General features: G+C 51.6%; 4 protein-coding genes across 10 annotated transcripts; 1 reads left to right on the plus strand and 3 right to left on the minus strand.

Moving 5' to 3' along the window:
- Positions 1 to 7,623: 7,623 nt before the first annotated feature.
- Positions 7,624 to 23,804, minus strand: LOC101932793 (zinc finger protein 300-like). 4 transcript variants are annotated; one of them, XM_065570709.1, is made up of 6 exons: positions 23,642 to 23,804; positions 21,635 to 21,723; positions 20,822 to 20,948; positions 12,874 to 12,987; positions 12,489 to 12,527; positions 7,624 to 10,986 (listed from the first exon to the last, which is right to left on the minus strand). In XM_065570709.1, exons 2-6 carry the CDS (start codon positions 21,704 to 21,706, stop codon positions 10,910 to 10,912), a joined length of 429 nt encoding a protein of 142 aa, XP_065426781.1. In that variant the 5' UTR covers positions 21,707 to 21,723; positions 23,642 to 23,804; the 3' UTR covers positions 7,624 to 10,909. The 4 variants fall into 4 exon arrangements, with proteins under 4 accessions (XP_065426781.1, XP_065426780.1, XP_065426779.1 ...); XM_065570708.1 differs by having other exon boundaries at positions 12,489 to 12,530; XM_065570707.1 differs by having other exon boundaries at positions 7,624 to 12,527.
- Positions 23,805 to 37,697: 13,893 nt separating this feature from the next.
- BLOC1S3 (biogenesis of lysosomal organelles complex 1 subunit 3) lies at positions 37,698 to 39,740 on the minus strand. Of its 2 annotated transcripts, none has more exons than XM_005295683.5 (2): positions 39,602 to 39,740; positions 37,698 to 38,731 (listed from the first exon to the last, which is right to left on the minus strand). In XM_005295683.5, the coding sequence occupies exon 2, from the start codon at positions 38,712 to 38,714 to the stop codon at positions 38,145 to 38,147; it is 570 nt and encodes a 189-aa protein (XP_005295740.2). In that variant the 5' UTR covers positions 38,715 to 38,731; positions 39,602 to 39,740; the 3' UTR covers positions 37,698 to 38,144. The 2 variants fall into 2 exon arrangements, with proteins under 2 accessions (XP_005295740.2, XP_042702736.2); XM_042846802.2 differs by having other exon boundaries at positions 39,585 to 39,688.
- On the plus strand, positions 39,660 to 47,423 carry TRAPPC6A (trafficking protein particle complex subunit 6A). Of its 2 annotated transcripts, XM_005295682.5 has the most exons (6): positions 39,660 to 39,781; positions 41,381 to 41,448; positions 43,144 to 43,261; positions 44,326 to 44,409; positions 46,220 to 46,313; positions 47,259 to 47,423. In XM_005295682.5, exons 1-6 carry the CDS (start codon positions 39,722 to 39,724, stop codon positions 47,288 to 47,290), a joined length of 456 nt encoding a protein of 151 aa, XP_005295739.1. In that variant the 5' UTR covers positions 39,660 to 39,721; the 3' UTR covers positions 47,291 to 47,423. The 2 variants fall into 2 exon arrangements, with proteins under 2 accessions (XP_005295739.1, XP_065426799.1); XM_065570727.1 differs by lacking the exons at positions 46,220 to 46,313; positions 47,259 to 47,423 and adding an exon at positions 44,528 to 46,205.
- A 13,482-nt stretch (positions 47,424 to 60,905) lies between these two features.
- Positions 60,906 to 97,511, minus strand: LOC101951606 (galectin-4-like). Of its 2 annotated transcripts, XM_065570717.1 has the most exons (10): positions 96,842 to 97,511; positions 95,274 to 95,362; positions 90,850 to 91,048; positions 85,720 to 85,839; positions 83,732 to 83,779; positions 74,154 to 74,198; positions 69,418 to 69,447; positions 68,745 to 68,833; positions 68,031 to 68,196; positions 60,906 to 61,496 (listed from the first exon to the last, which is right to left on the minus strand). In XM_065570717.1, the coding sequence occupies exons 1-10, from the start codon at positions 96,869 to 96,871 to the stop codon at positions 61,353 to 61,355; spliced, it is 960 nt and encodes a 319-aa protein (XP_065426789.1). In that variant the 5' UTR covers positions 96,872 to 97,511; the 3' UTR covers positions 60,906 to 61,352. The 2 variants fall into 2 exon arrangements, with proteins under 2 accessions (XP_065426789.1, XP_005295738.2); XM_005295681.5 differs by lacking the exon at positions 74,154 to 74,198 and having other exon boundaries at positions 96,842 to 97,135.
- Positions 97,512 to 140,581: the final 43,070 nt, after the last annotated feature.

Below are 140,581 nucleotides of genomic sequence, written 5' to 3' on the forward strand. Positions count from 1 at the left end.
CTCAGACTATGAGACTATCAGCCGGATGTAAAGGAGAGCACTAAAGAAAAATGGGGCCGACCGCTGTATTTTCCTGTTGGACACACTGTTAGGTGAATGCAATTGCAGGTTTTTGTCCCAGTCCACGGAAATAGCTGAAAGTGCAGATGCAGGGCTAACATGTGATCCAGAGGTGGCACTGCTGGGCTGCTCTGTCAATATGCAAGGGCCCTTTAATCAGCTCCACGCTCGCTCGCGCAGAGCTGCAGTTGGTTCAGGGTGGGTTTGCCAGAGATCATGCTGGAGAAGCAGGCAGCTGCTTCAACATTTCATCCAAATTTTACAAAACTGTCGAAATTGGCCCTGACCTGCTGGCACAGCTGGAGGTGAGACGTCGTTTTCTGCCACGCGCTGGGTACGATCCACGGTGGGTCAAGAGAGACAGTTAGCTTTGTGTTTACTGCACACTGAGAGTGACCTTACCAGAGATATTAACCCTGAGCAGATCATCGACACCTATGGTGCCAAGTCCAGGCGCCGGAGTTTACTTCACTGATGTTTAAGGTAAGACGGCAGCTGGTTTTATTTTTATTATTGTTAGTAGCAATATGTTATTTGCACCGGGCTGCTTTATGAAATACAAGGACTGCTGCTGATTGGACAAATATAATGTCACCGTCTATCTGCCCGTTTGAATGTTCCCATATGAAGCAATACGGACACTGAATGGAAACTGGTTGGTGTAAGCTTGTGGAGAAATGTGTTGTACTGTAGGAAAGCTTAACAGATATTTTAACCCTACCATGGTGTTTAAAAGTAGACTTACCTGTTAATAGTGCTGCTAAACCATACTGCCCAACAGAGTTTAACATGTAGTATAGTTGAGTGATTTCGGGACCTTTTGTACTATAAATTATTATACAATACAATTCTTAAAAAGACACGGGTTTACAACATTTATTTTGTCCATAGTAAAGTGTGTGTGTGATTAGAACATTAGAACATAAGAACGGCCGTACCAGGTCAGACCAAAGGTCCATCTAGCCCAGAATTCTGTCTACCAACAGTGGCCAATGCCAGGTGCCCCAGAGGGAGTGGACCTAACAGGTAATGATCAAGTGATCTCTCTCCTGCCATCCATCTCCATCCTCTGACAAACAGAGGCTAGGGACACCATTCCTTACCCATCCTGGCTAATAGCCATTAATGGACTTAACCACCATGAATTTATCCAGTTCTCTTTTAAACGCTGTTATAGTCCTAGCCTTCACAACCTCCTCAGGTAAGGAGTTCCACAAGTTGACTGTGCGCTGCGTGAAGAAGAACTTCCTTGTATTTGTTTTAAACCTGCTACCTATTAATTTCATTTGGTGACCCCTAGTTCTTGTATTATGGGAATAAGTAAATAACTTTTCCTTATCCACTTTCTCCACATCACTCATGATTTTATATACCTCTATCATATCCCCCCTTAGTCTCCTCTTTTCCAAGCTGAAGAGTCCTAGCCTCTTTAATCTCTCCTCATATGGGACCCGTTCCAAACCCCTAATCATTTTAGTTGCCCTTTTCTGAACCTTTTCTAGTGCCAGTATATCTTTTTTGAGATGAGGAGACCACATCTGTACGCAGTATTCGAGATGTGGGTGTACCATCGATTTATATAAGGACAATAATATATTCTCAGTCTTATTCTCTATCCCCTTTTTAATGATTCCTAACATCCTGTTTGCTTTTTTGACCGCATGGACATTTTCAGAGAACTATCCATGATGACTCCAAGATCTTTTTCCTGACTTGTTGTAGCTAAATTAGCCCCCATCATATTGTATGTATAGTTGGGGTTATTTTTTCCAATGTGCATTACTTTACATTTATGCACATTAAATTTCATTTGCCATTTTGTTGCCCAATCACTTAGTTTTGTGAGATCTCTTTGAAGTTTGTCACAGTCTGCTTTGGTCTTAACTAGCTTGAGCAGTTTAGTATCATCTGCAAACTTTGCCACCTCACTGTTTACCCCTTTCTCCAGATTGTGTGTATCTTCCTCCCATCCTTGCTACACACCACAGTGCTACTGCTGTTGTTCTTCCTAACTCATGATCTCATGATTTCCTCCTCTCTCACGCCACCACCATCTTCTGACTCTTCACTGATCAATTATTGCAAAGCAAATTGTTGTTCTTCCTCTTATTGTAGAGCCAGTTTGTGATGGCATTTTGTGGAATCCTGTTGGTCAAACAACACATTTTGCATACATTCACCCCTTTTCTGTGCGACAGATGATGAGCAGAGCTGCAGTGACCGTAACAGGATAAAACTCCAGGGAGGATAGGGGGGTGCGGGTGGGGCTGCATTAGATATCTCAGGCTTTTGCTGGTCTGTTCTCCAGTGCTGGGGGGGTTGTCTTTTCCGTCGCTTTCAATGATTTGAATGCACATTTTCAATGGCATCTGGGAATTTGGAGCCTCAGAGAAAGAGAGAATGTGTATGGGAAAGGTGTGGGAGGGTTTGGAGAATAAACACAGAGAAGTAGTAGTAAGAGATTTATTTCCAAATAGGGACTTGTCACTTGCTGTTGCAGTGATTGCTAAACTGTAGCATCATGTACCTGAGTGTGAGTAGGAAATACATTTTAATGAGAAAGACCGAGCCACAACTTTGTTTATTCTAGCATCCCTGAGTTCATTTTCTCCTTCTTTGGAATTCGTGCCACTTCATTGGCTATAGCATTTGCATGCCTCTGCACTTGTGCTTGACGTCTGGGTCCTAGACCTGCCCCAGCTGTGGGACGCCTCCTGCTGTTGTGCTGATGTTGGAGCAACTCAGCGAAGGGGCACCAGAACAGGGGGGGCTGTGGGCCAGGGTCCCGTCACTTCTAAAAGCGGGAGGGCTTATGGAAAGCGTGTCTCGCTCACCAACAGAAGTTAAGTCCAATAAAAGACATTCCTCACCCACCTTACGCAGACACATAGAACTTACCCATTCCTGCTCTGTGCAGTGGGTGCAATGTTCCCTCCCTTCCGAGCTCCTGCACTGTGTGTGTGGCAGGCACTCAAGACAAGCAGTGCAAGTTTATTCATTGGTTCCCCACTTCATCAATGGAAAGTGGATATACACCAGCCTTTGTAAACCTGAGCAGATTTACCAAACTCTTCAGGCAACCTCGCTGGTAAAGATAAACAGTAAAACAAGTTTATTGACTACAAAAGAGAGATTTTAAGCGATTATAAGTAATAGGCAAAAAGTCCGAGTGGTTACCAAAAGAAAAGAAGCACGCAGTCTAAACTCTCAACCCTATTAGCCTGGGCAACATCTAGAGTAAGCAGTTTTTCTCACCCCACTGCATATTGCAGTTCATAGTACACAGATTTCACCCTTGAAGCCTGGGCCAGTCTCCTCTGTTGGAGTCTTCAGTCTTCTGAGCGTCCTTGTTGCTTGCAGCATAGGTGGGGGCAGGAGAAAGGCCCAGCATGGGGACACTGAATGTCTGTTTTATACCCTTAGGCCTATGTGCTTGGACATGAGTCCAGGCATGTCTGGTGGGCACTGCTAAGTCACCATGCAAGATTGAGCAATTCCCTTGGTGTGGGAGTGAGTGAGTGCATGTGAGTCATTGCATTGTAACTCCCTTGCTGGATGATGGTTAGCTCCCTGGTTACTGTCTTTTGGGGAACTAGTATCTAGGCGCTTCCCAAACACACAGTATATTTTAGTGACAGTCATACAACACAATTCTCATAACTTCCTATGCATTCATGATATATTTAAATGGACAGGGGGTTTCAGCAGCTCATAACCTTTCCTACGATACCTCACATGGCCTGATTTATATGCAATATCACAAATATATACAAATGATGAATATGGAGCTACAGGGCACGCCCCGGGGGTGTAGAATGTCCCATTTACAAAGGGTGGAAGTGTGGTAACTGTTGGGATAAAGTATAACAATAAGCCGCTAATGTGCTGACATGGTATTAGGGGACAAAGGCATATGTAGGCAATTTTTTTGTGTCTAATACATAAGTTACACATTCTTTAGTATTACTTTGTTTAATACATAAGTTGCAGATTTTTTTAGTATTTGTCTAAAATATAAGTTGCCAGATTCTTCCCATCTCTGTTGCTCATAAAGATTGATAAGGATGCAGCTGCAGAAGAAATACCCTTTGTGTAAAAGAAGGTAAAAGGAATAGATTCATAGATTCATAGATTCTAGGACTGGAAAGGACCTCGAGAGGTCATCGAGTCCAGTCCCCTGCCCTCATGGCAGGACCAAATACTGTCTAGACCATCCCTGATAGACATTTATCTAACCTACTCTGAAATATCTCCAAAGATGGAGATTCCATAACCTCCCTAGGCAATTGATTCCAGTGTTTAACCACCCTGACAGTTAGGAACTTTTTCCTAATGTCCAACCTAAACCTTCCTTGCTGCAGTTTAAGCCCATTGCTTCTTGTTCTATCCTTATCTTCCCCTCCCTCCCTTTCCCAGCTACATAAACAAGCCCTGGCTTACGGCCCCTTTCCTCCCCTCCCCTGAGATCTGTTCACGGACCCTTCCTCCCACCCCTGAGAACTGTTGATGAGGGAGATTTATGGCAACAATTTGTTGCAAATAAATGTATCTTCAAGGTAAAAGTAATGTGTAATGTTATGAGTGATGGATGGGGTGGTTTTACTAACAATGGGTGTTTCTATTAATAAGGGGCTTGGGGGTGTTGTAATGGATGTAGTCGTGTATGTACTAATCTAAACAAAAAGAGTGTGCTGTAATCAATTCGGTGCTTACTGAACAATTGGGTTCAGGGGAACAAGTATCGCAATAAAGAAGCCAGTATTCATCTCCGCCTCTGGGTCAACCTGCTCCTTCTTCTTCTAACAGTTACCATCATTCACCCACCACAAATGTCCTTTTTGTCCAACCAGGCAGCCAGATTGGAATCCATAGGCAAGGAATGTCCTGTGAAGGCACCAACTGTTTCTCTCTTTTCCTCCTGACACTTTGGTGCCAAATGGTAAAGGACAATTGTTTCCCATCTAACCCTGGCATTCTTTGGGGTTGTAATCAGTGCCACTGAAGCAGGGAGTGGTGTTCTAAAAACAGTTTGATGTGGACCATAGCTCTCCATAACTTCCTTCTCTGGGGTAAAAACCAACAGCTGGGTGCCTGCTATTTCTATCCGAGTTCTTGCCAAACCCTTCAACGTGCTAAATGTACACTTCCCTGGAGTAGTTTCCTTTAATAATCTACCCAAAATCTCAACAGTGCTAGTCAGGAATACCTTCTGCAAACATGGCCAGTTTATCCCTTTAAACTGGTGGCACAGGTGTCAGTTAGGAACTAGACAAGCCTAGGTCACAATCTCCGTTAGCTACCTGAGATGAGGTTTCTAAGCAAAAATAGTTATTTATTTTCCTGCAGCGCTCTCAGCTTCAACGCTGATTATATTTCACACACAGTTGCAGTTCCTGCTGAGGGGCGACTTCAACAAAAACACACTTTTATTTCCTCCACAGCGCCGTAGTTAGGGACAGCATTTCCCAAACCACAGGCTTAGCTAGGAGATGACGTCAGAAGCAGTAATGAGCTCTCAAAATCCTAATAACCAGTTCCCTACTGGGTCCCCGGCGGCACTTCGGCGGCGGGGGGGGGGGTCTTCACTCGCTTTGGGTTTTCGGCAACACTTTGACGGGAGGTCCTTCACCCAGAGCGAGTGAAGACACCCCCCCCCCCGCCACCAAAGTGCCACTGAAGACCCGGTAGGGAACCGTGCGGTGAGTACAAGCCCCACGTGCCTGTCCCCACCCATCCGACCGCAACCCAACCCACATCCTGCCCCTGACTGCCCCCCTCAGAACCCGCAACCCATCAACCACCCCCCCCACTCCTTGTCCCCTGACCACCCCCTCCCGAGAACAGGGGTGAAAGTAAGTCCAGTGATGTATCGGTACGCTGGGGCCAGCTCTGGCCCCCGGAAGGGGCGGGGCCTAGGGCAGAAGGGGCGTGGCTGAGGGAGTCAGAGCCAGCCCATCTTGTAAGGTAAGTGCCCCCTCCACTGGGGTAGCAGCAGCAGCCCGGGGCTCCGGGGGCTATTTAAAGGGCCCTGGGCTCGCCTGCTTCTACCGCCCTGGCCCCGTAAATAGCTGCGGGAGCCCTGGGGAAGCGGCGGGGCTCCAGCGGCTATTTAAAGGGCCCTGGGCTCGCCTGCTTCTACCGCCCTGGCCCCGTAAATAGCTGCGGGAGCCCTGGGGAAGCAGCGGGACTCCAGCGGCTATTTAAAGGACCGGGGCAGCAGAGACAGCTGGAACCTCCCCACACTACCCCGGGCTCTGGGGGCTATTTAAAGGGCCCAGGGCTCCCCTGCTTCTACCGCCCCGGCCCTTTAAATAGCCGCCGGAGCACCAGAGCCCTGCAGTAGTAGCGGGGCTCCGGCGGCTATTTAAAGGGCTGGGACCGTAAAAGCCGCCGGAGCCCCGGACTTTTTAAATAGCCCCCAGAACCTGACAGCCCTACCCCAGGGCTCCAGCAGCGGGGCTTTGGTGGCAATTTAAAGGGCCTGGGACAGGACGGTCCCGCGGGCCTGGCCCGTGGACTGGAGTTTGCCCACCCGCCAGCCCCTTTAATAACTGGTTCTACACCGGCTTCTAAATTTAACAGCCGGTTCTTGCGAACCGGCTCCAGCTCACCACTGGTCAGGAGTAACGTCCTGTAGAGCTGAGACATACCAGAGTACAATCCAGCCTCATGAGTAGCTGTATTACCCCTGCCCTGAAATCCTGGGTGCCTTACAATGCCTTGCTGAAGTAGTTCCCACCTGGGCCGCTCACAAACAGCCTTCCAGCATGCAAGCCACACCCTGAGTGTGTGTGTGTAACTGCAGCCTGCCAGCCACACTTGGGTTACACTCAGCCTTGGTTAAACTTCAGGGTATAATCGCAACACATGCCCAGTTCCCGATTTCCCCCAGAAATGTATATCCTGTGCTGCCCAGCCCGCTCCTGGACAGTACAACATATTTGACATCCAGTAAACCTTTAAGAGAATCATAGGCCAGTTTATTTCAATGAGTTATTCGTAAGGCTAAGATTTTGTCATGGTTATTTTGAGTAAAAGTCACAGACAGGTCACGGCGTCTGTGAATTTTTGTTTATTGCCCGTGACCTGTCTGTGACTTTTGCTGCTGCGGCTCCATGGCTTCCCCCACCACCGTGGTAGCTGGGAGCTATGGGGATCCCCCTCCGCCCACGGCAGCTGGAAGCTGCAGGGGGGGGGGAGCGGGGCGGCCGAGAGCTGTAGGGTGACCGTATTTCCCCAAAAGAAAACGGGACACCCCCAGCTGCTCACCCATGGCGTCCCCTTCCCCCCGCATGAGGCTGTCACCTATTGCTGGAACCCTGAGGAGGGCTCCCTCAGGAGTCCGTCACCTGTCGCTGGAAGCTTGCAGGGCCCCCCCGTCACCTGTCGCTGGAAGCTTGCAGGGCCCCGTTGGTTGCCAGCTTCAGAAGTGCCGTAGCCCCTGGGGCTGAAGCAGAGAATGTCATGGAGGTCTTTGGAAGTTACAGATTCCATGACTTCCGTGACCTCCGTGATGTAAACATAGCCTTAGTTATTCAGAAACTTCAGTTTAAACGCACTGGCTTATAGAAAACAGAAAACAAGTTTATTAACTACAAAGAGACAGATTTTATGAGTACAGATAATGAGGCATAAAAGTTAAAATGGTTACAAGAAAAACAAAGATAAATGCTCACTAACACAGACTTAAGAAATTTCTCGTTTCAAAGTAAAATTTTCTCACCTACGTGCTTCAGCGGTCTCACTGACCAAACTCTTTAGGTCAGGACCCCTCCCCCAAAGCCCAACAGCTGTGTCATTTTGTCTTCTCAGTTGCAGAGAATGCAATGGACAGGGAGAGAGAGGGAAGTGTTTTGAGGGGTGTCTGCCCCTTCTTTTTATAGTCCTGTTCCCCCCCTTTGGGCTGGTCTACAGTGTGTGTGTGGGGGAATGGATCTAAGATATGCAACTTCAGCTATGTGAATAGCGTAGTTGAAGTCAAAGTATCTTAGATCGATTTACCTTGGGTCCTCACGGCACGGGATTAATGGCCGCGGCTCCCCCGTCGACTCCGCTACCGCCGCTCGCTCCGGTGGAGTTCCGGAGTCGACGGGGAGCGCGTTTGGGGATCGATATATCGATCCCCGATAAATCGATCGCTTACCCTTTATCGCTTACCCCGATAAATCGATCGCTTACTTGGACTTACCCTTTGAGAAGCATTTCCAGGTGGGAGCAAGGCTACAGGAGATGTGTGCACGAGAACCCCATGCTGTTTCTTTGCTAAGGCCTTGTCTACACTACAGTTTTGTCAGCAAAAGGCAGCTTTTGCCCACAAAACAGTGGAGGTGCACATGCTACAATGCTACTTTTGCCGACAAAACAAAACCACTTAGATGAGAGAGACAGAGCTTTTTGCTGCAAAGTTAAAGTGACAAAGCATCAGTATAGATGCTGCAATTCATTATGTTGCCATAACTGGCCTCCCCCAGTATCCCAGAATGCCCGCAGTGACCACTCTGCTCACTGTTCTGAATTCGGCTGCCCTGCAGGCGTGTGCCTCTCCCCTTTCAAAGCTCTAGGAAGTTCTGACAGCTGAGCATGCTGCTCCATTCCGGCAGCAGGGAACAAATCATTAACATGGAATCCTCCTGCTCTCCCCTGCACTAGGAACACAACGGCAGGTAGGCTGCTGCTGTGGGTGGGATTGCTCTGCTGTGCAGAGCCAGGGAGGGAGGCAGGGCTGATATGTGTGTGTGTGGGGTGTCCTACCTCAGGACTGGTTGCTTCTGGCTGCTGTCTGAACTTAAAGAGACAGAATGCCGACATACTCACTCTCCCTCAAGACACACTCTGTCTTTGTTTCTCCCCCCCCACACACACTTCCATTGAAAAACAGCTGGCAATCTAGTAGGATGCCCATGGAACAATGGGATTGAGAAACCTGCATCATGCAAGCCCTTCCCAAAGCGGCCTGTGTCCTGTTGCACAGTGCACTGCTTTGTGTGTCAGTGCAAGACCTGCTAGTGTGGATGCGCTCTGCCAGCACAAGAAGTATAGTGTGAACATACAACAGCAGTTTAATTAAAGTGCTTTAATTAAAGCGGCATCATTTTGTTAACAAAAAACTCTGTAGTGTAGACAAGGCCTAAAATGCAGATTTTTTTGCTCTTGCCCCCTTTCCTGCCACTTAGCATGGTCCATCAGCCTTGTTTGCACTTGGCTGAGGTGTCATTTGATTTCTGAGGAATGCTTTCAGCCATTCCTCAGATTTATCTGCCAAACATACTTTTAGCCATGATTTCAGCTTGTGTTTATTGCATTACATACAGTGCTGCTATGTGTACTTTTCCATACTACTGATCAGCAAATTATGAATTTTTAAATGGTACCTCACAAGACATGCCTTATACAAAAATTATTGTAATAGTGTGTAGGGTGTGAACAAGTCTGTCACAAGACCCTGCATCACAACTGCCTTGGAAAACATATACGAGCCTTTTGCCTAGTGCCTAATCACTTACTTTGGAATTCTCTGCCCAGATCATCTGAGACAATATTGACCTAAACAATTGAACAGCATTGTGACTGTATCCAGTTACTCCCGTCAGTTGCATAATTTGGGGCGTGCTGTTGTTCGCCATTTCAGACTGGAGATTTAAAAACAGTTGGTGATATGTCCAATAACTCGGAGTATTCTCTTCTGTTGATTGAACTGCACTTGAAATTTCTCCATGTCATCATGGAGGGGAGACAGGGAAAAAGCAAAACTAAACAAAGAAATGACTACTTGCTAAAATAGTCATTTTCTCAAAGTCCCCAATAAATCGGAGCCACAGTTTGACAAATCAAACTCATATCCTGTTTTGTGGCCAAATGGCCCTCAAGAAAGAGGAAAAACCCACATCGCAGAGAGATATAAGATACATCCAGTTTCACAGAACTAGAAATTCCAGAGCAGGTTAAATGTGTTGACTCAGAACCAAGAGAAGAGGGTCTCTCATTGCATTCTCCTCTGATCCATTCAAAGCCGCTTCACTCATTAGTGTTGAGTTGTATCATTTACAAAACTTCTAGAATCATTGTAATGAAAAAAAAAAACAAAAAACAAAACAAAAACCCAGCCAACCTTCCCATCTGCAAACAATCCCATCCCCTTTGCTAACCGTTGGAAACTGGGATTTAAACGCCAAACGACGGCCCTGTGTTTGAGATCCATTCAAATGCCCTTTCCAGGTCTCTGCCAATTTCATCTCAGGCCATAAATTACTAGGTTTGAAGATCAAAGAAAACAAAGTGTGATTCCCAAGCAGAGGACTGAGAACACTGAATCATATGACACCTTGAGAGGCAGAGTTGTAGAATGTGTAGAAGATAAATTCTATACGGCTCAAACAGAGAAAATACTGCTGAGCTAATTCTGAACATGGGAATCCTTCCAACTCACCACTTCAGGTGTCACAGAAGTTGAAAAAAACATATTTTCCTATCCCTAATCCTGCTCCTTCTCTTTGTTATATTTAAAATAAGAAAAATGATACAAAACCCAGTGATTCAGCACAACCCAGAGCATTGTGAGAACAACCGGGAATGAGACAATTTGTCCCTAGTGAGGGAACCTGGTGACTAACAATCACTTTGCAGTGGGAGGAAAGGTATGAATATGATGCTCCAAATTTGTTTAGACTAGAAGTGACGGAGGTTATGTCAGGTCTTGAGGAAATTTGCTAAATTTCCCTGGCCACTATACATGGGCTATTTCCTTTACTGTAAAAACACTATTTTTTCATCAGGATAGCTACTCCAGCTATCTAACTCCATGGAATATCCTAGTGCAGTCAAGGCCCAGGTAGATTTAACTTCCATGTACCTAGTTGAAGTGATTCCCAGTTCCCCCATCTGGAGCTGATGGACATTCCTGTTGGAGGGACACACATTTCCCATGACCTAGGACAAAGGAGTTGGTGAAAAAGAAAAAATTGTGGGATTCACCCCAAGGAAGGGTGAGTGCAAAAGGGAAAAGCAGACAACTCAGCTGGGGGAGCTGAGAGACCACCATGACACAAATGCTGCCTTGAAGTTCATTATGTGGGAATTAGCAAAAGGAAAACAAAATCTTTTCTCAGCTCTAAACAAGGTTTTTATGGTATTTATCTCCCTTGCAGCTTTTCTGATAATAAATAAGGGCTGAACTCTGACAGAATTTCCCACCCTCAGAGAATTCATAGGATCTCTCCTTTGTGGATCCTTTGATGTCCATTAAGGTGTGAGCCATGAGCAAAGGTTCCTGCATTCACATCATTCATAGGGTTTCTTTCTTGTGTGGATTCTCTGATGTGTAATAAGGGTTGAGCTCTGAGTGAAGGTTTTCCCGCACTCACAGCACTCGTAGGGTTTTTCCCCTGTATGGATTCTGTGATGTATAATAAGGATTGAACTCCGAGTGAAGGTTTTCCCGCACTCATGGCATTCATAGGGTTTCTCCCCTGTGTGGGCTCTCTGATGTGTAATAAGGTGGGAGATCTGAGTGAAGGTTTTCCCGCATTCACTGCATTTATACGGTTTCTCTTCTGTATGGATTCTCTGATGTGAACTAAGGTTTGAGCTCCAAGCGAAGGTTTTCCCACACTCCCAACATTCGTAGGGTTTCTCCCCTGTGTGGTTCTTCTGATGTTTAATAAGATTTGAGATCACAATGAAGGTTTTCCCGCACTCCCAGCATTCATAGGGTTTCTCCCCTGTATGGGTTCTCTGATGGCTAATAAGAGATGCCCTTTGAGTGAAGGTTTTCTTGCATTCACAACATGCATAGGGTTTCTCCCCTGTGTGGATCCTCTTATGTGTAATAAGGTTTGAGCGCTGAGTGAAGGTTTTCCCGCACTCATAGCATTCATAGGGTTTCTCCCTTGTATGGATTCTCTGATGTGCAATGAGGGTTGAGCTAAGAGTGAATGTTTTCCCGCATTCACCGCATTTATAGGGTTTCTCCCCTGTGTGGATTCTCTGATGTGCAATGAGGTTTGAGCTCCGAGTGAAAGTTTTCCCGCACTCACAGCATTCATAGGGTTTCTCCCCTGTGTGGACTTTGTGATGTTTAATAAGGGTTGAGCTCTGAGTGAAGATTTTCCTGCACTCACAGCAGTCATAGGGTTGCTCTCGAGTATGGATTCTCTGATGGCTAATAAGGCCTGAGTGCCTACTGAACTTTTCCCCACACTCAGTGCACGTGTTTCTCTCTCCCATGGGGATTCTCTGCTGGTCTGTGGTTTCCTTTAGGCCCTTCTGAATTCCCTGATAATTAAGAGATTTACCAAATTTCTGCACTGGCTGGTTTCCCTGCCATTTCTCTGGAATGTGCTGACTCTCACAGGCCTTTCCCTGCTCACAACTCCTGGTCACACTCCCTTTGCATCTTTGCAATAATGCCCCAGGTGGTTCCACTTGTTCACCATCTTTCTGCTTCATGGTCTCACTCAGCATCCCATCACCTGCTGGGACAGAGAAAGAAAAGTCTCAGAAACAGGAATGGAATAGGGGAGAACAAACCAAAAGAGCAGCTGCAGATGGAAAAAAAATCCCCAAAGAGGAGAGAAGAAGGGATCAGTTCTGCATCCAGTTTGCATCCAAACACTCAGGGAGAAGCGAGTTCAGGGAAGGAACTACTGCCAGGAGTTAGTCAGGATGGGTAGTAAACCATGAGCAATATCTGCCCTGAGAATATGACACCTGCTGGGGACAATCCTGAACTCAGAGAGCTCACAAGGTCTTTGCTGGGAATCCCAGCTGTTTCCGTCAGGTACTGACAGTTTCTGAGTTGGTTTAATGATTGCTCACCTGTGCAGATGCCTCTCAGGATCTCTCTTTCCTCTGAGCCCTGGAGATCTGAGGCCCACAACTCTTCCCCTTGTTCCAGTTGGGAGATGACATCAGGTTTGGAAACTGGAAACCCTGCCCAGGGGAAAGAAGATAAGTGAGATCAGGTGAATTCATGGGACATTTGTAACCCACACAGGAAGTTCTGCTATTTTAACTCCAGATCATATTAAATGAGTAAAATCCTGGGGCCAGCTCTTCTGATGAGGAATTTAACTGTGCCCATGTCTACTGGGAAGACACACAGCCAGACACTCATGAGCAAAGGGGCTCCTAAAACCCAGAGCAGGTACCTCCATATCCCAGAAAGGGAAAATTCCAGCCAGAGGGTAAGTCCTCCTGGAACTGCTTCTTGCTGACAGAGGCAGGCCCACAGACATTGCAGGAGGGGGAAAGGCATGAGGGGGGCACTCAGAGAGACGAGGAAGGACACACAGATGTAGCGACCCCTGTCAACGATGTTGCCCTGGATTGAGGGGCGAATATACCCCAGAATGTTATCAAGCTAACTGCAACCATATTATATGCTCTCAGCCACTATGACCTAATGAAACAGAACACCGCATAGTTAAGGATTAATTTGGAGACCGGCTTTCAGATGTAAGGTCATAACTACTGGTGGTTTTGCTAATCAGAATGGGAGGAGGGGAGGAAAAAGTAAATAACTGAGAATGAAAGAATGAATGGACAGCCTTGAATCTAGACGCCTCTGATATTAAAAGTTCATGGAAAGTTAGGAAAACTGATGATTTAGTAGGGGTCATTATGACCTATGTGTTTTGTAGAGTTAGTTATAAAAAGTTTAGATAATAGAATGTACTTTGAAGCAGTCTTCTGGAGCTATCCTGTCAGAGACTTTTTTCCTGACATCTTTACTCCCTGGCAGGGAGGCATTTGGCTAGCGCCGACCTGTCGTTGATTACTCAATACCGTCTCAGAATATAGGTAAATATCTGGGATGTTCTAAACCTATTGCTTATGTCTGTGTGTGCTTAAATCTAATAAACTGCAGTGTTAGACAAGAGCATGCTGACTTGCATTTAATCCTAGATCAGACAGAATCGCTGCGTGCCTACTGATTTATTCCTAACACCACCTGGAGTGAAATAGTTAAGTTGCCCCTGATGGGGGTTCTGAAAACCCTGGGTAACAAACTACTGCCACCTTCCTCTAACTGATCTCACCCCTCCCGGAACCATTCCTTGTGTTCTCTCCTCAACTTCCCCATTGACCTTCTAATCCTTGTTAGAAGTTCTCCCAAATGTAATGAGGTAGGTCTGGGGATATTTATGGGAAGCTCTTCCAATGAGCAGCATGGGAGAAAACAAAGAACAACAGAAATGTAGGGCTGGAAGGGAGCTCAAGAAGTCATCAAGTCCAACCCCCTGTGCTGTGACAGGACCCAGTAAATCTAGATCATCCCTCACAGGTGTTTGTCCAACTTGGTTTTTAAAACTTCCAATGATGAGGAGTCCACTTCTTTCCTTAGAAGTCTATTCCAGAGTAAACTGTCCTTAGAGTTAGAAACTTTTCCCTAATATCTAACCTAAATATCCTTTGCCGCATAATAAGCTCATTAAGGACCTGACTGAAGAGACCTCTGAGTCAATATCAACAATCTTGGAAGATGGCTTCAAGTCAGCAGGATGTGATGAAATACATCCAAGAATACTTAGGGAACTGGCTGAAGAGAACCCTGAGCCACTGGCAATTATCTTTGAGAACTCATGAAGGGTGGGAGATATCCTGGAGAACTGGAAAAGGGCAAATATAGTACTTATCTATAAAAAGGAAATAAGGACGGCCCACAGAATTATACACCAGTCAGCTTAATTTTAGTAATTGGAAAGATACTAGACCAAATAATCAATAATCAATTTGTAAGCATCTTGAAGAAAATAAGGTGAAGTACTTGTCACCATAGATTTGTCAAGAATAAATCATGTCAAACCAACCTAACATCAGTCTTTGACAGGGTAACAAGCCTCGTGGATGGGGGGAGCACTTTGATGTGATATATTTCTATGTCCCCCCCCCCCAATCTTCTTTTCTCAAGACTGAACATGCCAGTTTGTTGTTGTTGTTTTTAAACCTTTCTTCTTGGGTTAGGTTCTGTAATGCTTTCATTATTTTTGTTGCTCTCCTTTGGACTATCTTGAATTTCTCCACATCTTTCCTAAAGCGTGGTACCCAGAAATGGACACAATTCTCCACTGAGGCTTCACCCAGTGGGACATTCAGTATTTTACAGATCAAATTCCTGTTAACAGATGCCAGAATGATGATATCCTCTTTTGCAGCTTCATCACACTGTTGACTGCTATAACCACCAGATCCTTTTCAGCACTTAGCCAGTTATTCCCCATTTTCTAGTTGTGCATTTGATTTTATTTCCTTCTCAAGTGAAGAATATTGCACTTGCCTTTATTGAATTTAATCTTGTTCATTCAGTCCAATTCTCCAATTTGTAAAGGTCATTTTGAATTCTAATCCTCTCCACCGAAGTGCTTGCAACCCCTCTCAGCTTGGTGTCATCTGCAGATTTTAGAAGCATACTCTCAACTCCCTTATCCAAGTCACTAATGAAAACATTGCATAGTACTGGACCTAGAACTTACCCCGCAGGACCCCACAAAATACACCCTCCAAGTTTGACAAACTATTGATAACTACTTTTTAAGTACCGTCTTTCAACTAGTTGTGACTCTACCTAGACCATCAGAGGGGTAGCCGTGTTAGTCTGAACCTGTAAAAAGCATCAGAGGGTCCTGTGGCACCTTTAAGGCCTAGTCTTCACTTACCGGCTGGTCCGGCGGCACGCCATCGATGTTCTGGGATCGATCCCGGAAGTGCTCACAGTCGGCGCCGGTACTCCAGCTCGCCGAGAGGAGTACGTGGCGTCGACGGGGGGAGACTTCCGGCCGTGTCTGGACCGCAGTAAGTTCGGACTAAGGTACTTCGAATTCAGCTACGTTATTAACGTAGCTGAATTTGCGTACCTTAGTCCGAAGTCCGGACTAAGTGGGGACCAGGCCTAAGACTAACAGAAGCATTGGGAGCAACCTGCATCTGAAGAAGTGAGGTTCTTACCCACGAAAGCTTATGCTCCCAATATTTCTGTTAGTCTTAAAGGTGCCACAGGACCCTCTGTTGCTTTTTACCTAGACCATATTTCTCTAGTTTGTGAGAATATCATATGGGGCTATGTCAAAAACTTTACTAAAGTAAAGCTATATCACATCTACTGTTCCCCCATCCACTAGGCCTGTCAAAGAAGGAAGTCAGGTTGGCTTGGCATGATTTGATAAATCCATGCTGGCTACAACTTATTACACTATTATTCTCTAGATGCTTACAAATTGTTTAATAATTTTGTTTCAGTATCTTTCCAGGTATTGAAGTAAGGATTGACTGCTCTTTAATTAACCAAGTATTTTTTTTGTTCCTGTGTTTAAAGATAGGTACACCTCTACCCCGATATAACACCAATTTGGATATAATGCGGTAAAGCAGTGCTCCGGGGGGGGCGAGGCTGCGCACTCCGGTGGATCAAAGCAAGTTTGATATAACGCGGTTTCACCTATTACGCGGTAAGATTTTTTTGGCTCCCGAGGACAGCGTTATATTGAGGTAGAGGTGTACTAAGTTTGCCCTTCTGTAGTCTTCAGAGACCTAATTAGTCCTCCAGATAATTGCTAATGGTTCTGAAACTGCTTCAGCTAGTTTCTTGGATACCCTAAAAGGAATTTAATCAAGCTCTGCTGACTTGAACACATTCAACTTATCTAAATATTCTTTAACTTGTTCTCCTATTTTGGCTTCTCTTCCAGCCCCTTCATTGTTAATATTAATTATGTTAAGCTTAAGGTCACCATTTACCTTTTTTAGTAAAGATTGAAGCATTAAATACTTGAGCTTTCTTGATGTCATCAGTTATTAGTTTTTCTTCCCTACTAACTAGAGGAGTTACACCTTTCTTTGTCTTTCTCTAGCTCCTAATGTATTTATAGAACCGTTTCTTGTCTCTTCTATCCCTTGATAGGTGTAAAAGTTACTTGTGACTTAGCCTTTTAGATTTTGTCCCTACATGCTTGTGCTCTCCTTCTATACTCCATTGCAATTTGTCCGCATTTCCACCTTTTGTAGGATTCCATTTTATTTTCAGGTCATTAAAGAGCTCCTGTGGTGCTATCTTGGCTTCTTACTATCCTTATTTTCTCTCCTTCATGTCAGTTATGCCTTTGGTATTGTGTTCTTGACAAACTACCAGTTTTTCTGAGCTATTTTTTCCCTTCAGACTGTACCTACTAGTTCTCTTAGGCCTTGTCTACACTAGAGGCTTTTTGACAAAAGTTGTGTCGACGATCAAAATGCACTATAATTTTATCACTATTGCATGTTGCACTACCCTCCCTTTGTCGGTAGAGCACGTCCACACTTGGGTCTCTAGCATCGAGAGTGAGAGCAGTGCACTGTGTGTACCTATCCCAGTGTGCAACTTGCCACTTTCAGCAGCTAGGACTTGTGGGAATGTGGAGTTGATCACAGTGCATCATAGGATGTATTATTTTCTGTCCCAGCATTCAAAAGTCTTCTGACTGCTTTTCACGGCATTTCTGTGTACTGTGCGCCTGCCATCTGCGTGTGAAAGGATGGATCCCGCACTGCTCTCTACTGTTGTGGTCACTGTTATGAACACATCGCGGATGGTCATGCAGTTAATCATAAGCTACCAATCTGAACAGGAATCAGAGTTGCCTGACCTGCTGTATGCCACAGAAAGAAGCAACACTAGATTACTTTTGGCATTCACAGAGCAGCTGCACATGGTAGACTATTGCTTTTGCGCACAGGAAACAGGCACAGAGTGGTGGGATTGCTAGTCATCGCAGACATGCAGAACAATGCAGAGTGGTTGCAGAACTTTTGGATGAGGAAAGCCACCTTCCTGGAACTGTGTGCAGAGCTCGCCCCAGCCCTGCGGTGCAAGGACACCGAATGAGGGCTGCACAGTCAGGGAGAAGTGTGTGGCGATTGCTGTGTGGAAGCTGGTGACCCTGGACTGCTGCCAGTCACAAATCAAGTTGTGTTGGGAAGTTGACCGTAGGAGCTGTAAACACAAGTGCGCAGGGCCATTAATCGCATTGTGCTACGAAGAACCGTGGCTCTTGGCAATGTGTGTGAAAGAGTGGATGTTTTTGTGGAAATGGGATTCCCTAACTGTGGAGGGGCAACAGATGGAACATGGATTCCAATTTTGGGTCCGGACCATCTTCCAGTGGAGTACATCAATAGAAAGAGGTACATGGTATTGCAGGCGCTTGTTGATCACCGTGGGTGTTTCACTGACATCAACGTGGGGTGGTCTGGGAAGGTGCTTGACGCATGCATATACTTAAAAAAAAAAATTGGTGTTAGTTTTAGTAACTTTTTGTAGTTGCTCCTCAAATTATATTTTTGGCCTGCCTAATTATACTTTCAAACTTGACTTGCCAGAATTTATGCTCCTTTTATTTTTCTCAGTAGGGTTTGACTTCCAATGTTTAAAGGATGCCCTTTTTTTAACCTCTAATTACCTTATTTACTCTTTAGCCATGGTGGTATTTTCTTAGTCCACTTACTTTTGTTTTTGTCCCCATTTGGGGGTACACATTTATTTTGAGCCTCTATTATGGTATTTTAAAAATGTTTCCATGTAACTTTCTCACTTTTGTGTAGTTTCTCTTTCTGAAGTTAAATGCTACTGTGGTGGAGTTGTTGGTACTTTCCCCCCTCGCAATGATGTTAAATTTAATTACATTCTGGTCTCTGTTACCAAGTGGTTCACTTCTTGGACCAGATCCTGTCTGTCACTTAGGACTAAATCAAGAATTCCCTCTCCCCTTGTGGGTTCCAGGACTAGCTACTCCAATAAGCAGCTATTCATGGTTTCTAAAAACTTAACCTCTGCATCCATCCTGAGGTGACCCCTACACAGTAAATATGTTGAAAACCCCGATTATTATTATTGAGTTTTCTATTTTAACAGCCTCTCTAATCTCCCTGAGCATTTCATAGTCACCACCACCATTCTGGACAGGTGGTCAACAGCATATTCCTACCGCTATACTCTCATTATTCAAGCATGGAATTTCTATCAGTGGAGATTCTATGGCATAATTTGATTCACTTAAAAGGTTTTCGATATTTGACTCTGTTTCTTTCACAGAGTTACTCCTGGGGGAATTTTATGTCATTGTGCGTATCCAGAATTCACGTCCCCTGCAGATTTCTTTGCTTCCCAGCAGAAAAACGACTTCTGTCGGGGAAGCAAAGGAAAGCCGCAAGAGTGGTCACACACCCCTCACAGCAATGCAGGCAGGTTGGTTCAGGCGCCCGGAGCAGCCCGTAGAGACATAAATCACCACCAGGGGCAGGGAGGAGCTGAGCAGTCACGCATGTGAGAGAGACACTCTGTCCCTCTTGCTCGCTCTTGTGGCGTGCTCGGCGTGGAGGGGCAGGGCTTTGGGGTATTTCTGAGGAGTTAAGTATGGGGCAGGCTCTGTCCCGTCAGGCAGAGCAGAATGTAGCAGCCTGCCTGCTTTGTGAATTGTTCCTATTGTCTTTGTGACTTCCCCTAGGAGTATAAAATAGGTGTAAGTTTTAAGGTACATTTACAGTGCCAGAGTGCTGTAAAGGACAGTATGGCCTTATAAATCCTTATGGTGCTTTAGTGATTAAACGGGGCTACATTTTTGGACTGAAAAAATGTGCTGTATGAACTGTTTACCAGATGTTTCTGGAGATGGTCAGTAGCCAATATAAATTGTGAATCTGATTCCCCAGCCCTCACTCGCTCTTCAGTTGCCTATGATGTAACACTGAGCATATTAGCCAACAAATATATGCAGCCATAACTAGAAAGAGAGTCAAATCTAGCTACGTTACTATTAGGCAAGGAAGCTTGGGGATTTCCTCCAATGCTCCACACTCCCACTCTCAATCCATTTTATTGTAGTTTAAATTACCTAAATAACTGAAACCAGTGTGATTATATTGCGTTATTTTGACAAATAAAATATGCAGAATTTTGCAATGTGCACAGAATTTTAATTTTTTTGGCATAGAATTCCCCCCGGAGTAATATAGTGCCTCTCTGCACCAGCACAACCTACTCTGTCATTCCTATATAGTTCGTTTCTTGGTGTTACCATGTCCCATTTATTATAATCATTTCACCAAGTTTCTGTGATGCCTATCATATCAATATCCTCATTTAGGATTAATTTGAAGAGCAACTAGCAAAAGTCACAAACTAACACCAATTTTTTTTTTTAAGTACATCAGAAGCAGGAACCCTGACAATCAGTGGGGCCACTGGATGATAGATGTGCTAAACAAGCACGCAAGTTCACCCATTTTAGGGAATAGTTGGAACATCTTGGCAGAGCTGTGATTCTGATATGAAGAGAGGTGCATGTGAAACTTGAAGAAACAAGTATTCCTCAATTCAGTGGGGAGTGTTGTTGGCAGGTCAATAAAGGTGTTCTTGTCACGCCAATTGTCAGCAGTCTGGTGGAATACATGCAAGTGGTCTCCATGAGGGGTAAGTGACTCAGAAGGAATCCTCAGTGCAACGACAAAGGGGTGTGCAGTAGGCTCAGTGTTGGAGTGCAGGCCAGGGGTATGTAGCTTTTGTTTTCTACACTGGACCAAACTACAAGTTTTGCCTTAGCAAAGAGAAAGTATTAGACTTTATGCTATACTGCTCCTGTGTGCTCCATAGGGGGGAGGATAAAGTGCTAGTATGTGTCATTGGTCTGTCGAGATGTTGCTGAAACAGGGCACAGTTGAGGTTGCATTGTGGGGTGCTGTGAACCTTAATTCCTCATTTTCCCCTTCTAATAACCAAGGGGATGGGAATCCTTACCCAGCGAGGTCACATTCTCATAGTTCTCCTGCATAACATCTCTGTAGAGGGCTCTCTGAGCGGGGTCCAGTAGAGCCCACTCTTCCTTGGTGAAATACACAGCCACCTCCTCGAAGGTCACCGGCCCCTAAAAGAGCAAGAACCTGCTACTCAGTACCTGCTGCCTAGTGACATCACTATTAACAGGCGAGGAGGGCCAATCACATGAAAGCTCTGGGAGGCAGGAAGTGAGCACAGTCCCACCCCATCAGAGCAGCCAGGAAGCATCAGGGTGATGGGAGAAAGAGAGAGCCCTTCTAGCAGAGAGAAGAGGCAGTGGTCTTCCCATTCTCATCCCTCACCTAACTAGCCAGAAGCTGATACAGGAGATGGAGCCCCCAGCAGGGCCTAGGGACAATTTCCTGGTGGGAATCCCAACACCCTCCCCATTACCAGCAGCTGGAGGGGAGGGGTTGAGGTGTCTTCACTGGGGGGTGCCCCTTCATATCTCACAACAGTGTCTGGCTCGTAGGTTCAGGCTACAGCATGTGGAGGCTGGTACGTTTTCCCACCCCAGTTCACAGGGGTTGTTTCCTGTTTGACAAATTAGGGAATTTCCACCCACAAACCCCAGGGCTCTGCTGCTCGTATCTAGGCCTCACAGTAAACAAATTGCAGCAAGTTTGTCACACCCTGTCCCCACCCCTCCCTTTCTCCACTCTGACCCCTCCCACCTCCAAATCAACCCCCCAGAAGTGCCCACTTCCTATGTATTTATTGCCCTTCTCCCTCCAACAGCAACCCAGGAACCCACCAGCCTCTGATAATCCGTACCTCAACCGGCTCCACTGCATCCATTTCCCTTCCCTGGTCGCTGGAAGGACGGAATGATCTGGAGCAAAACATGAATGTTACGCTGCAGCCTGTTACGGCAAAAAGGGCGACAGGAGACGTGTCAGAACAGGAAATAATTTCACCTCACAATTCCCCCCAGGCTCTTTCCCTGCACCCTGATGTCCTAGACCAGGGAAATAACAGAAAAATTCAAAAGACAGTTAGTAATGGGGGGGAGGGGGGCATGTGTTAGAAAAAGAATTCAACCATACACAAAGTGTCCAATAAGTTCTTGGAATGTACTGGGGATACCTGCTTCTTTCAGAAGAGGGAAGTAGTAACCGGAGGATGGCCATTTTACACCCGATTCTGACTAACAAGAAGGAATTAGGGCTGGTCTACAGTGGGGGGGGGGGGGGGGGAATCGATCCAAGATACGCAACTTCAGCTACGCGAATAGTCCCGGAGTCGACGGTGAGCGCGTTCAGGGATCGATATATCGCGTCTTAACGAGACGCGATATATCGATCCTGGATAAATCGATTGCTACCCGCTGATACGGCTGGTAGTGAAGACGTACCCTTAGTTACGAAACAGAAGGTGGAAAGCAATATGGGCAAAAATGATCATGACATGATAGATTTCATGATTCTACAAGTAGCAAAAATTCTAGGAGTAGCAAAATAAGGACAGACTTCAACACAGTTGGAAAATGGAGACATAAGACAATAAGATAACGGTTCTATAAATATTAGGGCTGTCAAGAGATTAAAAAAATTAATTGCAATAAAAAAATTCTGCTCAATGCATAGCTGCTGCCAAAAAAAGGTAACCGCATGTTAGGATTCATAAGGAACGGGATGGAGAATAACACCAAACATTTGTATATAAATCAAGGGGACAACCGCCCATATACTGGGACCACCATGGCTACTACAGCAAGGCACACAGGAGATTTTATATTAATCTCTGAGAATTGTGGAGGAAATGGGCAAAAAAGAAATATTTGATAATATGCTAGAAAACAATGAAGATCTACAGGGATTTTATATCGATATTAAATCTGTGAGAACATTGGGACAATTTAACAGAACTGTATACAGAATTTCAATAAACCAGGGGTTCTCAAACGGGGGGTTGGGACCCCTCAGGGGGTTGCGAGGTTATTACATGGAGGGGGTCACAAGCTGCCAGCCTCCCCCCCCAAACCCTGCTTTGCCTCCAGCATTAAATATACAAAAAGGTGTTTTTAATTTATAAGGGGGGGGGGTCAAACTCAGAGGCTTGCTATGTGAAAGGGGTCACCAGTACAAAAGTTGGAGAACCACGGCAATAAACACACAGTAATAGTTCTCCATCACCAGGCCCATGGGCAGCAGGGAGCCCTTTGGGGAGCTGCTTTAATGGGGTACATGAGGGTGGTATGGAGCAGGAAGGCTTCCTGGCAATGGAGGGGAAGGGCACAGCAAGGGTGTGCAGGTGACTGGCACCTGGGAGGAGTGGGCAGTATCCGGGGATGCGTGACCTGGAGCATCCACTTCTTCTAAGCTTCTTCTTTTGTGTTTAAGATCAGCACGGATTTCACTGTTAAAATAGCCCACACCGGAGGAGATTTTAAATGCACATTGGAACAGGAAAGAGACAATGGGGGTAAAATCTGGAGACAGGGTCAGTAACTGGAGAGATGGGCAGACACCTGCCCGGATTTTACACCCGCCAGTGACAAGCGGGGAGAATTGTATCCCTGGTGGGGAGACACGTGGCCAAATCAAAGGGGGGTTCATTAGCCCCGCTCCCCTATCACCAGCCCGGCCGCCCCGGGAGGGAGGAGGGGGGGTCCAGGCTGCAGAGATGGTCCAACCCCCCCATCTGCAGCATGTCCCTGCCTGACCCCCCCCGACACACACACACAAAGGGGAACCCCCGGGCCCCGCCCCCTCTATCCCCACCCGCGCCCCCAGAGCCGGACCGGCTCCAGCCCCGGCGCGTTCCCGGGGGCTGCGAGACCTGCAGCGCCGCTGCCCGCCCCCAGCTCGCGCCGGACCCTGCTGCCTGCGGCTCCGGGCGGGGGCGGCAGAGAAGGTCCCCCCGGGCGCGCGCCAGACAGGGAGACGAACGTTCCGCGGCGGCCTCCGGGGCCCTACACCCGCGCGCGCGCGCGCAGCGGGCCAGCCCGCCAATCAGGGAGCGGAGAGCGCGGCGCGCTGAACCCCGCCCCCACCCTCCGCCAATAGAAGGCCGGCGTGAGAGAAAGAGAGCGAGAACTACACTTCCCAGCGTGCCCCGGGAGGGCGCTTCCGCCTCATGTCCGCTCCCAGAACAGTCAGGAACTACAGTTCCCAGCGTACCCCGGGGTCAGCCTGACCCCTCCCCCCCACTTCTCATCCCCTCCGCCCAGTCCCCTCGTGGAGACCCCCCCCCGTGCTCTGGCAGGCGCCTCTCACAGCCGCTCCCCCCGCCTTGAGCCCCCCCCATTTCTACAGCAAACTCTGGTGTTCGGGGGGGCGGAGCCTGGTGCCTGGCGGCCCCGCCCCTCGGCCAGGGAGACTGAGCGCGGGCAGGGGCTGGGAGGGGGAGCCTCAGCCTGGGGTCTCTGGGCCTGCTGCTTACAGGGGTCTGTCTGTGCAGCGCCCCTAGGAGCTCTTGGACCGACCAGCCCAGCACCCAGCCCCCACCCCGCGACCAGTGTAGGGCGACCAGACAGCAAGTGTGAAAAGTCGGGGGGGGGGGGGGTAATAGAAGCCTATATTAAAAAAAAAGACCCCCAAATTGGGACTGTCCCTATAAAATCGGGACATCTGGTCACCCTAGCGCCAGGGGCTTCACAGGGAGTGACCAGACCAGGCAGCCAGGGAGGGATCTGCCCCCTCAGCCCAGTCCCACTCAGGTAGGGTGACCAGATCGCAAGAGTGAAATATCAGGACACATTGGGCGAGCGGGACGGGGGGAGGGGACAGGACGACAATGACAGACACAGGTGCACAGAGCCATGAGAGGGGGCCCTAGGAAGCTGCGAGCGGGGTTGTACGGTCCCTGCTGCAGCCCGCACCACAAGCCACAGGGCAAGGACACCTGTTGAATTCAATGAGAATTTTGCATGTGAATTGATGTACCTAGTTCTGAGATTATAAAGCCAGAAGGGATCCGGTGATCACCTGGTCTCACCGCCTGTATAGCACAGACATAGAACTTTCCCAAATTAATTCCTAGAGGATAGCTTTTAGAAAAAGCTTTTAGAAAAACACCATGACCCTTAGTATATTGTTAATCGTTAATTACTCTCACCATTGAAAAGGTATGCCTTGTATCCAGTCTGAATTTGTCTAGCTGCAACTTCCAACCCTTGGCTCATGCTCTACCTTTCTCTGCTAGACTGAAGTGCCCATTATTAACTATTTGTTCCCCATGTAGATACTTACAGTCTATAACCACGTCACTTCTTAACCTTCTTTTTGTTAAGCTAAATAGATTGAGGTCCTTGAGTCGATCACTATAAGGCATGTTTTATAATCCTTTAAGCAGTCTTGTGACTCTTCTCTGAACACTCTCCAATTTATCAATATCCTTCTTAAATTGTGCATCCCAGAACTGGACACAGGATTCCAGCAGTGGTTGCACCAGTGCCAAATACAGAGATAAAATAACCTCTCTACTCCTGCTTGAGATTCCCCTATTTAGGCATCTGGTCACCCCATTTCTGTATGCATTTCCCCAGGTTTTTTTGTAAAAATCAAAACTGAACTGCCCCAGAAATTCTGGCATGTGGAATCATCGTGAAACTTGCATGGCTCCAACCCTGCTGATGAACCTTTAGATCCACTGCACAGACTTCTGCCACTTGAGCTAATGGAGTAAGTGATGGCAGAGGCAGTAGGTTGTCATCCTATATGTGACAGATCAGCTCTATAGGGGGATGAGACACTTTTTTTGCCACTGGGTTTCACAGATATCTGCTGACAGAAGAGGAACTATGAAACTCAGGAATCCTGGGTCTATTCCAGGCTCCTGAATGGAGTGGTCTCTAGTAGTCAAAGACCCTTCTTCCCCATCCCCTCCAGTCTATGTCTATCCTATTGCTGTCTAACCCACCCCAGCTCCTCATCTGATTTCAACTGCCCCCTACTACCGCTCTGGATTCCTTGTCCCAGTTTCCTGGTCCTGTCTCACTCTCCTCTCTCCCCGCCCCCATCCCTCAGATGGGATGTTCGTTCCAGACTGGCAAAATTATAAGGCTTCCCAACATTTCAACACTTCCCATTCCAAATTTTCAATTGCTTAACTATAGGCTAGCTCTGCCTACAACAAAGCATATTCAGAACCTCTGATTAAAGGGATTATAAGTGTAGCAACCTCCATCATAGCTAGTCACCAAAGATTGAACCCAAGCCATCCAGACTTAAAAGCATGAGCTTCTACTACTTGAGTTCAAGATATAACTCCCTTAGCTGGTAGCTATACAGTTATCCTCTAAAAATCCACCAGAGGAGGGCACAAAACACATGTTGGACAGTGAATTACAAAAGTGCCAAATATTATTATTAGACCTGCAATACTTTTCACAATGAACATCAGCAGGGGATAAACTGGGAGTTTAAGAATATTTGGAAAACAATTTTAGAACAACATTCAGTGCTGTGGTTTAAAAGAAAAAAACCCTGTTAAAACTCATAACTTAGCAGTATTCAGTGTTTGAGAAAAAACAACTTCTAGGAGCTATGGGATACAAGTTAAGAACGTTGAAACAGGAAGATGTTATGCTTAGTTACCACTGGGGCAAGGCGGCGTGCTATGTAATACTTGCAAGATTTCACTGTAATGTTTTACAATATAGAGCAGTGCAATGCTGATTCCATTGATATTGCTGAGCAATTCATGCTGATTTTATTTATTTCAGCCCACATCTTAATAGTTTTGAATACTATAGATCACAATTTTCAGCTCAGTTGGTCTGAACATGCAGAGCTTTAAAACTGCTATGCTCTAAACTGTATATTAACTACAATTTTATAAACCTGCATGTCAGAGAACCATGTGCCACTACTACTAGACAGTGGCACAAGGCAATTCAGTGTGAATCACAGAAATGTAGGACTGGAAGGGACATCAACAGGTCATCTAGTCAAACCCCTGCACTGAGGCAGGAGTGAGTAATAAGAACACTAGACCATCCTTGACAGGTGTTTGTCTAACCTCTTAAAAAACTCCAATGACTGCTATTCCATAACCTCTCTAGGTAATTTGTCCAGTGCTTAACTACCTTTACAGTTAGGAAGTTTTTCCTAATGTCTAAGCTAAATCTCCCTTGCTACAATTTAAGCCCATTGCTTCTTTTTCCTGCATGTCCTGAGTGGGATGGGGGTGGGTCCAGGCAGTGGGATTGGGGGGAGGGAGGTCGAGGAAGTCGGTGGGTGTGTGGGGATGGACCAGGGGAAGCAGGGTGGAGGAACTGAGGGGGACAGACTGAGACTGGGGGAATCGGGGGGGCTGAGGGCGATGGACAGGACTGGGATGGGGGGAGTAGGGTAGGGGCTGAGGGGAGCATGAATGGGACAGGGTAGAGAGCTGTGTAGAGTGGGGTGGGGCAGGGGAGACAATGGGGCTGGGCTGGGGAGGGTCGGGGGATTTGGGAGAGGGACAGGATCTGGAGGGGATGAGACAGAGGGGAGCAGGACTGGAATGGGGGGAAGTTGAGGGGGTGGGACAGCAGGGGGAGCGATGGGGTGGGATGATGGGAGAGGCTGAAGAAGAGATTTGGGGTAGGGCAGGAACTGAGGGCAGTGGGTTCGGGGCGGGAGGTACAGGGGGGACTGCGGGGGAGGCTGAGGGAACAGGATCAGGGTGGGGACTGAGGGCAGAGGGTCAGGTCTACACTGGCACCTCTCAGCATTGCTGTGCCGGGCGGCAGACCTGCGCCAGCGCTACCCTGGCAATGGAAGAGTCCTCAGTGGAAATGCAGACTTCATGACACAGACCCTCCTCGTCACTTCAAACCTGATGCTGCTCTGGTCAGTCGCTAGGCTCTTGTCACTTTCAAACCCATGCAGGGTATCTGGCTCTTTTTCAGTTCTCAGGTTAAGAAAAGCCTCTGCATTTTGTGAGGGCTTCAGCATTCACATTCCTACTTCACAAACTGTCTGCCTGACACATTGCTTCCAGGGCATTCATCTTTAGTCATTATCGGCAGGTCCATCAGATTAACGAGCAACACAGGGGGAAGCAACACAATGGTGTCAAGGATTTTTAATTTTTCAAACCACTTTGGCCTCAACAGGGATAACAGCAAATCTGGACAGAGCAGATGGGTGTCAGGATGGGTTTGGGTATTTATTTATGTATTTATTAAGTGAAAATGTTTGGGTCTGAGCAAAGGCTGCAAACTTCCCTTTGGAAACCTCTGCTGATCTTTTGCCCCAGGGGCTAACGACAGCCTGGAATCTGAGACAGATTTCCACATTCATGCAGGGTGAGATGATCGGGGGTGTGTGGGGGGGGCAGGGAAGAGACTGTGGAGGCTGTTGGAACAGGGGCAGGGACTGAGGGCACTGGATTGAGGGGGGACACTGCAGGGGAGGCTGAGGGGTCAGGGTGGGGGCTGAGGGCAGTGAGTCGGGTGAGATGATCGTGGGGAGGGGAGGGACTGTGGGGGATGCAGAGGGAACAGGGTCAGGGGGACTGAGGGCAGTGGATTGAGGGTGGGAGGCATGGGGAGACTGCAGGGGAGGCTGAGGGAACAGGGTCAGGATGGGGGCTGAGGGCAGTGGGTCTGAGGGGAGTCCCCCCAGAGGGACCTGCCAGGGGGCCAGGTGAGCCCAGCAGTGCTCACCTGGAGCGGCTCCCAGGAAGCATCCAGCAGGCAGGTCCCTCCCAGTCCCTCTGGCCCCTTCCTAGGGTCGGGTCGAGGGAAGGGGGACGTGGGGAGCTCTCTGCCCAGAGACCGCTGCCTGCTGCCGGAGTCTAGAGGCCCCTCCCCGCCGCAGCACACAGCAGAGCGAGACCTCCTCGCTGCCTCTCTGTGTGCCCGGGGCAGGGGCAGGGCTGCGCTCTGCAGGCTCCTGCCGGCCGGGGGGTGGCCCCGTGGGCTGACACCGCCGCGCCGGGAGCTCAGCTGCGCGCTGCCCCAGGGCCCAGGGAGGCAAGGTGAGTGGCGCCAGCGGCGCTGGCTTGCCAAGGTCCCCCTCATATAGGGTGACCAGACGTCCCGACCAATATAAGGTCGGGACGCGGGACAAGTCCCCTAAAATCGGGACTGTCCCGATAATATCGGGACGTCTGGTCACCCTAAAATCAGGGGCCAGGCAGGGAGGGACGCTGGGGACTGGATGGTTGCTCCCTGGAGCACTTATTAACCCTTTCACTGGTCTCCTCAGTTTTTGCCCCATTTTCTCTCTATTTCTCCACTGTCCATTTAAAATCTCCTCTGATTTGGGATATTTTCCCATCTGTAGCAAATTCTCTTTGTTTTGGTGGGAAATAGTTACCCAAATGAGAAGGGGGTTAATGGGCACAGCTGGCAGAGCCCTGAGATCAGGCTGCATCTGCGGTGGGGTGGGGTATCCATTCTCTGCCAGCAACAAGGCATGGAAGGGCACAGGAGGAGAAAGTGTGCCCAACGGAGACTGCCCAGCTCCTGGTCACACAGTCCAGACTACTGCCCCCACCCGGTGCCCAATGCAGCTTCCCCCAGCTGCCAGTCATAGAAGATTAGGGTTAGAAGAGACCTCAGGAGGTTATCTAGTGGTGTCCCTAGCCTCTGTTTGTCAGATGGTGGAGATGGATGGCGGGAGAGAGATCACTTGATCATTGCCTGTTAGGTTCACTCCCTCTGGGGCACCTGGCATTGGCCACTGTCGGTAGACAGGATACTGGGCTGGATGGACCTTTGGTCTGACCCAGTACGGTCGTTCTTATGTTACAGGAGCGGTGGTTTAAGATAATACTGGTACACTGGGGTACACTGCTCCTCTGAGGATCTGGAATTTCTGTGAGTAGGCAGTGTTGGGGCTGGATATCCCAGAGGAACGATTCAAAGGGTTTGAGGTGCACCTATTGTTAACCTGCAAGGCGAAGGAGGGGCTGGCATAGGCCAGTGAGAGTGCTTGAGTGGCCGAAGGGCTGTAGTGTCAGGGAGCTGACATTAAGCTACCCCTGGAGGCAGGGAGTAACAAGGTGACTCTCAGTCCTGGGAACAATCACTCCTTGTATCACCTGGGAGCCACTGCATGGTTCACAACTCCTTGAGCCCATCCTTTCCTGTGTCTTTCCAAAGGCTGGATCCATAGTGGAGTACCCTTCTCCCCCGCTTCCCCATGCACTCGTATCCCCTCCTCCAGAACCTGGAACAGGACCCAGCATTCCTGAGTCTCGATATGCTTCTGCATTCAGCAACTAGCTGGGAAACTTGCTGCTAAAGTGTGTTTTATCCCCTACCTAAAGATAATGGCCTGCTCTTGCCACTAGTTACTCTGTTAGCTCAGGTACTGGAGGTCTGCAGTGGATCCAAAAGGACACAACCCTGCTGATGATCCATGCAGAGGGTCAATATGGTTCCACGTGATGGGCAAGGCGTTCGAGGTGACGTGCAAGGGGGACACCAGCAACCGCTTCCTCCCCGAGAGCAGCTTCACGCGATTTGCTGAATAGAGATTCATCCACAGGGCCCAGCTCAACGGCGTCCCACTGAGCGGAGCCGTCCGCCATAGGCATCGGGACAAGCGACGCAGGAAGTGCGGCTATGCCAACGAGACGCTACCCCATGTCCTGTGTAGCTGCAAGCCCCATTCGAGAGCTTGGGAGCTGCAACACAACACCATCCAAGATCGCCTGGCCAAAGCCACCCTGCCACCCGTGGGGAAGGTTGCCATAAACTCTGCCATCTCCGGAACTGAGAGCCAACTGCGACCGGACATCGTCATCATCAATGAGGACGTCACAGTGCCGTTCAAGAACAGGACCCCGGCCTTCCATGATGCCCGAGCTTGAAAAGTAGAAAAATATACCCCTCTGGCTGAAACCTTGAGAGCTACAGGTTATCAGGTCCAGACACACATGCTGATCGTCAGAGCCTTGGGCGCATGGGAGCCCAGTAAGAGCGAGTGCTGAGAGAATGCGGAATCGGTCAACGCTACACTTGGCTGATGCGGCAAACTCATGCTGTCAGACGCCATAAGGTGGTTGAGGGACATCTACATAGAACACATCACAGGACATCGGCAATACCAGGAGGGATGAGCTGGAGTGCCGATGAGAAGCGCAGTCAGGAAAGTAACAAATACTTTCTTCATTGATTGTATTTTCTAAATGGACAACCAACCTAATTCTCAATTACTGAGGGACAATCTCCCCTCACTGATATATTTTGCTTTCCACAACCAAATCTTGGTAGACCTTTTCATGAGTGATGTACCCGTGTATTCGGATTCTGATATCTAAACTGCATTGTTAAATCTATTCACCTAAATTTGGGTTATTGCTGATTATGTATACTATGTATCATATGACTTTTAAAAAAACGAACATTGTATTATTGGTGGATAATCTAAGCACTATACCCAGATGTACAGACACTCTTTTCACAACCTATGAATTATCTATATTTTTTAACATTAGCTTTAATAAAATTTTTATATATGAGCATACACTGGAAGGCTGCCTGGCTCCTCTCTCAAGCCAAGGTCAAGCAACCACTTAGGAGGGACAAGGGGGGAGGCAAAAGAAACACTAAAAGTCAAAGAAATGTCTGTCCCTGACCGAAGCACAAACTCACTCTCTACCCACCCCTCATATGGGATACAAAAGGGATGGTACCAAAGCCCCCAGACTCATGACTCTCCGGAAAGGGAACATGACCATCAACTGTAAGGGGTGGGATCAGGGGCGTGCACTGAGATGCTTTGATATTGATCAGAGGATCTTTTATCTTTCTACCGCCTATATCAGATATTTTCCTTGATAGAGAATATTTTCCTCATATATTGTTGTCCCTACCCATGACTCCAATCTTCCAGCTTTGGTGTGATCATCGGCTACCCGAAACCCATCACCATCATGTGATTAAATCCATTGAAAAGTCAATTCATTGCCTCGCTCTCTGATCCTTTGAGCCTCTTATAAATTGCATTGATTTTTTCAAAGTTGACTTGTAATTGACTTTTGTTGCAGTTGAGTTTCAGCACTTCTGGAACTTAATCCCCAAGTGTCTCAAGATGAGCACCCAGAAAATGAACATACTAATTAGTGGCCATGCGTGAAAAAGTTGGGTTTAAGTGACTTCGCTCTGTGGCTGACGCAATGGTAGAAGCCAGTTCCCCTGTGTGGCAGTTGATTGCTTTAGCCATGGGACCATCCTTTCTCCTCCTGCAATCCCCAGCCTCATTCTGTACACAAATTCTACAACAAATGAAGCTGGGGTCCTACATGTCATTCTCACTCACTAGGCTATTCTGATTCTTTCCCTGAGCTTTGTGCAGCCTGTGCATTTAATCCGGCAGGATCTTGGCCTGCATCTGCAAGAGCATTTAAGTGTTGCAATGCTGAGCATCACAGGAACACTGGAATGTTGTTAGGGGCTTTCCCAAGAGAGAGAGAGACACACACACACACACACATCCAAAAGGCCAGAAGTCTGAAGTGCAGGCAATGCAATGTGTACTGGGGATAGTTTCCAGTGAGCATGTCTATAACTCTGATGCTGCCAGTGAGTGCGGAAGGCGATTCTTTCCCCAACCTCCCCGCACGCACTGGTGGCGGGAAGCGGAGCAACGTGGCTGGGAGCTGGCCGAGTGGAGCGGGCTAGGGCCTGGTTGTGCCGCTTCCCGCCGCTGCCAGTGAGTGTGGAGTCGCTGGGGGAAGAGGTGGAATGGGGGTGGTCCGGGGGGAGAAGGGTAAGAGGTGGGGTGGAGGGAGTTGTCCGGGACCCCCTACCTGCCTAGGGATGTGCCCCTTGCAGTGGGCGCAGCCCACGGCGCGGCCAGCCGAGGGATAGAGCTAGTCGCTGGGGCTGGTGCTACCGCATATGCGGCATGCGCAGCTGCCTAGGCACCATGAAATTTTGGACAATTTGTTGCCCCAAATTTCATGGTGCCCCACGCAGCTGCGTATGCTGCATATGCCTAAGGACGGTCCCGGTCCCCTTCTCCCCACTCCTTAGCAGGCATAATTATACCTGAAACGCACGTCCTCAGTCCCAACACTGACAATTTATGGTCATGTTCCGTTTTGGGGGTTGTGAGTCTGGGGTCTTTGTCCCACCTCTTTTATATCCCATGGGAGGGGTGAGGAATGAGGTTGTGCTACAGTCAGGGAAAGGCATTTCTTTGGCCTTTTAGTGTTTTATACCTTCCCCCACACCTCTCTTTGCCCCTCCCCACTGGTTGCTTGACCTTGCCTTGAGATAGGAGTTGAGGCAATCTTAAAGTGTGCACTTGTATATTATACTTCCACCATGCCCAGGAACACACTAACTGCTCTTAGCTGTTCCCATTATACTCACAAACTCATCTGGCTAGGCAGAAGCAACACACACAGTCCTTGTCCTTGGTTTGCACACATTAGTATAAGATATAAGAATATCAAAAATCAACCGGGCAAACAAGACCCAAAATTCTATCTCAGGCAAAGATACAGGCCTGAATCCTACATTGTCACCAACACTCCTAACGTTCTCTCCCACCTGACGTGGCGATTTCCAGGCTGCAGAGTTCCCTGCCTACACTGGGAATTCCCCAGCAAAGTCCGCCTGCCCAAGCACCCTGGTCTGCTTTTCCCCTCGGAGGCTATAAACCATGCAATTGCCACAGTTATGCTACGACACAGCCCCTTCTAAGCAAGTACATTTCTTCTTAAGGTAAAAGTATTAGAGAGAAAATATTAAAACCTGAACTCCACTAAGGGCTCCAGCCATTAAACAGTGTTTCAAACCCGACCTCCCGCGCTCCACCAGCCTGGGTTTTTTCTGTGCTAACAAGTTCATAACAGCTGTTAGCTCAGAACAAGCAACCCCATGACTCTGAGTCACTCTTTTATCCAGTTTGGGCTGCTGAACTTGTCCTCATGTAATGAGTTATCAGCAGACAACGCGTTTCTCCTCAGGGTGCAGCTTCAGAAGGATGGGACCAGAGGTGGGTAATTTGCATTCCCATTCTGCCACGTATTGCTTAGGAAAGCCACTCACTAGAACAGAGGTGGCCAACCTGAGCCTGAGAAGGAGCCAAAATTTACTGATGTACATTGCCAAAGAGCCACAGTAATACATCAGCCGTTCCCCCCACCCCTGTTCCCAGTAACTCCCACCCACCAGCAGCCCCACCGATCAGCGCCTCCCCCTCCCTCCCTGCACCTCCCAATCAGCTGTTTCATGGCATGCAGGAGGTCTGGGCCGGGGGGAAGAGGAGCAAGGGCACGGCAGGCTCAGGGGAGGAGCGGGAAGGGGTGGAGTGGGGGCAGGGCCTCTGGCAGAGCCAGGGGTTGAGCAGTGAGCACCCCCCGGCACATTGGAAAGTTGGCACCTGTAGCTCCAGCCCCGGAGTCGGTGCCTGTACAAGGAGCCACCTATTAACTTCTGAAGAGCCCCATGTGGTTCCGGAGCCACAGGTTGGCCACCCCTGCACTAGAAGATTAATCTTGTCTGGCCCGTTGTTTTAAATATGTCCCCTGAAGCTCACAACGCTTCCCACCGTTTCTGTTAGACCACAATCCCACAACAACACAAACATTTGCATTTTTAATGCAACGAATTCCGAAAATACAACTTCATTCAACAAGGTTTGTCCAGCATACTGCAGGTAATTGCTACATCTGTCACAGCCAAGAGCAGACTTTAACACTGCCCACACTTTTGAATGTCATATTGTAAGGCAAGTGATTCTCTCCACTACACTTATTCCCTGTGGGAGTTGCCAAGTTTTTTCTAGAACTTCATGGCCTGAGATGATTATCCTGGACAAGACAACAGCAGCAGCAGCGTTTTCAAAAAATCCAACTGTGTCTCAAGTTCAGCGCCCAAACAAAATGAGCGAACCCTTCGCAATTCTCTGTGTATCATTTCCTCACTTGTGAGCCAGGCACAGTAAATATCTCCCAGGGTCTTGTGAAGAGATATAATTTAAAGAAGCACTCAGCTATGACAATGATGGGTACCAGATAGGGTGACCAGATAGCAAGTGTGAAAAATCGGGACGGGGGTGGGGGGGGTAACAGGAGCCTATATCAGAAAAAGACCCAAAAATCAGGACTGTCCCTATAAAATCGGGACATCTGGTCACCCTAGTACCAGAGAAGAGCCCATGAGGAAATGAATAATTCGGTGTTTACTGCTCATTAGCCAAACACTAAATACGGAAGAGACCACTCACTGAATCATATGCCTGCATAAAATATTGAACAATTACCCATTCAGCTAGCACCACCCAGCCAGTCCCCTGATGGAGGGAGACGTACTGTGGAAAAATACTATGTGAGTATATAGTTAAAGACGGGACTCAAAATACATAAGTACAAGGAGACAGAGACAACCTTAATTCTGGTATTTCCTAACTTTTGAGTGCGTGACTTTGTCAACTGACCATTCTTTTAATGTAGTTTTTGTATGTAATCGGAGACACAAAAGATCAATTTGACCTCAGTACTTACCACCAACTTAACCCTGGTGAGACATTAACTGCAATAATAACTAAAGGGTCACACCTTGTCACTTACGCAAGCTGAGGTGAACACGCAGCTGGGCCCCTTGTCCCCAGACACTTGTCTCCCCAATGCAAAGGTGCCAACTGAAGTGGGGGGTGCAGCTGGCTGGAGTGGGGGGCAAGGGTCTGTTGAGTGGGATGCTGGCCAGACTGCAGGGGCAAGAGGCTTCTGGCAGCTTGATTTCCACGAAAACCAGGCCCACAGAGTGCTCATTGGGTGGGCTGGTCCAACTGGGACGGGGGATCGATCTAGGAAACGCAACTTCAGCTACGAGAATAGCGTAGCTGAAGTCGACGTTTCCTAGATCGAACTAAGTGTACTTACTGTGGGTCCACGCGGCGCAGGCAAGCTCCCCCGTCGACAGCGCTTCCTCCTCTCGGCGAGCAGGAGTTCTGCAGTCGACGGGGGAGCGCTTCTGGGATCGATTTATCACGTCCAGATGAGACGCGATAAATCGATCCCAGAAGATCGATCTCTACCCGCCGAATCGGGCGGGTAGCGTGGACCTACCCGGTGCTGCAAGCAGAGGAAGCCCGATGGTTCCCTAAATCTAACCTCACCTCACCGCCTCATCCTTCTATGGAGTGATGCTCCCCAACCACAAGCCTGGGGGAGGTAACTGCCTCACCCCTGTGTCCAGAGCCTACAGAAACATACCGTTTAGATCAGCAGAAATCAGCCTTTTCCAGTTTTCTGATTTTCATCAAAATCAACAGGCTTCTGCCCTTGATACTTAGAACATTCTCTGCAATTCCAGAGTGAACGGGAGGCAGTCTTCAAAAGTGATCATGCTACAGCCACGCTGAGTGCAAGAGCTCCCTTTGCTGGGCCAATTAGCTCTTATGTAGGCAGAAGAAAAGGGAATCTTAAGAAGGGATCTGAAGGACAAGCTGGGGCAGGGGCTGTTTGCTTTGTGTGGGAGAGCTGTTTTTAAACAGACTAGTTAAGGGAGAGCGTTCCCTGCATAAGGAGTGGCGTGAGATAGGGCAAAGGGGCTTGTAGGAGAAGTGAACAGAAGGGGAAGGAGATTGACGACTGGGGGGGAGGGTTAAAGGTGAGCACAAGAAGCTTGAATCTCATACAGAAAAGTGGGGAGAGCCAGCAGAGGGATTCAAGCGGGTTTGAGATGGTTAGAGTAATAGGCCAGGATGACTAAGACACCTAGGCATCACACTACACTCATACAAGGAAATAATAATCTTAGCAGCAGCATTTTGAATTGAGGTTTGTGGTCTGGATGCAGAAATCAGTGGATGCAGTTCTCTGATCTGCATGACACGGGCTAGACTAGATGATCATAATGGTTACATCTTGTCTTAGAATCATAGAATGTCAGGGTTGGAAGGGACCTCAGGAGGTCATCTAGTCCAACCCCCTGCTCCAAGCAGGACTAATCCCCAACTAAATCAAAATGAATGGCCAGGAGAACAATGTGGGTTTCAGGGATGCCATGGAGGAGGTTATAGGAGCCAAGCAGGAGATGGTGAGGGCCCAGAGGAGAGAGTGAGCAGGATGAACAGAGATAAAAGGCAAGCTGTTACAGAGGAAGTTGCAGCATGATTTAGGCACTACCTGGGTGTGTGAGGTGTGGGAAAAGTTACAGATGACACCCAAGTTGCAGGCCTGATGGTGGTGTTCTGTACAGTGACAGAGAAAGGGAAAGAGACGACTTTGGTTGCTAGGGCCCAAATCCTCAAAGGTATTTAGGGTCCTAATTTCCATTGCAATCAATGGAAGTTAAGGAGCCTGAATACCACTGAGGATCTGGGCCTAGGATAGCAGCAAGACATCCAGGAGGAAGATACACGGGACTGGAAGGAACCTCCTGGGTCCAATCCTCTGCTGTTGCAGGCTACCAGGTCACATAATCAAGTGAAACCTCTCAGTCAGGAAATCAAACCCTGTCTCCCGCATAACAGGCAGGGATACTCAGCACTATGCTAAAGGAAGGCATGACCAAGGAGGATACAGAGACAGATGGAGATGTAGGACTGGACAAGTAGGGTTGAGTCATCGGTGTAAATATGGTAATTGAAGTCAGGTGAGTGGAGGAGATGACAAAAAAGGGTGTAGAGGGAGAAGACCAAGGACACCTCCTAGAAGTAGGTGGGAGAGAAGAAAATGGCAGAACTAGAGCTGACGGTATTTGTCAGCATAACTGAGCCTGTATTAGCTTCACAAATGATAAAACACCAGGGAACAGGCTGAGAAACCTTTCACTGAGAAATCACTGCTTTAAATTCCGTCCTGGGGAGGGATGACTGGAAATGACCATCTGACAACTGCTCTGTGTTGGGGACATATCCACATGACAGTTAGTCCCTTTAGTAGTTTCGCTGACCAGATGAGGCATGGAGACGCTTCAGAAAAAAGAACCCACACATTCCATGCTTAGAGCTGTTTACTTCCATCAGCTACAGGACAGGCACTGTCCTTGGCCTTCAGACACGTGCTGGTCATACTACTCTGAAAGTGTTACCCTAAAGCACAGACCTTACAGTGCATCCACTGCACTTATTTCTTGGGATTAGCTCCAGCCACATGATAATGTTAACAGAAGTTCTCTTAAGCAGCAGTTGCATGAGACCTTTGTGCATGCTGGGAGCGGTGTTCCCTGAGACCTTGGTCATTAATTCGCTTGGGACTAGCTGGGCAGTATTGTCATCCTCAAAACTACAAAGACCCTTCAGGGCTAAAGCAGTTCCATTTGATATTCCACATCCCCTCCTTGGGACAAGCCAGTACCCATCAGTAACCACCCAGCCCAGCACACCAAGCTGCCAACAGAGCGGGGTAGCTCAGGTCCCCTAGTTCCAAGAGAAGGGGTAGGTTATGCAGGAGGCAGCTCCATCTGGATATCGGGCAGCAGGTTGCAGCTGGTGACGATGTCCATCTTGTCAGCCACCGCTTGCAAGTCATCCAGAACGAGGCGGATATTGTGCGAGGCGTTGATGATGCCGCTCTGCGAGTTGCTGAGCTGTGCAGTGATGGTGCCGAGTTCCTTGGTGGCCATCTGATACACCTGCTTGATGGTGCTGCTGACATCGTAGTACAAGCGGGCATTGCTCTCAATCAGCTTCTGTTGCAGCAAGGTGCTGTAGCGCCCCTGGTGCTGGATACGAAGGGCAGGTTTCTCTTCTATTCCCACAGGAGACCTTGGCTCCTCCTTCCTGATGACAATCAGGGGAGGCAGGTCCAGGTCAACTAGCTTAGACTTGACTTTGTGCCCACTTGGGCTCCCTTCGTCTTCGTCATCTGTCTCAGATGCTTCCCCGAGGACTTTCACACCAGAGAGGCTGGGAAAGGAGGCCTGGGGAACGGACGACAGATAAACTTCTTCGTCGGAATCAGTCTCAGATGCTTCCCCTTGAACCACTGCTTTGTTTTGGGGTGCTGCCATCCTTGGGCTTCAGCCACCTAAAGAAACAAAAGCAGGTCAATCACAGCAAGAGAGGGGAAACTGAGACAATGGAGAAGAGCCTGAGACAGCTCGGAAGGTCGACGGGTCCCAGGAGCCCGGAAGAAGCTGGCAAGTGGTTGTGAAGTTCCAGGGGGGAGCAGTTAGGTGGGCCGTTAGCTGAAGTGCTACGTGCCAGCAACAACCCAGCCCAACAGCCCCTGGATGGCAGGTACCCAGCCAGGAGAGAGGCGGTGAATGACCCCAAGTGGAGGGCAACATAGTAACAGGATAGGGAGACCACCAGTCCATGGCATGACGGACATCAGCACAGGGCACAATATGGCCATGGGCAAAGTCCCGGAAGCCTGTCATTCATCTCTCAGGGAAACCTCCCATACACGCCCCACAGACATCCCTTCCACCTCTGCTCCAGAGCCTCCTCCCCAGCCCCTCTCCCAGAAAGCACCCTGCTCCCCCTACAGTCCCCTACCCCAACTCTCCCAACCCAGCCCCCTACTCCTCCACCTCTACCCCAGAGCACCCCTGCTTCTCCAGAGTGCCCCCACACTTCCCCACATCCGCAGAGCATCCCCACTCATCCCACCTCTCCCACAAGAGCATCTCCATTCTCCCCAGAGCGCCCCCAACTCCCCTCCCCCAGAGTCCCCCAATCATCCCACCCATCCCCCTAGAGCGCCCCCCACTCCCTTCCCCCCGCGAGCCTCTGTCCCTCTCCCCGAGCGCCCCCCACTCATCCCCCTAGAGTACCCGTGCTCACCCCACACTCCCCCACCCCTCCCCCAGAGTCCCCCCCCTTCCTCAGGTCCCTGAAACAGCCCCCACAGTCCGAGCCACCAGCCCCGCCCCCACCCGCTTCTCTTCGCTACCCGCTGTCGCGGAGGGGGAACAGGAACGGCACAGACGGAGTCCAGGTCATATGATCCCATGGCAGGCAGGTCACATGATCAGTCACATGGTGTCCGATCCCGGAAGTCGCGACTCCGGCCATGGCTGACTCGCCGCTGTTCCAGGCGCTGCACATGGAGATGGCGCATGCGCTGTGTGCGGTGAGGGGAGGGGGGGTGAGAGGGCGCGCCGAGCCGGGGCAAGGCTCTGGGTCGGGCGGCGAGTCGCTGGCTGCGGGCGGGGTGCGCTGCCGAGGGGCGGGGCTCTGTGCTGGGGGCGGGGCTCTGTGCCAGTGGTTTGGTGCAGTGTGGGGCGGGGCTCTGTACTGGGGGCGGGGCTCTGTGCCAGTGGCTTGGTGCAGTGTGGGGCGGGGCTCTGTACTGGGGGCGGGGCTCTGTGCCAGTGGCTTGGTGCAGTGTGGGGCGGGGCTCTGTACTGGGGGCGGGGCTCTGTGCCAGAGGCTGGGTGCAGTGTGCGGCGGGGCTCTGTGCCAGAGGTTGGTTGCAGTGCATGGCTCTTTGCAGTGAGGGCGGGGCTCTGTGCCAGAGGCTGGGTGCAGTGTGCGGCGGGGCTCTGTGCCAGAGGCTAGATGCAGGGCGGGGCTCTGTGCCAGCATTCAGTGCAGTGGGGGGCGGGGCTCTGTGTCAGAGGCTGGGTGCAGTGCAGGGCTCTTTGCAGTGAGGGCGGGGCTCTGTGCCAGAGGCTGGGTGCAGTGAAGGGGTTGGGGCTCTGTGCCAAAGGCTGGGTGCGGTTCTCTGGCCTGTGCTATATGGGGGAGGTCACACTACATTAGGGTGACCAGATCACCACACTAAAATATCAGGACACATTGCGGTGCCATCAGCCCCGCCCACAGTCCGCCCCGCCCACAGTCCACCCCCACTCGGCCCCAGGTCCCGCTCGGCCCCCCCACTGCGCCCTTCCTTATCCCCTGGCCTGCTGCTGGTTTGCTGCATCCCTCAGTCCCCAACCCACCGCTCGCCTGTTTGCCTGCCCACCGCTCGCCTCTTCACCCCCCGCCAGCCACTCACCCCTACGGCGCTGACTTCCCTTCTGCCAGGTGGGTGCTTGCTCACCCTCCGCCTCTTCCTGCCCCTGCACCGCCCTTGCTCCACCCCCATTCCACTCCCTTTCCCCAAGTCCCCGCCTCTTCTCCGCCTTCTCCCCTGAGCTCGCCACATACCCGCTCCTCCCCCCTCTCTCCTGGAAAGCGCTAAGCGCCGCCAAACAGCTGTTAGGTGGCAGGAAGTGCTGGAGGGGGGGAGGTGAGGAGGCGGAGCTTGGATGCAATTTTTCCCCATGGTTGCCCTAGCCCTGGAGCACCCATGGGGTCAGTGCCTCCCTCCGTTTGCCTCCTTACCTGAATATCAGGACAATTGGTGTCCCAATCATACATTGATCGGGATGTGGGACAAAGGGTTAAATATTGGAACAGTCCCAATTTTATCGGGACATCTGGTCACCCTACACTACATGATCACATTCACAATGGTCCCTTCTGGCCTTGGAGTCAACAAATCAATGAAACTTCACAGTGTGCATCAGGTTCCCCTACCCCCCTCAACCCAACCCACCATATCCCACTCTTCAACGTCAACTTCACAATGCTGCATCTTGCCCTGATGCTCCCAGGTCAGAGACCTTCTCCCACCCTTCTGAAGCCATGGAGGGGCTGCTAGGCGAGGCTAATCCCAGCGCCAGACAAATGGCTCACGTGCACGGACTCCATTCTGAGCCTTTTCATCTGTGGTGTTTGACAGGAACAGGAGAAAGGTCTCGGTGCCCTGGAGGGAGTGGGTTTCCGAGTGGGCCAAGGACTCTCGGAGAGGTGAGTGCAGAGTACCAGAGCACAGGCGGGGTGGGGTGGGAGATTCATGGAGTGACGGTGGAGGAGGAAGTTTAACATGGACGACAGATCGGCAGGAGCAGCTCCCAGTACAAAACGGTCCCTGTGAACTGGGAGTGAATCAGAGTCTGAAATGGAGCCCGATGAGGACCAGGGAGGGAAGGCCCCAGGAGCAGTGGCATAGCCAGCTTCTAAGAGGAGGGGGAGCAAACATAAAAAAGGCGCCCCCTCCTTGGCTCCTCCTCTGGCCACGCCCCCCTTGGCTGGCTCCTCGGGCTGCACCACCCCTCCACCCCCCATGGCTCCTCCAGCCCTGCCGTGCCACCCCCACAGCCCCCCCCCCTCGCTCCTCTAGCCACGGCTGCTGGCCGCCATGCTGCACCCCCACACTCCTCCGGCCGCGCCCGCCGTCCCCCCATGGCTGCCGGCCGCCACCCTGCGCCCCTCCCCCCGCTCCTCCGGCTGCAGCAGCCGGCCGCATGCTGCGCCTCCCCCCGTTCCTCCGGCCGCATGCCCGCCCGCCGCCCACCCAAACTACATTTGTTCATCAGACGCCCACACAAACCTTCTATGTTGCTCTCTCGGCCTAGAACTGAGATACTGTGTATACCAGCCAATCAATACAATTCAGAGTAAGGATGAGGTCAGTTTGTGATGGCTGGAGCCAGATTGAGAGTTTTTTTAGCTCTTGGATTTTGGTTTGGCGCATGATACAGGTAGGGGTCAGAGATGAAACATGGAATGGATCCCCCCCCCGCTCCTCTGGCCGTGGCTTCAGGCCGCATGCTGCGCCCCTCCCCCCCCGGTCCCTGGCCGCGCGCCCGCCGCCCACCCATGGCTGCCGGCCACGCTGCGGGCAGCCAGCCTGCGCCTCCCCTCGCTCCTCCAGCCGCCTTTGGAAAGGCGCCGCTTTTGGCAAATTTGCTGAGGGGAAGCGGCTGCTTCCCCTGCACCCCACTAGCTACGCTACTGCCCAGGAAGGGCTGGGACACGGCAGGGGTCCTGAAGCTGGATTCACTTCCAATTTTGGCACCGTTTGCTCTGTGCTCCCCTTGCTTGGGCTGTCTGCCCTCCTGCAGTTCCTCCTGCCCACTGGGCAGCAGAATGAGCTGGTGAGTCTGTTGGCTTAGCTGATGGGCAGAGTTTTGGATGTTGCGCTAGGCCGGGGTGGCTGACTCCATGGGGGATGTGTCCTAAAACCATGAGAGAGCACAAAGGAAGCGCATTTGTGATTTAAGAGCCTGAAGCTCATTGACTCAAATAGACACAGAAAGTGAATGATATTTAGGCTCCTAAGCGACTTCGTTGTTTTTGAAAATGTTTAGCCCTTCTGTTGAGCTGTTAAGTGAAAAGCACTTCCAAATGCCGGAGTGGCTTCAATCCCCCTTGCATGTGCTGAAGGGGCTCCCAGCTCCCTTCCCAGGCAGGGCTCCAAGCCCAGGCCTGAGTAAATCCAACTTCCTTTCTGATACGTCTAGTGCTTAATCTCTTTTGACAAGATACAAGGGAAACAGGAAATGATGGAGCTAGAGCCCTGGGCAGTCTGCCAATGATCCTGTCAGCATTGCTCTGACAGGTGACTCAGCTCCGGGTTTTCTCTAGTCCCGCTGCCTGATACTGTAGGACCCATTCAAAGAGACAATTACCAAACTCTGCGATTTCCCCCTTCTGCTGAAGGTTGACAAAGGAGACTCCGTCATTCAAGGATGAGCTGGACGTCCTGAAATTCCTCTGCAAGGATCTGTGGATGACCGTCTTCAAGAAGCAGGTGGATAATCTGCGCACCAACCATCAGGTAAGAGCTGCGAGGCTTTCCCCTGCTCCCAGGATGACTGGATGCTCTCCCACAGTTTTGTCTTGGCCTTTGGAGGCTCCTCCGTAGGGGGGGAGGATAGCTCAGTGGTTTGAGCATTGGCCTGCTAAATCCAGAGTTGTGAGTTCAATCCTTGAGGGGATCATTTAGGGTTCTGGGGCAAAAAACAAACAAAAAAAAAATTGGGGATTGGTCCTGCTTTGAGCAGGGGGTTGGACTAGATGACCTCCTGAGGTCCCTTCCAACCTTGATAGTCTATGATTCTATCTCAGTGTCCCTGCTGCACAATGCAGACAAGTGAGAAGAGAAGCATTCATTCTCCCCAAAGCACTTCTTGCTCCATAGCTTATTCCAAGAGGAGGGTGGAGAAGGACTAGGCTGCTGCCCCAGGTAGTATCAAGAGGCCTGAGCAAACATTTGAGTCTGGCACTGTGGCTCAGGGGTGTGTGGCACAAGCGCAGCCTTTTTTCCAGGAGAACAGAGCTCCTCAGCTGAGGACCCTCCAGTAAGAATGCCCAGCCCCAGAGTTCCACCCTATTGTCCCCATTGTCCTGGGGAGAGAGGTGGTCACTGAGGTTGGCAGGTCCTAGCCCATTAGAGCTCAGAGATTAATACAAAGACCATGAAATGTATCCAGAACTGGACCAGAGTGTTCTGGGAGTCCTGTGCCTGTCCCTGCCTTGGAACTGACCTGACTTAGATTCCGAGGTGCCATTTGCAGATCAGGGGTCCCTCCGAAGGCTGCGTCAGAGACAGCGAGTGCACTGACCAAGCTGGAGTACTCCCCCCGCAGAGCAGCACTGGGATCATTTAGTGGAAGGAAGTGCCCTTCCTGCTGTGCTAGGATCGGGGGCTTGGCATTGCGGGAGCCTGTGGCAGTCAGCGATGGATTTCTAGGCGATTGCTGATGGTCTCGTGTGCTGCGCAGGGGGCACCCTGGTACATGCTGCTCACACAGTCTGACTCTTGGTTTAATTTTTAACGGGCCTAGTATTTGCGGCTCTGAGGCCCAGCCATCTTGACCCACAGATCTCTCATTCCCACAGGGAACCTACATGCTGCAAGACAATCAATTCCTCCTCCTAAGCCAGCTGTCCAATGGGAAGCAGTACCTGGAGGAGGCACCCAAGGTAAGCCCAACGTGGGGCCATCCTCCAGTAGAAACATCTCCTCCTTGTTTGTCAGGGCCACAGGAAAGGCTGCACTGTGACCTCTGTCACCACAGCTAAAACCCTCTTCCGTGTTCAGATCCCCCATATAAAACCCAACAGATTAAATTCCTCCAAAGCAGTCGTGGACATGCTGTGTGTTGCCTCTTGCCATAGCAAGCCAAGCTGGAAGCGGAATCCGAACCAGGTAGGCCTTGTGGCTGCTTTTCCCCTGGGACTGACTGCCCCTCTCAAGCTCAGATAGCCCATATTAGGTTATAAAAGATCTTTGGGGCAGGGACCAGGCCTTTCTGCCTCATCTGGGGGGCCTCAGCATACCTTGGATGTTCTAAAATAATAAACACAGCTGCATGGACTCTGACCTGGCCTGCTTTCCTGTGCTCTGGGTTCCAGGTCCTCTGGTGAAGTCCATCACTGTTGTCCTTTGAACGTGGAGCTCGTGTAACTGTTGAAAGCCCATATGAGAGCTAATAGGATGCTTGGATGCATTAATGACATGGGTCGCGTGTGAACCGCCCATTGGGGCAGGCTATCCCCCAGCCACTCCCCTTCTGCCTGAGGTCCTGCCCCATCCCCACCAGAGCCTAGAGCAACCCCACCACGGCCACCTGAGCGCCCCCAGCCCCGGAACGCCGAACAGGCAGTCCCCAGCCCCAGAGCGCCGGGCGGGCGGCCCCAGCGGCCCCCAGCCCCGAAGCACCAGGCGGGCGGCCCCCAGCCCCGATGCGCTGGGCGGTGCGAGCACTGGCCCCAGTCGCCCCGAGTCCCAGTTACAGGCTGGCCCGCCCCCACCCGAGCCACGGGGGAAGAGCGGGAACTGGAAGCAGGCAGGAGAGGGTCTGGGGGTGAAGCATGGGCAGGGTCAATCTGGGCTGTTTGGGGAGGCTACGCCTCCTCTGGCCTGTTATACCCGCCGCCCATGGTTAACGGGAGTAGTGAGTAGGAGCAGGAGAGTGATTTTCCCTCTGTAGAACATTGATGAGACCAGTACTGAGATGCTGCCTCCAATTCTGGGGTCCACGTTTTAAAAAGGATGTTGGAAAAATTGGAGCAGGTGCTGAGAATATCTACCAGAATGACTGGGGAGAAACTAAAGAGTTCAGTCTCTTTAGTTTATCCAAAAGACAGTTACGGTTACATGTGGAGGAGGTTTCTGGGTTTTTTTATCTAGCCAAGTGAGTTAGAACAAGTTCCAGTTACTGGAAGTTGAAATTAGATAAACTCAAAGTAGGAATAAGGTGCAAATTTTTAACAGTCAGAGTAACTAACCGCTGGGAGAATTCACCTAAGAGTGGTGCGGATTCTCCACCACTTGGAGTCTTTAAATTAAAATGGGACATCTTACAAAGAGATGCGGTTCTCAGCCCTAAGTTACGGGCTTGATGCAGGAATCAGTGGAGGAGGTTATCTGGCCCGTGTTATGTAAGAGATCCGAGCAGATGATCTTTACTGTTATTTCTGGCCTTACAATGTGGGGGTGAAATCCTGGGCCCACTGAAGTCAATGGTAGAACCCCCACTGAGTTGGGCAAGCCCGGATTTCACCAGAGGAGTCCATGACTGTGAGGATAATTCCCTAATTCCTGAGGTCCCTTCTGACCCTGATATTCTGTGATTCTATTGGTTAGCCACTGGGGCAGTCTGCACATAGAGAGAGTCACTCCCAGTCTAGCTAGTGAATCCTAGCTTGATCCCCCTCTACCTAGGGCAAGTATTGCTCCTCCAGAATGCCCCCCAGGGGAGAACTGACCGGCTCTCTGCCTTTCCTGTAGTTTCTCGCCTTTACATGTGGCCTTGTGAAAGGAGCTCTCTCCAACCTGGGCTTTGACAGCACTGTGACTGCCGAGGTGCCGGTGATGCCGTCCAGTAAGTAGTTAGCCTCTGCGTGGGGAGAGGGAACCGAGATCCAGTAGGACGCAAGCCAGGGCACCTTAGGATATACCCCTCCCCCATCCCTGCTCTAGGGAAGAAGGGGGTGCCCCCAGCGAGCACCCTGCTCCCTACTTCCCTGCCTGTCAGAGCCCTGGGGAGCCTTGGGTTGCAGTAAGAAGAACAGGAGTACTTGTGGCACCTTAGAGACTAACAAATTTATTAGAGCATAAGCTTTCGTGGACTACAGCCCACTTCTTCGGATGCATCCGAAGGGACCCCTCCTAGCTAGCGCTCAGTGAAGAGGCGTCTGGGAATGTGTCCAGGGAAAGAGAGCCCCAGGGAGTCGGATGTGGGCTCTTGGTTCAGTATTTGGTGGGGTTGCATGGATGAAGCCAGGACAGTGATTTCCCAGGCAGAGGTTTCTCAGCCATGAGATCTCTCTAATCCAGCCCCTTTCCATGGTCACAGGTGCCTTCTGCTCCCGCCGGTGGGTGCTCGACCCTCCTCTACCCCCCTGCCCCGCCCTGACTCCACCCCTTCCATGAGGCCCTGCCCCGCCCCCATTCCAAGTCCCTGCCCCAACTCCGCCCCCTCCCTTCTTCCCCAAATCCCCACCCCGACCCCTCCTCTTCCCCGCCACGTTCCCGCTCCTCCCCCCGCCCCAAAGCAGCCAAACAGCTGTTTAGTGGCGGCCAGGCGGGAAGCGCTGCGAGGTAGGCGGAGGAGCGGGGACACAGCACGCTCAGGGGAGAAGGAGGTGGGGCATGGGGGAGCTTGGCTGCCAGTGGGTGCAGAGCACTAATTTTTCCCCGTGGGTGCACCAGCCCCGGAGCACCCACGGAGTCGGCGCCTATGGCCATGGCAGCATTTCCCTTTTTCTGTGTCCTCCCCTTCGCGAAGGGCCTGCATTGCACACTCAGTGCTTTCTCTTTCTGCCAGGTAAATTTCAAGTGGTGATTCAGAAATCCTGACCTCGTGCTGGCGGCTGGGAACGGGTAGAAGAGAGACAGTGGAGCAGGCTGCAGCCCTGTTTCAGTGGAGCTGGTTTCTGCTTTCTGGGTACCAGGATGTCATAGGTTTGCAATAAAGTGTTTTTGATTTCCATTCGTCTTTGCTGCTCTCCCGGGTAACCAGCCAGCTTCCGTCAGGTGTGGGGCTGGCCTGGCAGCCTAGTGCTGGTGTTCCAGTCCTACCCCATGGAAGTGAATGAGCTCAAGCTAGTGGGGTGTGAAGAATATCCCTCCCTGTCGGACGTGCAGTAGCAGAAAAGTGGTGGCTGTGACCTGAGGCTTTGGGAGTGATTCTCAGGTCTCTGGGTGAGCAGGGATTCATAGATTCGTAGATTGTAGGGCTGGAAGGGACCTCGAGAGGTCATCCAGTCCAGTCCCCTGCCCGCATGGCAGGACCAAATACTGTCTAGACCATCCCTGATAGACATTTATCTAACTTACTCTTAAATCTCTCCAGAGATGGAGATTCCACAATCTCCCTAGGTAATTTATTCCAGTGTTTAACCACCCTGACAGTTAGGAACTTTTTCCTAATGTCCAACCTAAACCTCCCTTGCTGCAGTTTAAGCCCATTGCTTCTTGTTCTATCCTTAGAGGCTAAGGTGAACAAGTTTTCTCCCTCCTCCTTATGACACCCATTTAGATACCTGAAAACTGCTATCATGTCCCCTCTCAGTCTTCTCTTTTCCAAACTAAACAAACCCAATTCTTTCAGCCTTCCTTCATAGGTCATGTTCTCTAGACCCTTAATCATTCTTGTTCCTCTTCTCTGGACCCTCTCCAATTTCTCCACATCTTTCTTGAAATGCGGTGCCCAGAACTGGACACAATACTCCAGTTGAGGCCTTACCAGGGCAGAGCGGAAGAATGACTTCTCATGTCTTGCTCACAACACACCTGTTGGAGGAAAGATGGGAGGTGGAACCATTTGTTTCTTTGTGATAGTGGGAGTGGCTCCATGATCAGGGGTTTGGCTCTTCCAGCCTGTGAGTTCTTGCTGGCCTTTGATTCTTGCTGCTTGCAGCCTGTGGGAGGGAGAGGGGCACAGAAAAATAGTGTCAAGTATCAGAGGGGTAGCCGTGTTAGTCTGAATCTGTAAAAAGCAACAGAGGGTCCTGTTGGGAAAAATAGTGGGTGCCCAGCACCCACCAGAGCTGTTCGGTGGTGTCACAGATCAGCTGTTTTGGAGGCGCTTGGGGGAGGACGGAGAGCAGCAGGCAGGCAGGGGCCTCGGGGAAGGGGTTGGAGTGGAGACGAAGAGGCGGAGTGAGGGCGGGGCCTTGGGGAAGGGGGCAGAGCAGGGATGGGAAGAGGCAGAGCAGGGAGGGAGAAGAGTCAGAACAAGGGCGGGGCCTCAGGGGAAGGGCTGGAGTGGAGGCGGGACCTCGGGGCGGACTGAGGGGGGTGAAGTACCCCCGAGGGAAAATAAGTCAGTGCCTCTGCTCCAGGCCCAGCAATCGGCTCCAATTCACATGGAGTATGGCATGCCGGGACTGCAGCACCACTGTAGCGAGAGTGAAAGGCAGCCCTAAGTACCCTTGTCAGACGCCTGTGGCGGCCCTTGGCTCTCCCACTGCTCCTTGTAGGGGAAATACCTTACGTGTGTTCTCTCTGGAGCTCTCTGCTGGGACAGCTTGTCAGCATCTGCAGGCCCTGAATGGTGGAGGTCCTAGGTGCTGCCTCTTGCCTGATTCCTCCACTGACACAACCTAGCCTCAGTGATGCCACACTTCCAGTGAGGTACGTAGTGTGAACCGCAATGAATCCACAGAGACACAAGAGGCAGCGGAGCAGAAGAGACTGTCAGGAGCCCATGCAGGGCAGCCACTAGGGTTACCATATTTTAAGTGTCCAAAAAGAGGACACCCCACGGGGCCCTGGCCCTGCCCCAACTCCACCCCCAGCCCCGCCCCAACTCCACCCCGCCCCTTCCCGGCCCCAGCCCAACTCCGCTTCTTCCCGCCAACATTTGATTCGCGGGAAGCCTGAAGCAGGCAGGCAGCAGGTAAGCTGGGGCTGGGGCGGGGGGGCATGAGGAGGCGCGGCCCCCCTGGCCGAGCGGCTTCCTCCGGTGGCTGGCCGGCCGGCCCAGGCCAAAAGGCTCTGGCCCCGGCGTCTCCTGCCCGGCTCGGCTTGGGCCCTGGGGCGCCGGACCCCAGCCGAGCACCGCCGGCCCCGGCCCCGGCCTGGCCCCCGGCCGAGCACCGCCAGCCCCTCCCTCCCTATTTTCCCAGACATGTCCGGCTTTTGGGGATTTCCTCCCGGACAGGGATTTGAGGCCCAAAAAGCCGGACATGTCCGGGAAAATCCGGACGTATGGTAACCGTAGCAACCACACAAAGGGCTTGTTAATAAAACGTTGTGCTGTGTACAGTTGGTCAGAGCACGGCAATGCTCTGCACCTTGCTCTGCGCCCCCTTTGCTGTCTCTGAGCTCCATGCTCACTCCTCCAGGCTCTTTCTCTTGCTTTCTCCACTCATCAGAGTCCAGGCCGTGAGGTCTGATGAAAGCCCCAGCTTGGCACACGTTCCTAAGAGCCACTTGCACCCAAAAATGGTGATCTGAGAGGGTTTGAGCTTTCTGTACATCATGGATGTATTGCAGTATTGGTCTAATGAATCACTAACAGCAATTAAAGTCCCTCACAGGACTGGGCCACTAGGAAATGTTTTTGCATCTTTAGCGTGGCCCAGTGGGGTCTGTCAGAGCTTCCCAAAGCAGGTTTGACCTCCAAACAATGGCAGGAAACGAAGAAGTCGGCAGATACTTATCGCGGCTCTGAAGTGTGAAAAAGGGGCCAGAGCCCCCGTGTGAGGGATTATACCCCATAACATTCCACAGCTCCTGTTCACGAGCAGAAAACTTCGTTAACACAGAGCTAAGGTTGCCTGTGGCTCATTCATGCCCCTCCAGAACACTGAGTCCAGCTACACTCAAACTTCTGAAAACCAGGAAATACAAAGTAAAGATCCAACCCTAATTCAGATCTCTTTTTTTTGGTGAGATTACAAGTCTGATTGATAAAGATAGCAATGTTGATGTGGTACACTTAGACTTCTGTAAGGCATTTGACTGGGCCCCACTGTGACCTTCTATACCTTGGGGGAGCGTCCTGTAACCCCATATTCCTCATTTACATATAATTGTGATCTTGCATATAAAGCATGCCTTATAAGTTATCAGGGGAGAGGTTATGATCTGCTGAAAGTCATTTCATCCGTACATGTACATCATTAATGCAGATGAAGTTATGAGAATTGTGTTGTATGGTTGTCACTAAAGCGTGCTGTAAGTTGGGGAATCAGCCAGATATTAGCTCTCCAGCAAGGAAAGTAACCAATGCCCAGGTAGGGTGTCAAACAGCCATCAACAGCCATTGTCCAGCAAGGGAGCTACAATGCAATGACTCACCTGCATGAGGCTACACCAGGGGAATTGCCCAACCTTGCCTGGGGACTCAGCAATGCCCCCAGCCATGCCTGGACTTGTGCTCTACAAGCACATGGACTGAGGGTATAAAACTGAACACAGGGGGCCCAGGCTGGACCCTTCTCCTGCCCTCACCTACGCTGCAAGCAACCAAGACACTGAGAAGAAGACAAGACTCCAACAGAGGAGATTGGCCCAGGTTTAAGGAACGAACCTGTATGTTAAGGACTGCAATATCCAATGGGGTGAGAAAAACTGCTTAATGTAGATGTTGCCCAGTCTAATAGAATTGAGAGTTTAGAAGAATATGTGCTGTAATTATTGACAATACTGCTAAGAAGGTATACCATACATTCAGGTGTGCACACCCCCGGTCATAAAGATACCGGGCAGTAAAAAGGGAACCAGGTGTGGTTAATATTGTATTCACTGTTGGTATTTTATGAATTGAGAATGTTTATGATTAAAAAGTATCCCCACCTTCGGTCGTAGCAGGGCTGAGAAACAGGAGAAAGGTTTAGATCCTTCTCTCCACCCCAGACTGCTGGGGGGAAATAATTGCAGGTGGGTATACCCCTGATTGTAGTAGGGTCAGGCAGTAGGAGGAGGACTTAGAGATCCTCGCTCCAAACCGAAAAACCCTAGGTGCATACAGCCTCAGCTGTAGCATGACTGAGCACAAGAGGAGAACTTAGGGTTTCTCGCTCTGATCCTTGGGAGGGGTTTTTATATTTGGTGTATAAACCCCCGGTTGTAGAAGTGCCGGGCAATAGGGGAAGGATTCGAGTTCTTGCTCCTGTTGGGGAAAACTATATAGATAAGATATATACAGTGTAGTATTTTTTGTTTGTTTGTTTGTGAGTGATACTGTGGTAATTTCACAGTTTAAAAAAAACGTTTAAGGAAAGGGACCAGGAGGGGTGGGGGATAGTTAAGGAGCCCACCCTTCTTGCTAAATTGGTAGTGGAACAAAGACAGTGTCCATAAAAAGGGACGGTTCAGTGAGGAAAACAGGATCGGGCCCAGACAAGCAGGCAGGCAACAGATAAAAAAAAATTGAAAACCAGGTTGGAAGCCCCGAGTGCGTAGGGGCTAAGGAGTAAGAAAAAAAGGAAGTACAGGCATGGGAATTTCAGATCCCCGGAACAATACTTGGAATGGTAAAATCTGAGTTGATGAAGGTGTCATTTTAGAAGATAAGCAAGTTATTAAAAAAAAAAAAAAGTAAGACGTTAACACTGCAGAGGCTGAAGGAAATTAAGCAGTCAAACGTTGTAAAAATGTTTTTTTTAAAAGTATTATAGAAAGGAAATTAAGCAGTCAAACGTTGTAAAAATGTTTTTTTAAAAGTATTATAGAAAGAAAATTCTTGGTTTCTTTGCACCCATTCTGAAGGGAAGATGGGCCCTTTTCCAAAGGAATGTCTGTAAGTAAGCCAGGCAAAGACACAATCTGATTTAAATCATTTGACTATAAACAATTTAGTCAAATTTGCTAAAAGAACATAAGGGGTTTCTATTGGAACTTAACTGCTCCCAAATGTATAAAGGTGTTGCCGGCCTAAAGGGCCCGAGGAGGCAGCAGCGGGGTTCGTTGCCCGGTGTGCGCCACACTAATAGACACACCAGGTGTGGAGAAGCAAACCAAGTTTATTTGAGATCTCAAAGTGGTGCAGGGAGACAGGCACGTCTCAAATCTAGGGTTACCATACGTCCGGTTTTTCAGCAATCAAACCCCCGTCTGGGGGGAATTGCTGAAAAGCCACACATTTCCGGGAAAATGCCGGCCGGCACTTCCTCTCCCGCTGCGGCTCTGCTCCGCTCCTCCCCTCTCAGATTTACAGGGGCAAGCTGCCCGAGCCAGCGCTACTGGCTTCGGGCAGCCGCCCCCTGCCTCCAGACCCCAAGCCCCCAGCCAGGCACTTCTCCTACCCGGCTCCAGCTGAGCTGCTCCCGCGGTGCAAGGTCCAGAGGCGGGGGGGGGGGCTGCCTGAAGCCGGTAACGCTGGCTCGGGCAGCTCGGCTCTGTGAGTCTGAGAGGGGAGGAGCCGAGCAGCTCAGCTGGAGCCGGGGAAGGGAAGTGCCCAGCCAGCTCTGGGTCCTGAGGCAGGGGAGGGCTGCCCGAAGCCAGCAGCTCGGCTCTTACAGTCTGAGAGGGGAGGAGCAGAGCAACTGGAGCCCAGGTAGGAGAAGTGGGGTCCGGAGGCGGGGGGGGCTGCCCGAAGCCAGCAGCTCGGCTCTTACAGTCTGAGAGGGGAGGAGCAGAGTAGCTGGAGCCCAGGTAGGAGAAGTGCCTGGCCAGCAGCTGGGGTCCGGAGGCAACGGGGCTGCTCGAAGAGTCAGGGAGCAGCAGCAGTCGCTAATTTTAGAATTAAAGAATTAAATAGCTCAAAATGTCCGGGATTTTACCGGGCAGGGAGGAGAACTGGGTGCTCCAAGGCATCTGGGGAGCTGGGAAACAGAACAGTGTGAGCTGCGTGTCCTGACCGCTCCCAAAAACTGAGCGTCGGGGCAGATCCTCCACTGAGCAGCTTCATTAAAGTCATGGGAGTCTATACTAGTGGCGTGCCTGACTTTAGAATTGGTGCAGTTGTTTCGTGTGGCTGGGAGGGAGGAGGGGGAATGTGGGGTGCTCAGGGGAAGGGGCGGAGACTTTGGGGAAGGGGTTGGAATGGGGGCAGGGAAGGGGCGGAGTTGGGGCGGGGGCGGGGCCCCGTGGAGTGTCCTCTTTTTTCAATGTTCAAATATGGTAACCCTACTCAAATCAAGCACAGCACATATAAGCAAGTTTTCCCTTTTATATTCCAAGCAGTTTCTGTGCAAGCCTTTGTCTATTTCTCCCCCTACCCCTCCCTTCCAGACAACAGTTACAGCAGGTAGACATTGTGCATGTTAGAAAAGTTTCCCTTTGCCTGCTTATCTTTTGGCCTTGCAAGGCCTGTGCAGCAGTCTTCCCCCGTCTTATCACTACGTTTCTGTTAGTGCGAGCAAAACAGCAGCTGTCTGCTAGAAAAAAGCTGACCATTACATATTCTGCTTCAGCATGTAAGCAGTTAGCATAAAAGTAGGTGAAAGTTCACAAGATGGAGTCACTGTGGTTCACTTAGACCCAGAGCAAAGGAGTTGCATCGGCACTTCTGGCCTTCCACTCCCCCGAGTTACCTGGTAGCTATGCCTAGTGACACCAACAAAGGGAATGTAATCGGTGTACTGCTATGTAAAAATGGAACAGTGTAGAAGGAATGTTAAAAAAAATGTGTATGTATGTATCTATCTCTGTTTGTAAATATGTAAGGTTCTAAGGACCAATTGGTTTTGTTTTTAAATAATACCATTCAAAGTTGCAAAACCAAAAATTACTTTTTGCCAAACACAGGTAACTAGTGTTGTTTGGCTTTGATATTTAGCATTTAACCCTTAAGGTACCTTAATGCTTTATAAGTTCAATATCTTTTTAAAAGACCAAAGTCCTGGCTGCGGCAGGGCAGTTCAAAACCAGGAGAATGAAAAAAGATTCCGGATTTGTTTTTTGGTAACAAAATAGCAAATAAGAGTTGTAGTAAAAGAAGAAAAAAAAAAGACAGTGCCCCACACTGAGCCTTACGGTGACTCTGTGTAATGAAACTGTCACTCTGATAAAGGTACATAAAAACTCTGTGAGCACAAAAAAACCCCAGTTACACCTTATGTAAAAATTAATATGGCTAATGTAATAAAAGTTAAACTGTAAAAGGAATGTGCATTTTCCCCAGAATATGTGTAATGTATATTGTAAAAGGGATTAAAAAAAAAAGAAAAATAAAAAAAAATTGCAAACTTGGTCTACTGTATAAAAAAGGGGAAACCGAGGCACAAAATCAAACACTAACGAAAACGGTTTTGGCACTAATTCAGACAACGGGGTTCAAAGTAGCGTTAGATAAGGTTCAATTGGTGCAGCCCCAAGTTACATATTACATGCGCCAGCAATGCCCCTCTGCCATGTACATTGGCCAAACCGGACAGTCCCTCCGCAAAAGAATAAATGGACACAAATCGGACATCAGGAATGGTAACATACATAAGCCAGTAAGTGAACACTTCAATCTCCCTGGTCATTCTATTACAGATTTAAAAGTCACTATCATTGAACAAAAAACCTTCAGAAACAGACTTCAACGAGAAACAGCAGAACTAAAATTCATTTGCAAATTTAACACCATTAATCTGGGCTTGAACAGGGACTGGGAGTGGCTGGCTCATTACAGAAGCAGCTTTTCCTCTCCTGGAATTGACACCTCCTCATCTATTATTGGGAGTGGACTACATCCACCCTGATTGAATTGGCCCTGTCAACACTGGTTCTCCACTTGCGAAGTAACTCCCTGCTCTCCATGTGTCAGTATATAATGCCTGCATCTGTAACTTTCACTCCATGCACCTGAAGAAGTGAGGTTTTTACCCATGAAAGTTTATGCCCAAATAAATCTGTTAGTCTTTAAGGTGCCACCGGACTCCTTGTTGTTTTTGTAGATACAGACTAACACGGCTACCCCCTGATATTGGGGTATAATTATTGAACAAGAAGAAAGGCAAATAGACCAGCGCAAAGCGAGAGCCCTAGTAAAAATGCCAGCTCCTACTGACGCTCACTCCCTGAAAATACTGTTGGGAGGGTTTAATTTTCTCAGATCACACAGTTACAAGTATGCTAAAGTAATACACCCCTTCTGGCGATTATTAAAAAAGAAGACCAAGGGGAATTAGGAAGAGGAGCAGGACGCTGCTTTAAGGCTCTTAAAGCAAAAAGCTCTCACAGCTCCGGCACTGCGCTTCCCTGATGAATCACAGCCTTTTGTTATTCACCTAGCTGCCAACAATACAGCCTTGGCTGCTACCCTATTACAAAATAATAAAAAGGGAAAACTAATTCCGGTAACATCTAAATCCAGGAAGTTACAAGGAGCTGAGATAAATTTTAATCCCTGTGACCATGAATGCCTGGCACAGTGGCGGATTAATAATTTTGCCGCCCCTAGGCCGGGAAATAATTGCCGCCCTGGCCCCGCCCTGACTCCGCCCTTTTCCCGCCCACATTCCAACCCCCTCCCCAAAATCCCTGCCCCTCCCTTCCCCAAATCCCCACCCCTGGCCCCGCCTCTTCCCCCAGCGCGTGGCATTTCCCCTCCTCCCCCCTCCCTCCCTGCCCCGCGAAACAGCTGTTTCGCGGCGCAAGCGCTGGGAGGAGAGAAAAACAGGACGCGGCGGCACACTTGCAGAGGAGGAGGTGAGCTGGAGCAGGGGGGCGGGGCGCGGAGGGGAGCTTCCGCCCCTGCAAATTTGCCGCCCTAGGCCTAGGCCTAGGCAATAATACGGCGCTGGCCTGGCAGCCATCTGGGCAGTGCAATCTTTTAAGCCACTCACAGGAATAGCTCCAATCAGTATTCAAAGCACCCACACTCCACTAAAATACATTTTGTCAGGAAAGCTGATGGGAAGGAAAGTCTCTAATACCCAAATGGCACAATGGACTCTAATTTTAATTAACAGCGGGGTAACCACAGAAACAGTGTCTAAACCAGACATGCTAACACACGCTTTAATTAAAAAAGAAAACCGACACGACTGGTCAGAGATCACTCTGGGGCAAAGAATTGCTTTAGTACAAGCACCTCCACTGGAGAAATTGAATACAGTAGGGCAAGAGAAGCATATTTGGTTCACTGATGAAAGTCCGATGGTAATACATGGGAAAAAGTGTGTAAAATACGCAGCTCTCAATTTAAATAAAAACGTTATTCAGGGCCAGCTGGACCATGGGTCAGCCGACATGCTGCATTACGTGCAATTTATCAGGTTCTGAAACGATATGAGCATTCCCCACGACCAGTGTATATTTATGCTGACTTTTGCGTAAAGGGAATTCAGTTCTGAATGCAGGACTTGAAAAAAAAATAAGTGGAGGGCGGCGGATATTGCATATCTAAATAAATAAAAGTGGAGTTATCAGTGGGTAACAGAAAATCCTAACCAATTGAAAATCAAACATGTAAAAGCCCATAACAAGGAAACAAGTGAGGAAGCCATTTGGAACAGGGGGAGGGATAGCTCAGTGGTTTGAGCATTGGCCTGCTAAACCCAGGGTTGTGAGTTCAATCCTTGAGGGGGCCATTTGGGGATTTAGTTGGGGATTGGTCCTGCTTTGAGCAGAGGGTTGGACTAGCTGAGGTCCCTTCCAACCCTGATATTCTATGAAACACCCCAGGAGACCAGAGGGTTATATGTTGGGGTGGAGGGATAGCTCAGTGGTTTGAGCATTGGCCTGCTAAATCCAGGGTTGTGAGCCCAATCCTTGTGGGGGCCACTTAGGGATCTGGGGCAAAAATCAGTACTTGGTCCTGCTAGTGAAGGCAGGGGGCTGGACTCAATGACCTTTCAAGGTCCCTTCCAGCTCTATGAGATAGATATATCTCAAATTATTATTATTAATAACATAGCCTGGCAACACAGTATAGCAATTGTAACTAGAAGCCAAGCTAAAGGCGTCCTTACCGAGGCCCCTGAACCAACGGATGATGCTGTAAATCACCAAACTCCAGGAAAGGCAGAGAGGCAAGAACTAATTAATGTAGCCCATCAGTTCATGCATGAAAAAGTAAAGGAAACATTAAATTAAATAAGGTAAAACAAGTTGCAAAATAGAAAACCATGGAGGATAATGTTAAAACATGGGTCAGGAATTGCAGGCAGTGTGCACAACCCCTTCATTGGCAACCCATGATGCACCAACGAAGGCACGGGCCCTGGCATAGAGTCCAGATTCATTTCATTGACAAGTTGCCTAAAAGTAAAAAAGAATTTCAATACCCGTTGGTAATAACTGATTCTTTTTCAGGCTGGGTAAAGGCATTTCCTACTAAAATCAACAGCACCAAGGTGGTGGCCAAGGAGTTTTTAATAAGATGGTGTGTAAATATGGTACCCCTGAAATAATAGATTCTGATAACGGGGGGGCCTTTGTGAAAATTTTTTTCACATTGCTCTTGCAAGCCTTAGGAATCAAACAAAAGTTTCATATCTCATACCGACCCCACTCCTCAGGTCAGGTAGAACGCACGAACCGCACCATTAAGGCATCACTGCGGAAGGTAGTAAACCACACCGAAAAAAATTGGCCAGACAAGCTGCCTCTAATTTTAGCAGCTATCCGCAGCAGCAACAAATTACAAACCAAAATTCAGCCCTTCCAAATTATTTTTGGACACTCTATGCATCTTATGATTGACCCTGTCCACCTAACACAAGATCGGGGGAAAGACCCCGAATGTAACACAGCATAAACATTTGCAGTGACTTAAGCAACTGCGAGAAGATAAAACCACTCTTCAATACAGGGTCAATCAAGCTATTAAACAAATAAATAAAAAAATTCAAGCACAAAAGCATATCAAAGTGGCCCTATGGAAAACAGGGGATCAAGTTATGTACCTTAATTAAAAAAAAGGCACCACTCCCTGAAATCAAAATGGACGGAATCTTCTTCCATAGTGGGCCGCCTCAGCCCATTGGTATACCGTATTGAAAAGAATAAAAAGTTAAAATGGGTACATGTTTCACAACTTAAACCTTCTGCATGATTAATAATGTCTTGAACTTTTTACAAAAAAGGACCCCTGGAATTCAAAACATAAGACGCTGCTCGACCACTACTACTTCCAAATCCATGAAACCTCAGTATAATCCCCGGCCATGCTGACGGCTCAGCCCAGCGGACACAGTGTCATAAATATACACAGAGCAGCTGTACTGAATCGCTTTACCTGTAAGGGGGTTAATCAGTTCAATTAACCTAGTTGGCACCTGACCAGAAGGACCAATGGGGAAAGAAGATACTTTCAAATCTGGGTGGGGGAGGTTTTGTTTGTGCTCTCTTTGTTTGTTCCCTCTCTGGACGGAGGGAGGGTTCAGGCAGGAAAAAAACATCTCCTGGAAACACACCTGAAATAAGCATCTAAGGTTACAAAAATTGTAAGTAAGGCAAGGAAATGCGTTAGGTTATCTTTTGTTTTAGCTTGTGAATTTTCCCTGTGCTAAGAGGTCATTTCATTCCTGTTTTGTAACTGGGAAGCAGAGTCAGTGGGGAATCCTCTGTGTTTTAACTCTTTTTATTTACCCTGTAAAGTTACCTTCCATCCTGAATTTGCAGGTGTGATTCTTTGACTTTTTTTTAAATAAAATTCTTCTTTTAAGAACCTGATTGATTTTCAGTGTCCTAAAAACCAAGGTGCTCACATTGTAACCAACTGGTTAGTATATTATTTTCAAGACTCCCCAGGAAAGGGGGTGAACGGGCTTGGGGGGAATATTTTGGGGAAACGGGGACTCCAAATGGACTTTTTTCCTGAATGTTCAGCATAAGTAAATAACACATATTTCAAAGGTGACGTAGCCTGTTAGCACCCCTCCAGTCATTGGGAGGGGAAAGCTTGGTGGGGAGGCGGGTTGGGGATTACAGATTGTTGTAATAAGCCATAAATCCAGTGTGTCTATTCAGTCCATGATTTTTAGTGTCTAGCAAAGTTATGAATTTAAGCTGCCAGGTTCATTTTTTGAAAGCGTTGTGCAGGTTTCCTTTGAGGATGAGGACTGAGAGGTCAGATATAGAGTGATCGCTTGGTGAACAGTGTTCACCCACGGGTGATATGGTGTTTTTGTCAGGCTTTCAAACAACCCCCCACCCTTTCCAAACTCATCATCAGATAGGGTTGACTCAGGCCCTGGAACTCTAATCCAGTGGTTCTCAGCCAGGGGTGCACATACCCCTGGGGATACACAGAGGTCTTCCAGGGGGTACTCAAATCATCTAGCTCAGTGTTTCTCAACCTGGAGGTCACGACACCCAGGGGAGGTTACTGGATCGGTTTAGGGAGTGGGGGCAAAAGACATATCTGGCTTCAAGATAAGTTTATGGAGGGGATGGTATGATGGGATAGCCTAATTTGGGCAATTAATTGATCTTTGACTATTAGCGGTAAATATGCCCAATGGTCTGTGATGGGATGTGAGATGAGGTGGGATCTGAGTCAATACAGAGAATTCTTTCCTGGGTGCCTGGCGGGTGAGTCTTGCCCACATGCTCAGGGTTTAACTGATCGCCATATTTGGGATCGGGAAGGAATTTTCCTCCAGGGCAGATTGGCAGAGGCCCTGGGGGTTTTTCCCCTTCCTCTGCAGTGTGGGGCACGGGTCACTTGCTGGAGGATTCTCTGCACCTTGAAGTCTTTAAGTCTAGGGTTACCATATGTCCTCTTTTTCCCGGACATGTCCGGCTTTTCGGCAGTCAAACCCCGTCCAGGGGGAATTGCCAAAAAGCCGAACATGTCCGGGAAAATGGCGGCTCTGCTCCTCCCCGACTCTTCGGCTCTGTTTAAGAGCCGGGCTGCCCGAGTGCTACCGGCTTCGGGCAGCCGCCGGAGCCCGGGAGGGGAAGTGCCCGGCTGGGGGCGCAGGGTCCGGAGGCATAGGGGCTGCCCAAAGCCCGAGCGCTACCGGCTTCACGGTTTGCCGGGCAGCCTCCAGACCCTGCGCCCCCGGCTGGGCGCTTCCCCTCCCGGGCTCCAGCTGTGCTGGGGAAGCGCCGGCTGGGGGCGCAGGGTCTGGGGGCTGCCCGGCAAACCCTGAAGCCGGTAGCACTGGGGCAGCCCTTTCCCCCTGGCTGGGAGTGGAAGGGAGGAGGGGGCGGAGTTCGGGTGGGGAAGGGGCAGAGTTGGGGCAGGGCTAGGGGTGGGGAAATGGGCGGGGCCAGGGCCCGTGGAGGGTCCTCTTTTTTTATTTATGAGATATGGTAACCCTACTTTAAACCACAATTTGAGGATGTCAATGGCTAGACATAGGTCAGGGGTTTGATGCGGGAGTGGGTGGGTGAGATTCTGTGGCCTGCGTGTGCAGGAGGTCAGACTAGATGATCATAATGGTCCCTTCTGACCTTAAAGTCTCTGAGTTCACAAGTGCAGGGCTGGCATTAGGGGGTGACAAGCAAGGCAACTGCCTGGGGCCCCATGCCACAGGGGCCCCCATAAAGCTAATTTACATGTTTTAGCCACGCCGCCTGGGGCTCAGCCTTCAGACAAGGCTCACAAGTGAAAAACGGCTCAAGCATCACACTGAAATGTAAGTACAATATTTATAGTCCAGTTGATTTATTTTATAATTACATAGTCAACATGAGGAAGTCGGCACTTTATCAGTAATAGTGTGGCTGTGACACTTTCGTATTTTTATCTCTGATTTGTAAGCAAGTAGTTTTTAAGCGAGGTGAAACTTGTGATACACAAGACAAATCAAACTCCTGAAAGGGGTACAGTAGTCTGGAAAGGTTGAGAACCACTGCTTTAAGCTACAGTATCAGAAATGCATATAGACAAAAAAAGAGACAATGGGAGAAGCCCTTCCCTCCCCCAACCCCCGTAGTGAGACTTCAGAGTTTCTGTATGATGTGAGATTTGGTGGCTGAGATCTCCAGGCTCGGCAGTGGAGCTGTTGAATGAAGGTGATGAGAGGGCTGTGGAGTGGAGGATGAGTCAAATAGTGAGAATTTAGTGGCCCAGGAGGGGCCATCAGTACTGCACACAGGAGAGTGTCACATCCCCCGCTATCTGTAGCTGGTCCACCTGGTTGGCAGGGAGGCGGTGGACATAGTCAAACACGTACAGTCCATTCACCGAGACCTGGTAGCACTTCCGCGTGTTCATTATCTCCATCTGGAAGAGAGAGAAGATTTACATTTGTGTGCCCTGACACCCAAGGATACAAGAACACCTGTTACACTGATAACAAGGCCCAGGGGAGCCATCAGTTCATCTTGCAGCACATTAGCCAAGAAGATAAAGTGGAAGCCAAGAAAAGCTTCTCCTGACCTGCGTCTTTGATGCCACGTGAATGCGTGTCTCAAAACCACAAATGTAACATTTTCTAACAGAGCTCCTGAAATAAAACAGCAGCTGGCTTATCGCCAAGATCACCCCTTGCTACATGATCACAGAGTGTTTATTTCAAGCTCTTTTGATGGGGAACACAGTATGCACCTCAACCTCCACTTCCTCAGAAGTATCTTTACAAGATTTGTTTCAGGCAAAAAGCTTACCTGCTTGGGAAAGGAGACGAATGGGGAGAGCAGATCAGAGTATATAAAATCACATTTTTAAAACCTACATTAAAAGAACATGAAGGTTGCAAATTCAAGCACTCAAAAATTAGATGATGTTAGGGATTAATATTGCCCAGCAACCTTAATTCATCTGCCTTGTGTGTGAGCATCATGGTACAGTCTTTAATTACATAAAATCATAGCGATGTAGGACTGGAAGGGATCTCAATAGGTCATCTAGTCCAGTACCCTGCACTGAGACGGGACTGAGTATTATCTAGACTAGTGGTTCTCAACCCACGGCCCGCAGGCCACTTGCGGCCAATCAGCATACAGCTGGGGCCCATGTGACATCCTCAGGGCCATACATGTAGTATATATATTGTGTGGATGCAGCCCACATAACACAGAGAGCAGCATATGTGGCCCACAATGGTAAATAGGTTGAAAACCACTGAACTAGACCTGGATAGGTGTTAGTCTCACCTGTTCTTAAAAACTTTCAATTGACAGAGATTCCACAACCTCCCTGGGCAATTTATTCCAGTGCTTAACTACCCTGACAGTTAGGAAGTTTTTCCTAATGTCCAACCTAAATCTTCCTTTCTGCAATTTAAGCCCATTGCTTCTTATCCTGTCATCAGAGGCTAAGGAGAACAATTTATCACCATTCTCTTTATATCAGGGGGTAGCCGTGTTAGTCTGTATCTACAAAAACAACAAGGAGTCTGGTGGCACCTTAAAGACTAACAGATATCTGTTAGTCTTTAAGGTGCCACCAGACTCCTTGTTATTCTCTTTATATCAACTTTTTATGTACTTGAAGACTATTACCATGTTCCCGCTCAGTCTTCTCCAGACTAACCAATTCATTTTTTTTCAGTGTTTCCTCATAGGTCATGTTTTCTAGACCTTTAATCATTTTTGTTGCTCTTCTCTGGATTTTGTCCAATTGTCCACATCTTTCCTGAAGTGTGGCGCCCAGAACAGGACACAATACTCCAACTGAAGTTTTATCAGTGCTGAGTGGAATAATTACTTCTCATGTCTTCCTTACAACACTTCTGCTAATACATCCCGGAATGCTATTTGCCTTTTTTTTTCCCGCCCCCCTCCCCCCCCCCCGCAACAGCGTTACATTGTTGACTCATATGTAGTTTGTGATTCATTATAACCCCCAGATCCTTTTCTGCGGTACTCCTTCTTAGGCAGTTATTGCCCATTCTGTATTTGTGCAATTGATTATTTCTTTCTAAGTGCAGTACTTTGCATTTGTCATTATTGAATTTCATCCTATTTATTTCAGACCATTCATCCAGATTGTCAAGGGCATTTTGAATTCTAATTCTCTTCTCCAAAGCACTTGCAAACCCTCCCAGGTTGGTATCCTCTGCAAATTTTATAAGTGTACTCTCTATGCCATTATTCAAATCATGTATGAAGATATTGAATAGAATCAGACCTAGGTCCGATCCTGTGGGACTCCACTTTGTATGCCCTTCCAGCTTGATTGTGGACGATTGATCAGTACTCCCCGCATACACTTTTCAAACCAGTTGTGCACCCACCTTATAATATGTTCATCTAGCCTATATTTCTTGTTTGTTGATGAGGCCATGTGAGACAATATCAAAAGCCTGACTAAAATCAAGATATATCACATCTACCTCAGTTAGAATGTATACATCTTTGATATATAAGGCAATGTCTCCTCCCTTTTTTCCCTGCCTGTCATTGCTGAAGAAGCTGTACTCTTCTCTACCCATGTTCCAGTCATGTGAATTATCCCACCAAGTCTCTGTGATGCCAATTATGTTGCAATTGTGATTATGCACTAGTATTTCTAGTTCTTCCTGTTTATTCCCCATACTTCTTGCATTAGTATACAGACATCTAAGACAGACATCTAAGATGTTCATTTGATTTCCCCTCTATATTCCCTCTTTTCTCCATTGTCCCTGCTGTGATTGCCTATGTTCCCCCCCCCCCCACCCCGCCCCATATTCTAACCCTTCACCCAAATCTCCGTGTTTTGGACTTACATGTGAGCTTTTGTCACCTGCCCCCATCAAACCTAGTTTAAATCCGGCCTCACTAGGTTAGCCAGTCTGTATCTGAAGATACTCTTCCCCTTCCTTGACAGGGACCTCCAGAGGTCATCTAGTCCTGTCCCCTGCACTCATGGCAGGACTAAGTATTATCTAGACTCTCTCTGACAGGTGTTTGTCCAACCTGCTCTTAAAACTCTTCAATGATCGAGATTTCACAACCTCCCTAGGCAATTTATTCCAGTGCTTAACCACCCTGACTGTTAAGAAGTTTTTCCTAATGTCCAACCTAAACCTTCCGTGCTGCAATTTAAGCCCATTGCTTCTTGTCCCAGCCCCAGAGGTTAAGAAGAACAATTTTTCTTCCTCCTCCTTGTAACAACCGTTTATATACTTGAAAACTGTTATCATGTTCCCTCTCAGTCTTCTCTTCTCCAGACTAAACAAACCCAGTTTTTTCATTGTTCCCTCATAGCTCATGTTTTCTAGATCTTTAATCATTTTTGTTGCTTTTCTCTGGACTTTTTCCAATTTGTCCACATCTTTCCTGAAATGTGGCACCCAGAACTGGAACAATACTCCAGTTGAGGCCTAATCCACACGGAGTAGAGCAGAAGAATTACTTCTCGTGTCTTAGGGCTAGGTCTACACTACCCGCCTGAATCGGCGGGTAGAAATCGATCTCTCTGGGATCGAATTATCGCGTCTCGTCGGGACGCGACAATCGATCCCCAAATCGACGCTTCTACTCCACCAGTGGAGGTAGGAGTAAGCGCCATCGATGGAGGAGCCGCAGAGGTCGATTTGCCGCCGTCCTCACAGCGGGGAAAGTCGGCTCCGATACGTCGAATTCAGCTACGCTATTTGCGTAGCTGATTTTGCGTATCTTAAATCGAGCCCCCCCTGTAGTAAGGATGTAGCCTAGCTTACAACACTCCTGCTAATACAATCACTATACTATGAATCGCCCCTGGGTCTTCTCTTTATCCCTCTGCATTAGGCAGGCTGCCTCCTCCTCCACTTCACGGCCGGGGCCCAGCAGGGGGAGCACTGAGAACACAGGAGAGACAGTCTCCCTGCTCTCCACTCTGGAGCCTGACAGGACAGCAACCCCCAGGAGGAGCAATTGCAGGAAAAGTCCTAGGCCCTACAGTCCTGGGCTGGAGCATGCTCTGTGCAGACAGACTCTTCAGAGAATAACACTTGCAGCCTCTAACAAACCTCTACTGAGCAAGTGCAAAGTGCAGTTTGCATTGGTGTGTAACTTGGCCGTATGTGGGTGGATTTTCGCAGGGACAGCAAAAGGCATGTCCCTGACACAAGGGAGATAAACTAGGGTTACCATATTTAAAAAATAAAAAAAGAGGACACTCCACGGGGCCCTGGCCCCGCCCCTTTCCCATCCCCTTCCCCGCCCCAACTCCGCCCCTTCCCTCCCCTTCCCCAAAGTCCCCGCCATAATTTCGCCTGCTCCCCTGAGCGCCTCGCATTCCCCCTCCTCCCTCCCAGCCATGCGAAAAGGGCTGCCCGAGCGCTACCGGCTTCACGGTTTGCCGGGCAGTCCCCAGATCCTGTGCCAGGGCTGGCTCCAGGCACCAGCTTAACAAGCAGGTGCTTGGGGTGGCCAAGGGAGAGGGGCGGCACCTGCGGCAATTCGGGGGCGGCAGGTCCTTCACTCCCTCTAGGAGCGAAGGACCTGCTGCCGAACTGCCGCCACCGATCGCAGCTTTTTTTTTTTTTTGCTTGGGGCGGCAGAAATGCTGGAGCCGGCCCTGCCCTGCGCGCCCGGCTGGCGCTTCCCCAGCGCAGTTGGAGCCCGGGAGGGGAAGCACCCAGCCGGGGGCGCAGGGTCTGGAGGCTGCCCGGCAAACCGGGCAGGCCCCATGCCTCCGGTCCCTGCGCCCCCATCTGGGCACTTCCCCTCCCGGGTTCCGGCAGCTGCTGTGCTCCCTGAACTCCTGGGCTCTGTAAGCACCGAGCTGCCCGAGCGCTACCGGCTTCGGATAGCCCCCATGCCTCTGGACCCTGCGCCCCCGGAGCCCGGGAGGGGAAGTGCCCGGCCGGGGGCGCAGGGTCCAGAGGCATGGGGGCTGCCCGAAGCCGGTAGCACTCGGGCAGCTCGGTTCTTACAGAGCCCAGGAGTCAGGGAGCACAGCAGCCCCCGGCGCCTGCTCTAAGGTAAGCCAGGGAGTATTTTTCCCGGACATGTTCGGCTTTTTGGAAATTCCCCCCCGGATGGGGGTTTGATTACGTATGGTAACCCTAGATAAACATTTCCCCCTCCCCTGCCAAATTTCTAAAGCACAGGGGCTACAGCCACAAAGGGATTTAGGCACCTAACTGCCAGTTTAGGCACCTAAGTCCAAAATTTAGAACCTCAAAACCCCTGCTCAGCTGCTGCCGAAGGCTGTAGGCCCCTGAATCCTCTGGGTGCCTCTGTTTCTCCTGGTAGTCTCCTAGGCACCTAAATCCCTGTGGGTGGGTGTGTGCACAGCTGTCCAAGGCCTGACACCTGGCTAATGCCTAAACCCAACGGGATTCACAAACTAGACAGTACCCACCTATCTCACCTGCGGGGCCATAGCTGATGGCCAAGCTGCCTTAGAGCATATGTACTGGATTGGATCCCATGCAAAGAGGTGGCATTGCCCTTCCCCTATAGGCCTAGGGTGACCAGATGTCCCTATTTTATAGAGACAGTCCTGATATTTGGGGCTTTTTCTCCTATAGATGCCTATTACCCCAAGGTGGAATAGCTTCAGCAGGAGTACTTGAATGTGACCCAACCTCTGTAGCCCGGTGGCTAGGAAGTAGGAGATTGGGGTTCAAATCAGACAGACTCTGTATCTCCCACATAGTGGGTGAGTGCCCTACTGGCCAGGGAATACAGAAGGTGGTGGTGTCAACACCCCTTCTCCCCCTAATTTCCCCCCCCCCCCCAAGAAAGAGTTGATCCAGCTTAGGTGGCCAACTCCAGGAGAGAGTCACAGCAGAGAATCCCGAGCACAGACAGACACTTAAATCCGGGTCGGAGGGAGACACCTACGTCCCTTTGAGGGGGCGGGGCTTTAGTCACCTGCCACTCCTTGGCTGGTTTAGGCAGCTCCCACTCAGCCTGCTGGCTTTTGTGGATCCCGGTCTTAGGCACCTAACGTTCCCCTTGCACTGTATGGGACCCTGAATGCCCAACTTGAGGCTGTGGATTCTGCTAGACAGCAGGGAACCTAAACGTTGGGCTCAGCAGTGCGGTGCCTAAGTCCCCTTTGTGGGTCTTGCCCTAGAGCTTCTCCACAAAGTGGTTGCAAGAATTCTTGAGCATGAGCAAAACAACCTATTTCTTCCTAGCTTCATTCTTGGAAATGGCTGAACTGTTTCTACTGAAACTTACCAAACAATTCAGTCTGAAGCTGATACCCGGCCTGGGAAATTTCACCCTGAATTTCAGGCTAAGTTATAAGCAACTGAAAACAGGGTCTTATAATGGAAAGTGTCAAACAACCTTAATAATAAGTGGTCCTATAAGAATGAATGAGCCAGAGCACAAGAGCGTACCCCTGTCTCTTAACACAAGAATAGGGGGGTATTTCATGAAATTTAAGGCAATACTTTTTCACATTAGGCACGGTTAGACTCACTGCCACAGGCTTTCATCGAGGCCAAGAAATTAACAAGATTCCCCCCACAAAAAATATGAAAGTCTGGCATTCTACTAGTTAATTCTAACTACAGTTTTGACAGGGATAGAACACCTCATGCTCCAGACTGAGCCAATCTCTAATTCGTAGGCACTTGCCCATTAAAAAACAAACAACTGATCTTGACTGTTTCTGTGTCTGGACAACTCCAAAATGGGTGAACCTTAAATTCTCGCACTCTGCCGGTGGCAAGGCCCCCAAAGGGGAGAGGAAGATGGGAAAATATTTTGTTGGTCCCGACGCAGTCTCAGCATGAAATGTCTCTGAAGGATTTCGTTCCACAGGGGCCTGTGGCTCTGTGGATTCCTGCTGGGCCGGATTCCCTACTGCACAGCACCCCAGCTGCAGCATGAAGCTGAGAACATGTTCCAATGCGTGCCTCAGACAGCCGCCTTGGAGGCTCACCTGGAAAGCCTGGCCTGGCGCGAAAGGCAGGGTGGAGAGGTGCCTCTCCTCTGAGCCCCACGTGCCGTGCGTTTGGGTGTTCCGAACCAGCGCCCTCTCCCTCAGCCGTGGGTTGATGTGCAGGGCGATGTTGCCGGTCATGCTGTTTTTCAGATTGATGTGAAAGCTATGAGGAGGGAGAAAGGGTTTGGTCAGAGCTTTTCATGACAAGGGTGCAGGGAGAAATGTACCAGGATGGTGCACACTGGAGAGTGGGACAGACCTGTGTCCTGTAGCCAGGGCCACCTTCAACATCCCCGCCCCCACCCCACTGGGCACTGGAGCCTACACAACTTTGACCAGGAGTTCCTATGCCCAGCTCCGGGCAATTCTTATCCCAGTCTGGACTTTCCCATCTGCCATCAGCATCTTGTGACCGGTCCACTCTGCTTGTGGAGAAGGAATATGAGGAAGGGTGATTGCATCCAGCAGGGCCTGGTGCTTAGCGGTTGCCTCACAAATGAAGACAAAGGGTTTTGTTTGTCACATGCTGAGTGCAGCAACCCCCTCCCTCCATTTCTAAAGCATTGTTGCTTGGTGAGTCTCCTGCCCACCCCCACCCCTATCCCAGGCTGTAACCTATCAGCTGCGTTTGTGTGATGGTGGATGCAAACCAGCCCATGCACATGGGCCCAAGGCCCCCATGTTCCCCTCCAGGCTGCATCAGAAACCCACCTGTTTGCATGGAAAGGCACGTTCCCCACAATGGTGATCTTGCGGGTCCGGGAGATACTCCCTGGGATGGCCACTTGGAATGGGACGACCTGAAAAGAGAGCCCAAAATCTCATAGGCCACAGTCCTTCCCCACAGCAGCCAAGCGTGGGGAGCCAGGGGAGGCTGTCATAACCCCAGATTGGGGTTAAAGGCTGACAGGCCTGGGGTAGGGGATGGAATGGCTCAGGGGGAGGGGGCACCTCCATTCCTGCCAGGCCCTGGAAGGCCAGTGCCGCAGGAGGGGGTTGTCACTGGCTCTGTTGGTCAAGGATTGGTTGTGTCCTGGCCAGTGGCTCAGCTAGGTGCAGCCCCTACACCGCTGCCCTGGGGCAGAGAGCTGGGCAAGGAGCTGCCCCCACCCTGCGGCTGTGCTCCTGCCATACGTGTGGACCAGCTGCCTCTGTCCACATGTGCTTGCGCAGGCCCAGTTCCTCTGGTGCCACTTCTGTGTAGGCCAGGCCAGCAGCACTCGCTGGGCGGCTTTTAGGTCATATTGTCATGAGCAACTATGGGGGCTGAGGCTCTGGACTAAGGCAGGAGCGATTCCAGGGCAGGGGGGGCAGCTCCTGCTCAGATAAGCCCCTGACCCGGCTCTCTCACTAATTCCTTCTCGCGGTTTGGCTGGGTACTCACAGGGTTGGTCACAGTCATAGGAGTGTTGTGCTGAGGAGAGAAGACACGAAGGCAGTCAGAACAGCCCCTCAGACATCACTGTGTAACACCCCCCAGTCTGTGCTGGCTGGGGAGCGCCAGGGGCCAAGCCACTGGCAGGAGGCCCCAGCACCTCTCTGGTGTGGAGACTGTACCAGGCCTCCCCTGTTCTTCGACAGGCCATTGGCAAGGGCCCTGGGCACAAACCTACCTCTCTGCAGGGCGCAGGGAATGCCGTGCGGGTTTCTCCTTAAAATAAAGGCCTCAGAGCCCTTTTCTCCCCAGAAGAGAGTCAGTGTCTGCTGCTCAGGACTCATAAGCACCCCTACAATAACAAACCAGCACTCTTGCCCTGAGCAGCCCGGGTATTCCCGCTGCCAGTGGGCATGGGAGTCAGGGGGAGGCAGACCAGTGACCCACAAGGACCCCTTCAGGCAGCCGAGAATGCCAGCTGCCATCTCCATGGAGCTGGCCACAGCTGGCTCCCAGAATGTGCCTCTGGGTGAACCCCAGCCCAGCTCTCAGCATTGTCACCGTTCCCAGAAATGCTCTCAGTAGCATTCAGCTTGTGAACTTTACAGTCGGGCACACTTCTCTCCTATGCGCTCTGCATCCAGCCTGCACGCTAGGTCATCTCCTGAGCACAGCTTCCCCTGGGCCCTGAACTCACCTCTGACAGGAGCTCCCCCAGCCTCTTTAGCAGAACAACCCATAAAACCAGCCACCAATAATGCCTTGAAGGAGCCAAAAAGCAGGGAAGCAAGGAAACAAATAGCAATTTACAGGCGCATTTGTGAGAGATCAAATGCAATGGAGAAGATGGATTATAAAGAAACCCGAGGAGAGCCCAGCTTCTCCTGCTCCCCAGGGACTGAAACTGCCCCCAGATCTGCTGGGAATCATGGTGCCTCCAGGACAGGAGCATCTCAGGCAGCCGACACACACTTTCCCCTGCCAGTGTGTCCCACCTTTGCCAGAGCAGGGCCATCTCTGCGGATAAGAGAGGCGTTCAGCATCTGTGGCCCCTTTGAGTCTTTGTCTCTCTGTCAAGATGAGGCACCTGCCACCAGGAACTGAACTGAGACCCATCAAACTCATTGCACTGCTGGGAACTTTGGGAGGAGATGTTCTTCTTTCAAGAGGTTTGGAATGGAGCAAGATGGCGGGCCGTGGGTTTGGCATGAACAATAAAAGGGAAAGAGCAGACCTGAAGGTCAAGGGGAGCTGGAACGGCAGGTAAGGGCAGCCTGGGGACGGGAAGGAGTGTGCTTGGGGCCCTGGAGCTAGCTGGGGGCAGATGCAGCCAGACAGGGGGCTGAGACATCCCAGGAAGGAAGCCTGGTGATCCCACTGCAATAAAAGCCAGGAGAGGAAACCCACTGTGGATAAAAGAGAGCACAAGGCAAATAATGGAAGTGGTGGGCAGCAGGTCCTCCTCCCTCCATGTACCCAAGAGGAGAGTGTGAATTCTGGGGAGTTGCGCAGAAATAAAAACTGGGCTGACCCACAGCAAAGTATCAACTAATCAGTGGAGCTGTGATAGCTGGGGATCTCACAGACACCAGGCAGCAGGAAGCACCAGGAATGCCAATGCCACCATCCCAGCACTGGTCCAAAACAGGCCTACAGAACAAGTAACAGGCTGGGAGTGAATAAAAACTGTCTGGCAGAGAACAGGCAGCAAACAGAAAACAGGGATCAGTATTTCCAGGAGCTTAATACTGATGTGCAGGAGAGGCAAATTCCCCATGGATTCATAGGCCCAGATAAGCACAAATGGGAGAGCCAGCATGGACTGTGAATCTAGATCTCCTACCTGGAGTGACAGAATAATCAGTGCTTATAATCTGGGAGAGGGCAGCAGTGCAGAGAGAGAGAGAGAGACCTGGGGTTTAAACTGAGACACCTACTAAAATGCAACCGTGACCCCTTTACCACAGATCGAAAGAAGCACATTTTTACCCAGCCGCTAACCAGCGTGTGGAATTCACCGCTGCAGGACAGCACAGAAATCAGAGATGAAAGAGACCTGCATGTTGGGTCTAGGAACAGGGCTGGAAGGGGCTGCCTGGGTCATGGAGTCCAGTCCCTGCTATCACAGGCAACCCCATCATCTAATCCCATTTATACAGTTATCAAGCTCCATCTTAGAACCAGTTAGGTTTCTTGCCCCCATTACTACTTTGGAGGGCTGGTCCAGAACCTCCCTCCTCGGACCGGTGGCCTATTCAAGGGCTTAAACTGGTCCAGTTTTAATTAGCTCAGACAATGGCCCTTTCCCTGGGAAACTTTCCCAGTTTAGTAAAACTCAGTATTCCAAAACACTTCCTGCTATTTACCCTCACTGTCATTTGCTCAGTTTCATTCCCTTGCTCCTGAATTTACCCCCTTTGTGCCCGCCTAAACTAGTCCACTTTCTCCCTGATGTCTGTACCCGTCACACCTGTCCTATTACTCACCATGCGGTCGAGCGACGTGGACGGTTCACTCAGGGCTAGAGCACAAAGGAACGTACTGCCTAGCCGCTTCTTTAAGTGCTCAACCCTTACAGTAAGGTGCAGTGGCTGAGTGGTTAAGGTGCTTGGCTACACTCCTGAAGGGGAGGGTGCCCTCCTGTTCACCCACCTGTAAAAGGGGTACCTGATCCATCAGGTTAGGGCAGTCAAAGGTGGTCAGCTGTGATGCTGGCCACATCACTCCTTTGTGTATCATTACCCCTGCAGCTCCAATGGCAGCGCAGTTGCATAGCAATTGGAGCTGCAGGGGGAATGCTCGCCCAGGTCGATGTACCTGCACTAGCTCTGAGCGAGCCAGGGCTCACCCAGCCTGTATCACCTGTGGACTTGATTCAGTGGTCAGTGCTGCTCATGGGCTCTTGGGCTTGGGGGTGTCTCTCTGCAGCAGCTGGCTCCAGGCTGGGGAAGTGTGAGTCAATCACTGCTCCAAGGAGGCACCTGGCAAGAGCACCAGGCTCTGGTGCCCGCCCCAGTGCCAGGACAGGCGACTTCAATGATAAATCCCCATCGCTCCACATAGGCTTGGCAAAATGAGTGGATCCCGCTGGCAGCTGAGGGGTTGGCTCTGCGCAGGTATCGCCTGTCTGGCTGAATGACTGTGAGAAAGAACAATGGGCTCACAGACTGACGGACAACCAGCCCTCTGTATGTCAAGCGACAGGACTGGAATGCTGGGATAGCTCCCCAAAAGAGCACTGGAGCTGCGTTCCAGTACGACTTGAGCGCCGGCTGGATGGGGTGTCCTGTTATGCTCCAGTGAGGGGCTGTGTGTGTCAGTGGAACTCGAGTTAGGGTGACACCATCGGAGTTATATCCTGATTTTGCAGCGGAGACAAGCCCTTCGTCACTAGCCCTCTTTACACCTTGCCTGGGTTTGAGGCAGAGGCAGAGGGTAGAACAGAAGCAGGAGACGGGACTAAATGATACTGATGTCTCTCCTGTCATGGAACAGTCTGGAAAATAAATGTCATGTGATCTCCCACCGCAACATCTCAACCAAAAAAAGAACTGACTATACAACTACCTAAAGTGCTGGACGGCATCAGGAGCAAGGGACCCAACTGCAGGAGTCATGGGATGAAACTGAGCAAAGGAGCATTCCGGTTGAATATCAGCCCATCTTTGCTAGCTCATTGAACCTCTCCCGAGGAAAGGAGGCCGGATTCAAGGGTATCTTGCTGTTGTTACTTGTAAAAGAGGCTCAGGACACCCCGCTGCTGTGGTAGAACCCCAGTGCCACTAGTGGCAATCTTGCTTCTGCCAGAGGAATGACGGACAGCGCAGCCCTCCAGCCACTTACTAACCAGAACATTATTTCCCCCGCCCCAGTTAGCTTCAATGTGCAACCTCTTAAAAATCCTGTTCTTCTCCCCTCCATGGAATTCCCCCTTTCACACACTGGCAGAGTGGGCAGACGTAGGGTCTGGCTACACTGCAGCTGGAGGTGTAATTTCCAGCTTGGATAGATGCACACAGCCTAACTGTGCTCACGTTAGCATGTAGCCGCAGCAATGCGGGGGTCAGCATGAGCTCACGACCCGAGTACAATCCTATCTGAGACCCCGGGCTACCCCATGACACCACCTGTGCCACCGTGGCTACACTGCTGTTTTTAGCCTGCGTGTGTCGACCCAAACCAGAAAGTACACCGCCAGCGGCAGCGTAGATGTCCCCTGAGACACACATTTGCTGGATTTGCTCCGGCCAGGTATTGCTTCCCCCAGACACACATTGAGAATGAGGGGCATTCAGGGCCAGCGCTTCCATTTAGGCGACCTAGGCGGTCGCCTAGGGCACCAGGATTTCGGGGGGCAGCATTTTGCTGCCTTCGGTGGCAATTCTGCGGCCGGGGGGTCCTTCCGCGCTTCGGGTCTTCAGCGGCAACTCTGCGGCAGATCCTTCACTCGCTCCAGGACCCGCCGCCGAAGTGTCCCGAAGACCGGGAGCGCGGAAGGACCCCCCCCCCCGCCGCAGAATTGACGACGACGACCGGGAGCGCGGAAGGACCCCCACCTAGGGCGCCAAAAACCCTGGCGCCGCTCCTGGGGGCATTGCTGGGTCTTTGGATAGTTGGCTCCCCCTAAGAGAACTCACTGCCCTCCCACTGACTTTCAAACTCCCCTGGGGAGAGCTGCTCTCTGTGTTTCACTGGAGAGCAGGGAATGAGGTTGCAGCCACACTGCACTGGGCTGTGCCCCATACCAAGGCAGCTGGCACCTGTCTTGGGAAGTTCTTCACTTTCTTCCTCTGCAAAGACAGAAGACAGATTTCACAGTTCAGTCTCTCAGGCTCTTCAGTTGGTTATTTTATTCCCACTCTCACCTTTACCTGAGCGTGGGCCCTGCTCCATGAACACACGCGGGAGAACCTGGGACCCTTGTTTGTTCAGCTGTCTCTGCAGCCGTGAGGCTGGTGCTTCCAGCTGTTTCTTCTCCAGAATCAACTAGGTCTTTCCCATCTTTAATTTCTGAGATCCCACCACTCTTGATTTTGACCCAATCGAGTCAGAAGTTCTCAGCACCTCTCAGCTTGTGTTTCTTTGCTCTTTCACAATGCCTTTTATCTTACTCCGAGCATACTGCCTCCTGCACATCCAGACCCTGAGTAACAACTGGGGATAGAGCTAAGGACATTTCCTTATCTTTCTTTTCCCTTCATTGCCTTATCCTATTCTGCTTCGCCCAGTGTTCTTCCCTGGGTTGGATTCTCTAGTCTGTGCTATGCAGGAGATCAGACTAGGTAATACTCCGAATGGTCCCCTATGGCCTTAAACATTTGTGAAACTATGAATCTTCCCAACTTTGCTCTGCAGAAATGCAGAGTCTGTCTTCCCTTCAGCTGTCCTCCCTCAGGGCTGAAATGGAATTGAGCCTAACCAGAATTTGATACAGGTTAAGCAAAATGTTCTTGAAAAACAAGAACTGGCCCAGATCTTTAGACAAATAATGAAGCATCCTGGAGGCTCCATTAATGAATGTTCCCCTATGAAGGTGTCCCTAGTGTCACCTTAATCACTCCCTGCCTTATTCTCTTTGATAGGTCTGGATGTAGAGAGCAGCTTATCATCTTGGCTTGGACGATTGGGCCATCTAGTCTGACATCCTGCCCCTAGCCAGGGGCCAGTACATGTTGTTACAAAGCAAGGCAAAAATCCTCAGCTATGCACTTAGCCAAGTGTAAATTGTTCCACATGGACCTTCCTGAGGCCTGCACATAATCAGATCAACCTTGGCTCTGAAACATGAGATGTACTTATCCCCAGCAGATGCAGTCAACATTGTTAGTAGAAGAAGGCAATAATGTCTAATGGTTAAAGCAGGGCTGGGCGGAGTAGAGGCATAGCACGCAGAAGTAGCTAGCTCCAGAAATGGCTTACATGTGAAATCCATGTGGCATGCAGCGCTGTTTGAACCAATGAGGCTCCAGCCAAATTGAACCCTGAGCAATGTAGTACAGAAAGGAGACCAGACAGGCCATTTCTGAAATGACCAGTGCACTGTGGGATAGGAGTGGGAGGACTGAAGGAATATAGGTAATGCAAGATGGCACTTAATAGAAAAATAACAAGTTAGTTAGGTGAAACTAGTTATAATTAGCTTTGCCGTTGTTAGGCAAATTCAAGTTGGTTTTGTGAGGTTAAAGAGGGTTGCTTTTGTGTTAGTTTAAAGCACACAAACCTAGTTTAAGCTGGCTAAAACCACTAGAAGGCTTGTAACTGCTGCAAGAGGATGTGTCTGAGGTAGCAGGTAGGCATAGAACATAAAGGGTAGCAGGTAGGCATAGAACATAAAGGGGAGATTTAGACAACTTTTAGCATAGGCACCGACTTCCTCTCTATCCAGGGGGTGCTCGACCCACCCTCCCTCCGCCTCAGGCCTGCCCCCACTCCACCCCTTCCCTCAAGCCCCTATCCCCGCCCCGTTTCTTCCCGCCCCCACTCCGCCCCTGGCCTGCCTCTTCCCACCCCATCCCCACTCCACCCCCTCCCTCTCAGCACCTCCTGCACTCTGCCTGTTCTGTGGAGTGCAGGAGGCGCTGGAAGGGAAGGGGAGTTGATTAGCGGGGCCACTGGCAGATGGGAGATGCTGAGGGGGCGTGGGTAGCTGGCTGCCAGTGGGTGCTAAGCAACCACTAATTTTTTTCCATGGGTGCTCCAGCCCTGGAGCACCCATGAAGTCAGCACCTAGGAGTTTTAGCTTAGAAGACCTGTCGGACACCCAAGGCCATGGGATGCCTGGATGATGTGGTGGTCCTCCTTCTAGCTCTACTGTAAGTAACAGGCCATTGTTTATAGTATTAAGGAAGCACCATTGTAGTTGGGGTTTCCAGTTACATTGAGTACAGCGTACAGGAAATATTTGCGTTGGCAGACAGTTACTTTTGCCGAATTGCCAACTCGTAGTCTGGGTCTTAAAACCAAAAATTTGTTCCAAAAATTTCGAGAAGGATCACGAGCAATGACCGTATCTCTCCAGCACAGGATACATGCACCCTGCCACTCAGGGGCGGCTCTATGTTTTTTGCCACCCCAAGCACGGCAGTCAGGCGGCCTTCAGCGGCATGCCTGCGGACGGTCCGCTGGTCACACGGATTTGGCAGCATTTCTGCGGGTGATCTGCTGGTCCCGTGCCTTGGGCGTACCAGCCGCTGAATTGCCACCGAAGCCGCGGGACCGGCGGACCTCCCGCAGGCATGCCGCCGAAGGCAGCCTGACTGCCGCCCTCGCGCGACCGGCACGCTGCCCCCCACGACTTGCCGCCTCAGGCCAGGCACGCGCTTGCTGCGCTGGTGCCTGGAGCCGCCCCTGCTGCCACTCAACCAATGGCACGAACACCAATAGACCCTTATCCGATTACACGTCAGAGCAACTTGTATAGTCAGAGAAACATCACTTGGGGTACACTGGTGAGGGGGCAAGAAGTGATTTTCTGCTGTAGACCGAGCCTAACTAACCAAAACAGCTCAGGCTGTGTCTACGCTACGGACCTTACAACGGCACAGCTGTAAGGTCTCCTGTGTAGCAGGTCTCTGCAGGTGAGAGAGAGCTCTCCCGCCGGCATAATTAAACCACCCCTAACGAGCAGCGATAGCTATGTTGGCAGGAGAATATCTCCCGCTGACGTAGCCCTGTCCACACCGGCACTTCTGTCAGTGAAACCTTTGTGGGTCGGGGCAGAGGTGAAAGTAAGCCGGTCCGGTCCAGCGTACCAGTAAGACAGTGGCTGCTGGAACACAGCTGACTGTACTGGCAGGGCCGCTGATGGTGGGGAAGGCGCAAAAGGGACAGATGCCCTGGGGCCCAGCGATTTAAAAGGGTCCGGGGCTCCCAGCAGTGGCTTTAAATCACCACCAGAGCCCTGGGGCTCCTGGCTGCCGCTACCCCGGGGCTCTGGCTGCCGCTACCCCGGGGCTCTGGCTGCAATTTGAAGGGCCTGGGGCTCCCGGCCGCCACTGCTACCACGCCAGCGGCTGGAGCCCTGGGCCCTTTACATTGCCGCTGGAGCCCGGTAGCACTGAAGGGCTGGCTGGGGGAGTCTGGCCCCAGCCCCGCCCCTTCTGCCCGAGGCCCCGCCCCTTCCAGGGGCCCAGAGCTGCCCCCCATCTTGCCCCAGACCCCAGCCTCCCTGCAATATTGGTAAGTCCTTTAAGTTACTTTCACCCCTGGTCAGGGGTGTGTTTCTTTTTCACACCCCTGACCCACAACATTTTTACCCACAAAAGTGCTAGTGTAGACTTAGCCTTAGTATCCTCAACAGACACCACAAACTTGCTAACAGCTTCTTCCTCCAGCCATTAGAGCTCCAGGACGCTTCTGGAAACAGCATATTTGAAGCATACGCTAGAGACTATTTGCAAAAGCAAATTCTATATTTGCATTTACAAGTGATCACAACACAACCCTAATTCTAGGGGTTACATTCGTCCAGCCAGGGACCAGAAACAAGAGCATGTGACGGATGTATCCTGAGTACTAAATGAAACAAAGAGCTCACAGATGAGCTGCAGACCAAGGATTACTCAGTGAATCATTTCATAAATTAGAGAAAAAAATCTCAAGAGGATCATAAACAAATAGGGGCAAAAGTCAGTGAATAAAGTCACATTCAGCCCAGCATGTATCCAGAGCGCTGACACTATAACTGAAGGGGCGAGCATGTCGAATGTTTCATTAAGTTCCATCCTTTTTCCAAAGGACTCATAAGCCATTGGAGTGATGTGTATGTCAACCAAAGCAGAGGCACCGAGTATTAAATTAAATTAATGGAGATATCCCATCTCCTAGAACTGGAAGGGACCTTGAAAGGTCATTGAGTCTAGCTCCCGGCCTTCACTAGCAGGACCAAGTACTGATTTTGCCCCAGATCCCCAAGTGGCCCCCCCAAGGATTGAACTCACAACCCTGGGTTTAGCAGGTCAATGCTCAAACCACTGAGCTATCCCTCCACCCCAGTCTGATCAAAACCGCTTTCTTCTCTCAAACGTTCCGCTTTCATTCTCTTGGCAGCCAATATTTCACTCATGTTCCAGGCATCACAGAGCCTTCCAGCCTAGACAGGTCCTGAATTTCTAATGGGAAAAACAAGTGAATCCTCTCTGATCCCCCCAGCCTTCCTTATTCATCAGCCGGATGCACCAAAGGACACATGTTCAATGCCTCTTCCCTTTGCTGGGCATTTTAGCCTCTCTCCCCTCTTTGAGGAGCAGCCAATCACTGTGACTGTGACAGCTTCTCTCTCACATGACTAGGTTAAAATCCCAACATGACTTTGCCCCACAGTGAGTATCGAATTTCCTTCATCTCCTATCAGGTATTTTAGCCAAAGCTCTTGGGAGCCACCAGGTCACCTAGCTCACTTTTTCCAGTGGACTTTTGTCATAAACATACAGCTAATGGTAGCATAAAATCCCTCCTTTACCTGTAAGGGGTTAAGAAGCTCAAATAACCTGGTTGGCACCTGACCAAAAGGACCAATAAGGAAAGAAGATACTTTCAAATCTGAGCGGGGGGAGGTTTTGTTCGTGCTCTCTTTGTTTGTTGTTCCCTCTTGGGACAAAGAGAGAGACATAAGAACGGCCGTACTGGGTCAGACCAAAGGTGCATCTAGCCCAGTATCCTGTCTACTGACAGTGGCCAATGCCAGGTGCCCCAGAGGGAGTGAACCTAACAGGTAATGATCAAGTGATCTCTCTCCTGCCATCCATCTCCACCCTCTGACAGACGGAGTCTAGGGACACCATTCCTTACCCGTCCTGTCTAATAGCCATTAATGGACTTAACCTCCATGAATTTATCCAGTTCTCTTTTAAACGCTGTTATAGTCCTAGCCTTCACAACTTCCTCAGGCAAGGAGTTCCACAAGTTGACTGTGCGCTGCGTGAAGAAGAACTTCCTGTTATTTGTTTTAAACCTGCTGCCCATTAATTTCATTTGGTGGCCCCTAGTTCTTGTATTATGGGAACAAGTAAATAACTTTTCCTTATTTACTTTCTCCACATCACTCATGATTTTATATACTTCTATCATATCCACCCTTAGTCTCCTCTTTTCCAAGCTGAAAAGTCCTAGCCTCTTTAATCTCTCCTCATATGGGACCCATTCCAAACCCCTAATCATTTTAGTTGCCTTTCTCTGAACCTTTTCAGTATATCTTTTTTGAGATGAGGAGACCACATCTGTACGCAGTATTCAAGATGTGGATGTACCATGGATTTATATAAGGGCAATAAGATACTCTCCGTCTTATTCTCTATCCCCTTTTTAATGATTCCTAACATCCTGTTTGCTTTTTTGAATGCCGCTGCACACTGCATGGACATCTTCAGAGAACTATCCATGATGACTCCAAGATCTTTTTCCTGATTCGTTGTAGCTAAATTAGCCCCCATCATATTGTATGTATAGTTGGGGTTATTTTTTTCTTTACATTTATCCACATTCAATTTCATTTGCCATTTTGTTGCCCAATCACTTAGTTTTGTGAGATCTTTTTGAAGTTCTTCACAGTCTGCTTTGGTCTTAACTATCTTGAGCAGTTTAGTATCATCTGCAAACTTTGCCACCTCACTTTTTACCCCTTTCTCCAGATCATTTATGAATAAGTTGAATAGGATTGGTTCTAGGACTGACCCTTGGGGAACACCACTAGTTACCCCTCTCCATTCTGAAAATTTACCATTTATTCCTACCCTTTGTTCCCTGACTTTTAACCAGTACTCAATCCATGAAAGGACCTTCCCTCTTATCCCATGACAACTTAATTTACGTAAGAGCCTTTGGTGAGGGACCTTGTCAAAGTCTTTCTGGAAATCTAAGTACACTATATCCACTGGATCCCCCTTGTCCACATGTTTGTTGACCCCTTCAAAGAATTCTAATAGATTAGTAAGACACGATTTCCCTTTACAGAAACCATGTTGACTTTTGCCCAACAATTTATGTTCTACTATGTGTCTGACAATATTATTCTTTACTATTGTTTCAACTGATGTTAGACTTACCGGTCTGTAATTGCCGGGATCACCTCTAGAGCCCTCTTTAAATATTGGCGTTACATTAACTATCTTCCAGTCATTGGGCACAGAAGGCGATTTAAAGGACAGGTTACAAACCATAGTTAATAGTTCCGCAACTTCACATTTGAGTTCTTTCAGAACTCTTCGGTGAATGCCATCTGGTCCCGGTGACTTGTTACCAGGGCCGGCTCCAGGCATCAGCCCACCAAGCTTGTGCTTGGGGTGGCACCTGGAGGGGGGCAGCGCGGCGCAGTGCTCCGGCTCCGGCCGCCGGGGAGAGCGGAGCCCCGGCCGGGCTCTCCGCCTCCCCCCCGGCGCTCTGGTCGCCGGGGAGAGCGGAGCCGCGGCCAGGCTCTCCGCCCTCCTCCTGGCGCTCTGGCCGCCGGGGAGAGTGGAGCCCCGGCCGGGCTCTCCACCCTCCCCCCGGTGCTCTGGCCAGTCGGGGAGAGCGGCTCGCGGCCGGGCTCGGTGCCCTCCCCTGCCGCGCTGGGGGGGAGGGCGGGGGGGCGGGAGGCTTTTTTGCCTGGGGCGGCAAAAAAGACAGAGCCGGCCCTGCTTGTTACTGTTAAGTTTATCAATTAATTCCAAAATCTCCTCTAGTGACACCTCAATCTGTGACAATTCCTCAGATTTGTCATCTACAAAAGCCGGCTCAGGTTTGGGAATCTCCCCAACATCCTCAGCTGTGAAGACTGAAGCAAAGAATCAATTTAGTTTCTCCACAATGACTTTATCATCTTTAAGTGCTCCTTTTGTATCTCGGTTTCAGAGTAGCAGCCGTGTTAGTCTGTATCCGCAAAAAGAACAGGAGTACTTGTGGCACCTTAGAGACTAACAAATTTATTAGAGCATAAGCTTTCGTGGGCTACTGCAGCCGAAGAAGTGGGCTGTAGTCCACGAAAGCTTATGCTCTAATAAATTTGTTAGTCTCTAAGGTGCCACAAGTACTCCTGTTCTTTTTTTGTATCTCGATCTTCCAGGTGCCCCACTGGTTTTTTAGCAGGCTTCCTGCTTCTGATGTACTTAAAAAACATTTTGTTATTACCTTTGGAGTTTTTGGCTAGCCGTTCTTCAAACTCCTCTTTGGCTATTCTTATTACATTTTTACACTTAATTTGAGAGTGTTTATGCTCCTTTCTATTTACCTCACTAGGTTTTGACTTCCACTTTTTAAAAGATGCCTTTTTATCTCTCACTGCTTCTTTTACATGGTTGTTAAGCCACAGTGGCTCTTTTTTAGTTCTTTTACTGTGTTTTTTAATTTGGGGTATACATTTAAGTTGGGCCTCTATTACGGTGTCTTTGAAAAGCGTCCATGCAGCCTGCAGGGATTTCACTTTAGTCACTGTACCCTTCAATTTATGTTTAACTAACCCCCAGCTCCTACTGAAATGATACATTTAAAATTACAGAAATTGTAAGTAATAACCTAAGGCATTTCCTTGCTATCTTTTGTTTTAGCTTGTGAATTTTCCCTATGCTAAGAGGGAGGTTTATTCCTGTTTTTGTAACTTTGAAGTTGAGCCTAGAGGGGAATCCTCTGTGTTTTAAATCTTTTTATTACCCTGTAAAATTACCTTCCATCCTGATTTTACAGAGGTGCTTCTTTTACTTTTTTCTTTATATTAAAGTTCTTCTTTTAAGAACCTGATTGGTTTTTAGGACACTAAAAACCTAAGGGACTGGTCTGCGCTCACTTTGTTAACGTATTGGTTGGTATATTATTCTCCAGCCTCCCCAGGAAAGGGGGTGAAGAGGCTTGGGGGGATATTTTGGGGAAATAGGAACTCCAAGTGGTCCTTTTCCTGAATCACTTGGTGGTGGCAGCAATACCGTCCAAGGACAAGGAAAGGAATGTGTGCCTTGGAAGTTTTTAACCTAAGCTGGTAGAAATAAGCTTAGGGGGGTCTTTCATGCAGGTCCCCACATCTGTACTCCAGAGTTCAGAGTGGGGAGGGAACCCTGACAACTTTAGCATACCAGAGACAGATTATTTTCCCTCATGGAAGGCAGGCTGGTTTCATGCCATTGATCCTAGATATCCAAATCCCAGGTAGAACTGTTCTCTCCTTGTTCATCTGTTTCTATTTCTTCACAGGACAGAGCCACAGCTCTACAGGGTCTGCTACAGAATTGTGACATACAAGGAATATTAATGCCTCAGTCATTCTCCCTTGTACAAGGAGGAGGCTCGCAGCTCTGCAGTTCCTTTGCTTCTGTCTGAAGTACAGCAGCCCTAAAACTCCCAGCCACCAGGACCCAGATAGGAACATACCTGTAGGAATACAGGGACTGCCATGCCAGAGCAGACCTGTGGCCATCTAGTCTGTATCCTAACCCTACCAGTTAGTGGTTAGCTTATGCCCCAAAGCAGGAGGGTTTATGTCTCATATTTTTTATTCTCTCTAACACAATGTTGGGGTGAAATTCTGGTCCATAATTCAATGGGATTTTTGCCACAGACTTCAGTCCAACCAGAATTTAATTCTGAATGGTCTCATCATCCATATAAGTGTCCCATCTTTTTCTACGTCTCTTGGTGATATCATGTGGCAATGAGTTCCACAAGTCAATTGTAGTGTATAAAAAGTATTATGAGATGTCTGACAAAGTCTTAAGAGTGAAGAATATGACTGCATTAACTGTATAATTTTATGCCCTCAGTCAGCTGAAATGAAACATCAAGTTTGTGTGGGACACAAGGAAATGTGGGACTAAGGTCAGCGGCATATAACAGTAGGCAGGTGCAAATGAGTGGAAGAAGAGAGAGTTCCATGTTAGCAGCTGTCCAACCTCAGGAGCAGCCGCTCTTTATCTGGTCACAGTGCCTGTAAATCCTGGCCAGTGTCTCTGCTCTTTCACACAGGACCCTCTGTTAGCTCCATCTGCTCCCAGCGATTTGGTGAACTCGGATTTCCCAAATTGCTCCCTAGTTTAAATCTGCGTGCCCTCTCCGTCTGCACATTCTGCAAGCCCATGGCTGCTCGAGCCACAGGCTACCAGCTACTGCACCACCCAGGGCATTGGGATTCTTCAGATCTGGGATTTGGAGCCATGCAGGCTTTTCTTCATGGCCCCACACAGGAGTCCTTGAAGCATAGTGTGCGTACCCTACACCTCTGCAGCCTCACCTGGCGCTTCTGTATGATATGCCAGGGATGATGTTACCCTACTGGGTTTCCCTCCCTATCCTGCCCCCTCCCATCCCAGGGTCTTGTCAAAGTCTGTGTACGATGGATGTGTTTCATCTGTAGCTAAATACTCACTGTGGGAGCTGGAACCCCGTAGACTGGCTGGGCAAACACATTGGAGATCTGCAAGGACAGAAAGGCCAGGTAAGCACAGCACCTGTGATCTGAGCTTCAGCAGCTAGAACTCCCCTGCCTGCATGATGTCATCAGAATTAAACAGCCCCTTCACTTCGTGACAAAGCAGAAGCTGGACCTCTCGCCCCACCAAGGCCCAGATGTGGGACAAAGCCCCAAAATGAGCGGCCCAGACAAATGATTCCTGCAGAGAACTGGACCTTCAGGTGTCTTCCCCTTCAGAAAGGATGTTGAGAAGCGAGGTCTTGGGGTGTCACTCTGGTGAGTTGTGTGGCTGCTCCATTCTGATAGGCTGCAGGGGTCTCAGCAGCAAGACGCTTCCCATCCAGGTGACTGGGGCATTCGTAGAGCACCCAAAAGTCTGCTTAGTTCAGGTATAAAGCAGGGCCCTGTCCTACGGAGCCTGCAGCCTACACAGAGGCAGTGCCACGGGGGTGGAGGAAGACAAAACACTCCTCACTTACTTTTCTGGCTTCTTTGGTCTCGTAGCCCTTGCCCAGGAGAGGAAGTCGTCTCAGCCCGACAGGACTTGGGCAGCGGGAGGCAAACCCTGTTCGAATGTCTCATACGCAGGGGGACAGTTGGACCCAGTCCACTACTCCCATGCTGATGCAGCAGGGGGACATGTCGGGGATTGTGCAGGCTACCATGGCCAGAGACAACCATTTTGGCCCCTGATGTCTCCTGGAGCTTTTCCAGCTCACTTTTCTAGGATGATCTGAGCATCTGCTCTTTAGATACTCATCCCCTCCTAAGTTAGCAGAACATGGGAATGGAAGAGTTGTACTTACACTGCTGGAGTGAATTCTATAAGCCGGGGCTGCCTCCCCTTGCGGCTCGTAAACCCCAAAAAATACATTAAGGTAAACCATGGAATCATAGAAGATTAGGGTTGGAAGGGACCTCAGGAGGTTCTAGTCCAACCCCCTGCTCAAAGCAGGATCAACCCCAACTAAATCTTCCCAGGCAGGGCTTTGTCAAGCCGGGCCTTAAAAACCTCTAAGACTGCAGATTCCACCACCTCCCTAGGTAACCCATTCCAGTGCTTCACCGCCCTCCTAGTGAAATAATTTTTCCTAATATCTAACCTAGACCTCCCCCACTGCAACTTGAGACCATTACTTCTTGTTCTGTCATCTGCCACCACTGAGAACAGCCGAGCTCCATCCTCATTGGAACCCCCCTTCAGGTAGTTGAAGGCTGCTATCAAATCCCCCTTCCTTCTTCTCTTCTGCAGACTAAACAAGCACCCACCAATTTTTCCCCATGGGTGCTCCAGCCCCGGAGCACCCAGGGAGTCAGTGCCTATGCCTGAGTGGCCAGTCACTGTGGGCCTGGACATTGGAGGCACCATTGGAGATCAAGACATTAGTCACACCCAAGTTCCTGAGTGGTGTCTCCTGCTGGGTGCAGTAGAGGGGGCTCCCATGGAACAACATCCCAATTTCCTCTGGCTTTCCTTGCCCTGCATGAACACATGCCACCCAATATTTCAAGTGCTAAAGCGAGACACAGCGACGCTCAGGTTTGGCCCATCTGCCTCTCTGTAGATGGAGGGGCCAGATTTGATTGGTGTTGTGACCTAATGCACGGGGTCACTCAGATATGGCCCAGCCACCCATAGACAGAGCGGCGGCCAGGCCAAACCTGAGTGGGCTGTGACCCTGTGTCACAATGCCACTCTGTTTGGGGGCCCTCTCAAATAAGGGACCAGTGGCAAACGGCCCCTTTCTCCCCTCTCCTCTCATAGGTCGCCCTGAATGTGCAAAATGTTCTCCTTTAGCCAGGATGGGACTTTTGGGGGTCAAGCAGGACAGTCCAGCGAAACCCGGGACAGTTAAGAGGTCTGTTAACACAACGTTCCTTGCCACTGGGCTTCCGGCCTGAGCAGTGGAACTGGTGCTAACAAGGCCAGAGCAGATACTCACACTGGGGCTTGTGAAGTTGATGCAGTTCACAGTCACATCCCCTTTGATCTCCAGGATCTGGACAGTATGAAGGGGAAGGCGGTGTCTGTACTCCAGGAAGTGCTGACCATTCACAGAGACCTAGGGAAAGAGCAGAGGGAGGGATGGGTGAGGACTGTGCTAGGAGAAGTGAGAAGATGTGGGGGAGCAGATGCGCAGTGGGGGAGCCTTTACTCTAGTTAAGATCACATCAGCGCTGCAATATCGCCAACCCCAGTGTTCACAAATTATGAGTCACGTCCCATCAAATCATGAGATTGTCCTAAATATAAAGAATTATGGACTCTGTCTATTTGCCTTCTGGGTTTCCAGTCTTTTGGGGTCACATTTTCAAACTTTTCTCCATAGCCATGGGAACTGAACATTTCCTTTTTTTTTTTAAATGAAAGCTGAGAGTCTGATGTAATCACATGACTCCAGGAGCAGGGGCTTTAAGAAAAACACCCAATATTGCAACAATGCGGGGCTTCCCTGCTCTCACTTGCTCACAGCTTCCTGAAAATGTCTCCTCTGGGGCCGAAACCTCCTCGGCTGCACTCAGCCCAAGGGGGAATGTCTCTTCTGCGGCTGAAGTCTCCCCAGCTACACTCAGCACAAGGGGGAACGTTTTGGAAAGTTTCAGCAAAGTCTATTCAATGGCTTTTAGTTTGGCTGAAAAAATGTTCAGCACCATAAAAGCTGAACTCTCTTGTCCACTGGTGTCCGGGCCTGTCTGAGGAGGAGCCTCCAAGTGACTGCAGTCTCTGCATGAAAGTTAACCATGTTCTGTGCATCCCTGTTTGACATGAGCGGAAACATTCATTGCCGACACTGAGCCAGATTCTGTTGCCAGTGACACCAGGGTAATACTCCACTGACTCGTAGAGCTTGACTCTGCTTTCCGCTACCTCCGTGTAAACTGGAAGTAACGCCAAGGAGGCTACAGAGATTACACTAGTGCAAAATGAGAATGAGGCCATGGATTTAGGTCTTGTCTACACAAGGAAATTGTACCAATTGAGCTACAGCGGTTTAGAAACTGATTTAGATCAACCAGTGCAATCCCCAGTGTCAGTTCAAGAGTGCCTTGTCATGGAAGTGCTGGTTCTGACTCCACAGTTCGGCCTGAATTGCATTTTGCACTTAAATCAGGGATTCAACCTCTTTGTTTTATATGAAAAATACAGCACGTCCTCCTCAAACTGACAGCACTCACTCACTGGGCACTGAATGGATTGTCTGAAGATTTACAAGTACATCCATTAATTAGTTTATGAGTTAAAATTAGTTAAAAACTGGATCCTTTAAGAAATTTAGCACCCAGTGTCAGTCTTTTCTTTGTCCAGAATGATCTCAATAATCTCCCGGATAGATGAAACCTCAAACTTTCCACATAGTTAACATTACTAGACCTCTTGTGCCCAGGCTAAATTTGAAGAAATTATGATGTTATTTAGCTAAGTGATTAATAATTTTTGTATTTAGATGTAAGCAGATCAGAATGAGCTCTACCCTGACATCTGGTGGTGAGTTGTGGAAAAGGACTTTAGGGGCTGATCTTATTTGCATGGGCACACCCACCCTGCCTAGCATGATGGACTGCTTGCCCAAATGGTCACTTTGGCTGCTGTGGGACCCCCAGTCTCTTTGTTATCAGGGCAGGAGAAATAAACTGTTGTTATCCTAGTTATGAATCAAGGATAGTAGAACTGGGTAGTTTATGACGGAGGGACTCACCCTCAACTAAGTAGCACTCGTTGGCAAGGGACATGGGTTCCAAAGTCTAGTGAACTGAGAGAGACTGAGGACAGGTATGTGTGTTCTGAGTGCATTAGTACTGGGACCACCTTGCTGATAGCTGAAATCACTGAGAGCTGTATTAAGGAGGGGGGGGGGGCTGAAGCCATATTGGTGAGTGGCTAGCAGAGAGGAGTGCCCAGCAGGGTGGCTAGTGGAGAAGAGTGGCCAGGTGGGAGGAGCGGCTGGTGGTGAAGACTGCAGCAGAACCCCATGGAGAGGCTTGGCAATTGGCTGTTGACCTGAGCAGTAGACCATGTAAGATGCCCCCATATCTCCCCCCATTTCCACCCAGGCAGGGGGGTAAACTCTGCAGAGGAACTTCTGAACTCTGGGGGCTGCACAGACCAAGGACAGAAGCTGTGGGTGGGGTGACTGTTGGGTTGCTGGACTTAAGACCCCGAGGGGAAAAAGACACTGACAAACTTACTTGGGGGGGTGGGTCTTTTGCTCATGGTTTGTGTTATGAATCCTGTTGTGGTGTTTCCCCAACAAAATGCCACATTGTTTCCCTCCTTTATTAAAAGGCTTGCTACACCCAGACTCTGTGCTCGTGAGAGGGGAAGTATTGCCTCTTAGAGGCGCCCGGGGGAGGGTGGCATGTAATTGTCCCAGGTCACTGGGTGGGGTTTCCAGCCGGTTTTGCATTGTGTTATTAAAACGGAACCCCTAGATACGGAACCCGGCCCTTGTTGCTGCCAACTCTGACAGGCAGAAGGGTTACAGAATTGTTATGGTTATATAGGCTGCAAACAGGCTCAGATAACTCAAATAGGGCCATTATGACAGCAATAACTCAATCTATCCCCACCCTTCCTCTACAGCTAATTTGCCTACAATTCTATTGGCACATGTCCCATGAGTTCTCTTGGGTAGATTACTGGGCCCTGCTGTCACAGGCTCCCCTTTTTGAAGGCTCTAGGCTGCTCCGAGTTTGGGAATCAGTGTATGAAAAGCTCCCCAGGGTGCTGCTGCCTCACCTCCACAGCGCACTGAGGCCTGATCTGCACTTAACATTGAGCTGGACACAGCTTCAGCCCTCATGGGTGTGCAAAACCCATCCCACAAGCACCGTAGCCCCAGTGCCACCCACCCGTCCCAGCAGAAGCTGCGGTGTGGTAGGGGAAGCCCCAGCACCCAGGCCACTGGGTGTGGCACTGGGACTGGAGGAGCTCTCACTCCCCGCTGCGCCCTGTGGCAGGGGGACAGAGCTTCTCCGGTTTTGGGGCTGCAGGGGAGGGAGGAGGAAGGAGCAGGGGACTGCAATGGGGTGGGTGGAACGAGTGGGCCCCAGGAAAAGGGCAGAAAGGGCTGGGGCAGTGGGTGGGGCTGCAGGCAGAAGGGGGGGGGGGAGCCACCCCACTCACTCTGGCTCAAGGCCCCAGGCAACTTTAATTTGCCTCTGCTTCCCGACTGCGCCCCCCACCCCCCACCCCCGTTCTCCCAGCATGCTCAGAGTCAACCAGTGTCCCTGGAAGCTGAGTCCAGGCAGGGAGGGCTGCTGCTGCCATCCCTCCCCAGCCAGGCTCTCTCCCACGCAGCTGGCTACTCTGTATGGAGCAGTGACTGGGAACAGCTCTGGCCCGCTCCCCGCCCAGGCCTAGCTGCCAGGGAGGGCAGCCAAACACACGGGGGGGAGCTGGCACAGAGGGAGGAAAGAGCCCTCCGCCCCTGGAGGTAACATGGGGTGGGAAGGAGGCGCAGGGAGGAGACATGAGGGGAGGTCACGTGTCCTCCCCGTTAGCTGGTGCCCTGCCTCTGGGGTGAGGAGGGGGAGCTGGGGTGGGCCTCAGGGAGGAGAGGGGCCAGGGGCCAGGCACCGGTATCCTCCCTACTCTAGGGAGCTTCCAGTGCTCACGCCCAGCCTCTCCAAATGCAGGAGTCACACGCTGCCCACATGGGGCTGGGACCCCCCCCATAAGAGGCCAGCCACCTTGTGACAGGGCCTTTGGAAATCTCCCCCTTGTGACAGAGGAAGACTTAGCCCCACCCTCAGCAGGGCTGCGGAGACAGACCTCAGTGGCGAGCCCTTCCTGCAAGTCTCTCCCCTCTCCCTCAAACACGGTGTCAGCCGCACTCCATCAATGCTTAGGGCCTGATCCTGTCTCCCTCTCACATCCCTCTGCGTCATCTCGAGGCCAGTCACGAAGCAGCATTTACTCAGGGGCAGCGAGTTGTATGGGCCCGTGGTGCCAGTGCTCCACCAGTATGAGAGCACAGGGGCCCGCCTCCCCTGGCGCATCACCCCCAGCCCCGCCTGCCGCCCCCGTGGGCCTCCCCCCGGAGCGTCCCCCCCGGCCCCGCCTGCCAGCCCCGTGCGCCTCCCCCGGAACGTCCCCCCCGGCCCCGCCTGCCAGCCCCGTGCGCCTCCCCCGGAGCGTCCCCCCCGGCCCCGCCTGCCGCCCCTAAGGGTCTCCCCCGGAGCATCCCCTCCCGGCCCTGCCTGCCGCCCCCAGGCAATTTAAAAGGGCCTGGGGCCCCCACCACCACCACCACCAGCACAATGGGGCTAATGTGGCTTCCTGACCACCCACCCACTCCGCTTCCAGAAGCGGCCGGCATGTTGCTGCGGCCCCTGTGGGGGGAGCAGCATATCTCTGCGTGCTGCCCCCGCCCTAAGCTGTGGCCATTGGGCGTTGCGGGGGTGTTGCCTGCGGGCAGCAGCACCTGGAGACCCCTCCAGGTGCCCGCCTAGGAGCTGCTGCCACATGGGGGTGCGGGTCACTTCCGGGAGCCGCCCAACGTAAGCGCTGCACCCCACACCCTCTCCCGCAACCCAAACCCCAGCCCAGACCCCACACCCTCTGCACCCAAACTCCCTCCCAGAGCCCACCCCCTGCACCCCCTCCTGCACCTCAACCCCCTGCCCTAGCCCAGACCCTGCACCCAAACTCCCTCCCAGAACTCGACCCCCGCACCTCTCTCTGTACCCCAACCCCCTGCCCCAGCCCAGACCCTCCACCCTAACTCCCTCCCAGAGCCTATTCCCCACACCCCCTCCTGCACCTCAACTCCGTGCCCCAGCCCACACTCGCACCCTAACTCCCTCCCAGAGCCTTAGGCACCACCAAAATTATACAAAACTGCCTCCTCTGCATCATGTAGTGGCACCACCAAGGCACCCCAGAAGCACAGACTGGTCTGGACTGGCCTCCCCTCAAGGCCACAGACTGGTACTCGCTGATGTGTCCTGTCCCAGCAAGGGGACCCGCTTCCCCTCCATCACCCCTGTGGAGCTAGTGTCCCTTGATGGGCCGTGCTGCCAGCCGCAGAGTATCCACCCCGGCTGCCGTCCTGCGAGGGCCGTGTGCTCACCTGATAGCAGTGGCCCTTGACGTTGATGATCACTTCAAAGTAGATGCCCGGGTGGAAGGGCACGTGGTAGGTCCTTTCCTCCGCGCCCCAACTGCCGTTCTGCTCGGTGTTGCATACAACCATCGGGCGGCCCTCGTTGAAACGCGGATTAAAGTGGAAGGCGATGTCCCCGTTCCCGCACCGCAGGTTCACCCCAAAACTGAAACAGAACGAGATGGTGTGACCTGGGCTGCCCGTGCCAGGACGGGGAGCTGACACTGCACCCCGTATTCCTCTCAGTGATATGATTAGGACATAATCATAATGTATTTTATGCAAGATAATCATGTGAGATGTCATTGAGAAGGTTATGATTTGCTGAATAGGATTATCCTCTTTGTGTGCATGTGTCACTTTTAGACTCATGACGAATATTGACTCTGTATCTGTATTTCAAATGTAGTTACACCTGGGTAACATCCGCTAGACAAGATGCTTTCAGTCTAGATAGTGGGTGGGGAAGGGTCTATTCAGGGCAACGAGCCATTAGGGAAAAAAACCAATAGGCCTTAGGGGAAGCTTTTCTCCCACCTGGGGAGCCTTCCTGAGAACTACAGACAGCATCTGTGTAACGGCTGCTATGACTCTACAAGGACATGTGATGAGACCACATGTCTCTAGACTCTCTCTTGGAATGTCAGTGTTTTTCCATAGACTGGTCTGGCAACCAAGCTTTGGGAACAAAGGATCCCCTCCATATGCAAAAGCTAGATAAGGCAGGGAGTGACCTCATCAGGGGGTCTTCACGCCCCACACAAGAAGACTCCTGGAAACACTTGAGGAACAAAGACTGAATAGGGGGAAGTGCTAGAGGGATAGCTCAGTGGTTTGAGCATTGGCCTGCTAAACCCAGGGTTGTGAGTGCAATCCTTGAGGGGGCCACTTAGGGATCTGAGGCAAAATCAGTACTTGGTCCTGCTAGTGAAGGCAGGGGGCTGGACTCTATGACCTTTCAAGGTCCCTTCCAGTTCTGGGAGATGGGATATCTCTATAACTTAAATTTCATGGGATTTTTAGCCTGTGAATGGAACACCTGGGGATTCCAAGCTGTAGCCCCTTAAGAATCTGGAACCTGCTTGTAACATTTCTTAGGTGAGAATCTGCTAATTCATATCCAATCTATTTCATATATTAAGTTTAGTTTGCTTTTTATTTATTTATTTGCTAGGTAATCTGCTTTGATCTGTTTGCTATCACTTAAAAATCTATCTTTTGTAGTTAATACATTTATTTTTGCTTTATCTAAACCAGTGGTCTCCAAAGTGGGGTGCGCAAGAGGATCTTTGGGGGTGCACAGCAGGAGGAGGTGTGGGTTTTTTTGTTTTTTGTTTTTTTTGCTTCGGCAGTTCGGGCGCGGGAGGCCGAGCGGCTTTTTTTCTGCTTCGGCGCGGCAGGGGGTGCGTGCTCAAAATTTTTTTTACCTATAGGGGTGCGCGATCAAAAAAGTTTGGAGACCACTGATCTAAGCCAGTGTGTGTAAATCATAACTCAGGGGCAAAAGGCTTTTGCATATTTCTCTCCACATTGAGGAAGGGGGTGAATTGTATGAGTTCCCTGTGCAGCACGAGATGATATCATTTTGTGTTTACACTCCGGGGGGGGGAGGGGTGTCTAAGGAGCTGGGAGTAGCTTTCCTATGCAGAGGCTGGTCAGAGAGCCTGCATGTAACCGCAGCTGGGTGTGTCCCTACCTGTGTGTATGAGGGTGAAAGTGGAGGCTGGAAGGCTTTGTAGTGCCGTGTAAAAGGGAGCCCAGGCTGGTGGGTCAGGGGGCTTAGTGGTACCCCAGTTCCAGGTGGCACCCTGGGGGGAACCCATCACAGGAGGAATGGGGGCTAACGGCACCAGAAGGGGAGAATAGGCACTGACTGTGCCAAGGTGCAGGGGGGGCTGCTCCTGGCAGGGATGGAGCATGGGGGCTTCCTATGTTAGGGGGCAGGGAAGGGGCTTCCAGAGCCAGGTGTGGGGATATGAGGGCTGCTCTTGACAGGGAGTGGGCATGGGGGCTGTCCACACCAGAAAGTGGAAATGGGGGGCTGCCTGCGCAAAGGGTAGGGGACGGGGGGGGGGCTGCCCACCATTGTGTGGGACGAGACTATGGTGGGACAGAGGGAGCATGGGGCTATGGGGGTGGGGTAGAGAAGGGGCCATGTGTGGCAGATAGGCTTGGGATAGGGCTCTGGGAGTAGGGCAGAGGGACAATGGAAGAGGCTTTTCTTCAGGGAAGTGTGCAGAAGGAAGTGTCACAGGGGCAGCCCCCGCCTTGTGGGGGGAGCAACGGAGGGTGTGGATGGTGCCACATTGTGGAGGGGGCAGGGTAGATGGGACTGTAGGAGAGGCACTGCCTGGGGTGAGGTGAGGGAGGAAGGATGGGAGTCATGGGGCAGCCCTGCCTAGGGGGGAGGGGGAATAAGGCCTATGGGGGAAAGGGGCATGGAGCCCATGGGGGCAGCCCTGCCTCAGTGAGGGGAGGGGGCATGGGGGGGCAAAGGAGAGCTAGCATGTGTGTGTTTGCACGTGCATATAGTAAATTGTTCCAATGGTTAATTCTCCTCACTATTAAAAATTAGTTCCTTATTTCCAGCCTAGATTTGTCTCACTTCACCTTGCAGCCACTGGACCTTGTTCTGCCTTTGTGAAATTAAAGAGACTTTCGTCATCTGTGCGCCGTGATCAAGTCACCTGTTTGCTTTCTCTGGGAGAAACTAAATAAAGTGAACTCTCTTAGTCCTGCTCTGTGCGGCAGCTTATCCTTGGATTGTCCTTGTCACTCTTTTCCGAACCTTCCCTTTCAGTCAACATTGGCACTGGTGAGATGGATACCGGAGACTGCGCCTCCTTGTGGTTGCCACATGGTAAAAAGGATGGTGGAAATTGGAGAAAGTGCAGAAAAGAGACACAAACATGATTTAACGGCTGGAGAAAATACCTGGCAAGAAGAGACTGAAGGAGCTCAATCTGATCACAAAGGATCAAAAGGTGACTTGGTGACAGTGCACCAGTGTAACCTACACCCCTCCTGGTGTATATCAGTATATCTAGTGGCACCGAGACCACTTAGAGAGATTAATGAGTTTACTCTGCAGCCTTAGCTAACAGCCAGTTGGCTTTTGGCTCATGCAGTGGAGGCTCATCTATTAAACTACAGAGGGCCCTGGTTCAATCCTGCCCGCCGACGACCAGGGTCTGTTGGCGTTACACAAACACCTTCACAACGAGAAAATACTGGCTATTAGAGGGCTCTTTGACCTAGTGGAGAAAGCAGGACCGGCTCCAGGCACCAGCCCACCAAGCTTGTGCTTGGGGCGGCACCTGGAGGGGGGCGGCGCGGTGCTCCGGCTTCAGCTGCTGGGGAGAGCGGGGCCACGGCCGGGACTTGCCACCCTCCCCTGCCGCGCTGGGGGTGGGGGGGCCGGAGGCTTTTTTGCCTGGGGCGGCAAAGAAGCCAGAGCCGGCCCTGGGAGAAAGGCCGAACAAAAAAAATCAGTGGATGGAAGCTGAAGCCAGACTAATGTAAAATTAGAAATTACGGTCAAATGGCTGATTAATCATCGGAAGAAAGCCCCGGGAAGTGGTGGATTCTCATCTCTTGATGTCTTCAGACTCAGACTGGCTGCCTTTCAGGAAGGTGCTTTAGCAAATGCAAATGATTGGGCTCAATGCAGGGGTAACTGGGTGAAATGCGATGGCCTGTTCTACACATGAGGTCAGACTAGATGATGTAATGGTCCCTTCTGGCCTTAAAGTCCTGAAACTGTGAGTCAACCTGTTCGAAGTGTGGACACCAAGCTGGTCCTGGTATCCAGTGAGGGTCTCATCACTGCCATGTAGAGATGACAGCACCTCTTCGCTTCCTCTTCCCCTGTTCGTACCTCCAAGGAACGCCTTCACCCTCTCAGCCGCTGCATTGCTCTGGAAGCTGGGTTTCACAGTGACCCATAGTCCTTTGCAGAGAGCTGGGGCAGTGGGAGTAGAAACCATGGTGGAGGAATGAGAGCTGAGGAGTTTGTTGAGAGGCAGGAGATTCAGGGGAGCCAGTTTACCATGGGGAATAGAGTCATGCCTTGTGCAGTTAAGCGGGAAGGAAAGGAGCCAGGAAGAGAGAGGAGATTGGGGAGAGAGAGGGGCCAGTGGAGGGGATGACCCATAACAGCAGCCAGGAGGAGCCTGGTGGAGAAGCCGTGCTGGTGGAGGATGACTGTAAGGACAGCTCAGAGTTAGTGGGGCGGTGAAGGAGGTGAGGGGGACTTGGTGAGTGAGGAGGGAGGGATAGTGGAGAGCTGTTGTGTGCTGATAGTGCAGGGGCGTGGTTGAGCTGAGTCCAGATGGAGTGCTGGTGGGGGAAGGGGGTGAGACGCGGCACAGGATGGGGTAAATAGCACCAACCTTTTCACGAAGGGTTGAACTACTCCTTGGATTAACACCATCTTCCCTTCACTCAGGCCTCCAAAGATGGGTCCAGAAAAGGGGACAATCTGGAAGAAACCACCCCACAGTTTTAAGGGCAGCAGAGGAATCATACACTAGTCCCATGCCCCCAGCTGCACAAGCCCTGCACTGGCCAGTGGGGGGTAGTAATTTTCACAGGGCCCTACTGCAGGCGTTCTGCTGTGTCTCCCAGTATTGGGCCATTGCGTCTGGGGAGCTTCTCTCTGTTGGGGCCCTGACTGGGTGACCAGATCATAGAATCTGAGAATATTATGGTTGGAAGAGACCTCAGGAGGTGATCTAGTCCAACCCCCTGCTCAAAGTAAGACCACCACCAACTAAATCATCCCAGCCACAGCTTTGTCAGGCTGGGCCTTAAAAACCTCTAAGGAAGGAGATTCCACTACCTCCCTAGGGAACTCATTCCAGTGCTTCACCACCCTCCTAGTGAAATAGTGTTTCCTAATATCCAACCTAGACCTCCCCTACTGCAACTTGAGACCATTGCTCCTTGTTCTGTCATCTGCCACCACTGAGAACAGCCGAGCTCCCATCCTCTTTGGAACCCCTCTTCAGGTAGCTGAAGGCAGCTATCAAACCCCACCTCACTCTTCTCTTCTGCAGACTAAACAAGCCCAGTTCCCTCAGCCTGTCCTCATAAGTCATGTGTCCCAGCCCCCTAATCATTTTTGTTGCCCTCTGCTGGACTCTCTCCAGTTTGTCCACATCCCTTGTGTAGTGGGGGGACCAAAACTGGAAGCAATACTCCAGGTATGGCCTCACCAGTGCTGAATAATCACTTCCCTCGATCTGCTGGCAATGCTCCTACTAATACAGCCCAATATGCTGTTGGCCGTCTTGGCAACAAGGGCACACTGCTGACTCATATCCAGCTTCTCGTCCACTGTAATCCCCAGGTCCTTTTCTGCAGAACTGCTGCTTAGCCAGTCGGTCCCCAGCCTGTATGGGTGCATGGGATTCTTCCGTCCTAAGTGCAGGACTCTGCACTTATCCTTGTTGAACCTTATCAGATTTCTTTTGGCCCAATCCTCCAATTTGTCTAGGCCACTCTGGACCCTATCCCTACCCTCCAGCATATCTACTTCTCCCCCCAGCTTAGTGTCATCTGTGAACTTGCTGAGGGTGCAATCCATCCCGTCATCCAGATCATTAATAAAGATGTTGAACAAAAGCGGCCCCAGGACCGACCCCTGGGGCACTCCGCTTGAAACCGGCTGCAAACTAGACATCGAGCCATTGATCACTACCCGTTGAGCCCGACAATCTAGCCAGCTTTCTAGCCACCCGATAGAAATATGTCCCAATATTATCTGGACCATCCCAATATTAGGGGCTTTGTCTTATATAGGGCCCTATTTCCCCCACACACCAGACCCTATTCCCCCTCTCCCATCCGTCCCAATTTTTCACACTTGCTATGTGGCCACCCTAGCCCTGACAGATGTCTCCTGCAGAGAAGGCCATGTGCATCTCCAGGTGTTCAGCTCCCGCCTAGCCTCACTCACCGGGTTCAGAATAGGCTGCTGGAAAGCCATGCTGACAGTGTCCAACGCTGCTGCTTGTGGTAACCCGAGGCGGCTCCCTGTGACTCTTTAAGTTTCGTTTCCAGCTGCAGGCACAGAATGTGGGCGGGTTGTCTCTCTCCTGCCACCGGCATGCTTTGATTAACCCATGAAGGTATGGTTCCCTATGGCAGGGACGCTGGCATTGCCGTCCCAGAGCCGCAGTCGGTGCTGATGATGTGAGGAGCTGGCAAGGAAGAGGAAGTAGCATGCACCTGCCATGGGGTGAGTGCAGGAGCATTGCTACTGGCTCACCCCCCCTGCTTCATGTCTCTGCCACCAGTTCCCCTTTCAAGGGCAGCTGTTGTTAGTTCCCCAGCTCTCAGCCATTTACTCGGCTGCTTTTGTGCTGGGTAAGAGACTTTCCCCTTTTAAAGACACCAGTGTCTTTTGTGCCTGTGGAATCCAGACCTAGCCGGCTAACCCTGACCCACGGACACTGCTCTGCGCTCTCCGGCGGCATGACTCCAGTGCTCAGGCACATGGCAGGGGTGTCTTGACACAACCCTCGGCAAACAGGAGGGCTAAAACTTTTATTCTTTGGCATGAAAGCGGAGATTCTCCGGTGTTAACAGGACTCCGGGAGCTGGGGCTTCTGGAAAAACTAAACATTGTCCCTCCAAATATCTCCACCTCCCCTAGGGGTTCTCCTCACCAGACTCCCACCAAGTTCCCCTCTCACAGTCATTCCCCACCCCCAAGGCTCTCCTCTCACATCCCTCCTCCCCCCCAAGTTTCCCTGTCTTGTCCCTTCTCCCCCTTCCCTATGGATTCTCATCCCCCCCCTTCTCCCCTTTCCTCCAACTTCTTCCCCACACCCCCACAGGTTCCCTCTCGAGGATTTTTCTGCCAGCCCATAGCCGAGGACAGTACAGCACTGCACTGCACCTCACCTCTTGCCACCCCTCCGGCTCAGCCTGCAGCACCCTGGACAGCCGTCAATCTATGATGTCATGTCCCTCAGGGAACAATCACCTGGCCGTCAGCTGCAGACATGGGCCAGGTATTATATGTTCTTTCATAGAATATCAAGGTTGGAAGGGACCTCAGGAGGTCATCTAGTCCAACCCCCCAAACCCCATTGACTGTAGGGAACATATTCTTGGTAACACTGTTATACTAGCACTGTGTGCTGAAATCAGAGTACAAACCTCAACTAGGTACATGATAGAGCAGAGCTGTTTAACCCAGAATGCCTAGCTGTGACAAAGTTCCTCCTCTATCTCGGTGGGTCCTGCGCTTATTGGCAGATTTTCTTGCCTCAGAGATTCACCATGTGGGTTGGGGAATAGCCCAGAGACCTTCCCCTCTGGAAGAACCCACAGTCCAAGTCAATTGGGAGGTTTGGGGGGGAACCCAGGCCCACCCTCTACTCTGGGTTCCAGCCCAGGGCCCTGTGGACTGCAGCTGTCTATAGTGCCTCCTGTAACAGCTGCAACTCCCTGGGCTATTTCCCCAGGGCCTCTTCCAAACACCTTCCTTATTCTCACCACAGGACCTTCCTCCTGGTGTCTGATAACGCTTGTGCTCCTTGGTCCTCCAGCAACACACCCTCTCAGCTCCTTGCACCTCTTGCTCCCAGCTCCTCACATTCACACCACAAACTGAAGTGAACTCCTTTTAAAACCCAGGTGCCCTGATTAGCCTGCCTTAATTGATTCTAGCAGCTTCTTCTTAAATGGCTCCAGTTGCCCTAATTAGCCTGCCTGCCTTAACTGGTTCTAGCAGGTTCCTGATTACTCTAGTGCAGCCCCTGCTCTGGTCACTCAGGGAACAGACAACTGTTCAGCCAGTGACCAGTGTGTTTGCCTTTGATCAGACTCCTGTACCCCACTGGCCTGGAGGGAGAAAGGTAGAGAGCTGCTTCTCCTACTACTAGGCCCTGGGTTTTCCCTACAACTGCTATCTGTTGCTGCTGCTCCAGCTACTCTCCCGGCTGGGCTAACCCCCCCCCCCCAATCTCTGCTACCTGCTGGCTGGCTGGCTGCTAGACCCCCCCCACCCCTCCTTGGTTGCTGCTGCTCCAGTTACAGCCCCTTGGAGGGGGGGGGCTGCTGGCCCACTCCCCGGAGGAGAGGAGAGAGGGAGCCAGCTATTACTCCTGCTTCTGAGGAGACCACCACCATCGACCACCACCTGAGAGGGGTCCTTCCTGCTGGCCACCAGACTGCTGCCTAAAGCTGCTGTGTTTGCTGCTGGGAGCTGCTGGAGCCCCGAGGAGAAGGAGAAGGAGAAGACCATTTGCCAGCTGGGAAGCATGTAGGAACAGACCACCGTGGAGGGGGTTCTCATGGACTGAGTAACTTTTGAACTGTGCTCTTGTGGTGGGGGTCTAGACTGTGTTTGTGGGACACAGGGGGTGTGACGTGGAGCCTGCCCCCTGGTCCGTCTGTGTCCCCCCCGACCACCATCATCGTTGCCCCCTCCACCACCCCCACTGGCTACTTACCATCTGCCTTGGGCTCCTGCCTCTGGGACTCAGCTGCTCCCCATTGCTTGCCACGCCCTGTTGCCACCATTGGGCCTGATACAGCAGCCAGCTTCCAAGGACTTTCCTTTTGTTGCAAGCGCACGAGGGTGCACGTACCTCCCCCCTTTTTGACTGACCCCTTCCCCCCTGCAACAAGCCCCCAGCTTTGCCCCTGCTGCCTACCCATTTGTCCCTTGCTGCCTTTTGCCCCTCCCCCTTGCCCCAGCCCCTCGCTAGCTCTAATTTCTTTGTCTGCCCCACCTTTTCCCTCTGCAGCCTTTGTTTGACCCGCCCCAGCCTCCGAAGCTAGCCCCGTGGTTCCTCTGCCCCATTTCCCGCCTGGTTGCTCCCTTCCCCCTGCGGTCCCCTTGCCCTGATTAGCCCCTCCCCTCGTGCGCCCATGTCCCCTCCTATGCACTTGTGCGACTCCCCGTTTTAGTTTAATTCTATCTCACTGCACCCCCCCAATGCTGTTATCTCCTCCCTTCCTTGGTGCAACAAGAGGAGCCGGAAACCTTCCCTGAGTCAGTGACTGACCCCTAGCCCTTGATAGCCCCCCCCATCCACCCCCCTCTTTTTTTGGCGCCCTCTTCCCCTGCCTATAGCCTAGTGGGGAGGAGTGGTCGACCTGCTTCCCCCTTCCTTATCCCCCCTCCAGTGTTTGCTCTCCCCCCGTCCTCATTATGGCAGGGGACGAGGAGAGTGAGACCCCTCGGACAGACCCTGCTGCCCCTCCTCCACCCGCCCCACCATCATCCCCCCTAGCCTCTACCTCAACCGCCGCTGCCAAGCCACCTACTACCACCCCTGCTGGAGCGCCGGCAGCGGTGGGTAACGAGGTGACCTCCGCTGCTGCCACGTCCCTCGCCCTCTCTGACTCTGGGGGACAGGGCCGGCTTTAGGAAGGGCAGGGCCCAATTCGAACATTTTTGGCGGGGCCCCAGCAGGGATGACTAACAAAAAAAATAATGTAAAAAAAAGCCTTTCATTTCTTCCATGTATTATTTACTTTCCATAACTATATAAATAATAAAATTATATATTATGTACATTGCATCATATATGCTGTTAATCGGTTATTAATGAGCTCCGTTTCACGTGTGTGGGTCCCCGCCACTCCCTGGGGGTGTGCTAGGGTGACCAGATGTCCTGATTTTATAGGGACAGTCCTGATTTTTGGGTCTTTTTCTTATAGGATCCTATTTATCCCCCACCCCCTGTCCCGATTTTTCACACTTGCTGTCTGGTCACCCTAGTGGTGTGCACATGTGTGGGTGCCAGCTGCTCCCTGCCCCCCTCATTGAAGCAGGTGTGCAGGGTTACTGCCCTGGGAACTGCAGGGCACCAGTGGACATGGGGCTGGCTGGAGGCAGGGCAGGGGCTCACTGGAGGTAGGGTCTGGCTGCAGGCAGGGCAAGGGGTGCGGGGCTGGCTGGAGACAGGGGTGTGTGGGGCTGGCTGGCTTTGGGCAGGGCCGCAGGGGGGTGCGGCAGGGGTTGCCTGGAGACAGGGCAGGGGGTGCGGCAGAGGCTGGCTGTGGGCAGGGGGTGCAGGGCTGGCTGCAGGCAGGGCAGGGGGCGGGGCGGGTGCGGGCAGAACGGGGCGGCGGGGCTGGAGGTAGGGCAGGGGTGCAGCAGGGGCTGGCTGCGGACAGGGGGTGCAGGGCTGGCTGGAGACGGGGCTGGCTGCGGGCAGGGCAGGGCAGGGGGTGCGGGGCTGGTGCGGGGACGGGGTGCAGCAGAGGCAGCTGGAGCCCCAGCCCTTTAAATAGCCCCCGAGTCCCCCGCTATCCCAGGGCTCTGGGGGCTATTTAAAGGGCCCAGGGCTCCCCTGCTTCTACCACCCCGGCCCTTTAAATAGCCTTGGGAGCCCTGGGGAAGCAGCTGGGCTCCAGTGGCTATTTAAAGGGCCGGGGCGGTAGAGGCAGCAGGCGCCCCGGACTTTTTAAATAGCCCCCAGAGCCCTGCAGCCCTATCCCAGGGCTCCACCAGTGGGGGTCTGGTAGCAATTTAAAGGGCCTGGGGCTCCGGCCCCTGCTGGGAGCCCTAGGTCCTTTAAATTGCCCCCTGGGAAAGCCAGGCCACCCTGGTACAGCGCACCGGCTCTTGCCAGTACACCGTACCGGGGCTTGGGCCCGGGGCCCGATTCAGGGGAATTGGTTGAATTGGCCTAAAGCCGGCCCTGGTGGGGGTATGGCCACAGAGCTGCAGGGAGGGGAAGCCTGAGGTGTGGGGGCTGGGTGGGTACTGGGAGTTCCTCCTGAAGGGACGGGGGTTGGCCAAGGTCACTCAGCCCCGGGGTGTGGGAGGGGGACTGGCTGAGGGCACTCAGAGCCCCAGGAAGTTGGGGGGGGGCTGAGGGGAGGGACTGGCCAGGGGCACTCAGAGCTCGGGGGAGGGGCTGTCCGGGGGGGCACTCACAGCCCCAGGAGATGGGTGGGGGAGGGGCACACAGGATTTCAGGAATTTCCTGGCAGTGAAGAGCTGCTGGCGGCAGGGAGGAGCCAGCCGTGACAATCCCCACTTCGGATCCCTGGCTGGGCTAGTGGCTATGGGGGCCCGTGGCCAAGCTGCAGCGGAAGGTGATCTGAAGGAAATGCCTCGGCCTCGGCCTCCGGCTAGGAAGGGCCTGGGCCAGACAATGACCCACTGCGCAGTGTCCCAGCTCCCTGCCCCACACCTGCGGGGCACGGCCCCTCCTCTGTAGGGAGGTTGGCATGTACCTTAGTGCTGCTTCCTCCATCCCCAAAGGGCTCTCCCAGCCAGTCTCTGGCAACCCCTGCTGTTCAATACGCACATTACCCTGCTGTGACATACCGGGGGGGGGACCCCTCGGGGATGGGGGGGCTGTCACACAGCTGGGCAATTTAACCCGGCTGGGCCGGGGTGACTGTCTCCCTGGAGCTGGGGTCTCAGCCCAGCTGTCTCTCTGCCCTTCCCCCCAGTCACCCCCGGGCGAGGTGGGAGCGCCCCACATTGCGTTCCAGCCCCACATTCACACCCACAAGTGCTGGTGGGTTCCAATCCCAGCTGAACACGCCCACCCGGCCCTAGTGTGGAGCAGAAGGGCCCAGCGCTGCCCCACAGACCCTCTGGCTCTCCGAGCCCGCTCTTACCCATCACCGCAGCACGTCTGGCTCAGGCTGAACGCTGCTGCTCTGTGCAGAGAGGCTGGCACTTCTCGCTCCTGCCGTACGAGGGGCAGGTGCTGCTACCGACTGCTCCCCCTAACCCCCGCCCTGCTGCGCTCTGGGGATGCTGCCCTGCTGTGGAGCTCTCAGGTGTCTTGAACTGGAATTTGTTTGGAGAGAAACTGCTAAGGAGCCTTATCAGCCCCGAGCAGAGAGTACCTGGGAGCCTGCCTGGGTCGGGCGGGTCTGGTACAGCCTCCCCCCAGATAAGGCTCTTCCCTGGACCTGCCACCCATTGGAATCTGGAACGATTCCCTCCGAGGTAACACCCGGGGCAGCCAGGGCAGGGCAGGGCACGGCTTGCTCCCCTGGAGCGTTAGGGCTTTCAGGAGTCAGAGGTGTCCGCAGAGCAGGTTGTGATTGTACGTTAAAGCAGCGAAGAAAGTTGGGGGGGCAGAGGAATTGGGTGCTGTGGCCCCCCCATGCCTGGGGCCTATTTGAAAGGCAGCTGTCACACTGTCCCCTTTATCGGGAGTGCCCACTACACCCATCTCATGTAGTCCTCGGCAGGAGAAGGGGGAGCATGTTCCCAGCTGAACGGCGTTCGTCCAGGACTCACCGACCCCTATTCCAGGATGGGGGAGTGACCTGAGAGAGAGGTCACCATGTAGCCTGCAATCATCAGTGGCTTCTGGATTCCTCTGGGAAAGGGTTAACCAGGGGCTTAGTTTAGTCCACACTTGGCTTTCTCGGCAGTGCTGGACTCTGGTGGCAGGGAGGGGTCCAGCTCGCACCCTTTCACCTGGCAGGGAAAGTGACCTAAAGGTTAGGATGTTCTCACAGGCTATCATAGTTACTGGGACCTTGGCAGGGAGGATTGGTGGCTTGTGGGGCATCGGATACCTCCCCTCCTCCTAGAGCTGTGCAGTAACCAGAACATTACCCCCGCGAGGAGAGGGTTTCGGGGACCCTGGGATCTTGGGAGCCAGGGCTTCTCTCAGCAGCCTGGAAGCCCAGGTCCCCCATCAGCCTGTCAAGCAGGCAGGCGAGCTGGCAGGGAGCCAAGCAGCTTTCCGTGCGAAACCTGCCTGCTTTCTGTCTGAAGGTTTGTCCACATCGACGTGTTCCCACGAAACGTTTGGATTTTGACAAGCTGGCAATTTCTGATGGAAAAACAGTTCCACTGGCAAATTCTGACGAGCGCCTCTCCTGACCGCATAGCTCCCTGCATCTTTGCTGAGCGTGGAATCAGAATGGACTTGACACAGGTGGTTGTGCCCTGGGATGCCATCTCAGCCCAGCTCCCCCAGTGCTCCGGCGCTCACATTCTCCTAGTGGTGACGTCTGACCCTGGGGAGATGAAAGGCCTCTGCAGGTTGTTTCCTGCAGTGTGAGCTTTGGCTGCAGGCTTCTGTCCCCAGCCATGGCACGAAGGAATCTGTCTAGCCAGGCTGGGCGTCCTCCCTCATCTGTGGTCAGAGGTCACACGGGCCCTTCCAGTGACAAGGTGGCAGCATCTGGCCCTGGGAAAACAGACATCTGCTGTGTGCTCACCCCAGAGATTTCTTTCTTTCTGCAAACTGAAGAGGCCTCTCTCCTGTAGCCTCAGCAGAGGCTGCGAGGAGGCCAGCAGGCCCTGTGGCCCCCCCGCAGATTGGGGACGCCCTGACCAGTAGCTCTAAAGGCCGGAAGACCCCACAGGACAGGTGGGGAAGGGGACTGTGACGTTACGTTGCTGTTCCATGGTTCCTTTCTCCTCAGCTGAAGAAGAAACTGAGCCCTGAAGCAAGGCAGCAGACTGGCTTGTCCGTGCGGCTGACCCAGTATTCACCAGAGGGGGGAGAAGGAACAGTGAGGCTGGTGGGTTCCTTCTTCTAAAAAGAAAACAAATCAGAGCATGTTTTTACATCCGGCTTTTGACTCCCCGGCCAATGGGTGTGATCATCCCAGGTAGAAAAGTCAGCCTGTAATGCCCGGCTCCTGCTGGCTGCTCCGATGGAGACTCCACTTCCCCTCTCCTCCCCGTAAGGCAGGGGAACTGCCAGCCACTGCCTGGTACTGTCTGCACCCAGCAGCAACACTCCTCTGCCTCCCGCCGCCCTCTCCTCTGCTGAGGTCCCCCGTGCCCTGCCCTGGCACCCTCTCTGCTATGGGGTCAGACACGCGGGGAGAGCAGGGCAGGTCTGTGCCCTCAGCCTTGGGGCTCTCGCACAGAGCTCTGCCCGCAGGCCCAGCCCTGAACATCACGGCGTCAAAGGAGCTTCTTCGACTACCACGGCAGCTCCTCCTGTTGGTGCCCAAAGCCCGGGACTCGCACTCAGCACATGCTTGGGGCGGCACCTGGTAAGGGGCGGCCAATCTTGGGGTGGTGGGGTTTTTTTTGGGGGAGGGGGAGTTTGGTCGCTGGGGGTGGGGTGGGTTGTTTTTGTTTTGTCGGCTGGACGTGTAGGGGGCACTGGGGGGGTGGGATTCGGCAGCAGTGCTCCGGGCGGGGGGGGTGGCGGCACGGCGGGGTGCTCCGCGGGCGGGGGCACTGTTTGGCAGCGCAGCTCAGTGGTGGGGTGTTTGGCGGCGCGGCGCTTGGCGGGAGATATGTGTGGCGGTGGGAGGGTTCAGCAGCACGGCGCGGCGCTCTGCGGGGGGGGTGTTTGGTGGCGCTCGGTGGGGGGGTTCGACGGCACAGCATTTGGTGGCGCTCCGCGGGGGGTTAGGGGGGTTGGCGGCGCTCCGCAGGGGGTGGGTGTTTGGCGGCGCTCCGCGGGGGGGGGGTGTTCGGCTCCGCGGCGCTCCGCGGGGGGTTGGGGGAGTCGGCGGCGCTCCGCGGGGGGTGGGTGTTTGGCGGCGCTCTGCAGGAGGGGGGTGTTTGGATGTGTGGCGCTCCTCGAGGGGGCTTAGGGGTTTGGTGGTGTGGCACTCCGCGGGGGTGGGGTGTGTTCGGCAGCGCTCCGTGGGGGGGCGGTGTTTGGCAGCGCTCTGCGGGGGGCGGTGTTTGGATGCGCGGCGCTCCGCGGGGGTCTGGGGGGTTCGGCGGTGTGGAGCTCCGTGGGGGTGGGGTGTGTTCGGCAGCGCTCTGCGGGTGGGGGGTGTTCGGCGGTGTGGCGCTCCGCGGGAGGGGGTTGTGTTCAGCGGCTCTTCGCGGGGGGCGGGATGTTCGGCTACGCAGCGCTCCGCGGGGGTCTGGGGGGTTCGGCGGCGCTCTGCGGGAGGGGGGTGTTTGGATGCGCGGTGCTCCGCGTGGGGCTGTGGGGTTCGGCGGTGTGGAGCTCCGCGGGGGTGGGGTGTGTTCGGCAGCGCTCTGTGGGGGGGGGGGTGTTCGGCAGCGCTCTGCGGGGGGGGGGTTGTGTTCAGCGGCTCTTCGCGGGGGGCGGGATGTTCGGCTCCGCAGCGCTATGCGGAGGTGGGGTGGCGTCGCGGTGCTGAGGGCGTGTGTTATGGCGGCGCTATGGAGGGCGGCGCTCTTTTTTTTTGCTTTGGGCGGCAAAGAAGTTAGAGCCAGCCCTGCCTGAGAGTTGGGAACGTTGCAGCACAGCCCAGCCCCGGCTGCTGGGAGAGGAAGGCCACCCCACCTCCCTGGCTGGGAGAGCTGCCATGATCCCCCCATCTGCTAGCCCCAGCACTGTCCTCTGCGCACAAACCCTAGCCTCTCCCCTGCCCCCCACATCTCCCTGAGCCTCCCTCCTGCCTCCCTTAGCCTCCTTCCTGTCCCCATCCCCCTGTACCCCCCTCAGCCTCCCTCGGCTCCCCACACCCCGGCCCCCTTAACCTTCCCCCACATTCTTCTGCCCCCTGCCCCCACATGCCCTGCACCTCCCTCAGCCGCTCTTATATCCCACATGATCACCTCCAACCCCCTCAGCCTCCCCTCTGCTCCATCCCCATGCCCCCCTCAGCCTTCCCCCTGCCCCCCACACTCCCTGGCCCCCTCAGCCTTCTCCCTGCCCCCCACACCCACTACCCCTGTCAGCATTCCCCCTGCACACTCTGTCTCCCTCATGCCCATATCCCTCTGTCCCCCTCAGCCTGCCCCCTATCCCTGCCCCCACATCCCCCTGCAACCCGCTCAGCCTTCCCCCCACACCCCCTCACAGTCCCCATGCGCTGTCCAGGCCCTGAACCATGGCCTCAGCCAGTCTGCCTGTGGGCTCGGCTTCACCCTCCTGGAGCCCAGCGGGAGGTGGCAGCCAGCGTCAGGAGGGCAGCCTGCCTGCCACATGCAGACAGAGCGTGGGGACGGGGCGGCCCTCGCACAGGCCTCAGCCCCGCTGGCAGCACTGGGAGATGGCGCCATTTTGATGAAGGGACAATTGGCGCCTTTGGCCATGTTTCCATGGGACAGGTGAGAAGCCCCCACAATCCCGAGTCACAATCAGAGTGCGAGGGCGGCCACGCTGCTGCCCCTGTTGTGCATGGAGTCGGCCCAGCACGCCCAGCTGATGGGGGTGATCCTGTCACGGAGTGTGGGGGGACTCAGGGCCCTGCACCCCCGGCTTCCTGCGATTCACCATGACTCTCAGCCAGCCAGTAAAGCAGAAGGTTTATTTAGACGACAGGAACACAGTTCAAGACAGGTCCCGCAGGCACAGAAAACAGGACCCCCTCAGTTAGGTCCATCTTGGGCTCCTCGGGCACCCCAGCCCCCTTGGGAGGTCAGAGCCCTGTCTGCCTCCCAGCCATTCCACTAGCCAGCTCCTGAAACTCTCCTTTCAGCGACCCCTCCCTCAGCCTTTGTTCAGTTTCCTGGGCAAAGGTGTCACCTGGCCTCTAACCCCTTCCTGGGTTCTCATGTTACATGCTCAGGTATTCTCCGGTCAGTCTCCCATCCCCCAATGCAGACTATCCTAGCCACACTCCCCTGTCAGCATTCAAAGACCACAGTAAGAACAGTCCCAGTTCGTCACAGATGCGTAGCCAGGAAAGTGATCAGGAACGGTCAGCATGGATTCACGAAGGGGAAGTCGTGCCTGACTAACCTAATTGCCTTCTATGATGAGATAACTGGCTCTGTGGATGAGGGGAAAGCAGTGGATGTGTTATTCCTTGACTTTAGCAAAGCTTTTGATACGGTCTCCCACAGTATTCTTGCCACCAAGTTAAAGAAGTATGGGCTGGATGAATGGACTGTAAGGTGGATAGAAAGCTGGCTAGATCGTCGGGCTCAACGGGTAGTGATCAATGGCTCCATGTCTAGTTGGCAGCCGGTTTCAAGCGGAGTGCCCCAAGGGTCGGTCCTGGGGCCGGTTTTGTTTAATATCTTTATTAATGATCTGGAGGATGGTGTGGACTGCACTCTCAGCAAGTTTGCGGATAACACTAAACTAGGAGGCGTGGTAGATACACTAGAGGGTAGGGATCGGATTCAGAGGGACTTAGACAAATTAGAGGATTGGGCCAAAAAAAACCTGATGAGGTTCAACAAGGACAAGTGCAGAGTCCTGCACTTAGGACGGAAGAATCCCATGCACTGCTACAGACTAGGGACCGAAAGGCTAGGTAGCAGTTCTGCAGAAAAGGACCTAGGGGTCACAGTGGACGAGAAGCTGGATATGAGTCAACAGTGTGCTCTTGTTGCCAAGAAGGCTAATGGCATTTTGGGCTGTATAAGTAGGGGCATTGCCAGCAGATCGAGGAACGTGATCGTTCCCCTTTATTCAACATTGGTGAGGCCTCATCTGGAGTACTGTGTCCAGTTTTGGGCCCCACACTACAAGAAGGATGTGGAAAAATTGGAAAGAGTCCAACGGAGGGCAACAAAAATGATTAGGGGTCTGGAGTACATGACTTATGAGGAGAGACTGAGGGAACTGGGATTGTTTAGTCTCCAGAAGAGAAGAATGAGGGGGGATTTGATAGCAGCCTTCAACTACCTGAAGGAGGGTTTCAAAGAGGATGGAGCTCGGCTGTTCTCAGTGGTGGCAGACGACAGAACAAGGAGCAATGGTCTCAAGTTGCAGTGGGGGAGGTCCAGGTTGGATATCAGGAAAAACTATTTCACTAGGAGGGCGGTGAAACACTGGAATGCGTTACCTAGGGAGGTGGTGGAGTCTCCTTCCTTGGAGGTTTTTAAGGCCCGGCTTGACAAAGCCTTGGCTGGGATGATTTGGTTGGGAATTGGTCCTGCTTTGAGCAGGGGGTTGGACTAGATAACCTCTTGAGGTCCCTTCCAACCCTGATATTCTATGATTCTATGAATCAGCCAGAATCCACTGGAAGCTGCTTTACCAGTTTGTTGGGGCAGCCAGACTTATGGGGCCGGCTGCAGCTGGCATTCGGGGTGTGCGGGCGGGGGGGAGGAGGTAGCATGAATTGCATGTGGGAGATTCATTCGTTGTTTGTGTGACAGCACAAACTCCCCCTCATCCCAAAACCTGGTCCCCAAATGAGCAGACTGGAGCACATCACACTAAGCAAACTGGTGCCACGTGCAACAAAATAAACCGGTCCCATCTTGTGTCCTTTGTTGCACATTTCGATGGCATGTGCCAGGTGCTGGCAGGTTGCAGGGTCGAGAAGCGTGCATGCGGGTGAACCGCCTGGGTGCTCTTTTCCAGAACTATACAGACGTGGAGCTGTTCCCTCTAATGCACCAGTTCCTGCCCCCTGTATCCCAGCCAGAGAGCTGGGACACAGAGAGCAGCTGCCTTGACAGATGCTGAATGAATCCAGTTTGATCCTCTTCCCTGTGGGACAGATGCAGCAGCAGCGCAATCTCGCTCCAGCCCATCCCACTCAGGTATCTCCTCACCCGGCCGTGACCTGTCGGGACAATGACGGGAGCGGGGGTTCAGTCTCTGTAACCTCACGTGCTAAGCAGGGATTAGTGATACCAAATGGAACTGAAAGTCCGAGGGGGGTGGGGAGAGGGGTTCCCACCGGGTGTGTGGGTTTGGTGAAAGGCGCCTACAAAACGTTGGGTCTGCCCAGTGCTTAAAGACAGAGCTGACTGGACTCAGCTGGAAGTCCTGGTTTCTTCTCAGTGATCCCTAGAGCTGAAAACACTGTGAAGCCGGTTTGCGTGGGCACCATAGAGCTGGTGCTGTGGTGAAAGACAGTGCAGGGGGGAGCAGCAGCGAGGTTCCCCCTAGCCAGGGAAGTCACTAAGAGCTGGACTCACTCTGGGCTGGAGGCCCCTCACAGCATGGCATCGCAGCTCCAGGCAGAGACAGCAGCATGGAGCAGCAGCGGTGCAGAGCAGAGGCAGAGGCATCCCTGGCCCACCCCTTCTCTCCCTGGGGCAGGAGGCGAACCCCCCCCCCCAACGCCCCCTGAACTCTCAAACTCTGCTGAGCTGGGCCCGTAAACCAGGTAAGGGGACAGCAGAGGGAAAATGGGAGGGGTGTGCCAAAGGGACATTCGTCCATTGGACTCTCTCATCCCAAGCTGGGAAACTGAGGCAAGGGGCTGCTGCCCAATGGATTGTAGAGCGGGCGTTTCACTCACAGTTCACATACTGCTGAGTCACTCTTGTGGTGGTTTCCCCAGTTCATGCTGCGTTTCTTTCTCCTCTAAATAAAAGTTCTCGTGTGTTAGACTCAGACTCAGCGCTTGCGACGGGGGAAAAGCTGCCTGTTAGGGGCGTGCTGGTCAGTTTCCCAGATTTCTGGGAGGGACGCTCCAGCTGGTTCTGCTTTGCAATGCTAAGAGGAACCCCGAGATCCTGATTCTCGTCCTTGTCACTGCCAATACCACCTGGCACAAGCGTTACACCCCCATGGCGTTCTGCACAACCCCCGTTCCTGCCATCTTCTCTGGCTTGATCCTCTCCATTTAGTGCGTCCTTCGTCTTGCAGCAAGCCCCGCCCCCAGGAATCGGGCCCCGCTCTTGCTAAAGCCGGCCCTGCATGTCTGGGCAAAGTGTTTCCATTGCAGCAGTGTGTTTCGGTGTGTCGTTTACACGGTGTTCTCTCTCTCTCTCTCTAATTCATTTGCACGTTTGTATCACGGTCACTTGTGGGAAGTATCAGAGGGGTAGCCGTGTTACTCTGAATCTGTAAAAAGTAACAGAGGGTCCTGTGGCACCTTTAAGACTAACAGTATAGGTCACTTGTGGGGTTAGTTGTGGACTTTCTAACTTTGCAACACCACATGAATACAATGATGGCTGACGGAAAGCACTTTGACACACACACACACACCCTGCCCGGCCCGCCCCACCCCACCCCACAAAAAGCTGCCATTTTGCAACTGTCATGGGCTGGCAGCAGCTATAATCAAACTTGGGACCTCTGGAGCTTCACACGTGAGCCTCTGCTGTAGGGTTCTCAACCTATTTATCATTGGGGGCTGCATATGCCGTGCTCTGCGTTATGTGGGCTGTAGCTACACAAGATGTAATACCAGGGCCAGGATAGATATACCTGGGGGCGGAGGCGGGGGGGTGAATGAGCCGGTTTCTGTCCAAGAGTCTGGATTGCTCTGGGCTGCTGATCCCGGCAAGGTCATTGTGAATCCCTGCGCTGAGTGTTGAAGGTGGCCTGGGAAAAGCATGTGTGGGGAGGGGGAGGGGTGTCTATGTTAATCCCGGTTGAAATAAATGGCCATGCCCTTGCTAGGGCAGCGCTTACAGTGCACCCCTCCGGGACCCGGCTCCATTTTGAACTCTTTTTGGCCAGGACTGTGGCCCCTGGCGACTCTGCCCACTTTAAGCCTGGCCTGAGCTGGGCCCACAGAACAGCTGCAGTGTCAGCAGCGTGTCCCCCTCTGGGCTGCTGGGCTGCAGTGCAGGGGGCAGCATGCCTGGCGTGGGGCACACAGCAGCTCTGTGCCCTGGGCCCCTCTCACCTGGAGCTCATCTGAGGGGGGCAGAGCCCTGCCGGAGGCTGCCCAGCTGCTGTCTCTGTGTGGGTGAGCGGGCACTGCCCTCCGGCTGGTGGTAGTGACTGTGGACGGGGGGAACTGGGACAGAGGGAGTTGCTCTGAGCAGCACTCCCCTTGCAGCGGTGCAGCGCGGGGAGAGAGGCAGCAGCTCCTTCCCCACCACAGGAAGCGCTCCAGCCGGCCCTGACCCGCCCGGGACCCGGGAGCCAGGCCATCGGAGCCGCAATCTTTGAATGGTTTTTACCATGCAGCTGGGTCCCAGCTGTGTGCTAATCGGGCCGGCTGCAGAGACGGAGACAGTGGCCGGGCCGGGGGAGAGGTGAATGGTGGGCTTCACCCCGTCTCCAGAGACTTGGGCCCACTCCCCCCCATGCTGACCCCCTTTGAATATCCAGCCATGTCCTGCGGTGCCTACCTGGGAGCTGAGCTCTTCTGAAAATCTGGCCCAGTAGTTGAGCCCTCTGAAAACTCTGGCCTTAGTGTCTAAGGGTAACATTTTCAAGAGTGGCTAAGTCACTTAAGTGCCTAAATCCCAGTGACTTCTAGTGGGATTTAGGCACTTGTGAAACTCTCTCCTGGTCTCATGTCCAGCGGTTTCTGTCCCCTACAGGGTTCCAGTACAGCTCTCTTGTGCTTCTGTCTGCGCTGTCCATGATGGCGCTCCTTTGCGTAGCCCCCGTGCAGGGCAACGGGGCCCTGGCCCACAAGAAGGTCGAGAGGGGTGAGTAGAGAACCCGTCGGAGAGCTTCTATCATCTGCCATATCCGAGATCAGGGCATCGTGGGCCTGATTCTGCTCCTCTCCCCCATGCCGGGGTCACCCCTAGATCCACTTATCCACTGAATGCACCTTCCAGCCCCCCCACCAGCGCTGGGCCCAAAGAAACGCTGAGTTCTCCGAAGGGATCGCAAGGCCGGCCTGCGCTAGTGAGCCCACTACTCCCATTCGGAGGCCTCCAGCGCCTGGGAATGGGCCAGCCGGGGTGGGGGAGGTGCTGCTCGACTGGCTGTTTGCTTTACACAGCTTCGTTATCCCTTTCTCCGGTAACGGCTGCCAAGCCCCCGGCAGTGACTGAAGAGCGCTGGTGCCAACCGCAGGGCAGCGTGTGGGAACCAGGCACCCCCCCAAATTGGCTGGGAGTTCTACCCTTCCATCTCACCAACTCCTATACTAGGGCTAGCCCCGGCTAACAGCTGGGGATCTCTCGCTCATGCCTAGAAGCCTTGCCCCCAGAGTCCAGGCAGCAGGGGGAGCCAGTTCCTCCTTGTCAGGGGTTTTCATTCCCTTCTCCCCACACCTCCAGCGGCTCTGGGAGCTGCTCAGGGGCTTGCCCAGGCAGGCCAGGGGCCGAGCCAGCTCCAGAGGTGGTCCTGAGCCCCTGTCCCCGCAGTGCTCAGCAGCTCCTCCCCCTCGGCTCAGCTATGGGGGAGGGGCACACAGGGGGATTGTCTGGGGGGTAGGGGAGCTGGGGGGGCTCAGGCTCGAGGGAGGACCTTGGGGAGGGGAGGGCCAGTATAACCACAGTGCTCTCATTCTACCAGGATAGTTCGGGACAATTTCCGCCCCAAAGACAAGCCCCTCAATAGGATGTCTGGAATTTTCAAAGGCGCCACAGGGAGTTGTGTGCCTAAATCCCACTGAATTCCAATCACAGTCGGGTGTCAAACTCCCTTAGGCTCTTTGAAAACTCCCATTTAAATTGTCACCGATGGGTTTCATAATTAACATTCGCTGAGATGGATCTGGCAGCGTCTCCCCCACCCTCCCCAAACGATTTCTTCAGCAGTACGGACTCAGGAAGGATACAGAGCCTTGGTTTACACTTGATTCATCTCCTCAAGGTTTCTTCAAAACCAGCAGAGCAAGAAACTATTCTTATTTTATTTTATTGGTAAAATGAAAGTGTAAGATCTGGAGCGGGATTCTGTGGCCAGGAACGGCCGGGGCGGATTCTGTGGCTGTAGTATTGTGAAATACACAGGACCTGCCTCTAAAACCCAGCCTCCAGTTACCCCAGGCTGATTTGATCGAACTAGCTAGCTCTCACTCCCCCAGAGAAATTCTTACAGCACAGAGATCACCTGGAAGGAGTCCTGGAGCACCTACAAGTACGGCTTTGGGAACGTGCAGCAGGATTACTGGCTGGGCAACGAGTACCTGTCCCTGCTCACGCGGCAGAACATCTACAGGGTCCGCTTTGTCGTGGAGGACAAATCCAACAACACCCGCTACGCAGAGTACGACATCTTCAGTGTCGAGGATGAGCCCAGCGGGTACCCGCTGAGGCTGGGCAGGTACTCTGGGGACGGCGAGGACTATCTCACCACCTACCACTCCGGCCTGGGGTGCATACACGACAACATGAAGTTCAGCACGACTGACAAGGATCAGGACCAGACCAGTGGGAATTGCGCAAGTAGCTATGGAGGCTAGTGGTACGACAAGTGTCAGAACGTCCTGCTCAATGGGAAAGGCTACATCTACTGGGCAGGGTTCTGTAAGAGTGGGGATTGCAAGTCTTCCCTCATCCTGGTTAAGCCAACAGACGTGTGCTGGGTCCGGAAGGAGGAGCCCATCCTCCTTGGGAGCCCGCGCCGCTCAGAAGGGGAGACAATATTAGATCAGACACGGAGCGCCATCCCCCACCTAATCAGTGCAGTCCCTGCAATGCCTCCACTCTGCTCACTCCCTTCCTGTTGGCTTCTACATGGTAAATCCCCTGGAATAAATGCTGAGAGCCGACCCCGCCGGTGCGTTCGAATGACACAAAGAGTGTGATTGGTGTGTATAACTGGAGCCCCGCTTCCACTCTGCCTCGCTGGAAGCCATGTCACTCACTACAACTTTAGACCCACATTTACCTCTGCTTCTCCCAGCCCTGCCACTGCCCCTTGGCATTAGTGATCAATGAATCATGACACTGGATTTCTAGCAACTGTAATTGAGCATTTAAATGGGGGATGACTCAAAGCCAGGACTTTACATCTGAATCCTGCATGTATTAGCAGTGGTGAGTTTGGGTTCAAAAACCTGGCCTCTGTGTTTTTAATAAATATGGTTATTACATGAGAAAACATTGCAACAGTAATTAATTGCTGATAAACCACTGAGATTAGATAGACGTGCAACGAAACCACACAATAAAGATATTGGTGTCCCTCTTCAACCCAAGGGGCTACTCAAAGTTTGGGGCCCTGGGGATGTTCCAGTGGGGAGCAGAAATTGGCAATGGAGTCTGGTAATTTTTTGATGTCTTGTTTATTTACAAGGAACATACATAGTCCTGCTTCTCCAAACACAGCAGGAACCAACAGCAGGGATTAGCCTCCCTGCTCTCAGCTCCAAGCCTCTTTAGCCAGCACCTGGCCCAAAAGCTCTCTATGCTCCTCTCAAGATGTAGTCCTGGCTGGTCCACTGGCAGGGGTGAAGATGCGGGGGAATGTGAAGGGGCGTTGCCCCCCCCCCAAAACTGCATCTTTCCATTCCCCTCCTGACCATGGCCCTTCAGTGCATCCCCAGGACACAAGGCCCTGTCCAATTGGCCTTCCTGACAGAGCCTGCATGGAGAGCGTGCGTAGGGGGGAGTTTGGGGGGCAGGTTTGGAAAGAGGGATTTTTTCAGGGGGAGGGAAGCTGGGAGCCCTACTGGTGCTGAATTTCCATAGTGCAGAGGTTCAGCTGGGACAGGCGTCCAAACTGTTGGTACTTGTCTCAAGATAAGTAGGATGTGGGTGGTCTGGAAATCTTATCATAGAATATCAGGATTGGAAGGGACCTCAGGAGGTCATCTAGTCCCACCCCCTGCTCAAAGCAGGGCCAATCCCCAGACAGATTTTTGCCCCAGATCCCTAAATGGCTCCCTCAAGGATTCAACTCACAACCCTGGGTTTAGAAGGCCAATGTTCAAACCACTGAGCTATCCCTCTCCCCTTGTAAAGTCAGCCCTTCTCACCAATTACGGCCGTATCTGGGGTTTGGCCTTAATGGAAATCCTGGGAGAAAGCCTCATGCTACTGCTGCTTCTGGGTCTGATACAAACCAGGAAGTACAGGACCACGGTTAATAAGAGCAGCTCAAAAGATCATTTTCGCTGAGCCCAGCCCTGCACAGATTTCCAGCTTAGGTTTGCATTTTCAGCAAAAGTTCTTCTTGATTATTTTCTCCCAACCCCTTTGTGCCTCCATAATAGCCAGCCACCCCGTCAGTCGCATCCTGGGGAGCTCCAGGGACAGGGGTGAGGGATAGAGGAGCAGATACACGACACACCTGTCTTCAGTTCCTTTGGGTGGAAGTTCCTGATTGCATGGATGAATCCCGTTCAGATGGGCGGGTTTCGTGTGTCTGTGGTGAGAAGTGGGGCTGTCAGGGCCAGCAGGCAGGTGAGGACAGGGCCGGTGCAACCCATTAGGCAACCTAGTTGGTCGCCTAGGGCGCTAACATTTGGTGGCCGGCGACTGCGGCAGCCGGATCTTCGGCCGTGTGATGTTTTTTATATAATCTGGGACCATATAGAACATGGTTGCAACCAAGGTCCGGTAGTGACACCAAATCTTCTATAAAGGTGGTCAAATGAGGTGTCTATGACAAGGTTATGGTTTATTAGTTATGATTATGTTGTCTATATGTGTGTATCAATTTTGTAGTTGAAGTTATGAATATTGGCTCTGTACTGTCTGTATTTCAAACTTACGCTATGCTTCTGGGAAACATCCCAGACAAGTTGGTGTTAGCTCTGCCTGGCCTGCTTGATGGCCCATTAAGGACCATCAGCTATACAACTGACCCATGGAGAGAAGGCAGTTATGCCTTGTAACTCAGCAAAGTATGCAGGAACTGGCCCATGTGACTCCAGACTCCATTTTGCTGTAATTTTCCACAGTAAGAACAAAGAGGTGTTCTTACACCTGGAAAAGACTATAAAAGGGCCGATGCCTCATCTCCATCTTGTCTTCAATCCTGCTTCTTACCTCTGGAGGGACTTTGCTACAAACTGAAGCTCTGAACAAAGGACTGAGGACCCATCCCAGCTGGGGATGTTCCAGAGACTTGATTTGAACCTGCAGTTTATTCTATCGCTGCTGCAAGCCTGAACCAAGAACGTTGACATTACTGTATGTAATTGATTCCATTTAACCAATTCTAACTCTCATCTCTATCTTTTTCCTTTTATGAATAAACCTTTAGATTCTAAAGGATTGGCAACAGCCTGATTTGTGGGTAAGATCTAATTTGTATATTGACCTGGGTCTGGGGCTTGGTCCTTCGGGATCGAGAGAACCTTTTTTTCCCTTTTACTGGGGTATTGGTTTTCATAACCATTTGTCCCCATATCGAGTGGCACTGGTGGTGATACTGGGAAACTGGAGTGTCTAAGGGAATTGCTTGTGTGACTTGTGGTTAGCCAGTGGGGTGAGACCCAAGACTTCACTGTCTGGCTGGTTTGGTTTGCCTTAGAGATGGAAAACCCCCAGTCTTGGGCTGTAACTGCCCTGTTTGAGCAATTTGTCCTGAATTGGCACTCTCAGTTGGGTCCCACCAGAACCAGCATCGTTACAGGCCGCCCCGGTCGTCGGCAGTATTTCGGGGGCGAGACTTTCCGCCGCCTCTGTCGGGGGTGGCATTTAGGGGGCGGGACCTTCCGCCACCTAGGGCGGCAAAAAAGCTGGCGGCGCTCCTGGGTGAGCTCACGGGGCAGCTGAAAAGGGATGAGCCGGAGTGAAGCTTGAAACACAAATGCAGGGGCCAAGAATCCCAATTCATCCATCCCGGACAGAGGGAGTCAAATACTTGCTGATGGACAATTGGTTCAGATTCTGGGACTGGTTCCTTGTGCAGCAAGTGAAGTTAACTGCACCTCAGAGCCGTGACTGAGCACTGTATAACCAGGGTCTAGTGACTCTCCCCCTGGGCTCTCCCCAGTATAGACTCTTGTTCACACTAGTCGAATGATGTTCAAATGCTGAGAAGGAGCAGGGAAGAGGCACAGAAATGACTTGTGGCCTGGCCAGCACACCTTCGAGCAGGCAACCCGAGGGGCTGCAGCTAGTCAGCTTGACTAAGCAGTTCCGAGCTCTGTCATTAAGGTCTATAGTCACCCAGCAGGAGGAGGTAGCTGCATTTCAGGTTTTTGCTCTAGCAGACAAAGGTGTAAGGAGAGCTGGCAAAGCTGATGTTAGAAACATTGACACTGGAAATCCATGTAAGTGTAGAAGAGTGACGGAACCAATCGTGCGGGGACGTGGGAATTCACTCTCACCTGGCCTCTGGGGATGGAGGCAGCACGTGGCTGGCACTTCTCGCTCCTGCCGTACGAGGGGCAGGTGCTGCTACCGACTGCTCCCCCTAACCCCTGCCCTGCTGCGCTCTGGGGATGCTGCCCTGCTGTGGAGCTCTCAGGTGTCTTGAACTGGAATTTGTTTGGAGAGAAACTGCTAAGGAGCCTTATCAGCCCCGAGCAGAGAGTACCTGGGAGCCTGCCTGGGTCGGGCGGGTCTGGTACAGCCTCCCCCCAGATAAGGCTCTTCCCTGGACCTGCCACTCATTGGAATCTGGAACGATTCCCTCCGAGGTAACACCTGGGGCAGCCAGGGCAGGGCAGGGCACGGCCTGCTCCCCTGGAGCGTTAGGGCTTTCAGGAGTCAGAGGTGTCAGCGGAGCAGGTTGAACGTTAAAGGAGCGAAGGCAGTTGGGGGGCAGAGGAATTGGGTGCTTTGCCGTTGCACTTGATCAGCTCAATTTGAAAATTCTTTCAAAGGAAATCCAGATGTATACATCTGACTGGGGTACATGTACACATATACACACGCATACTCACATGTGCACACACTCATATGCACATACACGTACACACATACATACGCACATGTACACATACATATATATACAGACGTACACATACACGCACACATGCTGTCCCTGGAGCGCCCCAGGATGCTGGCTATTATGGAGGCACAAAGGGGTTGGGAGAAAATAATCCAGAAGAACTTTTGCTGAAAATGCAAACCTAAGCTGGAAATCTGTGCAGGGCTGGGCTCAGCGAAAATGATCTTTTGAGCTGCTCTTATTAACCGTGGTCCTGTACTTCCTGGTTTGCGTCGGACCCAGGCAGGAGACTGGGCTGCTCTCAGCTGTAGAAGCCATTGGAATAAGCCAGGTCGGAATGAGCCAGGCCCTCAGAGCCTTCTGCCACCAATCGCCCCAGCAGTCACTGATCCACACCAAACCACGTCCTTCCAGTCAGGCAGTTTCTTATGCACACGTCAAACCCTTGGTTTGCCACTCAGACACCACGGTGATGGGCACAGTAAGGACCGAGAGACGCTAAACAGGCAGACAGACAAGGAAATAGTGGCCCTGCCTACAGGTGTGTGTGTGGTGCAAACGGATGAACACCAGTTGCTGGCTGAAGGCACAACCTTAATTCCTGCATCTCCTGTCTGTCAGCTTGGCAGCTTGAACTCCGATTTCTAACACAGCATTTTGCTCTGGCCTATTGTGGTTCTCATGTCCGGGGGCGCCTTGGCCCCTGGTATCAGGAGCGGTGCTAAGGAGGCTGCTTTTCAAAGGTCCTTAAGTAGGGTTGTCAACTTTCTACTTGCACAAAACCAAATGCCCTTGACCCAACCCCTTTCATGCCCTTCCCCAAGGCCCCACCCCCACTCACTCCAGCCCAGCCCAGCTCCCTCAGTCGCTCGCTCTCACACCCTCACTCACTTTCACTGGGCTGGGGCTGGGGGTTGGAGTGCAGGGAGGGGTGAGGGCTCTGGGATTGGGCTGGAGATTAGGGGTTTGGGGTGCCAGAGGGGGATCCGGGCTGGGGCAGAGGGTTGGGGTGCGGACTCTAGGAGGGAGTTTGGGTGCGAGAGGGGGCTCAGGGCTGGGGTAGGGGATTGGGGTGCGGGTGGGGGTGTGGGGTCTGGGAGGGATTAGGGTACAGGAGGGGGTTCCGACCTGGGGCAGGGGGTTGGGGTCCCGGGTGTGAGGTCTGGGAGGGAATTTGGGTGTGGGAGGGGGTTCCGACCTGGGGCAGGGTTTCTGGGTGCGAGCTCCGGCCAGGCGGCGCTTACCTCAGCCAGCTCCTGGTCAATGGCACACCGGTGCTAATGCAGGCTCCTGACCCCTGGTCTCCCTCCGCTGGCAGGCTCTGAGCAAGGCCTGCCCAGAGAACATGGATGACGAGCTCTCGATCCTGCTGACAGCACCCCCCAGCACAGACAAACTCCAGCACATCTTGGAGGTGAGCAGAATGGGGAGGGGCAGCAGGGGTTTTACCTTAGCCCTGGGGACTCCTAGAAAGAAGAGACTGGAAAATCCATGTTTCTATTGGATCCTTCCGAGTATGCATTTGTGATATAAACTCACTGGGTGACCTTGGGGTAACTCACTTCCCCCTTACGGCATCAGTCTTCTCCACTATCAAATCTACACTGGGGAAGAAGGACAGAAGCCCCGACAATCACCTTCACCTCTGGGTGTCTGGTCCTGGGAGCCAAAACCAACTGGACTATCTGCCCCATCTCCTAAACTGCCCTGTCTTTCCCTCCTAGGGCCTGGTCCTTAGTGCTCAGCCTGGCCCCTTCCCAGCTTGTCCCTGACCTTTAAAGGACTCTCCAAGCCCCTCCCATGCCTGCTTCCCTTGGGGTCTCTCTCCTGGCTGAGCACAGGCTGCCCTTCTATCTCTCAGCAGGCCTGGGTCCTAGTCACAGGCTGCGTCTTGTCACGTGACCCCCACACTTATTCCCTTCACCCTAGGGAGCTGCATCAACTGGGCCAGGTGCAGTTGAGCTCCAACCCCTTTCCTGGCCATCTCAACCAGGGACAGGTTGAAACTGGAAATCTGTGGGTAACAGTAACTGGTTGCTCGCAAAGGTGATGAAGACACAATGGAAGAGGAAATCCTTTGGCCTGGATTGAAATTATTCCGACTGAAAGTGAATGAGAGAAAATAGGTCCAGAGTTCTCTTCCTAGCAGCAGAAAATGTAGCGATTGATAGAGGTTCAGGTCAGAAAGGACCATTATGTGCATCTAGTCGCCCCTCCTGTATAACTCAGGGCTAGAATGTGACCAAGTGGTTCCTTCAGCCAACCATAGCATGGGACTGAGCCAGAGCATGTCTTTTGGAACGACGTCCACATGCAGGAGAGCCAGCTGGCTACCAGAAAATCTCTCTTCTGCAGTGACGTGGGGTTAAGGGACACGGGAGAAAAGACATGGAGGCTATGACTAAACTTAGAGCAGCAAGGCCAGGAAAACCAGGGTTAGGTCCCAGGCCTGGCTATCAGATCTGCTGTTTTCTATTCCTGGCTTTGGGACCATGAGCGAGTCTCTGCACCGCTGGGTGCCTCGGTTTCCCCAGCTATCAAATGGAGCTAATCAAGGTTTTGTTTGTTCTCCCCATTTTACAGAGTGGGAAACCGAGACACAGTTGGGACCTGTCTACACTACAGGTCTGTCGTGCGTTTGTAATCTGCTGACCTCCACATATTGTTCAGAGCCTATGGACAACACAGCTACTAAAGGTACGTTTGTTCTGTGCTTATCCCCTATGTACCAGCAGGGCTGGACAGCCTTTCTCACTGTGATGTGGGGAGCAGGTCCTGGGTACTAAGGGTCTGAAGAAGCTCTCAAGGACTAATTTTTTAAAATAATTGTTATCAATGAATTGGGAGAAAACATACAATCACTGCGGATAAGATTGGGGGGGTGACAAAATACAGCCAGAGTGGTAATTTCTGATGGGGAGAGGGCAGTGATACAGAGCGATCTGGCTCATTCAGCCAGCTGGACCCATTCAAAGAAAACAAGTTTGAGCAGAGCCCAATGCAAGGTCCTATGCGTGGCTACAAGGCACGCCGGCCACACCTCCAGAATGGGGACGTGTATCCAGGAAAGCAGTGACTCTGAAATGGATTTAGGGGCCAGAGTGGAAAAGCCACTCAACATGAGCTCCCAGTGTGATGCTGTGGTGAACAGGGCTAAAGCCATCATTAGACGTAGGAGCAGAGCCGTGAGTAGGATAGGGAGGTGACACAGCAGCAGTGAGACTGCTATTGGAATACTGCCTCCAGTGTTGGTGTCCTCCTTTGAAAAAGATGGTCCTAGAAATTGGAGCTGGGCAGCAAAGAGCCACCAAATGTTCTGAGGGCTGGAGAAAAATGCCTTCTAGTGAGCTATTGAAAGAGCTCAACCTGTTTAGCTTATCAAAAGAAGATTGAAAGGTGACTTCACTGAAGTGTTGAAGTGCCTTAATGGAGAGAAAATATTGGGTATTAAAGGGCTCTTTAATCGAGCAGAGAAAGGCAGAACAAGACCCAATGGCTGGAAGGTGAAAAGAGACAAATTCCTATGACAAATAAGGCACAAATATTCAATAGCAAGGATGATTGAACACAGGAAGAAGCTACCAAGGAAAGTGGTGGATTCTCCATCTCTTGATGTCATTAATAAAGACTAGATGCCTTTCTGGAATGTGTTTGCCCCAAAAGTAGCTATTGTGGTAGACAGGAGGCCTGTGATATGCAGGGGGTCAGATTAGATGCTCTAACTGTCTCTTCTGCCCATAAAGTCTACTCATTTCTGAGAAACCGAGTGTAGCATTGGGAGCAGCTTGTGATGTTTTACTGTCTAGCCGGCTTGCTTCCTAGAATGAACACTCATTGAGTGGGGTGATCCACAGGGAGTAGCTCAAACCTCCAAAGTGTCTGGCCTGTGGCAGGACATTAGCACTGCAGGGGAGGGGTGGGTGTGGCAGTGACATCACAAAGGCCTTTTTCAGGACCTCAGCCTATTGGCCAAAGGTGTAGGGGAGGTGGTGACCTCACAGAGGGATGTTGACATCAGCCAGGCAGGACAGGGGCGCAGGGCCAGGGAAACCTCAGAGACCCCTGTGGCTTTGCTTCAGCAAGTCTCCTTCTCGAGATCTCTCTTTGAGGTCTGAGAGAGTATTAGGGGTCACGTACGTGAGCACCAGGAGGAACCTCTTTTGAGTTTTCTCCTTTCTTTTTCCTGATTTCACTAGAAAACTGACATCCCTGTTTAGAAGGTAAGAGCCTCTGAGAGGTTTGGAACCTGTTCAGTCTGATGCATCTGGCGCCATCTGAATTTTAGGCATGGAAAACACTAGCTTAAGGTGGCCAAATTTTATTCCCCACCTGGGATTTTGTCCCTTAGAATCTCTGGGGACATTAAGGTTTGTCCTTTTTCTTTTACCTTTTCCTCCATCCCTCCCTCCTTTCTCTTCATCTCTTACTTCTTTTGTCTGTTCCCCTGTTCCCCTCCCACCACCAGGAGGGGGGGGTGTGTGTCGTGGAGGTTGCTCTACAACTCCCATTGTGGGAGGTCGACCGAAAAATGTGGGGCTGAAATAGTGCTCAGACAGTGATCCCCAGCGGTGACCTGGGCCATCCTTTGGGCTCTCTGGTGAGAACCCTCATCCTCCCGCCCCTCGGTCTCTACCCTGATTGGCTGAGCAGGGCGTTATTGACAGGGAGGAGACTCAGGTCCCTGTTGTTTTCTTTTAAGACCAAGTAAATAGTCATAACCAGTCATATGTTCGACAAATTTTGCTGCTTCTCTGCAGTTCATTATTTTCTCTACCATTCCAGTTCTCCTAAAATACTTGCTGAATAATTACTATGAACCCTTGCTGGTCTGGAACTCACTTGAGAGCACTTTATTCAGGTCATTCAATGTCTGAAATTCAAGATCCGATGGTTAGTTTGAAAATCAGGGCTCTTGGGTCCTATTCCCAACTCTGCCACGGACTGGCTGTGTGACCTAAGACAAGTCAATTCTCCTTTCTCAGCCTTAGCTTCTCCCTCTTTCAAGTAGGGATAACAATCCGCTCCTACCTACCTCCTGACGGGTGGAGGATGGGGATCTATTGGACAGTGTCACTAGGAGCAGTGCATAAGATGAGGTGTCCTATCATGTTTACTCAGATCAGATTATGACATAATAGAATGGCTGAAATAGTCTATTTTATTTGTATTTTATTATGTTGCAATTGTTAAGAGCAGCAACTACTTAGCTCAGACTGAAACATCTTATCTAATTGTTGAGATCTAAGTGTCTCCTCTTTGTGTGCGACGAGACAAACACGTACTCCTGTTCTTTTTGTGACACAGAAGATGCTTTTGTTTTGCAACAAAATATTTTTGCAAAGAATTTTCATGCCACTTGATATGATTTCAAGAAAGAAACTGGTTTAGTTTGAATGGGATTTTCGGTCAGAAACGGTTTCAATGAAATTTCCCCACCATCTCGATTCCTGGGCTCTATCCCTGTCTTTGGGGGGTTTGCTGTCTGTTAGAACAGGAGTCTGATTTAGATAGGGATAGAGACCTCTTTAATGTTTTTAATGAAGTAAATACTAATGGGAATTGTGTGATCATGGGAGACTTTAACTTCCCAGATATAGACTGGAGGACAAGTGCTAGTAATATAATAGGGCTCAGATTTTCCTAGATGTGATAGCTGATGGATTCCTTCACCAAGTAGTTGAAGAACCAACAAGAGGGGATGCCATTTTAGATTTGGTGTGGGTAGTGAGGATCTCTTAGAAGAAATGGTTGTAGGGGACAGCGATCATGAGCTAATTCGGTTTAAACTAAATGGAAGTGTAAACAAAAATAGATCCGTGACTAGGGTTTTTGATTTCAAAAGGGCTAACTTTAAAAAATTAAGGAAATTAGATAGGGAAGTGGATTGGACTGAAGGACTTTTGGATCTAAAGGCGGAGAAGGCCTGGAATTACTTCAAGTCAAAGTTGCAGAAACTATCAGAAGCCTGCATCCCAAGAAAGGGGGAAAATTCATAGGCAGGAGTTGTAGACCAAGTTGGATGAGCAAGCATTTCAGAGAGATGATTAAGAAAAAGCAGAAAGCCTACAAGGAGTGGAAGATGGGAGTGATCAGCAAGGAAAGCTACCTTACTGAGGTCAGAACATGTAGGGACAAAGTGAGAAAGGCCGAAAGCCATGTAGAGTTGGACCTTGCAAAGGGAATTCAAACCAATAGTAAAAGGTTTTATAGCCATATAAATCAGAAGAAAATAAAGAAAGAAGAAGTGGGACCACTAAACACTGAGGATGGAGTGGAGGTTAAGGATAATCTAGGCATGGCCCAATGTCTAAACAAATACTTTGCCTCAGTCTTTCAGAGGCTAATGAGGAGCTTAGGGATAATGGTAGGATGACAAATGGGAATGAGGATATGGAGGTAGATATTACCACATCTGAGTTAGAAGCCAAACTCGAACAGCTTAATGGGACTAAATCGGGGGGCCCAGATAATCTTCATCCAAGAATATTAAAAGAACTGGCACATGAAATTGCAAACCCATTAGCAAGAATTTTTAATGAATCTGTAAACTCAGGGGTTGTACCGTATGACTGGAGAATTGCTAACATAGTTCCTAGCTTTAAGAAAGGGAAAAAACGAGATCCGGGTAACTACAGGCCTGTTAGTTTGACCTCTGTAGTATGCAAGGTCTCAGAAAATGTTTTGAAGGAGAAAGTAGTTAAGGACATTGAGGTCAAAGGTAATTGGGACAAAATACAACATGGCTTTACAAAAGGTAGATCGTGCCAAACAAACCTGATCTCCTTCTTTGAGAAGGTAACAGATTTTTTAGACAAAGGAAACGCAGTGGATCTAATTTACCTTGATTTCAGTAAGGCATTTGACACGGTTCCACATGGGGAATTATTAGCTAAATTGGAAAAGATGAGGATCAATATGAAAATTGAAAGGTGGATAAGGAACTGGTTAAAGGGGAGACTACAACGGGTCGTACTGAAAGGTGAACTGTCAGGCTGGAGGGAGGTTACTAGTGGAGTTCTTATATTATGGGAACAAGTAAATAACTTTTCCTTATTCACTTTCTCCACATCACTCATGATTTCATATTCCTCTATCATATCCCCCCCATAGTCTCCTCTTTTCCAAGCTGAAAAGTCCTAGCCTCTTTAATCTCTCCTCATATGGGACCCCTTCCAAACCTGTAATCATTTTAATTGCCCTTCTCTGAACCTTTTCTAATGCCAGTATATCTTTTTTGAGATGAGGAGACCACATCTGTACACAGTATTCAAGATGTGGGTGTACCATGGATTTATATAAGGGCAATAAGATATTCTCCGTCTCATTCTCTATCCCCTTTTTAATGATTCCTAACATCCTGTTTGCTTTTTTGACTGCCGCTGCACACTGCGTGGAAGTCTTCAGAGAACTATCCACGATGACTCCAAGATCTTTTTCCTGATTCGTTGTAGCTAAATTAGCCCCCATCATTATTGTATGTATAGTTGGGGTTATTTTTCCCAATGTGCATTACTTTACGTTGTCCACATTAAATTTCATTTGCCATTTTGTTGCCCAATCACTTAGTTTTGTGAGATCTTTTTGAAGTTCTTCACAGTCTGCTTTGGTCTTAACTATCTTGAGCACTTTAGTATCATCTGCAAACTTTGCCGCCTCATTTTTTACCCCTTTCTCCAGATCATTTATGAATAAGTTGAATAGCATTGGTCCTAGGACTGACCCTTGGGGAACACCACTAGTTACCCCTCTCCATTCTGAAAATTTACCATTTATTCCTACCCTTTGTTCCCTGTCTTTTAACCAGTTCTCAATCCATGAAAGGATCTTCCCTCTTATCCCATGACAACTTAATTTACATAAGACCCTTTGGTGAGGGACCTTGTCAAATGCTTTCTGGAAATCTAAGTACACTATGTCCACTGGATCCCCCTTGTCCACATGTTTGTTTTCCCCTTCAAAGAACTCTAATAGATTAGTAAGACACGATTTCCCTTTACCTAAACTATGTTGACTTTTGCCCAACAATTTATGTTCTTCTATGTGTCTGACAATTTTATTCTTTACAATTGTTTCAACTAATTTGCCCGGTACTGACCTTAGACTTACTGGTCCGTAATTGCCGGGATCACCAATAGTGCCCTTTTTAAATATTGGCGTTACATTAGCTATCTTCCAGTCATGGATACAGAAGCTGATTTAAAGGACAAGTTACAAACCATAATTAATAGTTCCGCAATTTCACATCTGAGTTCTTTCAGAACTCTTGGGTGAATACCATCTGGTCCCAGTGACTTATCAGTTAATTCCAAAACCTCCTCTAGTAACACCGCAATCCGTGACAATTCATGAGATTTGTCACCTACAAATACTGGCTGAGGTTTGGGAATGGCTGGAAGGTGAAAAGAGACAAATTCCTATGACAAATAAGGCACAAATATTCAACAGCGAGGATGATTGACCACAGGAAGAAGCTACCAAGGAAAGTGGTGGATTCTCCGTCTCTTGATGTCGTTTAATAAAGACTAGATGCCTTTCTGGAATGTGTTTACCCCAACAGTAGCTATTGTGGTAGACAGGAGGCCTGTGATATGCAGGGGGTCAGATTAGATGCTCTAACTGTCTCTTCTGCCCATAAAGTCTACTCATTTCTGAGAAACCGAGTGTAGTATTGGGAGCAGCTTGTGATGTTTTACTGTCTAGCCGGCTTGCTTCCTAGAATGAACACTCATTGAGTGGGGTGATCCACAGGGAGTAGCTCAAACCTCCAAAGTGTCTGGCCTGCGGCAGAACATTAGCACTGCAGGGGAGGGGTGGGTGTGGCAGTGACATCACAAAGGCCTTTTTCAGGACCTCAGCCTATTGGTCAAAGGTGCTGGGGAGGTGGTGACCTCACAGAGAGATGCTGACATCAGCCAGGCAGGACAGGGGCGCAGGGCCAGGGAAACCTCAGAGTCCCCTGTAGCTTTGCTTCAGCAAGTCTCCTTCTCGAGGTCTCTCTCTTTGAGGACTGAGAGAGTATTTAGGTTCACGTATATGAGCGCCAGGAGGAACCTCTTTTGAGTTTTCTCTTTTGTTTTTCCTGATTTTACTAGAAAACAGACGTCCCTGTTTAGAAGGTAAGAGCCTCCGAGAGGTTTGGAACCTGTTCAGTCTTATGCATTTGGCGCCAGCTGAATTCTAGGCATGGAAAACACTAGCTTAAGGTGGTCGAATTTTATTCCCCACCTGGGATTTTGTCCCTTAGAATCACTGGGGACATTAGGGTTTGTCCTTTTTGTTTTACCTTTTCCTCCATCCCTCCCTCCTTTCTCTTCATCTCTTACATCTTCTGTCCTTTCCTCTGTTCCCCTCCCACCACCAGGAGGACTCTGTGTGTGTGTCGTGGGGGGTGCTCTGCAATGGGAACAGGGACAATTCTCCAACTTTGGGCAGTCGAGAGCCTGGGTGAGATAAGGGGCGTTAAAGCCCTTTGTGAAGGAGAAAGGGGAGTTTCACGGTGTTGAGCACCAAGGAATTCTAAACTTTGCTAAAACATGTAGTCTGTAGAAACCAGAAATGGTCGGGGCCACATTGTAACCATTGTCTTTTTTAAAGCCCATTGAGGGATGTGAGTCCCACCTTTTTAGGTATCTGGGGTGCTGGGAGGAGAGAAGAGGTGCCTGTCTCCATTTTATGGCCTCAACAAACTAAGTGCTGTGCCCCAGTTCTCGTCAGAGATCCCTGAAAAAGAACGTCTTCCCATCCATTAACATACCTGGAAAGATACTGGAACTCCTTATTAAACAATCAGTTTGTCAGCACCTACAGGACAATTTGGTTCTTAGGACTAGTGAGCATAGACTTGTCAAGAACAAATCATTCCAAACGAATCCTAGCTCCTTCTTTGGCAGGGTTACAGGCCTAGTGGAGGTGGGTAAACAGTAGATGTGATCCATCTTGGTGTTAATAAGGACATTCTCACAAACAATCTAGGGAGATGTGGTCTAGATGCAATTAGTATAATATGTGTGCACAGATGGTTGCAAGCCCGTACTCCAACAGCCCAGAACCAAACAGCAGGAAGCAGATCATGCAATGAACTCCTGCCAGTGCGTGTAGATTGCATAACATGCACCCCTGTGCGGGGAGGAGGAGCTGCTCTGGCTGGGGCAGGGATGGGGAGGGACCAAACAGGCTGGTTAGTGAGAGGCTGCCTTGACCCCAGACTCACGCCCGCTCCCCGCTCGGTTCCAGGATGGCCAGGCTCCTGAGGATGTTCAGGAAGAAGGCTCTGCAGGTGGCCCCAGAGCCTGAGGGAAGCAGCTGCCATCTTCCCCAGGAGCAGAGCGGCCCCTCCGTCCCCGCTGGCGGGGAAGGAGCTCCCGGCCAGGCCAGGAGGTGGAAGTGCCCAGCCTTCTGGCGGAGAAAACCCGCTCCCAGCGCAGGCGCCGAGGTGGGAGAGGCCAGGTCGAAATGGAGCTGGGCCAGGCTGCGGCTGGGCAGGCAGGACCCAGCGCAGGAGGGGAGCCGGGCAGGGTGACTCTGGGGCATGTTGTATGGGCAGCAGCGGCCCCAGGAGCCCAGTCCTGATTCTCAGCAGGAGGCATCGCCCTGCCCGGTCAGTGAGGACCTTCCAGCCTCCCCAGGGCAGGAGGTGGAGGATCCCTGTCCCACCACCAGCAGCTCGGCCCGCTCCCCATGGGACAGCAGCAGTGCCTGGGACTCGGGCAGCAGCGAGGCCGATGGACGCCGCTGCTTTGTTCTAGGTGAGGAGTCAGGCTGGGCTCAGGGAGAAGTGAGGGCGGGGCTGTGAACACCCTGGGCCTAGGCCCTCGATCAGTGCTATGGGGGCGGGTCCCCAGCCCAGGGGTCTGGCCTGAGCCACATGAACCCCACTGACACTAGATGCTGCCACTTTGGTCCTTGGTGCTCCAGTTGGGGGGAGGCACCTCCCAGGGAGTCCAGGACAGCGTGGGGGCGTCCCTTTGCTATGGGCTCCTGAAGGAGTTGGGGGCTGAAGGCATCACTGAGAGGGGGGAGTGTGGGGCCCGATCTGCCCTGGGTCCCGGAGGTGGGAAGGGGACACATTGCCCCACCGTGCCCCTGTCCTTCCCCCAAGTGGCAGCAGGCGTCACCCTGTCCCCTTCTCTCCCTGGTGCAGGGACTGCCAGGGACTCAGGGGACGAGGAGGAGGAATGGGTGGACGTAGCCACAGAGGAGGCTGCTCTCAATAACAGCCGAGAGCAGCTCCAAGGCAGAGAAAAGGTACAAATGTACCCCAGCTGTGCTGGAACCGAGACTGTCCTGCCCCTTCCCTGCACCTGACCCCCTGCAGAGGGTCTTGTCCCTGATGATCCACCAGCCCTAATGGGGACCTTTCTCCTCCATGATCTGGGACCCCAGAGGTGGGGGTGTCTGTCACACACCAGCCGGGTCTCCTCCCCCCACAGGCACTGTCCCAGTTCCTGACCCTGCTTGTGGCGGAGTGGTGGGTGATTTGGACAATGGGTGGGTCCCCACTATCCCCCATTCAGGCCTGAGTCCTGCAGCTGCTGTGTGGGGGCAGGGAGGTCCCTGGCTAACTGGCTCTCTCTCCCCTAACCCCACTCCTGGTGGGTGCAGGAGGAGGCCCAGCAGCTCGTGTTCCTGCACGCCATCCACCCCACGTCTCGCTGCACAGCAGAGAGGGCAGGACACATTGGAGCCGCACTGTTGCAAGGCGGCTGTGCCGGAGAGGATTGTGGTGAGCGAGACACGGTGCCCAGCAGCTGGAGGAAAGACAGAGACATGGGAGGGGCAGGGGTCTCCCCAGGCCAATGGATGGGGGATTGTTGGTGCTGGAGGGGCAGCAGAGGGCAGGGATTGCTGGGGCTGAAGACTGGGGAGAAGAGACGGGAGAAATTCGGAGAGTGGTCACTATTGGGCAGGAATCGGAGGAGCGGGAGGCAGGTGGGGGATCCTGCTGGCTGTGTGGGGCCCTGGCTGTGTAATCTCCTCACTGGGAAGTGTCAGTGAGGGCCAAATCTCACACGCTCCTTTGTCTCCTCACTGAGGAGCTGCCTGATAACTCTCCACCCGGCGCCGTCCTCGCTAACTCCCTGATTGCTGTGGGCAACCTCAGGTACCGAGACCCTCCGGCCCGGTTCCCCTAACCCCAGTGCTGCTCAGGCCCAGGGCTGGGAGTCACTCCCCCTCCCACTCCCAGGTCACCGCCCAAGGGTGGCTCCTCTGGCAGAGGTGCGGGGAAGCTTCACTCTCTCCTGGCTGGGCTGTTCTTTTCACTCCAGTAACATTGCAACGGCTTTGGGGAGAGGCTCACACCCAGGATCAGATACAGGAGGGGCAGCAGGGTGCAGGGAACAGGTGCTATTCCTGCCCTGCCACTGTCTGTCTGAGAAACCTTGGCCTTGTCATTCCCTGGCTCGCTGCCTCAGTTTCCATTCTCGCCAGCCTGTGTCTATTTCCCTGCAGTTTCACCTGCATGTTGGTGCCAGTCCCATCCCCGCACTGCACAGTCTAATGCCGGCTCCTCTCTCTTGCCAGCACCATGACACCTGCCCTGGAGCCAGAGCTGGAGACCCACCTCCTCCGAGCTGCCCTGCACGCCGTCTTCACCCTGGGCATGGAGAAGGACACCACCCAAGTGCAGGTAGATCAGCTAAAGTCATGGATTGAAGAGCCAGCTGTCATCCTGCCATGAATCCTTGCTAATTGCCTGCAGTGGGATGTGAATGAGAGAGGCCAGGATATGTGTTTGGGGGTCTCACCAGTGCTTCCCAGAGACCCCATTTCCCATCCTGTGGCAGGTGTAGCCCCAGTTTCCCTAACTCTGACCCATGGCTCTCCCTTGCTTTCAGGATCTGCCTAGGGTCTTGCCAGACCTCCTGGATGCCATGCTGGGGAACCTGCTGGCAGAGTCCCCAGACACCGACAGGCTCCAGTACATCTTGGAGGTGAGCCCGATGAGAGGGGTGGGGGCAATTTTACCTTCACTCTTAGATCCATTTTCCAGTCTGTCCTCCTAGCTGAGCCCCCAGTGGGCATCCTTGGTCAGGGCATTCAGTGCAATGCAGTGTCAGGCCCTTCCTCCGTAAAGGACAGAGGAAGGAGCTGGGACTTCAAGCCAGAGCTCTGCCTGGTTGTGTTGAGCACTAACCACAGGGCCCCTGGCTGGCTTGGGGAGTGAGAGTCTGAACCCCTCCTGGGAGATCCAGAAGAGGGTCCTCAGAGAAGAGTTACAGGCTCCTTCCTAGAGAAACAGGAGGGCCCTAGAGAATCAGCCCGTCTCTCCAATGGGCCCTGAGATTTCTGAGGGGATTGTTCAGGAATCAGGAGTGCAGGGAGGATGGGACCAGCCCCGACACTGAACATTGTTCCAGTCTAGAGAGACAATGACAAGTTGTGACCTGCAGGATTCAAGAATCGTCCTGCGGGCAACAATCCCCTTCCAAAGCTCTGCAATCAATGAATCAGATATTCCACCCTGCGCACAATGTCTCAGCCCCCTGGGGATGGGTGTGTGTCTGTGTCTCATTTCCACAATACGTGCACCTGCCCATTGATCCTGATCTGCCTCCTTTCCCCACAGCACATTAACTACTGGATCGTGTCCAGGGTGCCGCGAGAGAGAGCCAGGGCCGTTAAGAGCAGCACGGCCCTGCTCAGATTCACCATCACCCTCCCTGAGTTTGACATAAGTGACCTCTGACCCCAGCTTCCTGACTCCAGGCGTAGGTGATCTGGCTCCGACGGGCTGTAGGATCTGCTGCTGCAGGGGCTGTGGGTTAGGAGTGTTCCTCTTGGGGAGGCAGAGTCAGAGCAGAGAGTGAGCCTGGCTTGAGTCAAGTTCTTCTTGTCCTAGTTAAGTGGTGACTCTGGGCTTTTAAGGGGCCTGTGCTCCAGGTTCATGCCTCCCTGTCATCCTGGAGCAGCTGGGGAAGCAAGTCCTCATGGAGGGCCCTGCCCACAGCCCTGTGCTCCAGGCTTCCTTGGGGGCAGAGGAAATTAAGGGTCTGGCTCTAGCTCCTATCCTCTAGCATCTCCTGCAGAGGGGCTGAGGGGAAGGAGAGTCCTGGCCCGGGGGGGACTGGGAGCTGACAGGAAAATGCTGATGGAGTCCCCTCTCCCTCTCCCGTCCATTAGAACTCAGTGGAATTCCCCAGGATGGGTCACCACATGGCACAGCTAGCTCTGTCCGTCAGTGACCCAGCCAAGGACATCAGCCGGCAGGCAAGGGAGGGGGTTTACCGGCTCTACCAGCTGCTGCTGCACCAGAGGGGTAAGGAACCCAGCTGGGAAATGGCACCTGCTAGAAGAGTGAGACTGGGACCCCAGCCAATTTCTCTCAGACTGATCCCGAATGGAGGATGAGTCTCTCTCTCTCTTTCTGTGTTCCACACCACGCCCTGCAATTCTGTTGGGCCGGGCACGCAGCAAGGACTCTGCCCACTGTGCAGCCACCAATGGGATTGGAAGGACACAAGCCCTGCAACCAGAAGGACAAATGTGTGTGTGTCTCTCTCCCTGTCACCTACTCCCTCCTGGGAGAAACCCAGCAGCTGATGGGGGACAAGGTGAGCAGCTGCATTAGACTCAGGAGATTGGGGCGGGGCCCAGGCCTCATTCCCATCCTGTGGCCATTCGCTGGCCTGGCACAAGGAGCCTGGTGGGGAATGAAAGGGAGAGCAGGTGCTCCTGGGAAGGGAGATGAATTCATCTCCATGAGCAGGAGCGAGCCAGCTTGTCCCCGGAGCAGCTCCACCCAGCTCTTTAGCCAGGCTAATTAATGACAAGCTTTGCCTCATCCCAGACTTATGTTCTTAGGACAGGGTGCTATTGCTCTTGGGAAGGGCAGGAGAGTCCCCCAAGTGCCCTCTGCGAGACTCTCCTGTCCCACAGGGCCGCACCCAATTCCTAGTGGTCTGGTGTCTGTGTCACCCGAGCCACCACCCAGAGTTGCTCCCATCACTGGCAGCCTGGGAGGCCAAGGACTGAGGGGTGATAGCGTCTGACCAGGCAGGGCTGAGGCACATGGGCAGGGGACGCTTGTCCTGCTGCTGGCAAGGCTGGACCCATTCTGGAGAGAACAGGAGGATTCAGTCAGCAGTAGGGTTACCATGACTAATAAATAAAAAAAGAGGACCCGCCACGGGCCCTGGCCCTGCCCATTTCCCCTCCCCTAGCCCCGCCCAACTCCACCCCTTCCCACGCCCTAACTCCGCCTCCTCCTCCCCACTCCCAGCTATGGGGAAAGGGCTGCCCCAGCGCTACCGGCTTCACGGTTTGCCGGGAAGCCCCCAGACCCTGCACCCCCAGCCGGCGCTTCCCCAGAGCAGCTGGAGCCTGGGAAGGGAAGTGCCTGGCCCGTGGCTCGGGGTCCGTAGGCGGGGGGGCCTGCCCGAAGCCGGTAGCGCTAGCTCGGGCAGCTCGGCTCTTAATGTCTGAGAGGGGAGGAGCGGAGCAGCTCAGCTGGAGCCCGGGAAGGGAAGTGCCTGGCCGGCGGTTGGGGGTCCGGAGGCAGGGGGGGCTGCCCGAAGCCAGTAGTGCTGGCTCGGGCAGCTCGGCTCTTAAAGTCTGAGAGGGGAGGAGCGGAGCAGAGCAGCCACGGGAGGGGAAGTGCCCGGCCAGCATTTTCCCGGACACCTTTGGCTTTTCGGCAATTCCCCCTGGACGGGGGTTTGATTGCCGAAAAGCAGGACATGTCCGGGAAAAACCGGACGTATGGTAACCCTAGTCAGCAGGGGCTGCCGATCCATCCCATTCACCAGGGCTGCCATCCTGCGGCTTCAGCATTAGTGGCTGGGGTGACTTGGGGAAAGGTCTCAACCTCCCCACATCCCACTTCACTGCTGCCAGAATCCCTCCTGCCCCCCCGCTACAGTCCCCTCCCTACCCAAACTGGGTGGGGCTGGAGGAGAGGGGTCTGAGAACTTGAGCTGTGGATTGGAGGTGGAACAGCTGTCAGGGGCACTGAGGGGGAAGTGGCAGGAGCTCCCCGTACAAGGAGGGGGGTTGCCACTGGAGGTCACTAGGAAGGACAACAAGACTCCATCCTGGGGGTCAGGAGGGGGAATCCATCCCTCAGAGGTGGGCAGGGGCTGGGTGGAAATGCTGCTGGTTCCAGGGGCCGTTAATCCCCCCTGATTCCTCGGAGGCGTCTGAGTCTCAGACAGGTTCTCGTTCCCTTGCAGCAGGAGGACGTCACGGCCAATGTGATGCGCCAGCTCCGTATCATGCGGCACTTGCGCCAGGTGCCCGAGGCGCTGCAGGGCCTGTGCCTCTGAGTCCACCAGCAACTCCCGCTCTCTGCTGCAAGTACTGCTCTGGCTCTCTGTAAATGGGGAGCTAGTGGAAGGGGAAATGGAGCCCCCTGGCACTCACAGAAACCCTCTCCCCTCTCTGTGGAGCAGGGTCCTTTCCTCTGCCCCCAAATTCCTTCATCTGGGACAGGAGCTCTTTCCCTCACACCCATTCTCCTCCCCCGTTTCCTTGATGTATCCCCATCCCATTCCCCCTGCGCCCAGGCAGAGCTCTGCCTGCCCCATATGGTGCAGAAAGGCCTGTGATATGCAGGGGGTCAGATTAGATGCTCTAACTGTCTCTTCTGCCCATAAAGTCTACTCATTTCTGAGAAACCGAGTGTAGCATTGGGAGCAGCCTCTGCTGTTTTACTGTCTAGCCGGCTTGCTTCCTAGAATGAACACTCATTGAGCGGGGTGATCCACAGAGAGTAGCTCAAACCTCCAAAGGCTCTGGCCTGCGGCAGAACATTAGCACTGCAGGGGAGGGGTGGGTGTGGCAGTGACATCACAAAGGCTTTTTGCAGGACCTCAGCCTATTGGTCAAAGGTGCTTGGGAGGTGGTGACCTCACAGATAGATGCTGACATCAGCCAGGCAGGACAGGGGCCCAGGGCCAGGGAAACCTCTGAGTCCCCTGTAGCTTTCCTTCAGCAAGTCTCCTTCTCGAGGTCTCTCTTTGAGGACTGAGAGAGTATTAGGGTTCATGTACGTGAGCGCCAGGAGGAACCTCTTTTGAGTTTTCTCCTTTCTTTTTCCTGATTTTACTAGAAAACAGACGTCCCTGTTTAGAAGGTAAGAGCCTCCGAGAGGTTTGGAACCTGTTCAGTCTGATCCATCTGTTCCACAAGTTCTTCAGTCCAATCCACTTCCCTAACTAATTTCCTTAATTTTTTAAAGTTAGCCCTTTTGAAAAAAAAAACCCTAGTCACAGATCTATTTTTGTTTACCCTTCCATTTAGTTTAAACTGAATTAGCTCATGATCGCTCAAACCAAACCTACAACCATTTCTTCTAAGAGATCCTCACTACTCACCAAAACCAAATCTAAAATGGCATCCCCTCTTGTTGGTTCAGCAACTACTTGGTGAAGGAATCCATCAGCTATCACATCTAGGAAAATCTGAGCCCTATTATATTAATAGCACTTGTCCTCCAGTCTATATCTGTTAAAGTCTCCCATGATCACACAATTTCCATTAGTATTTACTTCATTAAAAACATTGAAGAGGTCTCTATCCCTATCCAAATCAGACTCCTGTTCTAACAGACAGCAACCCCCGCCCCCCGAAAGGCAGAGATAGAGCCCAGGAATCGAGATGGTGGGGAAATTTCATTGAAACCGTTTCTGACCAAAAATCCTATTCAAACTAAACCAGTTTGTTTCTTGAAATCATAACAAGTGGCAATGAAAATTCTTTGTCACAATGTGTTAAATTGTCTCGTCGCACTCAAAGAGGAGACACTTAGATCTCAAAAATTAGATAAGATGCTTCAGTCTGAGCTAAGTAGTTGCTGCTCTTAACAATTGCAAAATAATACAATACAAATAAAATAAACTATTTCAGCCATTCTATTATGTCCTAATCTGATCTGAGTAAGCATGATAGGACACCTCATCTTATGCACTGCTCCTAGTGACACTCTCCAATAGACCCAGCAGTCCTTATTTCCAGGCCCTTTCACTAACCACTGCTGCACACTCCCTCCCACAGCTGGCAATTACAACCAGGCCCTCACGTCCGGTCCCCCTGCTTTGAGAGGGAGTGTGCTCCACTGGAGTGATTGGAGCAGGGAACTGGGAGTCAGGACTCCTGGGTTCCATTGCTGGTTTCCTATTGACCTGTGGGACTTGGTGTAAGTTGCTGCCCCCTCTAGGCTCTGTCCCCAGCAGTCAAATGGGGATTTCATACTTTCCCACTATTGGAAAGTGCTGGGAGAATCCCCCAGCAAAAGCTGCTCTGACAGTGCTAAGCAGCATCTGTTTGCTTGTGAGAATGTCCTATGGGACTGTGTCAAAAGCCTTATAAACACCAAGATAGATCACATCTACTGTTTACCCACCTCCACTAGGCCCCTAACCCTGCCAAAGAAGGAGCTAGGATTGGTCTGGAATGATTTGTTCTTGACAAGTCCATGCTCACTAGTCCTAAGAACCAAATTGTCCTGCAGCTGCTGACAAACTGATTGTTTAATAAGCAGAGGCTGCTCCCAATGCTACACTCGGTTTCTCAGAAATGAGTAGACTTTATGGTCAGCAGAGACCGTTAGAGCATCTAATCTGACCCCCTGCATATCACAGGCCTCCTGTCTACCACAATAGCTACTTTTGGGGCAAACACATTCCGGAAAGGCATCTAGTCTTTATTAAATGACATCAAGAGATGGAGAATCCACCACTTTCCATGGTAGCTTCATCCTGTGGTCAATCATCCTCGCTGTTGAATATTTGTGCCTTATTTGTCATAGGAATTTGTCTCTTTTCACCTTCCAGCCATTGGGTCTTGTTCTGCCTTTCTCTGCTCGATTAAAGAGCCCTTTAATACCCAATATTTTCTCTCCATTAAGGCATTTCAACACTTCAGTGAAGTCACCTTTCAATCTTCTTTTGATAAGCTAAACAGGTTGAGCTCTTTCAATAGCTCACTAGAAGGCATTTTTCTCCAGCCCTCAGAACATTTGGTGGCTCTTTGCTGCCCCAGCTCCAATTTCTAGGACCATCTTTTTCAAAGGAGGACACCAACACTGGAGGCAGTATTCCAATAGCAGTCTCACTGCTGCTGTGTCACCTCCCTATCCTACTCACGGCTCTGCTCCTTCGTCTAATGATGGCTTTAGCCCTGTTCACCACAGCATCACACTGGGAGCTCATGTTGAGTGGCTTTTCCACTCTAGCCCCTAAATCCATTTCAGAGTCACTGCTTTCCTGGATACACATCCACCTTCTGGAGGTGTGGCCGGCGTGCCTCGTAGCCACGCATAGGACCTTGCATTGGGCTCTGCTCAAACTTGTTTTCTTTGAATGGGTCCAGCTGGCCGAATGAGCCAGATCGCTCTGTATCACTGCCCTCTCGCCATCAGGAATTACCACTCTGCCTGTATTTTGTCACCCCCCAATCTTATCCGCAGTGATTGTATGTTTTCTCCCAATTCATTGATAACAATTATTTTAAAAAATTAGTCCTTGAGAGCTTCTTCAGACCCTTAGTACCCAGGACCTGCTCCCCACAGCACAGTGAGAAAGGCTGTCCAGCCCTGCTGGTACATACGGGATAAGCACAGAACAAACACACTTTAGGAGCTGTGTTGTCCATAGGCTCTGAACAACATGTGGGGGTCAGCAGCTTACAAATGCACGACAGACCTGTAGTGTAGACAGGTCCCAACTGTGTCTCGGTTTCCCACCCTGCTCTAAGTTTAGTCACAGCCTCCATGTCTTTTCCGCCATGTCCCTTAACCCCACGTCACTGCAGAAGAGAGATTTTCTGGTAGCCAGCTGGCTCTCCTGCATGTGGATGTCGTTCCAAAAGACATGCTCTGGCTCAGTCCCATGCTATGGTTGGCTGAAGGAACCACTTGGTCACATTCTAGGCCCTGAGTTATACAGGAGGGGCGACTAGATGCACATAATGGTCCTTTCTGACCTGAACCTCTATCAATCGCTACATTTTCTGCTGCTAGGAAGAGAACTCTGAACCTATTTTCTCTCATTCACTTTCAGTCGGAATAATTTCAATCCAGGCCAAAGGATTTCCTCTTCCATTGTGTCTTCAGCACCTTTGCGAGCAAACAGTTACTGTTACCCACAGGTTTCCAGTTTCAACCTGTCCCAGGGTGAGATGGCCAGGAAAGGGGTTGGAGCTCAACTGCACCTGGCCCAGGTGATGCAGCTCCCTAGGGGGATGGGAATAAGTGTGGGGGTCACGTGACAAGACGCAGCCTGTGACTAGGACCCAGGCCTGCTGAGAGATAGAAGGGCAGCCTGTGCTCAGCCAGGAGAGAGACCCCAAGGGAAGTAGGCATGGGAGGGGCTTGGAGAGTCCTTTAAAGGTCAGGGACAAGCTGGGAAGGGGCCAGGCTGAGCACTAAGGACAAGGCCCTAGGAGGGAAAGACAGGGCAGTTTAGGAGATGGGGCAGATAGTCCAGTTGGTTTCGGCTCCCAGGACCAGATACCCAGAGGTGAAGGTGATTGTCGGGGCTTCTGTCCTTCTTCCCCAGTGTAGATTTGATAGTGGAGAAGACTGATGCCGTAAGGGGGAAGTGAGTTACCCCAAGGTCACCCTGTGAGTTTATATCACGAATGCATACTCGGAAGGATCCAATAGAAACATGGATTTTCCAGTCTCTTCTTTCTAGGAGTCCCCAGGGCTAAGGTAAAACCCCTGCGGCCCCTCCCCATTCTGCTCACCTCCAAGATGTGCTGGAGTTTGTCTGTGCTGGGGGGTGCTGTCAGCAGGATCGAGAGCTCGTCATCCATGTTCTCTGGGCAGGCCTTGCTCAGAGCCTGCCAGCGGAGGGAGACCAGGGGTCAGGATTATGGAACCTGTTGTGACACCTGCCAGGATAACAGCAGGCCCTGTAGTCCTTGCCCAAAGCAGCTCTCTGCAGAGGGCCTGGTGCACAGCAGTGTAGGGAACAGCCAAGCTGCTAGGGATGGGAGCTGGGCTTCCTGGCAGAGTCCAGCACCCAAAGCCCAGCATCTGCAAGGAAGGGATTCCCCATAGAGGGGCAACATCATCTCCCACACACAGGGAGTCTCCCCCTGACACTTGGTTCATCCTATGGCCTGTTCCCATCTCTGCCCACCACACTCCCAACTCAGCAGCTCCAGCTACCGAAGGGAGCACGAACCAGAGGCCTTCCTGCTCCTGGGACAGAGGAGTAGGTTGATGATCTACCTGGATGTGAGCGTTGGCCTTCCCCATGCCCAGGGTCTAGACTCCATTCAGGGCAGCGCACAGGAACTGCGATTCCTATTCTGGATCTAGTGGCAGCTTCAGTTTGCTGGCAGGAGACTGTACATGAGACCTTGCAGTTGCGGGGGTGACACAGGCACTAACATGTGCATGGGAGTTTGAGCAACAGGGCAGAGGCCTGTGTGGGGCAAGGAGGGCAGGGATTTGGGAAGCAAGAGCAGAGGATCAAACCCTTTCTTAATGTGGGTCGGGATGATCCCCATTTCAAAGATAGAGAAAGTGAGGCACCAGATGGGAGAGTGACCTGGCCAGGATCACGTTACCGCTCAGTGGCAGGACTGCAAACAACCCGTTCCCTGATCTCCTCACTGGACGCTGCTGCCCCTCCTGTATGACCCCTCCAGCCATCCTCGCCCACAGGCCATCCCCACCACTCTCCAATACCAGGCTGTTTCCACAATGGAAGCAGGCTTGTAACAGAGTTCACTCACCGATAGGTGCCCCTTCCTTCAAGGCCTGGGGTCACAGATTTCTTGGGCTAGCACGCCCGCCAGCAGGTTTTTGGCTGGGAACTCAGATCTTCGGCCAGGCGACCATCTTTTAGTCCACTCCTTCCTGGGTCGCGCTCATCCCAAACGAAAAGTCAAAAAATGTCTTTAACTGAAACAAGATCCTCTGTCCCTTGGGGGCTTTTCCTCAGCCTGACTTTGGCTCGGCCTCCCCTTGCTGGCCTTGGTAGCCCTTTCTATGGCCCTGTACATCCCCTTCCTTAGAGATCGTGGGAGAACCAGTCCAACCCTGGATTCTAGGTTCTGCCCCAAGGCCCTGTACCGAACAGCTAGGCCTGCTCCTGTACCTTTGTTGCGGTTTCCCCTGGTTTCCCCTCAGCTGGAGCTCACTCTGTAATCCATTTGGCCTAGCTCCAGGCTTTATAGCCCACAGGCCAAGCCCCCCCGTTATATACCCTCCTCCTTAGAACCTGGCCCACGCGGGGGCAAGTTCTATTCTTCTCCAAGCTTCATCCCTCCTCATCTCATCGCTGTCACCGGCTGCGCGCTTGTACAGCCTGTGCGCAGTGTCTGCAGCTCCACTGCCAGCTCGCTCGGGGCAAACCTTCTCTTCTGCAGTATCCCGACGCTCTTCCTGCAGCCACTCAGTCTCATGAACAGCTGCTTGCAGAGCCTGTTCTGAAGCCTTTAGCGTCTTCTGTTGCCTTTTTGCTACTGCCGCTGCATATGCCAAAACCTTTTCGGTC

Source organism: Chrysemys picta, chromosome 17 (assembly GCF_011386835.1).
Source record: "Chrysemys picta bellii isolate R12L10 chromosome 17, ASM1138683v2, whole genome shotgun sequence".
In the NCBI taxonomy this organism is placed as follows: domain Eukaryota; kingdom Metazoa; phylum Chordata; order Testudines; family Emydidae; genus Chrysemys; species Chrysemys picta.

Excerpts from the sequence above, each read along its gene's own strand:
- LOC101932793 (XM_065570706.1), bottom strand. The coding sequence starts at position 21,706 with ATGTTTTGCTCCAGATCATTCCGTCCTTCCAGCGACCAGGGAAGGGAA. Across the intron at positions 20,949-21,634 it reads ATGCAGTGGAGCCGGTTGAG|GGGCCGGTGACCTTCGAGGA; the intron begins GTACGGATTATC and ends TTGCTCTTTTAG. Across the intron at positions 12,988-20,821 it reads TGAGAATGTGACCTCGCTGG|GGTTTCCAGTTTCCAAACCT; the intron begins GTAAGGATTCCC and ends TCCCCTGGGCAG.
- BLOC1S3 (XM_005295683.5), bottom strand. The coding sequence starts at position 38,714 with ATGGCAGCACCCCAAAACAAAGCAGTGGTTCAAGGGGAAGCATCTGAG.
- TRAPPC6A (XM_065570727.1), top strand. The coding sequence starts at position 39,722 with ATGGCTGACTCGCCGCTGTTCCAGGCGCTGCACATGGAGATGGCGCAT. Across the intron at positions 41,449-43,143 it reads GGCCAAGGACTCTCGGAGAG|GTTGACAAAGGAGACTCCGT; the intron begins GTGAGTGCAGAG and ends CTTCTGCTGAAG. Across the intron at positions 44,410-44,527 it reads ACCTGGAGGAGGCACCCAAG|ATCCCCCATATAAAACCCAA; the intron begins GTAAGCCCAACG and ends TTCCGTGTTCAG.
- LOC101951606 (XM_065570717.1), bottom strand. The coding sequence starts at position 96,871 with ATGGCTTTCCAGCAGCCTATTCTGAACCCG. Across the intron at positions 83,780-85,719 it reads TCAACTTCACAAGCCCCAGT|ATCTCCAATGTGTTTGCCCA; the intron begins GTGAGTATCTGC and ends CTGTCCTTGCAG. Across the intron at positions 68,834-69,417 it reads CTATGACTGTGACCAACCCT|GTCGTCCCATTCCAAGTGGC; the intron begins GTGAGTACCCAG and ends CTCTCTTTTCAG.